At 38.7% G+C, this 144,179-nt stretch overlaps 2 protein-coding genes and 2 long non-coding RNA genes across 5 annotated transcripts; 2 read left to right on the plus strand and 2 right to left on the minus strand.

The window, feature by feature from the left end:
• Positions 1-22,486: 22,486 nt before the first annotated feature.
• Positions 22,487-23,664, minus strand: LOC124169392. The gene is made up of 2 exons (XR_006867116.1): positions 23,026-23,664; positions 22,487-22,595 (listed from the first exon to the last, which is right to left on the minus strand). It is a non-coding gene; the product is annotated as an uncharacterized LOC124169392 (long non-coding RNA).
• A 4,400-nt stretch (positions 23,665-28,064) lies between these two features.
• LOC124169601 lies at positions 28,065-31,764 on the plus strand. The gene is made up of 3 exons (XR_006867162.1): positions 28,065-28,130; positions 29,813-29,921; positions 31,419-31,764. It is a non-coding gene; the product is annotated as an uncharacterized LOC124169601 (long non-coding RNA).
• A 9,053-nt stretch (positions 31,765-40,817) lies between these two features.
• Positions 40,818-97,266, minus strand: LOC124169593 (barH-like 1 homeobox protein). 2 transcript variants are annotated; one of them, XM_046548233.1, is made up of 4 exons: positions 96,235-97,266; positions 57,566-57,762; positions 46,038-46,174; positions 40,818-41,654 (listed from the first exon to the last, which is right to left on the minus strand). In XM_046548233.1, the coding sequence occupies exons 1-4, from the start codon at positions 96,587-96,589 to the stop codon at positions 41,456-41,458; spliced, it is 888 nt and encodes a 295-aa protein (XP_046404189.1). In that variant the 5' UTR covers positions 96,590-97,266; the 3' UTR covers positions 40,818-41,455. The 2 variants fall into 2 exon arrangements, with proteins under 2 accessions (XP_046404189.1, XP_046404188.1); XM_046548232.1 differs by having other exon boundaries at positions 40,818-41,738.
• Positions 97,267-119,592: 22,326 nt separating this feature from the next.
• On the plus strand, positions 119,593-123,826 carry LOC124169678. The gene is made up of 7 exons (XM_046548346.1): positions 119,593-120,047; positions 120,195-120,455; positions 120,663-120,875; positions 121,177-121,421; positions 121,614-121,773; positions 121,926-122,025; positions 122,341-123,826. The coding sequence occupies exons 1-7, from the start codon at positions 119,837-119,839 to the stop codon at positions 122,390-122,392; spliced, it is 1,242 nt and encodes a 413-aa protein (XP_046404302.1). The 5' UTR covers positions 119,593-119,836; the 3' UTR covers positions 122,393-123,826.
• Positions 123,827-144,179: the final 20,353 nt, after the last annotated feature.

Here is a 144,179-nt window from a genome sequence, read left to right on the forward strand (position 1 = left end):
GTTGTTGTAGTTGTTGTTGTTGTTGTTTTTGTTTTTGTTGTTGTTGTTGTTGTCATTGAAAATGTTGCCGTTGAAAATGTTGTCGTTGAAAATGTTGTCGTTGAAAATGTTTTCGTTGAAAATGTTGTCGTTGAAAATGTTGCCGTTGAGAATATTGTCGTTGAAAATGTTGTCTTTGAAAATTTTGTCGTTGAAAATGTTGTCGTTGAAAATGTTGTCGTCGAAAATGTTGTCGTTAAAAATGTTGTCGTTGAAAATGTTGTCGTTGAAAATGTTGTCGTTGAAAATTTTGTCGTTGAAAATGTTGTCGTTGAAAATAGTGTCGTTGAAAATGTTGTTGTTGAAAATGTTGTTACTGAAAATTTTGTTGTTGAAAATGTTGTTGTTGTTGTTGTTGTTGTTGTTTATGTTGTTGTTGTTGTTGCTTTTTTTGTTGTTGTTGTTGGGTTTGTTGTTGTTGTTTTGTTGTTGTAGTTGTTGTTGTTTTTGTTGTTGTTGTTGTTGTGGTTGTTGTAGTTGTTGCTGTTGTTGTTGTTGTTGTTGTTTTTGTTGTTGTTGTTGTCATTCAAAATGTTGCCGTTGAAAATGTTGTCGTTGAAAATGTTGTCGTTGAAAATGTTTTCGTTGAAAATGTTGTCGTTGAAAATGTTGTCGTTGAAAATATTGTCGTTGAAAATGTTGTCTTTGTAAATGTTGTCGTTGAAAATGTTGTCGTTGAAAATGTTGTTGGCGAAAATGTTGTTGTTGAAAATGTTGTTGTTGTTGTTGTTGTTTTTGTTTTGTTGTTGTTGTTGTTTTTGTTTTTATTGTTGTTTTTGTTGTTATTAATGTTGTTATTGTTTTTTTTTTTAATGTTGTCTTTGAAAATGTTGTAGTTGAAAATGTTATCGTTGAAAATGTTGTCGTTGAAAATGTTGTCGTTGAAAATGTTATCGTTGAAAATATTGCCGTTGAAAATGTTGTCGTTGAAAATGTTGTCGTTGAAAATATTGTCGTTGAATATGTTGTCGTTGAAAATGTTGTCGTTGAAAATGTTGTCGTTGAAAATGTTGTCGTTGAAATGTTGTCCTTGAAAATATTGTCGTTGAAAATGTTGTCGTTGAAAATGTTGTCGTTGAAAATGTTGTCTTTGAAAATGTTGTCGTTTAAAATGTTGTCGTTGAAAATGTTGTCGTTGAAAATGTTGTCGTTAAAATGTTGTCGTTGAAAATGTTGTCGTTGAAAATGTTGTCACGTTCATTGTTGAAAAAGTTGTCGTTGTCCTTGTTGAAAAAGTTGTCGTTGTTGCTGTTGTAGAAGTTGTCGTTGCCGTAGTTGTTGCTGTTGAAAACTTTGTCGTTGCCGTTAATGCTGTTATGAATACTTTGTCTTTGTCTTTCTTGTGTTTGAAATATTTGTCTATTTCTTTGTTGTTTTTGTTGAAAAAATAGTCGTTGTCTTTGTTGTTGAAAAAAAAATCGTTGTTTGTGTTGTCGAAAAAGTCGCCGTTGATGTTGTTGTTGTTGTTCAAAAAGTTGTCGTTGTCCTTGTTGAAAAAGTTGTCGTTGTTGTTGTTGTAGAAGTTGTCGTTGTCGAGTTGTTGTTGTTGAAAACGTTGTCGTTGCCGTTAATGCTGTGATGAATAATTTGTCTTTTTGGTTGTTGTTGTTGTTGAAATATTTGGCGTTTTCTTTATTATTTTGTTTAAAATATTGTCATTGAAAATGTTGTCGTTGTAAATGTTGTTGAAAATGTTGTCGTTGAAAATGTTGTCGTTGAAAATGTTGATTTATAAAATGTTGTCGTTGAAAATGTTTTCGTTGAAAATGTAGTCGTTGAAAATGTTGTCGTTGAAAATGTTGTCGTTGAAAATTTTGTCCTTGAAAATGTTGTCGTTGGAAATGTTGTCGTTGAAAATGTTGATTTTGAAAATGTTGTCGTTGAAAATGTTTTCGTTGAAAATGTAGTCGTTGAAAATGTTGTCGTTGAAAATGTCGTCGTTGAAAATGTTGTCCTTGAAAATGTTGTCGTTGGAAATGTTGTCGTTGAAAATGTTGTCGTTGAAAATGTTGTCGTTGAAAATGTTGTCGTTGAAAATGTTGTCGTTGAAAATGTTGTCGTTGAAAATGTTTTCCTTGAAAATGTTGTCGTTGATAATGTTGTCGTTGAAAATGTTGTCGTTGAAAATGTTGTCGTTTAAAATGCTGTCGTTGAAAATGTTGTCGTTGAAATGTTGTCGTTGAAAATGTTGTCGTTGAAAATGTTGTCGTTGAAAATGTTGTCGCTGAAAATGTTGTTGTTGAAAATGTTGTCGATGAAAATGTTGTCGTTGAAAAGGTTGCCGTTGAAAATGTTCTCGTTGAAAATGTTCTCGTTGAAAATGTTGTCGTTGAAAATGTTGTCGTTGAAAATGTTGTCGTTGAAAATGTTGTCGTTGAAAATTATGTCGTTGAAAATGTTTTCCTTGAAAATGTTGTCATTGATAATGTTGTCGTTGAAAATGTTGTCGCTGAAAATGTTTTCCTTGAAAATGTTATCTTTGATAATGTTGTCGTTGAAAATGTTGTCGTTGAAAATGTTGTCGCTGAAAATGTTGTCGTTGAAAATGTTTTCCTTGAAAATGTTGTCATTGATAATGTTGTCGTTGAAAATATTGTCGTTGAAAATGTTGTCGTTGAAAATGTTGTCGTTGAAAATATTGTCGTTGAAAATGTTGTCGTTGAGAATGTTGTCGTTGAAAATGTTGTCGTTGAAAATGTTGTCGTTGAAAATGTTGTCGTTGAAAATGTTTTCCTTGAAAATGTTATCATTGATAATGTTGTCGTTGAAAATGTTGTCGTTGAAAATGTTGTCGCTGAAAATGTTGTCGTTGAAAATGTTCTCGCTGAAATGTTGTCGTTGAAAATGTTGTCGTTGAAAATGTTGTCGTTGAAAATGTTGTCGTTGAAAATATTGTCGTTGAAAATGTTGTCGTTGAAAATGTTGTCGTCGAAAATGTTGTCGTTGAAAATGTTGTCGTTGAAAATGTTGTCGTTGAAAATGTTGTCGTTGAAAATGTTGTCGTTGAAAATGGTGTCGTTGAAAATGTTGTTGTTGAAAATGTTGTTAGTGAAATTATTGTTGTTGAAAATGTTGTTGTTGTTGTTTTTGTTGTTAATGTTGTTGTTGTTGTTTTGTTGTTGTTGTTGTTTTGTTGTTGTAATTGTTGTTGTTTTTGTTGTTGTTGTTGTTGTGGTTGTTGTAGTTGTTATTGTGGTTGTTGTATTTGTTGTTGTTGTTGTTTTTGTTTTTGTTGTTGTTGTTGTTGTCATTGAAAATGTTGCCGTTGAAAATGTTGTCGTTGAAAATGTTGTCGTTGAAAATGTTTTCGTTGAAAATGTTGTCGTTGAAAATGTTGCCGTTGAGAATATTGTCGTTGAAAATGTTGTCTTTGAAAATTTTGTCGTTGAAAATGTTGTCGTTGAAAATGTTGTCGTCGAAAATGTTGTCGTTAAAAATGTTGTCGTTGAAAATGTTGTCGTTGAAAATGTTGTCGTTGAAAATTTTGTCGTTGAAAATGTTGTCGTTGAAAATAGTGTCGTTGAAAATGTTGTTGTTGAAAATGTTGTTACTGAAAATTTTGTTGTTGAAAATGTTGTTGTTGTTGTTGTTGTTTATGTTGTTGTTGTTGTTGCTTTTTTTGTTGTTGTTGTTGGGTTTGTTGTTGTTGTTTTGTTGTTGTAGTTGTTGTTGTTTTTGTTGTTGTTGTTGTTGTGGTTGTTGTAGTTGTTGCTGTTGTTGTTGTTGTTGTTGTTTTTGTTGTTGTTGTTGTCATTCAAAATGTTGCCGTTGAAAATGTTGTCGTTGAAAATGTTGTCGTTGAAAATGTTTTCGTTGAAAATGTTGTCGTTGAAAATGTTGTCGTTGAAAATATTGTCGTTGAAAATGTTGTCTTTGTAAATGTTGTCGTTGAAAATGTTGTCGTTGAAAATGTTGTTGGCGAAAATGTTGTTGTTGAAAATGTTGTTGTTGTTGTTGTTGTTTTTGTTTTGTTGTTGTTGTTGTTTTTGTTTTTATTGTTGTTTTTGTTGTTATTAATGTTGTTATTGTTTTTTTTTTAAATGTTGTCTTTGAAAATGTTGTAGTTGAAAATGTTATCGTTGAAAATGTTGTCGTTGAAAATGTTGTCGTTGAAAATGTTATCGTTGAAAATATTGCCGTTGAAAATGTTGTCGTTGAAAATGTTGTCGTTGAAAATATTGTCGTTGAATATGTTGTCGTTGAAAATGTTGTCGTTGAAAATGTTGTCGTTGAAAATGTTGTCGTTGAAATGTTGTCCTTGAAAATATTGTCGTTGAAAATGTTGTCGTTGAAAATGTTGTCGTTGAAAATGTTGTCTTTGAAAATGTTGTCGTTTAAAATGTTGTCGTTGAAAATGTTGTCGTTGAAAATGTTGTCGTTAAAATGTTGTCGTTGAAAATGTTGTCGTTGAAAATGTTGTCACGTTCATTGTTGAAAAAGTTGTCGTTGTCCTTGTGGAAAAAGTTGTCGTTGTTGCTGTTGTAGAAGTTGTCGTTGCCGTAGTTGTTGCTGTTGAAAACTTTGTCGTTGCCGTTAATGCTGTTATGAATACTTTGTCTTTGTCTTTCTTGTGTTTGAAATATTTGTCTATTTCTTTGTTGTTTTTGTTGAAAAAATAGTCGTTGTCTTTGTTGTTGAAAAAAAAATCGTTGTTTGTGTTGTCAAAAAAGTCGCCGTTGATGTTGTTGTTGTTGTTCAAAAAGTTGTCGTTGTCCTTGTTGAAAAAGTTGTCGTTGTTGTTGTAGAAGTTGTCGTTGTCGAGTTGTTGTTGTTGAAAACGTTGTCGTTGCCGTTAATGCTGTGATGAATAATTTGTCTTTGTCGTTGTTGTTGTTGTTGAAATATTTGGCGTTTTCTTTATTATTTTGTTTAAAATATTGTCATTGAAAATGTTGTCGTTGTAAATGTTGTTGAAAATGTTGTCGTTGAAAATGTTGTCGTTGAAAATGTTGATTTATAAAATGTTGTCGTTGAAAATGTTTTCGTTGAAAATGTAGTCGTTGAAAATGTTGTCGTTGAAAATGTTGTCGTTGAAAATTTTGTCCTTGAAAATGTTGTCGTTGGAAATGTTGTCGTTGAAAATGTTGTCGTTGAAAATGTTGTCGTTGAAAATGTTGTCGTTGAAAATGTTGTCGTTGAAAATGTTGTCATTGAAAATGTTTTCCTTGAAAATGTTGTCGTTGATAATGTTGTCGTTGAAAATGTTGTCGTTGAAAATGTTGTCGTTTAAAATGTTGTCGTTGAAAATGTTGTCGTTGAAATGTTGTCGTTGAAAATGTTGTCGTTGAAAATGTTGTCGTTGAAAATGTTGTCGCTGATAATGTTGTTGTTGAAAATGTTGTCGATGAAAATGTTGTCGTTGAAAAGGTTGCCGTTGAAAATGTTCTCGTTGAAAATGTTGTCGTTGAAAATGTTGTCATTGAAAATGTTGTCGTTGAAAATGTTGTCGTTGAAAATGTTGTCGTTGAAAATGTTGTCGTAGAAAATATTGTCGTTGAAAATGTTGTCGTTGAAAATGTTGTCGTTGAATATGTTGTCGTTGAAAATGTTGTCGCTGAAATGTTGCCGTTGAAAATGTTGTCGTTGAAAATGTTGTCGTTGAAAATGTTGTCGTTGGAAATGTTGTCGTTGAAAATGTTGTCGTTGAAAATGTTGTCGTTGAAAATGTTGTCGTTGAAAATGTTGTCGTTGAAAATGTTTTCCTTGAAGATGTTGTCATTGATAATGTTGTCGTTGAAAATGTTGTCGCTGAAAATGTTTTCCTTGAAAATGTTATCTTTGATAATGTTGTCGTTGAAAATGTTGTCGTTGAAAATGTTGTCGCTGAAAATGTTGTCGTTGAAAATGTTTTCCTTGAAAATGTTGTCATTGATAATGTTGTCGTTGAAAATATTGTCGTTGAAAATGTTGTCGTTGAAAATGTTGTCGTTGAAAATATTGTCGTTGAAAATGTTGTCGTTGAGAATGTTGTCGTTGAAAATGTTGTCGTTGAAAATGTTGTCATTGAAAATGTTTTCCTTGAAAATGTTATCATTGATAATGTTGTCGTTGAAAATGTTGTCGCTGAAAATGTTGTCGCTGAAAATGTTGTCGTTGAAAATGTTCTCGCTGAAATGTTGTCGTTGAAAATGTTGTCGTTGAAAATGTTGTCGTTGAAAATGTTGTCGTTGAAAATGTTGTCGTTGAAAATATTGTCGTTGAAAATGTTGTCGTTGAAAATGTTGTCGTTGAAAATGTTGTCGTCGAAAATGTTGTCGTTGAAAATGTTGTCGTTGAAAATGTTGTCGTTGAAAATGTTGTCGTTGAAAATGTTGTCGTTGAAAATGGTGTCGTTGAAAATGTTGTTGTTGAAAATGTTGTTAGTGAAAATGTTGTTGTTGAAAATGTTGTTGTTGTTGTTTTTGTTGTTAATGTTGTTGTTGTTGTTTTGTTGTTGTTGTTGTTTTGTTGTTGTAGTTGTTGTTGTTTTTGTTGTTGTTGTTGTTGTGGTTGTTGTAGTTGTTGTTGTGGTTGTTGTAGTTGTTGTTGTTGTTGTTGTATTTTTTGTTGTTGTTGTTGTTGTCATTGAAAATGTTGCCGTTGAAAATGTTGTCGTTGAAAATGTTGTCGTTGAAAATGTTTTCGTTGAAAATGTTGTCGTTGAAAATGTTGCCGTTGAGAATATTGTCGTTGAAAATGTTGTCTTTCAAAATTTTGTCGTTGAAAATGTTGCCGTTGAAAATGTTGTTGGTGAAAATGTTGTTGAAAATGTTGTTGTTGTTGTTGTTGTATTTGTTGTTGTTGTTGTTGTTTTTGTTGTTGTTGTTGTTGTTGTTTTTGTTTTGTTTATTTTTAATTATTATTATTATTATTATTCTATGGGCGGTTTTTTTAAAAGGTTTAATAAGTTTTTCGTCGTCACCTTGGTTTATTTCTCAGTAAAATCATCATTTTCAGTCATTATTCTTTTTGCATCTCTTCACCGTCTTTACACTCTCCGAAGGGGAGGGCCGCGCACAGGTGAGGTCCGCCGAAGCGGCTGGTTACCGCAACCTTGGACCCCATCCCTCCGCGCATGTGGCCTCCCCCTCCGAGTGGTAAATGCCTCCGTGTGGTTTCGCCCTTGTTACTTCATTCTTTCTTCTCTATGGCGCCATCAATTTTTAAAATTGTGTCCCCTGACTCCGTTTCTTCCACTTCAGAAAGAAAACCGCTCTGACACCACAAGTCAATAAAAGATTTTGTGTCGACCTTGCATTTATGATATATATACTCCCTTCTGATTCTTCTTTCGATTCCTTTTTTTAAGTACTCGGCGTATGTTTTTTGAGCCGACCTTTCACCTTTTTCTGTTGCTGTAAAACAATGATATATGCTTGCCTTAGTTTCGGCTATAATGAAGTTTGCCAGTAAATCTCGCTTAGTATAGCCGCCCCTTTCAGGAGGTCTCCCCCTGTGTAATTCCAGTGCGCTCCTCACCCTGCGGCCCGTGACTCCTTTTATCCACTCCTTTGCTGTCCGCCATACCTCTCCGGCCTGTCTGCAGTCGTAGAGGATGTGCCAGGCCGTGGCCTGGCTTCCAGGGCATGCTCTGCACACTGAGTTTTCTCGCAATCCCGACCGCGACAGGAAAACGGCGTCTGCCAGGCGATCATGTGCCAGTCTCCAAGACACCTCCCCCTCCCTCCCCAGGACTGGCGCCGTCCAGAAGGCTTTCCAGCACGTAGACTCTCCCCATATGCCGTCCTTGTAGGGCAACTTCTCTTTGTTTTTTTTGGCAACGATTTCTCGGTAAATATCGCTTTTGTGTATGGGAAACGTTCGCGTTCGCTTCGACAGCTCGCTCCGGAAACCGAAGGGGAGAGATTCCTCCGTCGGGGGCCAAGATGTGGGGAGAGGTCCTCCGTTTTCCCCGGACCTCACGTCCATTGTGTCGAGGGCGCTTTTCAATGAGGAGTAGAAACCGTTCCTCTTAGGCCTGGTCTCGAGGAAGTAGGAAACGAAGATTTTCCACGTTTGAACTTCACCTGTGACGTACCGTTGAAAGAAATTTATCCTCATAGCGGTAATTTTTGCCTGCACGTCAGTCAGCCCCAGTCCTCCGCACCCGAGCGGGGCCGTCAGCACGGCTCCGGCAACCCAGTGTTTTCGGCCCCTACCCCACACAAAATCCGTGAGGGTGGCTTGCACCCGCCGGATGCATTGAGGGCTAATGCATTGGGTCTGTAGGCGATACCAGATGGTCGGGGCCACGAACTGATTTACGACCCTTGTCCTTCCTCTCACGGAAAGGGCCCCTGAAGCCGCTTCCCACCTCCTCAATCCATTTTGAATTTTTACCTCCAGGTCTTCCTCTAGTCCTTCTCTCTCTTTGATGGTGTCATTTTTAAAAACCACTCCGAGGAATCGGGCACCTTCGGTGGAGATCACGAAGGGTCCGAGCCTATCCGTGCGCCCGCGCCAGGACCCGACGTACATCCCTTCAGTTTTACTCTCGTTAAGTTCTGCTCCCGAGAGGGCGGCGTACGAATCGAATGATTTTATCACATTTCTTGCAGCGTCGTTCTCCGAAATGAATAAAGTTACGTCATCTGCGTATGCTGATAGCGTAATATGTGCTCCTTGAGTGGGGATTGGAAAACCTGTAATTTTATTTTTTAGGATGTGTAGTAGGGGCTCCAGGGCCAGTGCGTAGAGCTGGCCGGAGAGCGGACATCCTTGTCTTATGCCTCGCTTAAAGGGGATTGGGGGAGTCAGACTATTGCCAACCCTAACGAGGCATGATGCGTCCTCGTAAATTGTACTTAAAGTTTTTATGAAATTTTCGCCAAAATTCATGCGTCTCAATACATTGAATAAAAAATCATGGCGAACTTTGTCGAAAGCGCCCTTTTGGTCCAGACTTAATATGGCCAGTGGGGAATTAGTTTCATTCGCTATGCGATAATGTCACGAATTAGGGACAGGTTATCTAAGATGGTTCTGCCTGTGACGCCGCACCCTTGCTCGGGGGATACCACCTCTCGCATTGCCGACGACAGTTTCATGGAAAGGGCCTTCGCAATTATTTTGTAATCGGTGGTGGTGATCGAGATTGGTCTCCAGTTCTTCAAATTTGTTCTGTCTCCTTTTTTATGAATTAAATTCAGAACGGCCCATCTGCTGGAGATAGGGAGCATGCCTCTCTCTAGGCTCGCGTCGACCATTGACGCGAAGGGCTTCGCGAGGAGAGTCCAAAAGGTCTTATAGAATTCGGACGTTAGGCCATCGATTCCTGGTGCTTTCTTTCGGTTCAAGCTGTAGAGTGCAGTGCGGAGATCCTCTGGGGTCAGGGGCGCCTCCATCCGCGCTTTACTCTCCGCCGTCAATTCCGGCTGCCCCCGCGAAAGAATAATAAAATCGTCCTCTTGCAGCGCTGAGTCTGTCTGTACGGGGGCTTGAAAGACTTTTTCATAATAGTCTTTTACGTACTTCACAAGATGCTGCTGTTCGGAGAGGATAGTGCCGTCGTCTGTTTCCAATGACGTCAGGGGGGGTCGATGCATCCGTGTCACCGATCTTGAGAGAGCAGTCCCCGACGGATTCTCCGAAGACGCTATCTCTTCCCATCCCTCGATCACCGTCGCTCTCTCGCCCACCTCCTTGTACGTGCGCCTTATTTCCTCCCTCGCCTTCATCGCCTCCTCTCCTCGAGTCGTCGCCTCCGTCGCCTCGAGCGATCTCATGTGGGATATGTTTCGGTCTTTACTAAGGCGTACATAAATCCTGGTGGCGGCTCTAATTTCAGATTTTAAAGTTTCCCACGCGACGACGGGGTCCCCGCTCTCGTGGGTAGACGTCACTTCCTCGATAATTGTCGACATGAATTCGACAAATTCTTCGTTATCAAGTAGGTAGTTGTAGAATTTCCAGTACGGGGGAGGTGGTTTTATTACATCCTGTATGGTGAAGTCTATGGATAGAGCCATGTGGTCCGAGAAGGAGGCTCGCCTTTCGATGGAGGATATTTTCTGTATGTTGTCAGTGTATATCCTGTCCAGGCGGGATGCGATATTGGGGTCGGCCGCAGAGTGGTACGTATACCCTTCCCTCCTTCCGTGCCTTTCCCTCCATACGTCTGATAGAGAGTGCTTCCTAATGAGTGCGGCGAGACGCCTCGCCTTCGTAGGCTCCCTCTCTATCCTCGATGAGCGGTCGTGACGAGGCGACAGCGTGCAATTATAATCGCCAGCCAGTATGGTGAGATCCGGATGATAGTCTTCCGCCCTGCCTTGCTCGAGTGCGTCGTCCATCTTCCGTATCACTTCAACAGCTATGTCCTTGTCGTTAGGTAGGTAGCTGTTAATAACGCGTAAGGTGGAGCCTGAGCTAAATTCGAAACGATGTTCTGTAGCATGCCCCGGATAGAGGGTGTTTTCCTTCGTTATGTTGGGGGCGAGGTTCTTTTTTATTGCGATGCCAGTTCCCGCGGCTACTCTGTGGGTGGGGTTGAGGCTGAAAGAATAGCCGAGGCTGCGGAGGCAGGGTTGGAGGTGGTCCGCGTTTGTTTCCTGCATAAGTAGGATATCTGGTTCCCAACGCTGGATGAAAAATTTGAGCTGTTGACTTTTTACGTTGCTGGCTACAGAACGCACGTTTAGGGTGGTCAGGTTGATGGTCTTCCCTCTGACGGACGTCATTGATTATGCGGTGGTTTGTTAGTTAGGGCCTTAAAAAACCTGTGGATCCTCATATCTAACGCAACATCTTTAACTGCTTTGTTCTCGACAAGCTCTCTCAACGTTTCGACGAGGGCATGCGTGTCTGAAAAAAAATTCTTAGCCATGTCCGTAATGTTCTTCTTTCCTTTCGTTTCTTTCAGGAATAAAATGAGTTTTGGACTATCTAAAAATCCTTCTTGTGGATGGTTGTTGAGGTAATCTTCTATCTCTTTGTATCCCCGTTCATCGGATGGGGTGGGGATTAATCGTTTTCTTTGGGGAGACGTTCTTTCCTCCGCCCTGACGTGTTTCCTTTTTGTTTGGCCTTGCACTTGAGAGAGGCTAGTTGGTGCGTGCGGGTTGTTTGTTTGATGATCTTCCGTTGCTGCTTCGGTGGCGTGGGAATCAAGATTATGGTCTGTGGCAACCAATTCGTCCGAGGAGGGGTTTTTTGCGGCGTGTTGCGTGGGTAAAGGTAGCGGGGTGGAGTGAGAAGTCTTGGTCTCGGGGGGCGTGTCGCTGCCGTCATTTTTTTCATGATTGGCAACGTCCGCTTCCTCGGTGGGGTGAGGAGGGAGAGGAATTGGGGTGATAATATTTTTTTTCGGCGCTATGATTTGGTGATCTGCACCTCCGGGGGTGGGGGTCTTAAGTGATGCGGCCGGCGCGTCATTATTATGTTGTTTTTTGCCGTCGTTTATGCGAGGGTTAAAATTCGCCCTGCTTTCCCTTGCCTGGTCGAGATTGGCCTTGCAGGCGGAGGCAAAATGTCCGTCTTCGTTGCATCTAAAGCACCGAGGGTCATTAAAGTTGAAGAAAATTCGGTGCTTGGCGGGGCCGAAATCCAAGAGCAGCGACTCGGGTACAATCACACCTTCCCGACGTACGATGAAGACCTGCTTCCTCCACGACTCGACGTGGCTTAGATCATCTCTTTTTATTCCCACGCCCAGGGTGGTGACGGGGCTCACGACTCTTCCTATTTGGGAGATAATTTCCAACAAATCGGGAATCGGGAATTCTGGGGGCACGTTTGAGACGACTAGCCGCTCCACTTGCTGAACCATGCGGTTCGCAATTAAAAAATTATTCATTATGGTGAGACCTCCTTTATTCATCATGAAGTCGTTAAAAATGTCTTCATTCTTCAAATAGAAACAAACGCGATCCCCTGGAAGTTTTGTGGCGTGCGTTATCTGTCTCCCGCCCACCTCTTCGGCCATCGCCTCGATGTATTGGGCTATGGGAACGCCTGGGAGGCCGTTGAAAATAATTCCCGTCTTCCTTGTGGGGCCCGATTTCAATGGTATTATTTTTTTCGTTACGAATTTAAAAGGTTGGGGTGGGTTATCGCCGTTGCTTTGGGCTTGTCGATTTTCCTTCCCTCCCGTCACCCGCGCGTAGCTGACTAACGGTCTGCCCCGTTGGGGTGCGTCGCTAATGCTCGCGGCTTCGCCTTCGCATCGAATAGGGTCCGCCCCGCTTACCGCACTCGATCCCCCTCCCCTTGCGCTCGCCGCGAGCGAGCGTGGCCTCGTCTCAGCTGAAGAGGTGATTTCCCCCTCCCTCGTCGCCTGAGTAATGGGGAAAGCGGTGTCCGGGGGACGGTTTACGTCACGGGCATCGGAACTTTGAGTATCTATGGCTCCACCACTTGCATGGACAAATGAATTATGAATTCCGTAATTAATTTCGGTCGGTGAAACTTTGCCAGTGATAGAAGAGAAAGGGAGTGAGCGGACACCGATAGTTGTCGGAATGCGCCTTACTCTGGTAGTTAAAATACCGCCTTCGCGGCGCAATACTGTCGTCGGCGATTTTATTTCGTCATTTAGTGACTCCAGGGATAATGACAGATTACGTGAACTTCTGTAATTAATCGGAGGGGCTGTAGTGGCAACCTGAGCACGTCTCTGAGGTGACGACGGAGCACTTCTTACCCTCCTATCGTTAGTCGTGTCGCCGAGTTGACTGGAAGACGGAGACATCCTCCTTGGTGAATGCGGTGGGCTGATCATCTTCGACATAATGTCTGGTGAGTTGAAAATTGCAGTATATCCGATACAATTGTTGTCTCGATGTGAAAAAAAGAGCACTTTGCTGGTCTTCTCGTTTCCTCTCTCACCGACTCCGAGGTGTCGGCGAGGATGGGTAATGAAACGGGATCCAAGATTTGACGAGAGTGTTTTTGAGTCACTTTTCGGTGAAATTAAGCACTTATTCAATTACAAATTGAACACTAGGGTTGCGTGAGGTATCCCGCAACGAAAAAAACTATTCCGAAGCACTAACAGAAAAAAAACTTCGCAAATACTCCGATAGAAACACTTGAAAGTGATGAGCTCGGGAGCGCAGTCCAAACACGTCCGCTCTGCTCGGCGTCTCAAGTTGTTGTTGTTGTTGTTGTTGTTGTGTTCGTTGTATTTGTCGAAAATGTTGTCGTTAAAAATGTTGTCGTTGGAAATGTTGTCGTTGAAAATGTTGTCGTTGAAAATGTTGTCGTTGAAATAGTTGTCGTTAAAAATGTTTTCGTTGAAAATGTTGTCGTTGAAAATGTTGTCGTTGAAAATGTTGGCGCTGAAAATGTTGTCGTAGAAAATGTTGTCGTTGAAAATGTAGTCGTTAAAATGTTGTCGTTGAAAATGTTGTCTTTGAAAATGTTGTCACGTTCACTGTTGAAAAAGTTGTCGTTGTCCTTGTTGAAAAAGTTGTCGTTGTTGTTGTTGTAGAAGTTATCGTTGTCGTAGTTGTTGCTGTTAAAAACGTTGTCGTTGCCGTTAATGCTGTGATTAATAATTTGTCTTTGTCGTTGTTGTTGTCGTTGAAAAATATGTCGTTTTCTTTGTTGTTTTTGTTGAAAATATTGTCGTTGAAAATGTTGTCGTTGAAAAAGTTGTCGTTGAAAATGTTGTTGAAAATGTTGTCGTTGAAAACGTTTTCGTTGGAAATAATGTCGTTGAAAATGTTGTCGTTGAAAATGTTGTCGTTAAAAATGTTGTCGTTGAAAATGTTGTCGGTGAAATTTATGTCGTTGAAAATGTTGTCGATGAAAATGTTGTCATTGAAAATGTTGTCGATGAAAATGTTGTCGTTGAAAATGATGTCGTTGAAAATAATGTCGTTGAAAATGTTGTCATTGAAAATGTTGTCGTTGAAAATGTTAACGTTGAAAATGTTGTCGTTGAAAATGTTGTCGTTGAAAATGTTGTAGCTGAAAATTTTGTCGTTGAAAATGTTGTCGTTGAAAATGTTGTCGTTGAAAATGTTGTCGTTGAAAATGTTTTCGTTGAAAATGGTGTCGTTGAAAATGTTGTCTCTGAAAAAGGTGTCGTTGAAAATGTTGTCGTTGAAAATGTTGTCGTTGAAAATGTTGTCGTTGAAAATGTTGTCGTTGAAAACGTTGTCGTTGAAAAAGTTGTCGTTGAAAATGTTGTCGTTGAAAATGTAGTCGTTAAAATTTTTTCGTTGAAAATTTTGTCATTGAAAATGTTGTCGTTGAAAATGTTGTTGTTGTTGAGGTTGTTGTTGTTGTTGTAGTAGTGTAGTAGTAGTAGTAGTAGTAGTTGTTGTTGTTGTTGTCGTTGTTTTTGTTGAAAATGTTGTCGTTGAAAATGTTGTCGTTGAAAATATTGTCGTTGAAAATGTTGTCGTTAAAAATGTTGTCGTAAAAAATGTTGTCGTTGAAAATGTCGTTTAAAATGTTGTCGTTGAAAATGTTGTCATTGAAAATGTTGTCGTTGAAAATGTTGTCGTTGAAAATGTTGTTAATGAACATGTTGTTGTTGAAAAACATTTTCAACAAAAACATTTTCGACGACAACATTATCAACGACAACATTTTCAACGACAACATTTTCAACAACAACATTTTCAACAAAAACAACGACAACAACAACAACAACTACTACTACTACTACTACTACTACTACTACAACAACAACAACAACCTCAACAACAACAACATTTTCAACGACAACATTTTCAATGACAACATTTTCAACGAAAAAATTTTAACGACAACATTTTAAACGACAACATTTTCAACGACAACATTTTCAACGACATAATTTTCAACGTCAACATTTTCAACGACAACATTTTCAACGACAACATATTCAACGACAACATTTTCAACGACAACATTTTCAACGACAACATTTTCAACGTTAACATTTTCAACGACATCATTTTCAACGACAACATTTTCAACGACAACATTTTCAACGACAACATTTTCAACGACAACATTTTCAACGACATTTTCAACGACATTTTCAACGACTACATTTTCAACGAAAACATTTTCAACGACAACAATTTCAAAATCAACATTTTCAACGACAACATTTTCAACGACAACATTTTCAACGACAACATTTTCAACGACAATATTTTCAACGACAACATTTTCAAAGACAACATTTTCAACAAAAACAACAACAATAACAACAATAACAACAACAACAATAAAACAAAAATAACAACAACAACAACAACAAAAACAACAACAACAAGAACAACAAAAACAACAACAACAACAACAACAACAACATTTTCAACGACAACATTTTCAACGACAAAATTTTCAACGACAACATTTTCAACGACCATAATTTCAATGACAACATTTTCAATGACAACATTTTCAACGACAACATTTTCAACGACAACATTTTCAACGACAACATTTTCGATGACAACATTTTCGACGACAACATTTTCAACGACAACATTTTCAACGACAACATTTTCAACGACAACATTTTCAACGACAACATATTCAACGATAACATTTTCAACGACAACATTTTCAACGACAACATTTTCAACGACAACATTTTCAACGATAACATTTTCAACGACAACATTTTCAACAAAAACAACGACAACAACAACAACAACTACTACTACTACTACTACTACAACAACAACAACAACAACCTCAACAACAACAACATTTTCAACGACAACATTTTCAATGACAACATTTTCAACGAAAAAATTTTAACGACAACATTTTAAACGACAACATTTTCAACGACAACATTTTCAACGACATAATTTTCAACGACAACATTTTCAACGACAACATTTTCAACGACAACATTTTCAACGACAACATTTTCAACGACAACATTTTCAACGACAACATTTTCAACGACAACATTTTCAACGACTACATTTTCAACGAAAACATTTTCAACGACATTATTTTCAAAATCAACATTTTCAACGACAACATTTTCAACGACAACATTTTCAACGACAACATTTTCAATGACAACATTTTCAACGACAATATTTTCAACGACAACATTTTCAAAGACAACATTTTCAACAAAAACAACAACAATAACAACAATAACAACAACAACAATAATAAAAAAATAACAACAACAACAACAACAAAAACAACAACAACAAGAACAACAAAAACAACAACAACAACAACATTTTCAACGACAACATTTTCAACGACAAAATTTTCAACGACAACATTTTCAGCGACCATAATTTCAATGACAACATTTTCAATGACAACATTTTCAACGACAACATTTTCAACGACAACATTTTCAACGACAACATTTTCAACGACAAAATTTTCTACGACAACATTTTCAACAACATTTTCAACGACAACATTTTCAACGACAACATATTCAACGATAACATTTTCAACGACAACATTTTCAACGACAACATTTTCAACGACAACATTTTCAACGATAACATTTTCAACGACAACATTTTCAACGACAACATAATCAACGACAACATAATCAACGACAACATTTTCAACGACATCATTTTCAACGACAACATTTTCAACGACAACATTTTCAAAGACAACATTTTCAACGACAACATTTTCAACGACAATATTTTCAATGACAACATTTTCAACGACAACATTTTCAACGACAACATTTTCAACGACAACATTTTCAACGACAACATTTTCAACGACAACATTTCAACGACAACATTTTCAACGACAACATATTCAAGGACAACCTTTTCAACGACAACATTTTCAACGACAACATTTTCAACGACAACATTTTCAACGACATAATTTTCAATGACAACATTTTCAACGTTAACATTTTCAACGACAACATTTTCAACGACAACATTTTCAACGACAACATTTTCAAAGACAACATTTTCAACGACAACATTTTCAACGACAACATTTTCAACGACAACATTTTCAACGTTTCTGGATACTCTGGATAAAAAAATTCATATCCGGTGTGGGACTATTTTCTTTTGCGGATGGGGCCATAGCCACCGAGAAAGAGAGCCCGCGGAAGGATCGCCCAGGATCACCGTTGGAGATTACGTGGTTTACGTTGTTTCACCATATTCCTTAGATTTTTGTGGTTAAGTTGGTGAAAATTAGAGTTTTTGTGAATAGTGAAGTTTCCGTTAGTCTTTAATTTCATTCGGTGGGCTTCAGAATCTTGTTTGTGAGGCATTTTTGTTAAAGATGCCTTTCTCGTGGGTGGTGCCGGTATGCGAAGGAAACCCCGGCAGGACTAGACCCAATTTTATCGCTGCATATGAATTTGTCAGTGTACTGTTTAAAACCTTCGTACCGCTTCATATAATCGGGACACGGGGACACTATGGAGATATGGACGCCCGCTGGTGACATTGAATCTTCCAAGTGGCATTAAATGACTAGCGTTGATGGATCTCCAAGTCTCTTGTTTAAAACGCGATTCATGATCTTTAGAAGCAATTGAACTTTTGAATGTGGAACATTATTTTTGTCCCCTACTAAGTTCATTTTTGGACTTAAATTTTTGACGCCTCGGTTGAAAATTTTCCAAGTGGCATTGAATGACAAGCGTTGATGGATCTCCGAGAATCTTGTTTAAAACGCGATTCATGATCTTTAGAAGCAATTGAACTCTCGAATGTGGAACAATATTTTTGTCCCCTACTAAGTTCATTTTTGGACTTAAATTTTTGACGCCTCGGTTGAAAATTTTCCAAGTGGCATAGAATGGCTAACATTGATGCATCTCCAAGAATCTTGTTTAAAACGCGATTCATGATCTTTAGAAGCAATTGAACTCTCGAAGGTGGAACATTATTTTGGTCCCCTACTAAGTTGATGTTTGGACTTCAGTTTTTGAGGCCTACTTTGAATTGCTGTTATACAAATTGTATACATTGTGTACAAATTGTATACATTGTATACAAATTGTATACAAATTGTTTATGCTGTATACAGCATGTGAATTAATACAGTTTATATAATTTGTATACAATTTGTATACAATGTATACAAATTGTATACAACCTGTATAAACTGTATAGAAATTTTATACGGTTTTATACAATTTTTTCATAGGGGAATATTGACCACCCAAGAAGGTATGCTCCTTGATAAGTTGGCGGAATTGGCTGTCAGGGTATTTGAAGTTACCCCGCGTCCTCAGGTCGCGACCGCTTCAGCCAGCGACCCCCTGATGGCCACATTACTCCAGCGAGTGGAGGACCTGACCCGGCAAGTCGCCGCCCTCTCCGCAGCCTGTGACGCACGCTCGCGTTCCCGAGGAAGGTCCCGCAGCAGCAGCCGGAGGAGCTCCCGCAACAGTTCCCCGCACAACATATCCTCTCGTTTGCTGGCTCCGGTCTTAGTAGTTGCACTTGAGACTCAGCTAACGCCAGTTCTTGTGCAATCGAACAAGCACGTTCGAAAGAAAGATCTGGCTCCAGAATCATCCTGCGGCGAACGGCTTCAGAGTTCACACCACACACTAACCTGTCTCGGAGTGCCTCGTCTAAAAATGTTTTAAAATTGTGAGAGGCTGCAAGGCTCCGCAGTTCCACGATATACGCCGCCAAACTCTCGTGCCGAAGTTGATCCCTTCTAAAAACGGGCTCTCTCCGCAATTATCAGTGTTTTTGGCTGGACTCCCTCACGCAAGGGAAGTTACATACATCTCAAATACTCTAAACCAGTGGTGACATCTACAAAACAATAGACACACACACATTTAAATACACTTCAGTATATTAACATGAAAATAAATTTTTGACAGTCAGACTCTCCAAACTTGCTAATTTTAAAAATTTACTTCCTATTATTTTCTGAACGCTCCTTACAATGGGCAGAGCCATGAGAAGACTTGTTATCCTATCCTAACTCTTTTTCTGGGGTTCTATTGGAAGAAACTTAGGAATGAAATGACAACTTACAATTACCAAGTCAAATTTTGGGGAGGCGCACATCATAAAACAAGTACATACCTATTTCATTGAATTTTTTTATGATAACATATTGTTTGATTCAGTATCAAGCACCAATAAAATCTCTTGATATTCCCTACTTCAAGAGGGAGTTACACAAATATACCATGCCTTACCTCACTAATTGGTTTCAGAAGATCCATCAAGGTTAGTCAATCTGTTTCCCCAAAACCTGAATTTCATGATAAAGTTTAAAGGATAGTGTAAAATTATCTCTATTTCCATTTTCTAAATAACCATTGTGACTGTCATGTTTCCTGCCCAAGATACAAGTGTTAAATCCCTGCTGGCCAGCAGTACACAATAGCAGATGTTTTGTTGCTGCCTTTCAATGAAATATTCACAATATAAACTGAGTGGTAGGTTGTTGAACACTGTTATAATATAATTTTTTAATTGTTTATTACTCCAAAATATAAAAAGTACAGAATAGAATTAATTACATAAAACGGAGTAACTTAAGGTAGCCATTAAGGACAACCTGTTTTTTTGGCTACCATCATTTACATAGGGTCATGCTGACATATAGACATTTTAAGCACAACATTTGAAAAATGGATCTATTTTCTAGCATTTATTCTGAACAATTCCCAAGTTGGGTAGAATGTAATCTTGCAAGAAGTTTGAATGAAAAATATACCATCTAAAACTCATGAACATTTCAACATACAGTACTTCAATTGTGATAGGCGGACATCAACCATAACAGAGTAAACATTGATGGGCCCTTAGCACAACATCAATTTCCTAGGGGCCAAGCTAGTAGTACCTGAAGAATTATGATATTTTTCTCGAATAATGCAAGAAACCATGGAGATTAGAAGAATGAGGACAATTTCAATAGACAAAATGGCTATCCCAGGGCCAATACAGGGAAACACGTATTGAAGAAAAGAGCAAAAACCATCAGTCGATCACAAAAGACCTGCAAAGACAGATATGATATACATATATGGCGTCAAAATACGATGTAGCCATACCTCAGCGATCTAAAGAAGCGTGAGGGGTAGGCAACTCAGGAAATGGTTTACCCATGTTGAGAAATGGAAGAAAAGTTGTCATGAAATGTAAGAAATGGAAAGAAACGGGCAGATATAGACAGAAATGGTCTTCCTTAATGGTCTCTCAGGGGAAGTGGGCAGACAATGCCGGCTGACGTCACCTCAAAATTTTGACAAGGCAGTCGAGGCCGCCATTAGGATCGAGGAGGTGGAGAGGCGCCCTTTGAGAGAGGAGCCTGCGAGCCGCCATGTCTTCCGGGCTCCAAGGGAAGGGAAATGCTTCAACTGTGGCGAGATGGGGCATGTGGCGAGGGAGTGCCAAAATCGGAGGCGCTGCTTCAACTGCGGAGGTGAGGGCCACATCCCCTGGGAATGCAGACAGAGGCAGCAGACTACGGAGTTAAACGACGGTAACGACACCAATTCTGGCCCCTACTAGATGTCTTCCTTCCGAGGGTGGAGAAAGGAGTCGGACCCATGGATTTGGTGGCAGTGGTGAGCATCAGGGGAAGAAGGGCCAGGTTCCTGTGTGACACCGGCGCTCAGGTATCTCTCATGTGCAGTGATGTGTGTGGGAATAAGGGTATTAAACGGTCCCCTTATCGCATGAAGGGTATTACTGGTGACGTGGTGAAAAGTTTTGGGGAAAAGGTTGTTGAATTTTTTGTAAACGGGGTTCAATATAAGTGTTGCATGCAAGTTGTGAGTGAACTAGGGGATTACGAGGGGATATTAGGTCTAGATTTCCTAGCAAAATTAGGTTGCTGTATAAACATTAAACAGGGGACACTCTCCGTAGGGAATGAGACGTGGGGTTTGAGGTGCAACCACGGGGAACAAGCGAATGTAGGAATAATGAAAGAAATCCGAAAGCGGAGCAACGCGGGTTTTAATGCGGTCAATAGAGACAGAAACATTGCCGGGTAGGTGTGAAAAACTAATAAGTGTCAAGGTACCTGACCCACAAATCCCTATCGGTGCTGATATCCTTATTGAACCAAACTTTGAGGATCTGGAGGGCTGTGTAGTGGCTAGAAGCATGTCAAGAGTGAATGGAAACTGTGAAGTAATTGTTCAAGAAGCTAACTTCAACGAAGGAAAGGTAACGCTAAGGAAGGGAACGATTTTAGCTTCCGCTACACAATGGGAAGATAGAGAGGCGGAAGAGGGGGCTGATTGGGGTCCGCGAGTTCATGCGGTGCGGCGTTGCGAGGGCGAAATCTGTTTTGCGGATAAACTTGTGCATTTAAACTGCGGGGAACGTGACGCTCTCTTGCCAATTCTTGAAGAATATAAGGATTTGTTTTCCGGTAAGGGTCTTCCACCACCGACAAAATTGGTGACACATCATATTCCAACGGCTAGCAACAGGCCAATCTATAGGAAGGCATAAGGCACGCCATTCCACCAGAAGGAAATAGTCGATAGGCTAGTGAGGGAGCAGTTAGAGGCGGGTGTCATAGTGCCTAGTACCAGCCCCTGGGCCGCCCCAATTGCTCTTGTCCCTAAGAAATCGACTGATGGGAAAGATTTGTATAGGTTTTGCGTAGATTACAGGGCATTAAACGCCATTACGACTCCTGATGTTTATCCCCTGCCGAATATAGTCGAGACCTTGGACTATTTAGGGAATTGCCAATACTTTACTACAGTGCCCAGGTAAAAATATTTGGTCTGTAACTGAGCTGGAACAGGTCTGGAACGGGGGTGGAGCTAAAGGTCTGCAGCTGGTCTGGAACTGGGAAGAAATTTAAACATTGCTCCAGACCAGTTTGGTCTGCAACTGGTCTGGACAACGGGTGGGTAAACTGGTCTGGACCCAGGTCTGTAACTGATCTGTACTGCTCTGGAACTGGTCTGTTCTCAGGGGGACTATGTGGTCTGGAACTGATCTGTTCTAGTGACTAGTTGGTTTATACTACTTAACCTGAGACTCAGGATAACTAAAAGATCAGTCAATCTCATTGATCTGACTGGTTCAGTTCAGCTAATAAGGAAAAGGGAACAGCCTAAACAAATAAATCTGAGAAGCATACTGAAGGCATTTCCCAGCCAGCCAAAGATGACAGAGATAAAGGCATACTCTCAAAGCTGTAATCTTCTATTGTTACAATAGCATTCTTACATAATCAATTTAATAAATTGTTAATTTTGAAAAGCGATGATACATCTCTATGGATGTCTTCAGCTATAAGGGGCAAGAAAGTTTAGTAATTCTTACAACAATCAAAAGCTCAGAGTTGATGTATCTCCCGATTATGCCAGTATGAGTGCAAATGGAATTCAGAATTTAACAAATGTCAATCCGATCGTAAGATATTCATTGTACTCACACATGGCAACTGCATTTCAGCTGTGAACTCCCATCAAAGTTCTAAGTTGATAAAACATGTTAGCATATGACTTTTGACAAACCATCAATAACATATCCCCTGCAACAGGAAATTTTGGATTCGTATAGAGGTGGATGATTTTCTATGCAATAAAATAAATCTATACAGGCAATTTAACATTTATTGATGTACTCAAAACATTCTCTAGTTATAGTAACACAGTTAACATGTATTGTAGTAGAGAAAACGTCTAGTGTCCATCGCCATCAATCCTGGAAAATGAGAATTGTAACATTTAATAACCAGCTAAGTAATAAGTACTCAAAGTAACTTAAAATTGTTCCACATATTCTCTAATATGGTTATTCAATTTCAAGAAAAACCTTTCATGCACGAATGAATTTATAGTGTGGCTAATACTTTATTATGCCATGAAAAACTGCTAACAATGTGGTTTCTAACGCGAGAAAAGTAACTTGAAATATTTCAACTTAATCGATCTGAATGAATTGTATTTTTAATATACAAGTTAAGCCAAAGATCAACCTAAATTGTAATCACAGTGAGAACGTAGTAATAAATAATCTTTTATAACTATTGGGTTGAAAGAAGTAGTTCATTAATTGCATTAGTCCTAAAAATTGTTGATACTCAAGTTCGTTGATTTACTATGGATTGTAAAAATATGTTCCATGTACTTACATTAAAATAGTCAGCGCAGCAGAGATGGGTTGATGCTGACCAATGCATCTTCTTTAAATCTCTACGTGCTGCAAGGAGCCACTTTTTCCGCAAACCCGGTAAGTAAAAACTTTATCCGGCGTTGATTTCATTGTGATAGTATGCAATTGGCATGAAACAGTATTTTTTCGATTCCTTTTAGGAAGTTTTCACTTTGAATAACGTTATATTTTCCTCATCCATACGTTCTAAAAACATACAGTTGCTTGTAGAATACGGTTTTAAGGCACACATTAATTCACAAAGTCGGAAACTACTGTATCTACGAGTGTAAACAAAATTCCAGTGCCAATGGCTGTTAGGTCACGTGGTATAGAAGATGGCCGCTGGTTGTTTTGGCGCAAGTTTCAAAATACGATTTTTAATACGTTATATAATGGGAAAAAATTGTAACTCAAATTTTTAATCCGCAAAATATGTATCTACCGCAGTTACTACATTCTTTTACAGAACTAAATTTCTCTGGAGCAGGTGCACCTGCTTCTTATAGGTGCGAGGTGTACCTTCACGAAGGTACCTGAGGGACTTTTCAGATATTTTCCTCTTCAACAAATGCTTTAATTTTAATGGGTTACTGAAATGATGCATTACGTTCACCTTATTACCATTTTATACACGGTGTTCTGAATTAACCTGGATCCGCCCAAAATATTTTTTTGAGATTAATAATTCATATTCTAGGGGAATGGTAAGGGTGTCATTTTTACTAAATTCTGAAAATATACGTTGATCGGTTGTGTAGTTTCCGAATTACAGGGTGTGACATAAATGTCACATTGGGCGGATCTGTTGTCTTTTGGTGCAAGGTAATATTTCCCCAGAAAAAGCAAATATTTTTCGCATTTGAGCTGCACTGTTCATTTAAATGATAAAAAACACTAGAAAAACATATTATTAATTACGTACACTATTTTCAAGCTTTTGTTTAAATTTAAAGTAAATTGTTTAAAAATTTAGCAATAATTTTCAGTTCTATTGCCCGCGATTCATAAATTTTTCAATGTAAATTGTGATTTTTTAAGATTGAGAAGTGTTTTAGATTTTTTCAATGCTATTTCACAAGTTTGGGGTATATTTAAATTTATAAAGTTTATATTATAAACTTGTCAAATACACATCAAGAAAAATTATTTTAAATTTATGTTAAGTTTTTGGCAGTAGTGTTATGAAATTACAGAACCTTGAATTGACACAATCAATGGATTTGTTGAAGGTACATTTAAATAATATTTTTACATGGCTAATAAGTAAAACAGTTGAAAATGCGTTTCCCAATTTTGGAAAATACATAGAATAAATATACATGTTTGAAAAATATTCTCACAACATATAAGGGTGTAATACAGTATAAAATTGAATTAAATTTGAATCAATTTGTTTCATACAAACTAAAGATTGCTTTAGAGTTCAATGCCGGCGTATACGTACCATTTTGAGTGGTAAGTAGTAAAGTAATATTTTTCCATATTACATGCATCGCATGCAGTGCATTTGACGGAAGCGCAATGTTCTCCAGTACGGCGACGCAATCTTTTGAGACTAATTGATCATTAGCATCGTAACATATTTCACTGTCTGCCTCTGTTGAAAATGAAGTAGTACGGCGGCTATACTTGCCTTTGCATCGATGTATGGTCAGTAATGTTTGCATTATTACACGCCTGATCTCTAATTGTGACATGCAATGACCAGATTTCGCTCGTGAACAGATTGTGAACAGCTTCAGATTGTGAACAACTACATCCAAAAGTCATGGAAAATATTCCACCATTACCACCAAAACTGATTGTCTTCCGCCGAATGAATTACATGCAAGGATGGATACCAAAATACTCCACAATCATACTCCTGCCAAAAGAGAGTTTTCTCAGTGGGAAAAATCCCTCTGAAACGTTCTTTCAATTTATTGATCTACGGCGAAGCTACCACAATTTGTCTATTATGTCGGGCATCGTATTGTCTGCACAGTGAAGGTATCTACTCATCACAAAGAACCTATTCCTACGCTAGGCTACGGTAACCATTGAGTTGTGAGCACCCCCAGAATCTTCCCAGGAGCATCGCTTGGATGGAAACCAGTTACAACCTCATAACAGTAAAATACCAATGAAAACTTTCATCTCTTCATCACTGATGCTAGAAGATGAAAAAACAATAAAAGTAGTATAATTATCTATTTCTGCCATGAGAAAAAAGAATGTCACCCGAAAAAACTATTTTAAAAATTTCTGCACCTAATTTTTCCCTCTATTCAGGAAGATCTGTTTCGGGGAATAACCTATTTCTTACAAAATGACCTTCTTGTCGCAAATTGGCAGCTTCTCTTTTTACTCTTTTCTATTGGAGAAGTGATGTAAGCTTCGTTGACTTCGAATCCTTTTCCTTACACCTAACTGGTACCGAAATACTTCCGGACTTCTCTTGAAATTCATTAGTATTATCATTATCAAGCTGCAAAACAAGCTCCACTCTTGCCCGAAGTTGTCTTCCCGTTAAATTTTCCACAAGTCCACCAGCCTGGTTATCTGCAATGTCCTCATCAGTGACAATTACTGCTTCTGGTGGCTCAAGGTATATTTTACTTCGTCAAAGTCTTCGTTTTGCGGAAGCTATTTGGCTTCACACAGTGTAATATCTTTGGACTATCGATATCCCTAATATTAAAAAAAATAATTCAAAAGTAATTACCGGAATAAAAGTTTATAAATGCAAATTTATCGACTAATTGATAAATAATAAATCTTTTGGCGGGAATACGAAGGAAAAAACGTTGAAAATGGAATAAATTCTAACTAGGGCATAAAATTCGAAACTTTGAAGATTTGCATAGGGATCCGCCCAATGTGACATTTATGTCACAGTAACATTTATCAGAGTATATTAGAGAAATGGAAAGCAATACCAAACATATTAATGTATTTTTAATAATTTTGTATCATTATGTTGATACATACCAAAAATTGCCGCTGTAGCGCATATAGTTAATGAAAAAATTAAATATTTACACAAAGCGAACGTCCATTTTTAGTGTCTAGGGAAGGCACCTAGGTACCAGGGGTACTCAAAGGATAGGTCTTCACTCTCACTTGACAATTCTTACCTTGAATTGAAGCACTTAGCTTCGTCTTTCTTATATGGTATAAAACACAACAATATACCGTGCCCGAACGATGTAAGAGCCATTACAGTGGAGCGATACAGGGTGTGACATTTATGTTACATTGGGCGGATCCAGGTTAAGATCCATTTGCATTTGAGGGGGCAAATAGATACTTAAGTATATTATTTCATGCTTCCATAGCCCAAATAAAGTGTGTTAGCGCTACTAGCAGGAAGATATTAAATTTTTCTTACAATCAGCTCATTAACTGCACCTCTTCCCTACAGAAATGCAATGCAATTTTTTGAAAGAAGTAGGTATGTTAGTATGTAACATGTAAGTGTAGATGTTTGGCGAGTGAAGGAGATCTTAGGAAAGGTAGTGCCATGGAAGAATCCTTCTTCCATGGTAGTGCTACCCTTGCCTTACCCTCCCTGGAATGTAGAGCATGGGTTGATGGAGGGTTAACTACACACCATGGAGGGTACTACCCTTCATTTACCCTATGTCTACCCACCATGGAGGAGTTCATTTTTATTACAGTGGAAGTTGCGGGCAAAAAGTTTTGCCTGAAATTGGTAAATACATTGGAATTAGAATAAACCATTGCAAATTATTTTATTGACTGCTAACTACTTTCCAAAACCCTATTTGATATTTCAACCTTCATTGCTTGTGCAATCATTTAGAAGTGATATTTTTACTATTTTACCAAGCTTGCTTAAATGCTTAAAGTTTGCATCATAAATTGAGACTAATATCAGACGTACTTCTGATATTAGTCTCAATTTATGATGCAGCCCTTTCTAATGCCATCCAAATAACGCAACTCTCCACAAGCCATGATTGTGGGCAGTGGGTACCTTTGAACCCATGTGAAATTCATCTATGAAATAACAAATATAAAATGGTAACCCTTCTTGAAAAAAAATTAATGGACATTAAAAATTGACCACTCCATAGCCCAGGATTCCTAATTCCATTAAGTAGCAATACCTGATATACATTATAATAATTTCACTGTTACAAATAAATTTAAGAGCAATTGCAGATGACCAAATAAAATATCAGATCTCATGTCACATCAGAATCCAGACCAGTTGACTCACTTGGAATTTTTCCAGAATAGTTCCAGACCAGTTGAAACTCATAGAATATTTCAGCATAGTTACAGAATAGATCCAGACTAGATGCAGACCATCGAAAATTACAGTACAGTTACAGACAGTTGATCCAGATCAGTTACACACCATCGAATATTACAGCACAGTTACAGACCAGAATTCCAGACTAGTTACAGACCATTTTCCTTTGCCTCTCTGAAATCCAGACCAGTCCAGTTCTGTTACAGACCAGTTACAGAACAAAATTTAGCCTTTCAGACCAGTTACAGACCAGATCCAGATTAGTTACAGACCAAATATTTTTACCTGGGTGGACTTAACAAGCGGTTACCATCAAATTCCCATGGAAAGAGAGTCACAACCAAAAACGGCATTTAATGCGGAGAGCGGGCATTGGGAATATACGCGAATGCTGTTTGGGCTCCGCAATGCCCCCGCCAGTTTCCAGCGGCTTATGGACAGCGTTCTGCGCAGGCTCAAACCGGCGCACTGTCTCGTCTATTTAGATGATGTGGTAGTGTTTAGCTCCACAATTGAAGAACATGCAGAAAGACTGAGGGGCGTTTTGGAGAGACTGTTAATGTTATTACACTTTATTTAAGATACCTGTTTCATACCGGCCACATTTGAGATGGGTGTTGTTAGAACTTAGCCATCGATATACATTTGTGACTTGCAAAATTTTAGCTTTGAAGTTCTGGTTTTATCATAAATGTTTTATTATTTTGTTTTAATATTTTATGTGTAGGTACAAGAAAACTTGGATTTGTATGTGACTGACACTTTGTTTGGTGGTGACAAAGGAGCTAGTCGATTGCCTGGCCTTGTGGAAGCTGCTAGAAGTAAGCATAATCCAAGGCTTTGCCACTTTTTAAAGGATATGAAATCTTCATAGATTCTCTCTTAATCCTTTTGAGGCAGTGGAGTTTTCATCTTAGCATGACTGCTGTACTGAGCCCCAAGAGACACTTCTATCTCGTGGTACGGAGCATTTTTGGAGGACATTCATTAAGAAGGGTCTCGCAGAACTTTTTTTGACCCCTTCCCACTGGGACTCCGCATTATCTCGGACTCCGAGAGTAGTTGTGCCCCTCCTTTCCGGGTTTACGACCATGCCTACGGCATTGGTTTGCGGTCAATGTATGTATTGCTTGTATGTATTTAGCACATGGATAATTGTTGCTTGCACGTAAAATGCAGACTTTAAATTGAATTCCTCATTTTTTTCTGAGCATTGTCAAATTTTAAACTAAGCTCTAAGGTCAATATTAACGCATTTAATGCAGCAACAATTTCCATGCTGATGTTTATTCAGAACTCGAGATATAAGCTAATATTTATCGTAGAATTTCTTTTAAAAATTGTAAACACAGCTCAAAAGACAAAGAATTCAATTCTTAGTTTATATTTCTTGAGAAAAGGACAAATATTTATTTCGAAAACTGACCGGATAAACAATTGCATGACCCTTACCGCTAAGAGTGGTAATAAAAGACGTGGGGTCAGGGTACCTGCTCCCGCATTCCAAGGGTAAAGCCTAAACCCCACAGTGTTGGGTCCCAAAACAAAGACGTCGCACACCCCTGGCCATCATAAAAGGGGGAGAGCTAGAAAACGTATATATTTGGCTTTCGTTCTCTTGGTCAGGAAAATCTCAGACGGAAATATACAGCTTTCGTCTCCTGGGTCAAGAAACATCCACACGTATATTTGCGTCTTTAGGAGGGAAAAGGTTAAATGTAACATGGGAAATGCTCTTTGATTAAAAAGACTTTAATTGATGTAAAGTATTTTATAAATGCAATCATTGAACTTAACCTGGCAATGGGGTATTGGACACAACTTTATTTTACAGAGTTTGAAAATTATCGTTTGGCTTAAAATTTGTTTCAAAGATCAGTTGTAGAATATATTAGTTAAAAATTCATTCTTCTTAGATACATAGCAATAATAGATGCATTATTTAAAAAAATATGATTTACGGCTCTGATAAATGTTTAACTGTAGTTGAGTGTGTGTTATGATATCCATTTTTATATGATTGAGAGAAAATCAATTTTTCATGAGGTTATTTATACATTGAAACTTTGAATTTATTTATGTTGAATTTGCAAAATGTGTGTATTCAGCCAGTAGGCTGTAATATATGTAGTGTGTAACAGAAATATATAAGAAGATGGCACAATATTTTCAACTGTTCCTAATGTCTATTAAGTTCCCATAAAGCTTTCCATCAGCCTCTTATCATTAGATCCATAAATTTTATCACTGTATTTTTCCAAATATAGTCCCCCCCTAATTTTGAGGCTTCAGTTTTGGGAAAAATATTTAAATAAATGCATAGGAATATAGTCCCCCCCTTTTACTTTTACCACAGGCATTTAAAAAAAAGAAGGGACTATAATCAGATATATGCGGTATCGAATGCCATTATCATGCTTTATTTTTGTGGCTGGTGTCCTAAGCCCTATATTTTTCTGTGGAAAGTAAATTAGCCAAAAAATTGGTACCTACATATTTTCAGAAATACGTTCCATGGCCAAGGCAGTTGAGTCACCACCTCGTGACCGCATCAGACCCCTGGAAAAGAAGTTGGAAAGGTGCCGCACTGCAGTCAGGGAGGAAGAAGCAAGGTAAATGGCCCTTTTCAGGATTACAGAGTTCCCACTCAGCTGTGAAAACCTTAAGACCATGAAAAAGCAGTGAATTTTGTCATAAAATCTTAAAAATCTCTCTAACTCGATTGTAGAACAAAGATTGACAGATCAAAAGAAAAATTGATATGTTGACTATGTTTCAAGGTCACCCTTAGCGAAAAAACTGTTAAAAAAGTGTTAAAAAAACTGTTGAAAATTTCATTAGTTAATTGGGACAACTGTTGAATCCAACAGTAACTGTAGAAAATTCAACAGTAACTGTTGAAACTCAACAGTAACCGTAGAAAATCCAACAGTGACTGTTAAAATCCCAACAGTAACTGCTGAAGTCCAACAGTAATTGTTGAAATCCAACAGTACCTGTAGAAAATTCAACAGTAACTGTAGAAAATTCAACAGTAACTGTAGAAAATTCAACAGTAACTGTAGAAAATTCAACAGTAACTGTAGAAAATTCAACAGTAACTGTAGAAAATCCAACAGTAACTGTTAAAATCGAACAGTTTTTTCGCTAAGGGCAGGCCTGTGCAGACTTAGTCTACATATTTATCTGCATATGTATATTTGAAGTGCAGTAATTTGTCCGTGCACTATGACGACACGACCTTAAGCCTGTGAATGGAAGACCGGCAACTGAAGTTTTCAAATAACCCTGGCAAAAAGTCAGACACTTCTTCACTTCCCTGCCACCCTGCTCCATCTATTTTTCCATTCACTACCATTAGCTGGCCCTGAATTTTGTTGACAATAGGTGACGTCATAGCAGATAGCACTTTCATTGCTGCATTTTCATTCGCAGCATCTTTCACATACCTATGTTAATTTTTCGCTAATGTGCGGCTGGTGATTGTGGCATGACTTTTTTTTTAATTTTGCCTAAAATGACGAATCAACAGGCCATGAATTTGACAACACTTAGATCATGAAGACCTGAAAAAAACATGAATTCCATTATTTAGTTGGAGCTTTGTGTTTGTTTTTATGATTTGGAAATAAGAATGATTTCAAGAACCTCCTCCCTCACATTTGAATGTGGAATGGTAGTATGTTAAACAAGTCATAACTGCATACTAGCCTGGTAGTAGCTGAGTATGTTACATATTTTGTAGGTTCTAGACTTATTAATTTGTTAGCACATCATTAATGTTAAAGTTATCCTTTTTGGAGTACGCCAGAAATTCAACTTTGGAAATGCTTTTGGTCATTAGTAGGAGTCAGAAATTTTTTTATGATTGTAAAATATACCCATTTGTATCATGGAGTCTAAAAGGAAAAATATTGCTGTGGATTTTTCTACTTAGCACAGTATGTACTTGAAAGAGAGTAGGATGTTTCAAAATTTTAATGTATTAGAAGTACATATGTTTACTTAATATCTCCTTATTCCTTGTCCTACAGATTGAATACTGAAGGCCTCATTTTAAATAAGTGAGCATGTATTAAAGTAAATCCATGGGACTTTCTTTTTTCCAGAAAGGGTCGTGGTAAGAAAGGTGAAGATTTTGTAGATGAAGATGATATGTTAAGGGCAGCTGTTGATGAGAGAAGTGGAAGGTTATCGTGATCTGCTGAAATCCTGAAGAAGATTGTCTCTGATGTGCCAATGAAATTGGCTGTAGCCAATTATATCCTACAACTTCATGAGAAATAATGCACTCAATACTGTCATTCCTTTTTTCTAGGAAGGATAATGTGCATAATTGAGACTTAAAATGTGTATATCTATACTTTTTTTATAATAATGTTTCATGGGTGGGATTATCTTTGGACAAGTATTGAAAAAGGCTCACTTCACAGTGCCATAGAGGACTAAAAATAGTATTTCTACACTATGGTATCTGATGAGGTGGACTTCTGAAACTCTTCATAATGATTCTACCTATGCCTGTATTTGTTGGGATGAATAGAACTTATCTGAAAAGTATCCATTTGGTTTCATTGAAAATCTTCATGAAAGTTTCTAAAACACTATACATAATTCAGCCCTTTCCCTCCTGTGTCCTTCCCTTACCAAGTATTTAATGTACTATCGTTTTAAAAAGTATGTAGACACCCACGAGCCCCTCTTAACTGATGTGGTAGGGTCATTAAAAACTTGGAAGGTTGGCACATGAGGTAGACTGCAGCTCTCACCAGTACGCCGAGAAGAGCCAACGAGGACGGATGCGGGGGCGATCGGGATAGCGAGACAGGAGTCAAAATACAGGCGAATAACCCAAGCAGATGGAATACACTGAGGAAACTCACATCCATGCACACGTTTTGGCCGTCTGGAGATTTTTCATTTGGGCTCTGTGGCGAGGTTGTTCCGCTCTTTAGATTCAAATTTGGACTTACCGTGAACACGGAATGTGCATGTGATCCTGTAGCTGAGTAGGATTAATTCACGCACATTTGATGCACTGAAGGAAGGATTTATGGGAGGGATTCGAGTCTGAGCCAATTGCATTTTTTTATTTTGTGAAAGATCAATTGATAACATCAACATAATAGATATAGTTGACTCAATAAAAAAAAATTAACTCTGATTTTTTTAGCGACTAATTTTTTAAAAATAATGACTCAATCTGCCTCAACACATTTATTTCTATGCAAATTTATTCAAAGAGTGGAAATAAGCAGGGGAAGAGGCAGAGGTTGTAACTTGTCCTTGATACTGTCCGTTGAAGAAATGGATGATATCCATCCAGTCATAAATTTATAATTATTTATTGTTGTCCGATCAGTGCCGTGTGGTCAGGTTGGTTGGTCGGCTATCTCCAAGGCCCCCGAGGTTATCGGGCCCCCACAACGCTCGCGTCTATCTCGAAGTGTATATGAAAGGTGTAATAAAAAACTCAGATTACTTGAACCAAATTATTTTTAGGTATTATAAAATTCTAAGCTTTGATTATTTTTTATTTACAGCTAAATCAGCATACAAAGTTTGTAAAAAATAATGAAATAAAGGTTTTAGAAGATAAAAGAGAACCGTATGCTTTTTGAAAAGGTTATTCGAAAGTTATTTTGGAGGGTTTTTAGATTTCAGTGCGGTTTTAAGGTACAAATATTCTAAATAGATAATAGAATCATCACACCTATCTGAATTTTTAAGCTATGTAATTTTAATTTTTCTTAGTATTTTTATTTACGAAATTGCTACCTTACATTTACTTTAATCTAAATCTTAAGAGCCAGAATAGTGTCAAAATCCATTTCTGGACATACGATTTCCCAAAATCTTCCGGTGGAAGACCCCCTATCATGGGCCCCAGCCGAGGTCACACAATCACCCCAGGCCGCCCCTTCGTCCTTTTTTAAGGGTGAAAGATTTCATGTACCAATTTACTTCAACTTAATTCTTGGAGATATTTGTACTTCGCACTCCTATTGGAAGCAAAGCGTTGGTGCTTTTAATTACATAACTTCCCACTCTGGTGAACAAAGATTTTGTTCTGAGGACGTCGGATGATCTTAGACGTATTTTTTGCTGATTCGGAATCTGGGCTCGGATTATTTCCATCACGTCTAGTTTCATTGGGACAGCTGAATGTATGTTTTTTCTTTTACAAAAGTAGTAATTTATTTCATGTATATATCATAATAGCATGAACAGGTAAAAATTATAATTTCCTGTCATAACATGTTGTCCTACGATGGCATGCCTTCCTATCCCGACAAAATATATAATTAAACTTGCAGTAACCTATCGTTTTCTTCGATGCAATGCATAATCAGCTTCCACTCCAAATAAGTATGTGACTGTCGGCGCATAAAGACGTGTGTTTTTCATCTGCAGACGGTTTGAGAATTTTGTTGCTCGTAGGAAATGTCAGCTTATTACATTGTAATCGTTGTGAAGTGTCTTAGCTTTCATCGTGGGGTCATTCCCTTTCAAATCACCGAGACAATGTTGCTCAGCATTTTTAATTATCCTGAATTTTTTATCATTGGTTCCCTACAAGTAGACAATCACAAAACACCATTTGAAAAAAAATTACAAGCCATAATTTTTTTTGGCAGACATTTTTAAAAGGGCGAATGGGCCTAAACAGTGCGTGAACTACCACGATTACTTTTGTTAGGCGTGCGGTCAAATTACTTTTAAGGCTAAAAAGAGGAATATTACCTTTTTGAGACAGTGTTTTAGACTGTCTGTTGGGTGACCTGGATACAGGATCGGAGTCCTCTGTGATATGTAGCAGGTGTGAAAGGCTTGGACTGATGGAAAACGTCATATGAATTTTTCCGTCCTCACGATTCGGCGGGAAGCCTAGGATCATATTTCTGACTACTATTTTTGTGAAACAGAAATTAAAGAAATAACACAGAAGTCAAAACACACAGTAAAAGATCCAAACAACCTAGAATCAGCCCCACACTTGAAAAATTTACCAGTGGTAGAACCACACAAAATGTTAATCTTAGCAAATATTCAGAAACTATCTGAGAATGATGGATTGGAAAACTCGAAAGACCCAATTTTTGGAACAAAAATATCTGATAGACCTCATTCTATGATGCAATAGGATTTAACCCTTTGAGTGCGGATGGCATAGCATTGATGCCCAGCGTAGGTCCTGCCAACGGGCGGGTGGCATCACATTGATGCCACGCCGGCCTATGTCCTTCAATCGCTCCCTACGCTCCTCCGCTCTGTTCTATCTACTCTCATGACGGTTTCCCGCACACAAAATGGATTAGGCTACCTGCATATGCCTTCCGTTTTTGAAAAATAGTTTATATTTTTTGAGTAAATTTTTTTTACATTTATGGAGTACTTTTTTATTTGTAAGATTTTTCGCCATGACAAAAAAATTTAAATGTGATATTTTCTTTACTTTTCTGAATATTTGTACTAAGTGTTGCCACATTTTAAGGTTATTTTTGTTCGTATGAGTCCTTTTAAAAATTTTCAAACAATATTTCCTTTCATCTCATTGACGAAAAATATTTTCGTATTTCAAATTACGGTCACTATACCTACACACGCTAAACACAGTTGAATAATCTGTTGCTGTTTTTATTAATGTTTAAACTTAATATTTACATAATGCCGTTATAACTCCTAACATCCTTCCATAATATATTTGCCACTCATTTTCTGAACGATCCTTTCAATAGGGGTCTGATTATATTGGCTACGGAAGAAGAAATAGAGTTTTCGACTTTTTCTCATTTTTTTCGTATGAGTTTGTTAAAGTTACTAGGTGGGAATAATCACGACCACCAATTTGTTATTCACGGGAAATAATGAAGGTTCTAGGGAAACTTTTATATTTTTTCCATTTTGAAGGAGAAATTAGAATTGGGGAAATCCTTTGGGAAAAAATGATCGAATTTCGGGGCTCAAATAAAAAAGTCGTTTTCCGTCACCGCGGAATAGACTACAAGTCGCTCTGTGTCGCCTGTTATCTCTATTTTTAGAAGTATTTTTGCCATTCTTATTAGAAATCCATGCAACTATTCTGTTGTGTGCATGTCGTAGAAAAGGTCAGCTCTTCCTTCTCAGTTTTTGCGACTCTCGTTATTAGTACAGTCTCTCCTTCGGACATCTTTCGATTGCGTGCATTTTCACTCCTCTATAGAGATTTTTTTTCTTATATGTATGACCTTTTTCCATTGGACATTTTGGTATTTTACATATATTTAGCCACTTACGTGGAATCTGGGAGACATCTTCATTTTTAACTTTATTCCTATTTTCAAACCCCAAAGACCGTTTATGTATCAGCCTTTGGTCAACTAGGCTTTGAATATCTCTTCGCAATAAAACTACCTTTGGCACAATTTACTCAAGTGTATGCATGGAACACTGCATTGGGTCTTCTCCGTGAAGGTTTTTTTTAACTTGAAGCAATTTACATATTTTACTTCGACCAAATAGAGCTATTATAATCAGAAAAGAAAGTCAGCAAAATTTCTATGCGCAAAGAAACTATTATTTTTGGATTATTATACGTTGCCGTTTTATCTGGAGCATTCACGTTTAGATATTTCATGTACGTCGCGTCGGTTCTAAACTTTAACGCGTACATCTCTTTCTGACTGCAAAAGAGCAACCTCATCAGTCTTGTGCATTTTGTAAGTGTAATGTATTTTATTGTAGTATATTTTATAGGTGTTAACTGAAGTTTACGTTGAGGATGCAAGTATGTGGAGCTGGAGGAAATATTGTCGTCTGAAAGGCTTTGGTCCATATTGCCAATGCCTCTCAACATGCAGTTCTTCAAGGATAACCGAGCATAGGAATCTTACTCGTGGGGTATGGGAGACATTTTTGGTCCGATAAACCTAATGTATGATTGTATGAAGTATTGTAAGATGGCCATCCATTCCAGATTATTGGAAAAGGTAGGAAAATATCTTCGATTTTTCTCTCCTTCACAGCACTTTTTCCCGAGACCGATTTCAACTAATTTTCCGTTGCATGCAGTTTGGCAGGAACCCTGGAGTAGATGATCCGATACCTTAAGTTTTCGGCTTTCTCTTAAGAGACCCCTTGCATAAAATTCGACCCTTTTTGAAATTATTCACTCAAAGAATGAAAGAAATTTATTACATGTTTAAAGAACTCTGCTTCATTAGTCCATGTTGCTTTGGCGTCACAAACGCGGCATAACATTATATATGCTTTCTGAGCCTAATGGCCTCGTGCAAGATGCTATAATTTACACTGGGGCGAAGGATCCTGATGTTGGAGGCAGGGGACATGCATACAAAGTCGTGCGAAAATTAATCGATTGATTTCTCCTCAGTGGGCACAGTTTATACAGTCGCGTAGCCACGATTTTGAAATGGGGTTTTTTTGCCGGAGGTTTCAGGGCCCTTCTGGAGGGTGCGGGGGCCATTTTACCCGTTTTTGGCACCTGAAAGGAGGTTGTTACCCATAACCCCCCCTCCCGTGGCTACTCTACTGAGTTTATACATGGAAAATTATAATCATCATAAAAATTATAATAATCTGTTCAAATATCTGTTGAGTTACGCAAAAAGACACACCACTGAAACTAAGAACAAACAGAAGAAATAATCCTCCTCACGTCCTTAGAACGACTTAAGTGGCGAATCAGTATAACTCTGATGGTGTATGATGTGCAGATGTTCCAGGGCTGTGTTTGAACCCTTTTTTCAAAGACTTTCACAATTATTAGTTAATATTTTCAGCATTAACGCAAAAGAAAATGGCAAAAGATAAAATTACTTTCATATGTTTGCATCCAAATCTAAGTTACTAGTAAATTTAAAAATTTAGATGTGAAAATTAAAATTCGAAAACTTTTATTTACCCAAAATTTGATGCATGGATAGTGGATGACATCTGAAAAATTATTTATCTTATTTTATATTTCAATTCCGCCATCATTTCAGAAATTATTTCAATCTTCTTAGTTGCTATGTAAAAATATGTTGTCCGTCGTTTCTAATGTTTGTGTAACGGGTTGCATAAATATCCGGAGCATTTATCACATGGGTGCGGATGGCATCACTGTGATGCCATTAACAAATTGTTTAATAAATTGTCAAATTAATATAAATTCCCTTTTTTATTGAAATTGTTTTCATATGTTCGAAAAACAAAGTGAATGCAGTGAAAAAAAATTCTCCGCCAATGTGAAACAACTCTGAGAAAATGTTACGCAATGAAAGGGTTAAGTGATCTATTGTGCAATTTAAATTTGTCTAAAAAGCAGAATGAAATCTTAAGATCACAATTGAAGGGTTGGGATTTGCTGGATCCAAATACAAAAATTTCTATGCATAGATCTCTCAATGACGAATTTAAATAATTATTTCTCATGAAAGCAATCTTAATTTTTGCAATGATGTTCTCTCTATTATGGATACTCTTAGTTTTGAATACAGCACAGAACACTAGGTTCATTGATTCCTTTAATGTCAGTTTAAAGGCTGTTTTCTAACATAATGGAATTGAACTCCCCTCGAAAACATTAGCTCATGGAACTGACATGAAAGAATCTTACCAGAATATGCAGTAAATTTTTCATTACGCAAAGTTTGTGGAAAATTAAAAGTAGCTGCATTTTTACTAGGCATACAATTTGACTGCACAAAATATTACTGCTTCTTCTGCGATTGGGATAGCAGAGATAGAAAAAATCATTACTTGAAAAAAGATTGGCTGTAACGTAAGCACTTGTTACTGAATTCAAAAATGTCCTTTCATCTTTTTTTTACGATCCTAAAAATATTATTTTGCCACCTCTAAGTATTAAACTAGGGCTTTTGAAAAATTTTGTAAAAAATATGTGTAAAAATGGTGCAGTTTTTACTTATTTGAAACAAATGTCCTAAAAATCAGTGAAAAACAGATAATAGAAGGATTTTTTATTGGGCCACAGATTTTTTTTAAGAAGCGCTGAAGAATTCGGAATTTTGACCAAAAGAGTTCCACAAAAAAAGCATGTGGTAGGCATTCAAAAATGCATTTGAAGGTTTTCTAGGAAAGATAATGGCTAAATATCACCACAATTTGATGGTTAATGTAATTAAATTCATCATCATCATCCATGTCATCCAACCACCTTTTTCGCAGTCCCCTCTGGACTCTGACTAAATGTCCTCTGTAGCGCCCTATTTTCTGGCATTCTTTCCAGGTAACTGAGTCTCCTCTATCTGGCATGCTTGATTTCATTTACTTGAATACTTTTGTCATTCACTCTATATATCTGTATGCATGGTTATGGATACCCAAGAGTTGTTTTCATAGCAAGGTCTGTAGATTTTTTATATGAATTTCCTCTCCATTCCATTGGGTAGTAATTCATCCTGGCTTTTCATGACCCAGTTATTACCGGAACATAACCATGGGTTGAAGAACTGAGTGGTAAAATCCTGGGGTGGACTTAGGGGGGAGGTTAGAGTGGTCATGACCCCCCCAAAATTTTATCATAATTTTTTAAATGTATATTAGTTTAAAACTTTTTGTATCCTTGTACATTTGTGAAGGGAGTTTACATGAAAATTAATGGCTACAAACCCCAAACATGAGAAAAGTTTGAGTTGTGTTTATCGTAGAGCATAGCATTCCCTAATGTAGAAACCCCCCTATCTCGGGTCATGACCCCCACCCCTAAATTTAATGCTGAAACCGCTCCTGTTATAATCTTTCTTTAGTTCTTGATGTAATAGTCATGTCTGAGATAAGTGCTGGAGTCAAAAGTGAGCCTTATTCCCAACATTCACCATTTCTTTGATTTATTGAATACATATTATCACTTTTATTTGACATCAATGAGCTTGAATAATTAAAGGTAGGCTCTCTTTGAAGTTGATTTCCACATAAATCTGTCTTTACCTAATGTACAAAGGTTAAGAAAAGACTTAGCTGTTTCACAAAATAAAATATATTTGCGACCGGTTTCGATACAGCGTATCATCATCTGGCAATTACAAGTATCAGTACATAGAATTCATACCCTTGAAGGCGTTAGAGGGGTGGTAGAGTGGAGGTGGAGAAAGGGGGGACATTCGGAGTACCCATTATTGGATGCAATTAGTTTGATTGTGTTTAGCTCCTTCATCCTGTTGTAATTCGACAATGGAATCAATCATAATCTGTGAAGCATACAATGTATTGCTGATAGTTTGTGAGAGAACCTTAACCTTTGTGCATCATGAAGGAGTTTCACAATGTTACACCAACCACCATCGCATTTGTCTTTACCTAGTTACAGACATCATACATTAGTCTGCAGTGAATTTAAAAGTGCTAATTACAGCAACCTGTTTTAATGCACAAATGAAGAGGTGATATAGTTACATATTTCAATGACCATAAAAATTCTAGCCTAAGGCATTTTCTGTATCACATGGTTATTTGAATCATCAAGTTCATCATATCTTTCCCAAGAAATTCTGCGTTTTCTATTGACAAACGACAGCAAAATATCTGATTGCCTGTACATACAAATTGGCAGAAGGAATTCTTTATTGGTTCAGAGACAATAAAAAAGGGCGGTCAGAAATAACTGAAGGATATTGTGATAATTTGTTAAAAATCAACTTAAAAACCCATGCTTCTATTCAATGTAAGAAGATGTATATTGCCCCAGCTTGGCTACAGTCGCATGTTTAAATTTTTCAAATGAAAGACAACATGCTTCTGTTAGACCTAATAATATATTGTGCTGTAAAAATGATGGTCTCCATATTGATCTGAAAGATATCTTTTCTGAATATATACTCAGGCAGTCTACACTTAGTATGTATCTTGCTCAGATGTAGTACCCAGTCTGATTCATGTAGAAGCTGTTTAACATTTTGTGCTAGCTGGTAGCTGTTTTTAACAATTCACACTATGTACTTTCTTATGCATTTTATTTATTTCACAGATTGAATCTTTCTGGACCCCGTATGCTTGCAAGGTATTCAAGTTGCAGCCTGACAAGTGTGAATTAGCATCTCTCTTTCACTTTTTTGTTCTAGAACCTTCCTATAACATGCTTTACAATTCCTAGCTTCTTCAGAGCTCAACCACAAATATTTCCTATTCATATTCCCACAAATTGAATGTTACTATTTGTAGAAGATGAGTTAGAGGTGAAAATTTATTGAAGGATCATTTTCTGTTGAGAATCTGAGTCTTGACAGTAGTAGTCCTTTAGTATCTCTGGATATCAGGTCATACTTATCTCGTTCACCAATTGTCTTAGAGTTTTCAATCCCAAATCATGTAATCTAGCATTGATTCCTTTCCTTCCAAGCTATTCCTATAACTTATTACTAGTCATGGGTATTTAAAAAAAAAACACTACCAACAGTTATAGATATTAAGAAAATTTTAATAATCATAAATATATACATTACAAATCTATATCAAAGAGCAATCATCTCATTGATTGATTGTGATGCATTTTTTGCTTACATTTATTTTTAGTTGAGCAAGGAAATTTTTCAGTTTGCAGCTGCATTCTTGGTCGCTAAGCACTGGTGTTATAATATCTTGCATCATCATCCTCAGATAATTTTTTCCATTTTCATTTTTCACAAATCACATGGAGTAGAGTCAATGTACATATAAATAACAACATAGAGTAGCTGATGACATATTGTGCTCTGAGATTAATAAGCCGTGTTTACATGATGAATTTACCCATGCGAATACCTGGCTGTACAAATGCTCTAATGGTTGCACAACATTGTAGTAGGTCTACTTACCGGGCAACTATTTGTGCATTCAGGAGTAAAATCATAAGATCCAAGGGTGATGGAGTGGAATTTTTCCACGTTGAAATAAACACTTGCAATTTCCCACATTTACATTATATGCATGATTATATTATTATTTCTGATTCATGATTATGTTATATTCTTCTCAAAATTGCAAGTGCTTATTTCAACATTTGAGCAGTGTTTACTTGGTGAAAATGTTGACGCATGTACTCAAATGAGTAAATTCATCACGTAAACACATCATTAATCATAATGAGATCATGTGGAAGTACATATCAAGGTAAAGCACTCGCAAGAAAGTCAATTGGATCTCATTTTCCACGCTTGAGTGTGTTTTATGGGGGATGATTTGGTGATAGTGGGCCCATCACTGCACTTGAATCAACAATGCCTCCACTCCATCTGTCGGCTAGCCGTTGATCAGGATGGACGAGAAGGTCTGCTTCCGGGCTGTATTGTGCCTCTCTAACGTGATGGAACTGGGATGGTGGGTTCCCTGATGGCAGGATAGGGTGATGTGGACCAGGGTGTACCCTGGGGACATGAAAGGGTGGATGTGAGTAGTCAGGGGCCCCCCAAGGGGGAGCTGCACTAAAGCCACCCTGGCAGTCGAAAAACCTGTGTGGATGAAAATGAGGAAGAATGCGTGAAGATAAATATTCCATGAGTTAGCACTAGAACCGTGGACTTTTTTGTCTCATCGCCCTTTGCAAATGTTTGCCATTCATGCACTAGTGGTTTGATCCCTTTGAAATTTACTGACTTTTACTCATTTCTTATGCTCTTTCAAATGGTTATATTGAAAATATTGTACGATGTTTGTTTCGCGAGAAAAACGACGATTTACCTAGAACCTTTTTTTGTCCAATATGGGGAACACATACAATTTCAGTTTTTTTTGTACACTTATTTTGTATTTAGCATAATAAAAGTTTATTACAAAGGGGATCGATGCACAGATACCGTTATTCTGCCAGTTAGAAGCGCAGAAGGGAATAATCTGTGCACTGTGCCGGCCGCTCACTCACGTCACCTCTGCCCGGCGCTGCGCCCCTCTTGACAAACAACACTTTTGCTGTCAAAATAAGTTTACTCTATTTCTAGTTATACTTAATAAAACTTTTCAAACATTACCTAAACACGTGTTTTGTTCACACAAACCACAAAAAAAACGTCAATTATACTTAAACATGACAGGATCAACGTATTTTGTCAATGGGACAAAAAAGTCCCATGCCGCGGTTTTGGTGGGGTTTGAAAGTTCATCGGTTCTAGTGTTAGGGAAAAAGCATTCTAGCAATTTTTCCGCCAGCACTATCTGTATGCAAGAAAAATCAGTTTCTTCTCTGACGGAATAGTATTCTTGGGCCGAATCCATTACAAGGGAAATATAAGAGCGCCATTTAATTTTTTTCATCACACAAGTTAGTACCAGAATACCAGTGGCTTGCATGTCCCATGCATAACTCCCACTGTTTGCATTAGATTATGTTAATTAAATGTCTTTGAAATATTCTATTTTACATTTAACTGTCTCTCATGTCTAGGTTGACTCTGAGTGAATGGTCAAACCTTGCTCAGGAGCAGGTTGTGCTAGATCTAAAGAGGAAAAATTGTGAGCATTTTTGGGAAGAGAGTTAAGTGGAATGTTTACATTCCATGGAATAAACATTACATGGAATGGACCCACACTTTGAAGAGTCCTGGTAGAAACATTATACAGCAAGGAAATACAACTGCTAATGTCATATTGCCATAAATTTATTTTGAGTTCATGTGACAATCTTTATAGAGCATCATTAAGTATTAGCACTATTTTCAGACATGAAGATCGGCAGTTGGAAAAATATATCCCAATCAGTTTTTTTTATTTGAAATTCTAGACAATGTAAAGCTTCCACTGAAGATGTATTTTCCAACTAAAATTGGCTCTCAGATTTTTTGTCTCTAGAAATTTTTTCTTCAGCCACATATATAGTTACTCAGTCTTGTAATTGGTATTACTGTTAGTGGGGCTGTTAGCTGCCTAAAATCAGTGGCGTAACTATGGGGGGGATTGGGGGATGTATCCCCCCCCCACCAAAGCCTCAGAGAAATCAAAAAAATATTGAAAAATCTTGTCTGGATTTGATGTATAAACGGTTGAATTGAAAAGTTGAATGTTATAAGCCAAAATGATGTAAAATGAACATTCAGGCATGTTATTTTTCAAAATTTTTCCTGACCTCCATGTTTCCTGGGGGGCTAGCACCCTCTAACCCCTCTCATCCCCCCCCCCCAAAAACATATTCCTAGTTATACCACCGCCTAAAATGCTTCATATGACGTCAACAGGACATAGGCTCTAGGTCCAGAGGTACATTGAGGGATGAGGTGGCTCACTTCAGGCAGTGGTGGGGTTTTCCTGGGATACAACCTCCCTCTTGAGCCTTTATAGGTCTTCCTTCATCTAATATATACAGTAGATTCCGGTTAATTGGGGCATATCGGGACTTGTGCACTTTGTCCCAATTAGGCTACCTATCCTGTATATGCCATAAACAAACGTTGAAATGATGGAAAGAAGACTAAAGAATGTTTACAATGCAACATAAGCTTATTAAACTATTAATTTGAGTAATAAATCAGCGAGTTTAGTTAATTTATTATCATTTTAAAGAATTATAACAATTTAGTTAACAATTTTTTCACAGCCTCGGGTGACGCTGAATGAATGTCTTTTAATAAGTCATATTAAAGAAAAGTCCTATCCTCTTGCGGATAGTATAACAACAAGAGCTTTCAAAATAGGGCAAGAATAGGAACACGAGGGAAAATAAGAGTAAATAAAAGGAGGAAAAATAAAACATAGTATTCTGAAAGCAAAAAAAAATTAATTTCGTCGCGAGTATAGAGTGTATGTCGCTGACTCATGGCCCAATGAAGCGACATGCTGTCCCAATTAAGCAGAGAATACTCTGGAATATTCCTCTATTGGGTTCTGTTCTTCAAGATCTGCCCCAATTAAGCGGCTGTCCCAAGTGACCGGTGGACCCATTTAATGGAGTATACTGTACTTTATTTTAAGAACTACTTGTACAAATATATTGTTTTTGAGTCCTAAAAATCACGTTTTCAACATAAAATCCCAATTTTTTTGGGGGAGGACCCTTATACCCTTGCCTTGGGGTGTTTGCCATTCACCCTGGGAGCACCCTGAAATCTCCGGTAAATCCCCCCCATAACAAAATCCTAACTATACCACTGACCTCAGGCACCTTATATGAGAACAGGCCCTGAAATTAATGTTTTTTTGTCAATTTTGCTGAGTGAATGGTATGAATTCTAAATACCTATGTACCTAGTGAGCATGCCAGGAGCTTAGATAATGAAAGTCAGGATATCCGAAATATCCCAGTTTTATTTCAATGTTTTATTAGCAGAAGGTCCCAATTTGGTGATCATTATTGGATATCCAGAGGTAGTGGTTTAATAATCTGATTATAAGTGTTCTACATCCCTCATCCATGCATTCTATATTTTAGAACAACATTAGGGAGTAATATTTTTAATACAGATATTTTTTCTTCCTTACTGCTGTGGAAAGTATTTCTGAAAGGTAATTTAAAACTTTGCCACTGCCACTGGAACTAGGGCCCTATTATGTGAGGTCTAAAAACTTTCATTTCATGAAAATGACGTTATTTCAACAACAGAATCTTGAAAATTTGTGTGCTTATCAAAACTTTGAGACACATCAAAGTAACAATAAAATTTTAAGGATCTTCTCTATAAGGCCCTACAGAAAAATTTTGGTATGTTAAAAGAAATAGAGAAAGTTTTATCTTTAACAGTGGCTTAGTAAGCAGAACCTCCCTCCGTGACCTAATGTGAAATTGAGACATCAACAAATTGCTCAGTAAAACCCCGTCTTTAATCTGCTTGTGAAGAAGATGGCTTAGGGGAGTGGTGTAGCCAGGAATTTCGTTCGGGGGGGGGATCCAAAACCAGAGGGGGAAAAACTAATTTTAACACTTTTCATGATAGAAAAAACTTCATTTGTTTACACTTTGTGTGCCATGGACGTAATATTACGTCTTTCTATTTAATTGGCTTTGTACGCGTGAAGCCGTAATATTTTGCTCGTGGTACTTTTCCACTATATTGCTTAGTGGTTCTGTTGTTTCAAAAATCAAATCCTCGATGGAAAAAGAGTTCTTTTAATGTCTTGAGGACGAAAAGTCCTTTGCAGCTACTGGCATCCTAATCTTGGGCCACTTGGTGTGAAAATTCTTTTGCGGAAAAAACTGTTCGTTGAGGGTGCAGTGACCCTTTTTGTCATCCAGGATATATAACGCTTTGCTTGGAACAATGCTTTTTTATGATTTACATGCCTTAAATAGTACATATTGAGTGTAATTAAAAATTGCTATGCATGTTATGGCGGTATATCATATGTTGCAACTTTTTTATTTTTCAAAAACAGTAGGTTTTCATTGCTAAATTATATATTTAAAAATTACCAATAAATGTTATTCAACTCATTCATAAAAAAGAGAAAAGTCTCATTTTTACTGAAGTATACATCGATATAAATTTTTTTGATGCTAATGTTTTAAAAAATGTACAAATTTAGTAAAAATGGCTGGATTTTTCCGTAGGGCTTTAAATTTAGCAGGCGGCACTCAAAGTGTTAAAGAAATATTTTGTTAATTCATGATTTTTTAATGTTTTGTTTTCTTTTATGAAGGAAAATAGTTGCGTTTTTATATGTTTGGGGGGGGTCCAGACCCCCCTCCGGGCTATGTCACTGGCTTAGTGATGTAAATTGTAGCAGACCCAACCGTCAATGAAGGTGCACATTTGCATCCCGGCTGAGGTTCTTGATTTTTCCATGGCAAACTTCAACCTTTGTGTAAATACGGAAAGTTGACTCACCATAGTCGGTCCCCGAGGAATATTGGTCTTGGCGCTAGGATTCCCATTGAGCTGTAATACTGCTGTGCCAGTACCTCAAGGTCATTCGTGTACTTCCTTTTCCATTTTGTTCTTCTGTTTTGGAACCATATTTTGATCTGCTTCCAATCATGCAAAGAAAATAATAGCTTCATAAAATATTTGCAAATATGTGTACATATTTCATAAAATGTTTGCAAATTGCATACAGGAGCAGTGCAGGAGAGCATGTCAGCCCCTGAAAATGATGTGGAGGTGGCTATCAGAAACTGGCTAAGGCACGCCAAGGAGCGGTTGCAGGGGAAGAAGAAAATTAAGTAATATGTGTGTAGTTACTTGTGTTATATTGTTTTACCAAAGAAGCCAAATAAATATTGTGCATGAAATTGATGCCTTATTTATTTAAATTCTTGTCTGGACCAATTATTTATTAGTATTGAACAAAATTCAGTCCTAACCTAAACGTGTCCTGAAGGTATCCGGAGTGGACACTTTCAGGACGTCCATAGGCAACCTTTTTTACTGACATGGAGACTTGCAGCGGACATTCTTTGGCATGAATTCGGACGTCCTACGGACGTCCATAGGCCACTTGGCAGACAGTCTCCGGACGTCATGAAGGCGTCTGTGTGCTGTGTGGGTAGGGGTTAGCCAGAAAAAAATTTTGGGGTGGTACTCATGGGCACAGGGTAGATTTCAGGGGTCTTCATTGTGAGGTAATACACGTAAGAATGTATCGCTCCCTTTCCCATGCTTGCTATGGCCTAATCTGAGATATTTAACGTAGTTTATGGAGTGGGCACAAAGTAATTTTTTTTCAATTCTCTGTATTAATTGGAGTTATTTTTCAGGTTATTGTTGGGCAGTTAAATTACAGGGAGTAAATATGAAAATACTAGTGAACATAGCTTCAATGGAAGCCGATGACATTGGAACCAATTTAATAGTATTTATATTAAGACCTTAAAAAAAATTAGAAGTCTCCAAGACATTGTCAAATGGATCCTTTTTTATGTGAATGATTCAGTAAGTGCTATGCAGTTTTGTATGTAATAACGTTCACTTTTTCTCTTCAATCTTGGCCTATGTCTTTAGGATAGGAGTTACTTTGGTTCCCTTCCCCAAAATTTCTGTCACCACAGCCGCTGTTTTTGAACATTTAACCATGGGCGGAGTGTAGGGGGGCCAGGGGGAGCCTGGTCCCCCCCAAAATAAATGATAATTTGTCCGAAAAAAGCTTGAAAATCTGTAGGAATTAAAAAACTTTTTAGTCCTTGTTAGTCCTTAAAATTCTGCTTACAGAGCGTAATTTAAACTAATTTTTCTTCAGGGTAGGGCCCCGGGGACTCCCCCGTTTCACTGAAGGACATTCAATAGCTCCTAAACCCCCGGAAGGATTTCTGGCTCCCCAAAATAAAACTCTAAACTCAGCCCAATCATGTAGCACTTAATAATTTCCTTTTTATTACACCTTAAAAAATCTTAAAGGCCGTTTTACTCGGGGCATGTACTTGCACAATCTGATGAGTGCATAGGAATATTTAGGGTGGGAGGGGGGGGGGCACGTGCCTCCCCCAGGCAGAGGCGTAGCCAGGAATTTCGTTCGGGGGGGATCCAAAATCAAGGGGGAATTTTTTTGAAGAACAAGGTACTAAGCATGTAGCGGGTTTAAAACTAATTTTAACACTTTTTATAAATGTAAAAACTTCAATCGTTAAAGAAATCTTTTTTAAAATGATTTTTCAATACTTTGTTTTCTTTCATGAAGGAAAATAATTGTGTTTTTATATTTCGGGGGGGGGGGGGGGGACGGACCCCCCGGTGCCCCCATCTGGATACACCACTGCCCCCAGGCGCTTCAAAAATAGACAAACTTTTTCATGCTGTTATCATTACCTTCGTATTATTTTATGCGTTACGGAGCCTCAATCATTTACTTTAATGCTAAAATAATGAGAATATTTCGCACAGAAATAGGGTGGTCTCCTATTATTTTTTTATTGCCTAAATCGAAAGATTATTACTCCTGTAGTACGTATTTCATGCTTTTGGATTTTTAAATGACAACATCTATTTTTCGCGATGAAATGAAAAGTGAAAATTTTTAAGCGCGCGAAAACGCGACGGCTAACTATGAATGCCGGGAAAACTCCCGTGTGACGTCGTTCTGGCTCCCACTGCCGCAAGTGAGGTGACCTTGGGGCGAGGCTCTGAGCGCTGATATGACGCAGGATGCTAGCAGGTAGCAGAGTATCTAGCTAGGTGGTACCGCTTGGCTTAAATAAGGATTATTAATACCTTATCAAACGAAGGAAACTTTCCGACCATAGGCAGTTTCAATAGGTGATTATTAAGACATGTTTCCCTGAGCTCTGTGCCCCATGCATGCATCGATAATCTCTGACGATGTAGAACTCCTGACTACTCTTAAAGTATCTAGGTCCCTATGACGTCACGTGGAGTGGCATCGCATGGGCGCCAATCTGGCCTTTTTCAAATGCAGTTAAAATTTATTATTGCCATTCGTTTAAACTAGGGTTTCTAAAACCAAATAATTGTTATATTATGAATGCACTAATGGTGGGTATCGAATCGCAATCAATGCCTTTCGTTTTCTTTGATGAAGGAAACCACCCTATTATTCCGATCGGTTTTCATTCCGAACGGTTGAATCAAATCAGTGGCGTAGCCAGGAATTTAGTTCGGGGGGGGGAGGTCGAAAGCCAGGGGGGGGAATTTTTGAATAACAGGGTACTAAGTAGAGGGTTTGAAACTAATTTTAACACTTTTCACATTCTAAAAAACTTCATTTGTTGAAGAAATATTTTGTGAATTCATGATTTTTCAATATTTTTCTCTCTTATGGAGGAAAATAAATGTGTTTTTAGGTTGACGTAGCTTGGGGAGGGGTCTGGACCCCCCGAACCCTTCCCCTGGCCAGTGGCGCAGAGAGGGGGGGTTTGGGGGTTAAACCCCCCCCCCCCCCCCCCCAGAGCTCCGAGAAATTTTTTGATTTTATCCATTTTATTATTTGGATTGATATTACTAATATAAAAGTCTAGTGATTAATAAAATACCTCTCAGAAAGCCGTAAAACTCACCATTTTGAACAGTTCATCTTAAAATTCCGCAATTTATTAATCTCGTACCTACCACTCATCCTGGTGGGTATTCCATACCCCCATACATACCGCTATTATTTGCACCTAAACGCCCCCCTCCCCTCGGCCTTAATTCCTAGCTGCGCCCCTGCCCCTGGCTACGCCATGACATCGCGATTGGAATGGCTTATGCAGTCACCCCCTGCCACACACCCTGGTGGTGTTAGTGAATGACGCTCGGGTACTCCAATGGGTAATCTCCTCCATGTTTGCTGACGTTTCGGGATATGGGTCTAGTACTTCATTTTCACGGCTAAATGAGACCTGAACCTCATTCAGCCCTCAGTGGACGACTCACTGCGAGGGCTCATATCGTCGTCGGATTTAAAAATTTCAAACAGTAATACGGCCCTAATCGCGTTGCTAGGAAATTGGAATAAGCCGCTCGGAATGAAAACCGATGAGAATAATTCCAATCAGTGACAAGCACACCCCTTTCGGTATTTTATAGTGTTGTGCATTGCGGAGAGGTGCGGGAAAAATTAATGTTAAACATTGCGTGCGACTTTCTCCTATATTATATTAGATATATGTCGTCTTCAAACTTACTCGCCTTATCTTGTTGGATAACACGGTGCCTTACACATTTGCATTATCAACCGTTCGATATGAGGGCGTTCCCAAGATCATAACTAGGGGGGGGGGGGAGCCATTGTCTAGGGTTGTGGTGGCGGGGGGGGGGGGGGGCAAACCAAGTTGTGATATTAGTTTATGAGAGTATTTCCTTGAAAAAAATAGTTTTATTTTAGTAGCATATCTTATACTAATACATATCATTTTTCATGGATTCAAAGAAAATTTGCTTTCGTTTCAATTCAGTAGTGATTTTGCTTAAAGACTTTTGGGATTTTTGCTACTAGGGGGGTGGAGACAGCTGCCCCCCCTGCTCTTCGCTGGGTACGCCCATGGTTCAACACGGAATACCTAATGCATGAGATGCAAGTTTCCCGTTTCCTGTATTTGCTGAAGCTCATGGTATAAGCCACCTCTAAAAAGCAAATTTCAAAACCCTCCAAATCTGATATTTTTGTCCTCCCTTCATCCTTGAGCAGAGAGACTTTTAAAGGGCCTTGCGTTGAAAAGGTTCGAGCACCTTCGGTCGCCCCCTCCCTCCGTTTCATATTCTAGACCAGCTTTAGATAAGCAAGCACGAGTGTTGCTTCTTCCGCCTGGTAAAATGGCGGTGAATAGACTCGCTAGACAGCTCCGTTTCTCTGCTGTCGCTACCCTTCGCACGCGGCATGCGCCACTTGACTCGTCGCGTCTTCTGTGATGCGAGTTTCATCTTCAACAGCCGTCTCCGAGAGCCGCAGTCGGCGGATTAGTGGGCGAACTTCGTCAGCTGTCTCTGACATTCGTGTTTCGTGCGTGATGCCTCTATTTCCTTCTGAAATAGATGTTTAGAAATGTGTGCGGCTTTTGAAAAGTGCAGTTTCGAATGTTGGGCTTGTTCTGTGTTCAATATTTAAGTGGCGGTAATCAATGGGGCATAATTCCGACAGTTTGCTTTTTGAGTGCCTTGTTCGAATTGCGTGCGCGGTTTTTTCCACGGTCGCCTTATTTCAAGCGGTGTGCTTCTAGACCTTTTCTCTCACCGGGAAGATCGCATAGTCGATAAATAAGAAAGGGATTTGAAGTTCTGGCAATCCGCTCAATTAGTACTGTGCATCAGCCCTTCGTGCAAAACTGAAGCCTGCCAAGGCTTGCTGTGATCGCCTCTTTGGTCGGGCAACGAGGATTCTTTACCACCATGGCGGACCCGTAGGAGACAATCCGGAGCGTTTGTTGTTTTCCATTGCTGCCTAAGGTTGGACTCCGCACCAGCTCGTCAACGAATCAACATGTAAGGTAAGTGACTTGAGAATGAAGGGTGAGGTGGAAATCAGTATTTTTCAAATGGAAAGGCCTTTATATTCATTTGACTGTATTTCTGTGATACAGTGCTGAAAGTGAGGAAACTTTGGGATTGCTTGAGTACAGGGGCGCAGCCAGGAATTAAGGCTAGGGGGGGTTTCAGGCGCAACTAATACTTTGGGGCTTGAGGGTATTGCATACCCGCCAGGGTAAGCGGGAGTTGTAGAGGCCTTCCACCGGAAAAGAATTAAGATAAATGGTTCAAAATGGTAATTTTTACGGCCTTCTGAGGGATATTTTATTAATCCTCACACTATTCTATGAGCAATGTTAATCCAGAAGTAAAATAGATTTAACTTAAAATTTCTGTGAGCTCTGGGGGGGGGGGGGTTTATCCCTCAACCCCCCCCCCCTTGCTCTGCCACTGTTTGAGTAAATCCTCTCTATCGTTGGTGAGTGAGGTCCCACTCAGTGATGACCAATTTTTATCGCAGATTTTTATGTGTTTGGTCATTATATTTGTTATTTCAATTTAAGAAAGAGCTCTCAATGTGTGAAATATTCCTACGGTTTGTAAAAAGAAAGGTCAAAGGCTACGTTATAGGGCTTCGTAAATTTTCTGATTTACGCTGCGGATGTATCTCGTCGCCTATGTGTGTCGAAAAACTTTCTCTCCTATGAAGTGCGCGGGAAGATTTAATGAAAGTGTTATGTTACCTGTATCAATCAATCGTAAAGTTCATTTTCGAGTCTCGTCATCTAGAAAAGATGATATTTTGAATTTATTCCTATTTTATACTTTCTTTCGGAGCATATTTTCCCATTATTCTAGTTGCTAAGAATCGTTTATGATTAGGTATTTGGATCTCCCCAGTAATCATTGGTGAACATGAGGCAATTATTGATCTTCCAAAGTCTGTAAGGGTATTGTTTATTCCAAGTAGCGATCAATCGGATGGATACAAAAGCGAATTCGATCGTAAATTATGAATGCATTTATTTCGATAATGATTACGAAGGGTCAATGGAATGAATTATGGTCATAAGTCCTAATTTTAATTTTGCGTCACATGCGTAAACCGATGAAATCAAAACTGCCTTGTTATTATTTTCTTGCCTTCTCTAAAGCTCTCGCGGAGTTCAAACCCCCCCCATATTTTTTGGAGGCTGTAGTTGGAATCGAACATACTCTAGACCCGAACCTAGATTTTTAGAAATACTGGAGAGAAAAAAAAACGAGAAATGTATTTGCCCAAAGTTGGGCAGCGTGATTTTACTCGAAAAAAATAGGTAGGTAGTTCTTGAAAAAAAGTAAGAACAGTAAATACTACGGGGCATAGGAATTTTATAGTATCTAATATTTAAAAATATTTAATATCCAGCGTAAAAATGAACGCCTGTAATGCGTTTTGTTGCATTGAAATTGGTTTCTTCCTTTGGGTAATAGAGATGCTCAAACTCGGGTGTTTAGATATTTTGTTAAATAGTGGTCTTCTTTTTTGAGTCGACTCCTTCAGCTTCGTAGTTATGTCTGCTAAACATTTGACTATCAATATCATAGTGTCAAACTTTACAACAGTTGGGAAAAGTTAATCACAAGTTTATCTAGATTTAGCGTATCAAATGCATAGAAATAAGATTTCAGATTGAGACTGAATATCGTTACTGACAAATAGCCGCATAACTTTTCTCTTCCTAGGATCTTTCAGCCTCATACGCCTTGAGGGTTTCTCTAGAAAATGATGGAACCGTGCAAAAAGATAAAAATCATTGGAATAGCGGAGCAGGCCTCGTAAAAAATGCATACTGTGAGTCAGAGCGACAAAAACTACGCGTTCGAAAACTCTTGCCGTCGTTTCAGGCGACGCTGGGAGGGATTCATCACTGATTTAATGTGCACAGTGTATTTATACAATGCTACATCCTTGTAAGTTAACCAGCAACAACATTGGTTATTCTACGTCAAACTTTTCTCACACTAGCAATAAAAAATCGGCTTTAAAAAAAATGTATTCATAGTTGATTTCTCGTGTCCTACTGATTCATATCATATCATAAAATCGCATCTAAATAATTATTGAAGTTTATAAGTTTTTTTAGTTAATTAATATCTAATAAAGATGTTCATAGAGGCCGTTTTACACGGTACACGAAATTGCGCAATCTGACGTGCGTGCGAAGGCGCAATCAAAATTGCGTCGTGTAAAGCGGTGAATTGCTAGAACACATGCGAGAATGCGTAGATACGAGACGGCAAAGTAGCCCCTGTTATAATTTCGTTCATGCATTCGCGCAATTCCACGCCATTTTAGAAATTAATGCAGCTCTAACCTGCGCAATTCCTTGCCCCGTGTAAAACGGCCTTAAGGGAGATCCACCTAAACATTAATGATTCCAATTAAAATATGCTTTCTCTGCTTATGTTTGAGCATTCATTCATAGTTTCGCGATTTCCTGCTCTCCCAGCTCAGGTCTTCTAGTCCAAGGGTGTCAAACTCATTCACCTTGGCGGGCCGCATTAGCCAACTCATACAGCTCGAGGGCCGCATATAAATTTCAAGACCAATAACAGGAGAATTATACAAAATACAACCGCAACTATATTATAATTATTATTATTTAAAAAGGTAACTGAAAGAGAAGAAAGAGTTTATTTACTTTAATCCCTGGTACTAATACTCCCAGATACGTGACACCTCTTTGCCTGTACAAGTGCATGAAGAGATGCATGCTTGTAATATGGATGAATAGTCAGTAAGTTTTCATCTTCCAACTGCAAGAGCTGTAAATCTTAAAGGAGCAAAGGATGTGTCTATTAAGATTGAAGAAGTCATGGTGCCGCGGCCCGCATGCGGCCCGCAGGTTTGACACCCCTGGTCTAGTCAGTAGAGGGCATATTGGTGGCTGCTTTCGGGAAATGCTGCGTAGGTAACATTATCTGCTCGACGATTCACTCCTCCGACTGCGTGTATGTTCTGCGGTGGATTTTAAATTCTCTTTTCGGATGGCGGACGGGGTTTCAATAGCTTTCTCAATGAAAATGTTGAAAATTAATGATGGGGACGGAGCGCATCTAAATCTCACTTCTTTCCTTGGTCTGATTTCATCGAAGCTGTATCCAGATTTAACCACAGCTACATGGTTTTTATTTCTTGCATCAATTTTATTTTTCTTTCCTTTTTTCATAACCTCTTATTCTTCGTATTTCAACCAATTATTTGATTTTTCCGAGCAAATCCTTTTCTATTCCCACTCCTTTCCTTGCCTTCTAAGGAGTACGGCATTTGGGAATTATTTATTCAACTTACACTTCCGTTATGTCTTAAGAGATATCCTCCGCAATTATTAAAAGCTCGTGCCTGGCATGTACCTGGTATACTCGAGTAGTTCAAACCCCTTACGCCAAATAATGCAATGAAGTAAGGTCTAGATTGTAACCGAGGTTTCCACGGCGTTTTTCCGCATTGGTAACGGCATTCATCCGCGGAGTCTTGTTTAAAGGCGGCGGCAATTTCTAAGGTCTAGATTTAATGGAGACAATCTAGATCTTATCCAAATTTATCTGGGGTAGCCACTTCTAATTGTATCCTTACGAAATAAACCCCGACTCCAATTCACTCTCCCCTCCCATTTCTTTGGCCTTGGCATTGGTAGCTTCTCTATTGTCTCCACGTTGATCCATACCGATCTTCCTTTTAAGTTATTTGTGAGGTTTTGGTCAAGCATAATGTAACCAGCCTTGGTGCAACGCTTCGATTTACCTACTCCCCTACTTTTAAACCTCTATCAGGACTAATAAATAAAAACAGAGCAACAAAAACAAAAAATGATTTTATAGTGCTACACTTTAAAAAAACCCCTTACACATTGTTAGCTAATTAAAATTTAAAACACCTGTATTTCGGACACTATAATTACTGTTATTATGATAATCAAATTATTTATTAACCTTAAAAAAGCTACCGTGGGAAAAATCATCATTTGTATAATATCATAACAGAGTTGATCACAAAAAAGTAAAATTGTCAGTCAAAAATAGAATTTCCAATTATAATGTCATAAAATAAATTTGAAAATTAAAACGTGTGTCAAATATAATCATGCAGCATACATATTGCTCAAATTAGCCACGTCGGTTTTCTATTGTATGAATTTACATCCTTAAGAATACATATTATTTATTTTTCCGTCGTTTATTTGCATCTTCTCACATTTAAATTTTTATTTCTACAAAACCTTTCTTGAATATCTACGGATATTGTAATCCCGGTTACCTCTCTAATAAAGTAAAATTGCTGATGAAAAAGCCTGGAAAATTGTTTAGTAGTCGTGCAAAGTCTTATGGTGAATTTGTGTAGAAGAATGATCAGGTGTTTTCCCAGCGAAATGACTGGATAATGTGCTCCGCATATCTCAACGAAACGACAAAAATCACTACCGTCCATAGCAAGCTTTCTCTTGAGGTAAACAAGGCAGTCAACGAGCAGATTGGATGGACCCCGTATTTGAGTGCAGTTGACTTTGAAGAAATTACAGCTTTTCTGGAAGGACTGATGACCACATGGCCAGAACGCGTTTTTATTTGGATCGAAAAGGATGTGCTCCTATCTTGATTTGAGATACCTATGTCAGCAGGAGAGAAGGGGAAAAGTAGTCGGCCTGTTGGAGGCAGGCTTAGCAGCAGCGGAAACATAGCGAAGGATGAATAAAAATAGAAGTTCCGCGTACTACTGGGAGAAACGCAACAGGGATGGTAATTTAATAAAAGAAGAGATATTGTCCAAAGTGGTATGAATTCATTGGAGTATGTTTATCGTGCCTTGACTATTTGTCTACAGTAATTAACATATCGTATTTGACCCCTAAATATTGTCTAAGGTAATTTGACAGCAATAAATGTCATGAATTGTTTTAATAAAAAAATTGGTTTTCAAAGCAATTGGAAAGAAAGCAATGCATCAAATGGCATACAATATTTTTTTTTGGGTTCTGGCCACTGGCTAGGAAAAAATAAAAGGTTAATTATTTTACGATATGGAATTTACCTCGAAAAATTGTGTGTGGTCAATTTAATTTTGTAGCACTCATGTGCACATGCATTTAGGAAGTATTTTCATTCACCATTGTTGTACTAAAACTTTTTTAGCGATTATTGTTTAGGTGTATAGAGTAATTCCTGATGCTCACAATCATAGGCGGATCCAGGGGGGGGGGGCACGGGGGCACGTGCCCCCACCCCCAGACCCTCAAAAATATGCGATATTATTAATATGGTCCCGTTATGATTGCGTTCGTTTTATATTACGAGATATCCTTGTGCCCCCCCCCCAGAACAAAATCCTGTATACGGCCTTGCTCACAATCGCTCATCGCCATTGCAGTCTTGCTGATTACGTCTGGCGAATATTTATGCCGTAAACTTTCAGAGACGAGAAAATGAGGAAGCGGAGATGGGCTTCAAGTGAATTTTAGAACGAGTGCCCGAGTAGGTGCGAAGAAGAGAAGGGAAAAAGGAGGGTTCGAGGGAGATAGTAGGAAAAAGCACAACAGCCAAGGATATCGAATGCGCCAACATTCTGGTGAGCAGAACGAAATACGTTCGAGCCTCGGTGCGAAGCAGGAAAGTTCACCGGCACGACCTTGGTGGCTGAAAAAAGACCGTATTTGAATTTCCCTCGTCTCATTTTTTCCCCCGAAGTACATCAGTCCATCGTCTCGCAATCTCTCTCGAAATTTCACGATTATGGTTTTCTTAATTCCTAATGCAGTTTATGCACCTTGGATGATGTCAATATCACTGAGAAGATGCTGCCTGGCGATGGAAGAAAGGAATCTTACATTCTAAATCAGGAAAAATCAGTCATAGTTGTTTCCATAATTTATTTTACTGTATTAAAGCCTTTTTACTCATTTTAGCAATTGATTTTCAAGCGTATGCATGCATTATAAGAGCTTACGTGGCTGCAAGTACATTTTACCGGATTACCTAAAAAAATTCACGCTTATGGTTTACTTAATTTCAAATGCATTGTATGCACCTTGGACGGTTTAGTTTATTCGCCGAGAAAGCATCAGATCACGAATATTAGAGAAGAGGATCCTCAAGTCAGCCTCAAAATGTGTTGTCAACCACCACGCATTTAATTTAGTTTACAAAAGTCGCCACTCGCGTCGCTGACGGAAAATTTGACCCGAGTTTCACTGGGTAATTAGGTATAATTAGAGCGTTTTAACCGAAATTCATATGCATGACGATGTGATCTATCAAATTCATAAAAGCTCAATGGTATTCCTTGCAATTGCAAACATTATTCTGCAAAATATTGGAAAAAAGTGGATCGCTTTGCACTCATCACCGCATCGCGGACATATTTGGAAACCTATTAAAATGCGACAGAAGTGGCAACAGAAATCCGCCTTCTCTGGGATGGAATTGGGCCTCCTCTATGCAGTCCCCTTGCGTCAGATCGTTCGTCAGATGTTTTACGCGCTCACCTGCGTCTCGGTGAGCTTGAGCGTCTTGGAGAGGTGCAGCCTCTTCGACACGGACAGGTACTTGCTGCGCTCGAACTCGGCCTCGAGCGCCTTCACCTGCGCCGCCGTGAATGCCGTCCTCGGCCGCTTCTTCCGCTCCTCGCCTCCCGCACCCGCGCCCGATCCGCTACCGCCACCCTGGCTGCTGCTCCCGTCCTCTGCGGAAAGAAAGAGATCCAACGTCAAAGGTGCATTTCACCATAACATTAAAGCAATACAGGTTGTGTTTTTTACGATGAGAATAAATTATAATTATTATTTTTTTTCTCTTCTTATCTTGACCTCGTTTAATACATGTTGTAATATTTCCTTGAGTTTAGGTGAACGTATTTTATGAAAACAAGTTATAGCCTACGTTTCGATTTATTTTAAACCATCATCAGGGCTTAAATTTGTACATATTTATTGATATTAATTTGATATAATAATCAATACATGTTCCTTAGTTCCCGGTCCCTTACCGTGGCGTAACAAGGAGTATCCTTGGGGGGAGGAGGAGATAGCCTGGGGGTAATGAGGTAGCCTGGGGGGCGGGATTAGATGGCCTGGGGCGGGGAAATTTTTTAAAAATGACATGCCTGAGAGTACATCTTATATAATTTACGCACTAAAAATTTAAATTTAAGCAGATGCAGTTATTATATTTCAAAACTAGGCAATATTTTTAAATGTCTTTTTTATTTCTCTGAGGGTTTGCGGGGGGATCTATCCCCTCATCTCCTCCATAGTTACGCCTCTGGTACTTCTCTATGATCGGTAATATTAATTTCCCCGCGGATAACGAGTACGGATGATACGAAATCCCAGCCATTACGAACAATTCTTTGGCCCCTTGGGAAATTGTCACGGACATGTTGCTTGAATAAAGATGATTTACGGAATATTATCCGACAACCCTGTGGTGTATTTAGCATAATCCTTTATTGTGGATGCATCGAAATCCCGTTTATAACAAAATAGAACTATAGTCCCCTGAAATTCGTTATAAGCGAGTTTTACTGTAATTTGTTACTGATTACTTAAGTAATTTCTCCGCGAATTAAAAAAATCAGTGTTCATCGCAAACCAGATTGATGTTTCAACTACAGTACTTGTTCCTCCACATCTACTACAAGCTACCACCAGAGTATATGGCATGGTGATTCCATAAAAGCCATGTAGCACTCATCCTAGCCTAAATCAGAATCGCGCCCGTTCGCCAGGCAAAGGCCATACACAAAGGAAAAAGACACGCGGTCAGACCAGAAACTAGGAGATGGCTAAGGACACGGACATGCTTCATTGAAAATAAAGCTAATAGTTATTAATTGAAAAACGAAATGTTAGTAAGTGATTCATGCATACGTTAAAACATTCCAAAAAGTTCATGGAGTTAGTAAGTATGCACAAACATATTTCTATTGTTAATAGGGTGGTTTCCTATAATTTTTTTATTGCCTAAATCGAAAGATTATTACTCCTGGAGTACGAATTTCACACTTTTATATTTGTAAATGACGACATCTATTTTTCGCGATTAAACGAAAAGTGAAAAATTTCGAGCGCGCGAAAATGCGACGGCTAAGTAGGAACGATGGGAAAAAGTCCGTGTGACGTGTTTCTGGTTCCCCCTGCCACCTTGTGAGGTGACCTTGGGGCGAGGCTTGAGCGCTGATACGACGTCTGAATGACCAAATACACACAGTCCATATACGCATATATATCTCTCTAATAGCGTGAACCTCAAGTGTAATTGAAACAAAGGATGGTGATCCGGATTACAGTTGACAACCATGAACTCTTTCAAGGAATCAGTATCTTCTGAATAAATCATACCTGAATTAATAGGCCGTAATCGGGGGTGCCGACTCAGAAAAAATAAAGAGGGGGCCCAAACCGGGGACCTTGCCCCGGTAAATTTTATAACTAGTGAATTTAGGGTTTTTAAAGCATTTTAGAAGAGTCATATGATCAACCTTAGAACCCTGATCACTCGAATCTCGTCATCTGGACACTCGGGGGTAAATCAACAAGCCTGACACATATTTACCTCACACCCATAACGAATTTTTGGGAGGGCTCGGGCCCCCTCAAGCCCCATCGAGTGGGCGCCACTGCACTTAACCCAGAGAAACTGCATTTCAATGGTATGGTCAAAATCCATAAACTAAATGTACCCATTAGACCAATTAAATCCGGCATACGAGGTCTGGTGCACCAAGTCACCCAAGGCCTGTCAATCCTTATTTCGAATGACATCCGTAAAATGCAATACCGCTCTCGTTGTATGTGACCACAGTCTCAGCCTTCGTCCTTCACCGCCTCTACATCGAGGACTCTGTCGTCTTCAACAAGTCCATTATCGAAATGCACTTGTTGAAGTTAAAACCTCGGTCACTATCTTATTTATTCAACCCGTGAGTTGAGCGTAAGTGCATATAGATTTTTGGAAGCGGTAGCACATGCCAATTTCCATAGTTATATTATCTCTAGAATCCCATAAACTGCATGAACTGAGCTCACTCTCGGGATATACTTAGGATGGTTTCCTATTATTTTTTATTGCCTAAATCGAAAGATTATTACTCCTGGATAGGGTGGTTTCCTATTATTTTTTTATTGCCTAAATCGAAAGATTATTACACCTGGAGTACGTATTTCACGCATTTAGATTTTTAAAGGACGATATATATTTTTCGCGATTTAATGAAAAGTGAAAATTTTCAAGCGCGCGAAAACGCGACGCGTAAGTATGAATGCCGGGAAATCTCTCCGAGAGACTTCTGGTTCCCGCTGCCCCCCTGTGAGGTGACCTTGAGGCGAGGCTTAGTGCTGATACAACGCAGGCTGCTAGCAAGTAGCTGAGTACCCTGATAGCAGGTAGCGCTTGGCTTGAATAAAGATTATTATTCCCCTATCAAACGAAGGAAACTTTCCGAACTTAGGTATTTTTAATGTGTGATTATTAAGAGATGTTTCCCTGAGCTCTGTGCCTCATGCATGCATTGGTAATCACAGGCGATGTAAAACTCCTCTCTACTCGTATAGAAACTAGGTCCCTGTGACGTCACGTGGAGTGGCATCGTAAGGGCGCCAATATGGCTTTTTTCAAAGGAGGTTAAAATTGACCATTGCCATTCGTCTAAACCGGGATTTCTAAAACCAAATAATTTGTGTATTATGAAGACACTAATGGTGGGTGAGGGACGCAATCAATGCATTTCGTTTTCTTTGATGAAGGAAACTACCCTCTTGTCTCTTCGTGGTAGCTCCTTTCAGATTCCTTAATCTGTTCACTATCCCCTTGATAAATCTCCGCTCATCCTACCATACCTTTCACTCTCCGCCTCATCCCATCCATATCCTATGTTGCCATACTAATTGCTGTTCCCTGATTCTTGCAATTTACTAAGTAGTAACAAAGATGAATCTAACTATGTGGACCGGATATTTATAAGCGCTTTAATATTCAAAAGGGATATTAATACATATTTTTGGCTCTGAAATACGGACCATGATATTTAAGGGGAATAAAATTCATGGCATATTTCTCTGTTCACATTAAACCCATCGTATTCTTTTTATCGATCGTTACCGTTGCGGAATGACGTCGAAGCAGAACTTATTTCGAATTTATATCATTTAACGAAAATAAACTGGCCGTAAACTTTCGCCATTGTCGTAATGGGCTGTTTGAAATAAAAACCTCAGCCAATCTCTCTCTCTCTCTCATCAACCTGTGAGTGGAGCATGGATTCACACATACTTAAATAGCGATAGTACATGCCAATTTAAGCATGCAGGCAACAGACGAAGTAAAGTACCTAGGAGTTACGATAACCTCGAACCTCTCGTGGGGAACACATGTACGGAATATTTGCGGCAAAGCCCTGAAGAAATAAGAAATTCGTCAAGCGTATTGTGGGAAGATTTTCGGATGAGAAAGTAAAAGAAAGGTGCTATTTCGCTCTCGTCCGACCGCACCTTGAATATGCAGCGAGCGTATGGGATCCGGTGCAGAAAGACTTAATCCGCGTACTTATAAAAATACAAAGGAAGGCTGCGCGTTTCGTCAAAAACTGCTACGGGCGTACAGACAGCGTTACCCAGATGTTAAGCGAATTAGGCTGGTAGCCGTTGGAGACTCGGAGGCAGCGCGCTAGGCTTAGATTGCTTGAACAATTGAGGACGAATATCTTTAAGAGCGACACAGAGAACATAATATTATAGCCATACTATATTTCCAGGTCCGATAGAAGCGATAAATTAAGAGAGATGTTTTGTCGAACGGATAGATATGGGAATTCGTTTTTGCCACTAAAGGACTTTAATAAACGCTAGTCCCAACTTCGTTAGAGCACTTCATTTTTTTAAGCCATAAACGGCTTGTGCCCTAACACCCCCTGCCACACGCCTTTTAGGCGGCTTGCAGGGTACCATGTAGATGTAGATGAATTTCTATTGACATATTAGTTCATTAAATCTTTATCTGTTGTCGGAGCACGGTTATGTATCAGTGCTCCAAAGGATGTGGAAGATTCTATTTGTTTGTTTTCAAGGAAGGATTTTTTCGATCTTTACATGCCTTTGAAAGTGTTTAACTTTTAGAAACTTCATCTCTTTTATCTCCTTATGCCATTTTTCAATGTAAGGTATCCGCCTGTACTTATTGTTCTCCAATTATAAATTTTGTATTTTTTTTAGTAATAGCTCTTTTCTATTTATAACCACAATATGTTCTCTATGGACAATATCCAAGAGCAATAAATATTATTATTATCATTAGCTCAAAGAGTTCCGTTAACTGCATGAACTGAGCTCACTCTCTACCTATATAATCTTTTCGTGGCAGCTCTGTTAGAATTCCTCATTTTTTTCACCAGGGGCGCAGCTAGGAATTAAGGCTAGGGGGGTTTTTAGGCGCAACAAATAGTAGGGATCCGGGGGATACGGAATGTATGACAGGGTAAGCAGATGCTGCGGGGGCCCGCCGCCAGAAACTTTTTAAGTTAAATGATTCAAAATGGTGAGTTTTACGACTTCTGAGGGATATTTCATTCATCCGTACACTTTTCTATTAGTAATATTAATCCACTTATGTAAAACGAGCGTGATGCGCCCGCTCCCTGCGGGCTTCCCCCGCTTTTTTCAATGCAGGTCCACAGAGGGATAGGCACCTTTCTAATTTGAAAATGTAGAATAAAAGGCAGGGTCTTATGTACAAATTCAATAGGAATGCTCATGTACAAATTGAGGTCAGAGGACCTCTTTAAACACAAAATTTGAAGTAATTACAGTATCCTCTGTTAAACGCGCATGATAACTCATACTTACGTATCAACAGGATACTTGAATGTGGAATCAGCCGCATTTTTATAAAAGTTAATTAAAGAATGCGAGATATTGTTTCAAATGAACAAATGTATCAGTTTGTGCGCCGTTAACGTCAGGAATATTTACCGGTTTTTGTTTTTTTTGTTTTGTTTTTTTTTCTTATTTAAAAACCAATTTTAGGAAACAATAGCAATATTTAGAAAGTAAGATATGCCATCGTATGTTCTCTGATAAATTCTGTGCATTTTGGTACCTCATTTGTAGAGTTTGGTTGCGTATAAGTTGAGAAAAAGGTGTACAGTAGAAATAATATAGAGGATGGATTAAACCTAAAATAAATTCTGAGCTTTGGGGGGATTTAATCCCCCCCCCCACTCGCTGCGCCACTGCTATCCACTCCCCCTACTAAATCTTCGCACCTCCTGCCATACCTCTCACTCTCCGCCTCATCCTATCCGACTAATCTGAGGCGATTGGGAAGGGGGGGGGGGCACGCGTCCTGACCTTTAACTTAAAATAAACAGAGGAATCCTGAGCCAGTCGCCGTGGCTTTCACCCCTCTCATTGAAATCCCAAGCATCGTTCGTGTTGGAAGGGGTGTCAAAGGGAGCACCTAGAAGCCGGGGCGAATTTGTTCGGCATGCGGCTTCGAAAGAACACTTTGACTACGCGAGCGATGCTCCGAGGACTGGGAATGTGGTGGTCGGGGCCCCGGCTTCGAGGCATTCCTGCGCACATTCAGAGTTACTCGAGGGTTTACCAATCATTCATTGTCAATCAGGAGGTACTTGATTAGGTGTCCTAATTTTTAACTTTCTGATTCGTTTTTCCGTAACTAAAAAACCGTGTGAATGCATTATTATTACAGTATTCTACCGATTAAGTTAGGTTTCCATGGAGTACCAAAGAAGTGATCTGGGAGCCTCCCTTTCCTTCCAGCGCTACCTTTTACAATTCCCTGTAAGGCCTACTCCCTTTCAATCTAATTAAAAATCCTATTCTTTTCCTTCCCCTCCCTCGTTTCCCTAACATTCTACCCTCTAACACCATTTTCAACATCCCCTCCCCGCTAAGCACTAACTCCATCCATACCTTCTGTCTCCTCCGTATCTCATCTAAAAGCTGCCTCTCCTCACCCACCATATCCAGCACTTCGTCGTTCCTTTTCTTCTCCGTCCATTTCACCTTCTCCATTCTTCTCCATACCCACATCTCGAATGCCTCCAATCTTCTCTCGTCGTCTTTCCTCAATGTCCACGTTTCCGCTCCGTAGAGCGCTACACTCCAGATCAAACTCTTCACCAGCCTTTTCTTTAAACTCTTACATGACGATCCTCTCTGAAGCTCCTTCCTGTTTACGAACGCCTCCTTTGCTAATGCAATTCTCTTCCTAATGTACTTACTACTGTATCCGTTTTCCTCTAACGTACTGCCTAAATAGTTGAACTGCTCAACCTGCTCAAGTTTTTCACCACCCGTTTTTTTCTAGTGTAAATGCATATGAAAATAAAATGTGTAGAAATTCTTTGCCCGCGAAACAATGACGTGTATTTTCTCGGGAATTCCGCCGGTTTAATTCTTTGTGTATCACCAACTATTCAACGGACAACTCATTCATTATTGTGAAAAAATATGTTTGAGTGTAACCAGTTGAATAAAAAACCCACGGTTAAGTGTCACGAAATAGCAAGCGGCTGAAATGATGGCTTGCTAAAATATTTAGAAATCGAAAATTCGTAGCTCCTTTCGTATTCAAGATAAAGTTACAATTTTTTTCTCCAAAAATATATTTATAGTTTTCTCCGAATTTCAATTGCAGCCTTTATTGACCTATACAGTAAGATACGAACGTTAGCATGCGATTGCTTTGTTATCTAGCAAAATTCCAGATTTTTTCGTCCAAAAGATATTTAAAAAAACAGCAACTTTGAAACTGAGGTGAGAACTAATGAAGTTTCACCAGTGTGGAAAAAATGTACAACCTGAATACAAATGGGCAAAAACCTGCATCAAGCACTTCGTACCTGAAGATGCTAGCTGCAACGCCGGCGAAACTGTCGTCATGAAGATAAAACGACGCGGGGGTCAACCAGAAAACCTTGCTACGCATGCTGCACCACCCCGCGAAAGTCTCCATCATTTAACAAGATAGCGGAATTATGACCACGCTTAAAACTCTAATACAGCGTCTCCAGTGTATTTAAAACCTCCTTGCTCTTCACGGAAACTCTTCAGGTGAAATGTTATCAGGTATTCCATCGGATGTATTTCGACCTCTGACTCGTTGGTGGCGACTTCTGTAAACTCATTTAAATGCGATCCGGATTTCACTGCGAAGTAAGCTATAATCAGGGCTGTTATATTCCTAATCATATGACATATTTTAATTTATAAAATGTCTATACTATTCCACTATAATTGTTTTAACGTGTTAAACAAAAGCTTCATCTCATCTCCTGGCAACAGAAAACCCCAGGGGCAGCACCTAATGCACCCCTTGACAATTTTTCTAGCCGCTGTTTTATGCTACGGTCCTTGATTCTCTCTGTGTGTTCCTCATTTTAGTAGGTTAAGGGTCGGCTCGTAATGGTTCAGCTAGGTATTCGTAGTATGTCTTAATGCATGCCTAGGTTAACGATCTCGCGCTTAAGGAACAGGCAAAAACTAATTAAAATCAACTTCAAAGGAAATTGGTGGATTAATGGTAATATCATGCATCTGAGTAATAGAAAACTACCCTACCCATCATCGCAGTGAATGGAGTAAGGTCTCATAATTCTACGACGGATCGACAATAGTAGATAGGGGCATGATCAATTTCTCGCGCAGCTAGGAATTAAGGCTAGGGGGGGGGGGGGTTTAGGAGCAATTAATACTGGGGGATTTGGAATAAGGGAGGCGCGGGTGCCCTCCCCCAGAATTTTTTAAAGATAAATTATTGAAAATGGTGAGTTTTACGGCTTTCTGATGGATATTTTACTAATCCTTACACTATTCTATAAGTAATATTTATCCAATCAAGTAAAATTGATTGCTTTAAAATTTTTCTGAGTTCTGGGGGGGGGGGGGTTATTCCCCAGAAGCCCCCCTCGCTGCGCCACTGTGATTAATGCATACCTCGGTAAAAAATGTTAAATGGTGTCACCACATGATATTTTATATTTAATTAAGTTCGAATAAAGTGAGATATGAAGTGATACACTTTTCACTTTCCACATAAAAATTTACTAAACTACAGCCGATATGTTTCGCATGGTAATGCTTTACAATGTTGATACAATGATAATGCTTGATTCACGCTTGATAATTCTGCAGTGCAGCGAAACATGTCGACTGTAGTTTAATACATTTTTATGTGGAAAGTGCATAATGTTTCACTTCATATATCATAATGGATCTCCACAAAGTATCTGCCTCATCCATCCAAGTCTACGAATAAAATATTTATGCATAACAGAATATCCCAACATGCTGCTTTCGGTCGGCTGTGCCTCTGTGGGCATGTGTAGCATATGCTGAGGTGTTTGGTTTGGTCCTTAACCCATTATAACCGAATGTTGCTTATAAGCAACATCAAAAATGTTTAAATGTTCTGCTCTATTCAAGAAATATCTTAACTACGCATAATTTTGTGGTGTTCATTGTAATGATTAATATTTTAGCTACCACGATATTTATGATTGAGTGCAAAATTTTCAAGTTTTCATAATGAAAAATCTTGATGCTTGAATTCTCCCAAAAGTAGCTCTGGGTTTGAAAGGGTTGAAAGATTGCGAAGAGCCGTTTTAGGCGGGGGTAAATGAGTCCCGACGGATGGAGAAGTGGAGTCGCGGTGGAAGGGGACAGGAAGGAAGGGGATGGGGGGTTTCGGACTGAAGAAGGAGTAGGTGAATTTATTCAGGAGGCCTTAATTAGGGAGGCAGGCCCCTTCGGTGACAAACAACTCGCTAAGTGCCGTCTAATTGCGGCCTCGAGGCATTTGTCAGTGCCACGGCGGAGGCGCGAAAGGGTGGCGTAGAAGGGGGGTGCGGTGGTGCTTGGATTGGTGCCAGGACGCTGCGCCCGCCGCGCAAAGACTGCCGGGAATGAATGCCGCCTTCTGGGACGCGGCGGCTCCTCCCCGTCGCCTTCTGGGTAAAGGGTCCGTGGCTGTCACAATCCACCAACACGCGGGTTCCCCTAACCATAGCTTCTTTCCGCGTAGCTTTCTACTGCACCAGGGTAGTTTGACGGTTCGTTTAATCGCAAAAGTTATCCAAACGGTGTATCTATGCACACCAGTGGTGTAACTAGGAATATGCTCTGTGTGGGGGAGGAAGGGTGGGCCTGGGGGAGTGATCCCCGCAGGTCTGGGAAAATTTATAAAAATCACATGCCTGAAAATACATTTTACATCGTTTTGGCAATAGGGTAGTTTCCTTCATCAAAGAAACGAAAGGCATTGATCGCGATTCGTTACCCATCACTAGTGTATTCATAATATACAAATTATTTGGTTTTAGAAATACTGGTATAGACGAATGGCAAGGGTCAATTTCATCCTCATTTGAAAAAGGCCAGATTGGCGTCCATGCGATGCCACTCCACGTGACGTCACAGGGACCTAGTTTCTATACGAGTAGATAGGAGTTTTACATCGTCTGAGGTTACCAATGCATGCATGAGGCACAGAGCTCAGGGAAACATCTCTTAATAATCACTTATTAAAACTGGCTAAGGTCGGAAAATTTTCTTCGTTTGATAAGGTATTAATAATCCTTATTTAAGCCAAGCGCTACCAGCTAGCAGGGCACTCAGCTACCTGCTAGCATCCTGCGTTGTATCAGCGCTCAGAGCATCGCCCCATGTCACCTCACTTGCGGCAGCGGGAACCAGAACGTCGTCACACGGAGTTCTCCCAGCATTCATACTTAGCCGTCACGTTTTCGCACGCTTGAAATTTTTCACTTTTCGTTTAATGGCGAAAAATATATATCGTCATTCGAAAATCTAAGAGCGTGAAATACGTACTCTAAGAGTAATAATCTTTCGATTTAGGCAATAAAAAATAATAGGAAACCACCCTATTATAGTCTGTATACCGTTGGTTGGCGCAGGGGCCCGCCGGCTACCTGAGTCGGTCGCGTAGCGTTTTTATGGTCGGTCATTTCCTCACCCCGGCGCTCGCGGTACTTTTCGTCTGTTGCCAAGGCCGTAGCCACGGGGGGATCAAGGGAGATTGATCCCCCCCCCCCCCCCCCGAAATGAAAAAAAAATTAGATATCACCTACTTTATCCCTCATATGGATTTACAAAATTAGTTACGTCGTTGGATTCTCGGCGCCGCAGCGGCGCCGCGTCATTTTTTGCTATTATCTTTCAAAGTAAGCCTGAATTTACAAGTTTTTTGATTGATAATGGTAAATACATCTATTATCTTTATTTCTTACCGTGTTTTGCTAGATTTAAACCCTTATTGTTGAAGTAATAACAAAAAATCTTGAACGCTGCATTCTTTTCCATTTCTTGCCGTAATGCTCTTTATTTCAGTTCCCTTTGTATGTTATTTTTGAGTGAAAGTTTTAATTTCGTGAGTAATTGTTGTTTGAAATATTTTTCTGATATGCAGAGCTCGGCAAACTCCGCTTTTTAATGTTTATATTGTTTATAATTTTATGTATCTAAATGCTAAAAATGATGACCAAATAAAATTCGTTTATGCCCATATGACATAATTTTGCTTCAATGCGTCCACCCATATGTTATATCTTTGCAGTGTATATAGAAGGATAAGTTATTAAACGTTAATAATGGAACAGATGTAGGTTAAGTGTGAAGATACGAGTGTAACATTCGTGATTTTTACAAGATTCTGGCGATCAAGACAAATCTTACGAATATTCTGGGAGCTTATGTCCTGAAATTAAAAAAATCAAGTCTTATGGCTTTTGAAATATAAATAATATGGGATGATAAGCGGCGTGTCAAAGAACTCAACGCTTCTTTGGAGATGGAGCTAGAAGAGTCGGTACTCTTTTCCTACCACGGAGCCCCATTCCCCCACTGGGGACGTGTAGCCCAAGCGAAAGGTTTCCTTAGATATGGACGGGTAAATGTTTTGCGTGGGAGTGCATAAGATTAGGTTTTACTCCTGGATTGGTGGGAAGTCCAAAAAAAATAAATTCTTAGAAGTATGTGTTATTGGTGGTAGAGGAGAATGAGCAGCTGCCTTTTTTTCGTCCAAATCTGCGTGAGAAACTGATGATAATATGCTCTGGGGTGACAAAAATACCCTCACTTTGGAAGGACTTCTCTTACATTTTCTTTCCGTTTCCTTTCTTAGCGTTTCACTGACCCAAACATTGAGACTCTCCATACTTTCCCACTAAGCTCCCTTATTCGTCATTCACCACCTTCTTACCCCCTCCCACAAAACTTGATTGAACTTCTCACAACCCTAATGACCCACCGAGCTGGACCTTCTTGGAATGAAGGGAGGGCCACCGCGGGGCGTTTTGACAAGGCTTTTGTTCCCTGTCCTTCATGCAGCGTTAGAAGGATGAACAGAAAGCAGGCTTTTGTATCTAATTGCCTCCTCGCACTCCCAACCTTTTTTGCGATAAGGATTTTCTACTCCTACCTGTCCTAACGATCTGGGTATTCCCCTTCCTTGGCAGTCTACACACTACCGCCCCTTCACCTCAAAACAACCTCCTGGCATTCCTTCTCCTTTCTCCTTCTCACTCATCCCTTTACGTTAGTAACACCCCCAATGCATAAAACATCTGTACATTTCAGTACACATAGAAACGAGATATATGTTTACAAATTTTCACCTCATGGTAAATTGTCTTTTCATCTATTCATCATGAAACGATTTTTACCATGTAAAGTCTAAACTCATCGTCAGGAAAGAGAAATTATTTTCTATCACGAAATTAGTTGGGTAGTTATCTTGATTTCACCTCAATGGTAAACTGTCACGTCATCACTAGCTATATAAACGCCAGCAATTTTGTATAGACTATCGTAGCCGCAAAGGGATTTTTTTCGAATGAAAAGTACAAGACATATAACAATAACTGTGCGATGTGTTCTTCACGGTAGTCGGTGAAACTTCTGAATCTCTTGGTAAGTTACAGTTACTCATTCAGCGAGAAATATTCACACAACGGTGAGGAAGCATTATTCTACGAATTCGGATAATGCATTGTGTTAAATTTTTCTTAGAATTGCTGCTTGGAGTAATTCTAAACAGAGTCACTCTAGTATTTACCCAAAGCTGACTATCACCACGGCAGTAACGTGGACGCGGAGCGGAGAAGGTGCCCAAGCAAAACTAAGTCGGAAGCCATGGAAAAACAGCTTTGAATAGCCATGAGTTTCTATGAATAATTCTCGCAAAAAGATGAAGTTTTGTCAATGAACATTATAACGAAGCAAACGTAATGATTCTTAGCTAAAAGAGAAAGCACAATTGGTATTGTAATATTTTCCTTTTGTTAAACAATTTCACTTGGTTTATAAGTTAAAAATTAAATAATAGGATTAAAATAGATTATAGCATTTCATATGAAACATTATTGCTTTGACATTAGCGTTGAAAGTGCAGACCCTGACGTAACGATGAGGAAATTCTCGGTCCAAGCAAAACTAAGTCGGCGGCCCATGAGAAAACAACTTTGACTAGCCATAAGTTTTTATGAATAATTTTGTAAAAAGATGAAGTTTTGTCAATGAACATCATATTGAGGCAAATATTTTGATTTTTAGCTGTAATAGAAAGCAAAATAGGTATGGTAAAATTTTCCTTTTGTTTAACAATTTCATTTTGTTTATAATGTTTAAAAATATAAATAATATGATAATAAATATATTATAGCATTTCATACGAAACATAAATGGTTTGACATTAACATTGGGAGTGCAGTCAATGACGTAGCGACGAGGAAATACTGAGCGCCGCAGCGGCGCCGAAAATCCAACGACGTAACTTTTTCCATTAGAGGCCAATAAAATGTAAACTATCGACACTATGCTAACAAAATTTTATTCGTAGACGAAGAAGGCAGAAAAAATAGACTACTGAAAATTTCAGAATGATCCATTGGAATGGAAAATTTTTACACCACTTTTAAAACCACGAGCGCCGCTAAGGCGCAGAGAATCCATATGAGGGTTATGCTCGCTTGGTGCTCACACGACGATCTTGTACAGCGGCGCAGTGACATCTAGTAGTGAGTGGTGATAGTACGTAGTATCACTACTCACTACTAAATGTCACTAGATAGCACGTACTACGCCAACTACGCAAGCAACGAAACTTCGGGGTCGTGTTCGAATTGAATTAAGGAATAGTCGATAGGCTTAGAGATTCCAAATATTCAGAAACTTCGCAACACTGCCTATTTCCACATGTACCCCTGAGAGGAGTTTCTCTCCTCTAAAATGCCTCAAAACTTATTTAAGAAACTCTACAGGCCAAGAAAGACTAAGCGGTTTGGCTTTGATGTCAATCCACCGTAGAATTGACATTGACTCCGAGGAGTTAATTAATTTGTTCACTACAAAGAAAGCTAGAAGGCTAAATTTAATTTTATAATAATATATTTGTATTATCCTTTAAGGGTTTATAATAAATGTGTATATTTAACTGTATACGATATTATATTTGTGTTATAAAAATAATTTTATGCTTGTCTACTGTTCCATAAAACCCCCCCCGAAAATATTTTCTCTGGCTACGGCCTTGTCTGTTGCCTTTATTTTAATACCATCCACAGCACAAAAGTGGTTATTGTTGGATGAACTCTGTAAAAAATGTACCGCCGTTTATTTGCTCAGATTAGGTTCTAGTCCCCACTCATGGCTCCGCAGATTAGTTAAGACAGTTAGTTCGATCTTTCGTTTGATCGCGAAAGTTTGCAAATCGCGCAAAGAGTGGATGTACATTAATTTCTTATTCATGCAATTTTCGCTACATGCTATAATTTCTGGCATAAGTGGCGATGGGGTATAGTCAACTTCTGTCATTTGAAGGTCGTGAATTCGAGACCCGCCTGAGTAGGTAACCCCTATCCAGGGAAAGGGTGATTGCGATCCTTCATCGTTGTTCTTAGATAAACCTCCGTTGTAATTTGCGACTAGGTGCTGTTTTCATTGTAATGGAGATATATAATTTCATGTTAAAATATATAGACATACGTCGATACTGCATCTTTTCGGGTTTCAAGGCTCTCTGTGTTTTGATAGACTGCGGTTTCGCCAGTTGTATCGCTGACTTCTTCACTGCGGAAAACGTAGCCAATCAAAACTCTACGCGTTCGAAACCCGGAAAGATTGAAGAATTTTCAATAACTTACCAGAAATGTGAGAAACAAAAAGGTACCAAGTGCTATATTCTGGACATCTAAGGCAGCTAGTGAAGCGGTATCGGCAGAAGTTGATTCCCATTCCCCAAGGTTGACTTGTTAAAGCTACCTTTTCTATGTAGTTTACGGTCATCGCAGTTTTTCTCCCTTGAAAACTGAAGTACTTAGTAGTTTTTGTGTGATTTTTATCAAACCTCGCTCTCACTGAAAAATAAAATTTTATTCTTAATTAATTTAATTAATCTTCTTGATTGTTTGCAGAGATTAAATAAATTAATAAAAAACGCCGCGTTTTTGGTTTTTCTTGCCAAAGGGCGTTGTCAAGAAAATCCAGCAGACGCCGTGAAAACCCGAAGAAAATGCAAAGATCATCTGATCAACGCCGCCAAAATCTTCGAACCAACTGTTCCTTTGGAGGTTGTTTCTAAATGAAAATTTCTATTCCCGCTGTGTCAGTCTTGGAAGAAGAAGCAAGAATTTACGTTAGGGTGAGGATGCTGGAAGGAGTGGACGACCCATTCATGAAATCTGCGCGGCAGCGGGCATTAGCAAAGAAAACATTTACCATTTATCATCGCCCAAATTATCTCTTGAGCGACAGCCCTCAGTCATTTCGTGAAAGAGCCTCATTTTCTTCCTCTCAAAGCACGGCTTGCCGCTTCGGAGCGCTGCAAATAACGGATTAGCAAGTGTTAGTCGCGCTAACCTTTGCTTCTCTGAAGAAATCCTCCACCAAACTTGTAACTGGGCTGGAAACAGCCCAGCACTAGAATTAGGAAACGATGAATACTGTGAATGACTCTTAGTAATGCCACTGTTCAATGAAGTGTACCGTTAGAGCGATTTTACTTCAACTCCCTCATTAATTTTGTTACTACTTATATTTGTGAGACACAGCCATAGGATAGCCAAATTTGTGGGATAGACTTTTCAAAGGAAAACCCAGAGGGCATAGCTATAAAGCTTTCCATGCTTAGCTAGTTCCCGGTACTGACCATTCTACTTTTGGCAATCTGATTTATATTGTGCAATTAAATGATTGTTACTTAATGATAGAAATTGAATATTAGAGCCTCGAACTTTGATTTTACTCCTAAGCGTATTTTTTAGATACTCTGCATACTCTGCAATTATTATTGATTTGAAAATTACATGTAGACGTGTGAATTCTGCTGGCTCAAAATTAGCTTGAATTATATGGAGAGCAGATGAAGTAATTTCATCTCGCCGGAATAATAAGAGTGATATTTATTCTTAAATAATTCTTAACGCTTAGGTACTTAAGATTCTAGTTGCTAGACCACTCCATAAAATAATGGCTTAGCTGCAAATTATTTATCGGTACGTGCTGTATGGCATCATGTGATTCAAATGAGGATCGTAATGAAGACTGTGATAGTTACGAATTTTGGAAGTGTTAAAAGGTTAGCTCATTCTAAAATTGATTGGGGAGCTGCTTCAACTCAATCTTAAGGCCACTATACACGGTGAATGATCAAGCGAATGAAATCATTCGCCGTGTATAACGGAAAATTCGCGAATGAACCGTAATGTGCATGATCATTCATTGAAAATTAGAATCAGATCTATTTTGCTCGCATGATCCTGTGAATGATGATCTCGTGATAATTCAGCATGATCATTCACATGATCATTCACCGTGTATAGCGGTCTTTACACAAGTTTTTATCAATCGCAATTACGGCATAATCCAAATGATTGATCTAAAATGAGCGATAGCGTAGTTATTTTACATTATTACTTGCTTATTCCTCGCTAATTTATTTAATTGTAGAGATGGCCCCGATTGTTGAGCCGGAATCTTGCCGAACCACGGTCGCGCCGCCATTTTGTGCCTCTTCACCCATTCAATGAGATCTTCTCAATCACACCGGTCGTTGGCTTGGACATCAAACAACCCACTCGGGCCATTTGGTTTCGTCCTGTGTTTTGACATCGGCTCGAGTGTGGTTTTCATAGCAGAGAGATAAACTCGTCCCTTAAGTCGGATCCTCTGGGGTCTATTTTCGATTTTAAAGTCAAGCGTGTGGAGGGGAAGGAACGAAAGTGTCCCCATAATGCTTTGCGAGGCAAGACTTTTTCAAAGGACGCGGAAACGCTCGTTAAGCTCGTGAAGGATCGAGGTAGCCATTTTGGCTCCAAAAACCGTGCGCTGGCTTCGGATGAGACTTGTAGGCAATTGCGCTTACCTGCATGTGCTTAATATTGTTAATCTGGTTCACGAAGGATGCACATGAAGAAAACACCCTGTTTCTTTGTACGGTGCTCATCTCAGCTAATGTTCCGAGTCTACGAATAGAGAGTGTTTCGTGAGGACTGATGCATGTGTCTTTTTGACCAAAATCACTTTTGTATATGTTTCGTTTATTTTATGTTTTTAAGTTCATTTGTTGTTTGTTTTATTTATCTGTGAGCATGTTTGTTTTTATTTTGATTTTTTTGCTGATTTGATGCTATGGTGATGAGAGATAAATAAGAGATTGTTAAGAGGAGAGCCATCTTGAAGTGGATGTACAATAAGATTAAGATTAAAATACAGTGTCAAGTGATATTTATATTGAATTTAATCGCTGTGATACGTTGGGACATGCCGATATTCTCGGCCTCGGTGGCGCCGACGATACTGAAGATCGCGGGTTCGAATTCCGCCTGGGCATGAGTGTGTGTGATCGTCTGCAGTTAATTGTTGAAACGCCCGAGGTAAAGGCATCATTGCGCTGTTTTAGGGGATGATCGAGACAAATAAATCAAAATGAATAGTTAAGGAAGGAGAGGGGAAAACGTTTTAAGAATTTTTTCCTAAGCGAAAACGTGGACTTACTGGAAGGAGGGCGAAAAGAAACTACAATCGTGTGGAATCTACATCTACATAATACCCCGCAAGCCGCCTAAAAGGCGTGTGGCAGGGGGTGTAAGGACACCAGCCGTTTACAGCAAAAAAAAATAAATAAAGTGCTCTAACGAGGTTAGGACTAGCGTTCATTAAAGTCCTTTATGGTTAGGGGGAAAAACGAGTTCCCATATCTATACGTTCGGCTAAATATATCTTAATTTACGCTTCTATCGGACCTGGAAATATAGTGTGGCTCTAATATTATGTTCTCTGTGTCACTCATAAAGATATCCATTCTCAATTGTTCAAGCAATGTGGAAGCATGAGAATGGAGAGACTCAAATGGACAGATAGGAGGAGGAATAACAAAGTAGTAGAAACAAGGTTGGTGAGAATAAGTGGATTTAAGTGAGATTCGGAGAACAAAGGGAGAAGATTAAGAGGGATGTTATCTTAATTACCGTGTATGATGTAAGTATATTTGGGATGCGGGAGAGATGGAAGTTGATATTAAAATTAATAGAGAGAATGTTACGTATTAGGCCGTGTTGTGAATTTAATGTGGATGTCCAGATGGGAAGGCAGACGGCCAGAGTTATTTGCGAATGCTACATGCAAACCTACCACAAACCGTGATATACTTAAATCATAATAAAACGCGGTCACAACTCCTTCCACATATGTAAATGGGAACATCGTCATGGATACTCGTGAATAGGACGCCTAAAAGCCCATAGTTACAATTAATTTGGAAGTTGCATTTTAAAGTTTCACGTGTCGAAAATAAAATTGCGGGTTCTTATCTCTGAATTACCCTATGCTATATTTATTCTTTCAACCGTAGTTCCTACTACATTTTAGAAGGATATTTCTCTCTCTTCGGGATGAATGTGTTCTGTCATCTGATGACGCTCTTCATGTATGTACTAATTTTTCCTTCTTTAATACCGCTGTCCGCATGATATCCATTCACGCCCCATTGTTCTAATCTTAATAATCGCAATCTTAATGAACGTGTAAATGTTGTTCGTACTCATAACTAATCCTGACGTTCACCAATTATTTTAAATTATTAATTTTAATATAGTTTTAAAATATAGAGAGGCTCTAATTTTTCAATTCAGTGATCCGTCACCTATTTCTCGAGCTATTAGCGATAGAAAATATAAGGCCTTGACCCTTTCGCAGATAAGTTGAAGGCATCACAAATTATTCTCGCTTCTCTACTACTTCTTGATTTCACACTTCGATCGCACATGGCCCACTGTTAATTCTCGAGACACTTTCTTTCAATCAATGAGCGGTTCGCCCTTAGCAACAAAAAGAATTGGAATTTTAATGACGCCACTAACTCATGAGAAGTGGGCAATAAATTTAGCGTTTTTTTATCGTGCGAAGGGATGGCTGAATGGAAGAGAGAAATTTTTCATTACAAATTTTCTTTCCCGTCAATGTAACGAATTATTTTAATGAATTGCGATTTCGAGTTTGAGTGAACAATCTCACTCTCATTGAACTACTTATCGTGTCCGCCTCGGTAATAGTGGATTATTTTTCAACGTTTATGTGGAAAAGTTGGAAATACGAAGAAGTTGCGTCCTAAATTATTAATCCAAGCTTCGGAACATAAATAGGAATATGGCCTAACCTACAGACACGCGCAATCTGATTAGTTTCCAAACATAGTTGGAAATCGTAAAATTACACGAATCTAACTGACAATTTTTATGTGCGAAATATGTCTCTCACCTAGAACTTCTCTATGGATAAATTTCTTTTCTCAATACTCGAAGTAATTCTCAACGCCATTATTGTTTGTCTTCACTTATACGTAGAGTATTAAATTCAAGCATGTACCAAAAACGTGTAATTTGTGCCGCATTGAAGTTCGTACACATTTTGATATCCGCTGATCATTGGGTAATAATCACCCAGTTATCCTCCGCAAATTCCTCAACGGATCATGATTATCCGCGGACAAGTTTAGCTGTGTTTCCGCAATGTCTTATTATTAGTTTTTCCTTTTCTCCGGAATCTTTTAATTGGCCTCGGCGAAGAAAATGATTCACTAATCAGCGCGGGTCTCTCAGAGACTATGTGTCACCCGCGGAAGAGCCGACAATTAGAATCCGAATCCACATTTAGACCGCAGCGCTCGAAACCTTTGAGTATTATCTGTTACGGGGGGGGGAGAATGTTTGAGGTTTTAGTGAAGGGGGTTGTGGGATATGGGGGGGAGGAGAGTTTAAAGGAGGCGAAGACGAATGGGTATAGACCACCGGAAGCTAATTTTAAGAAATTTACGGTGCCGTTAAAGAGGTGGAAGGGGGGGGAGGGTTGGAGGGGTAGCGTTTGGAGGAACGGAAGCGTGGGGTGAGAAGAGAGGAAGGGGTAGGTTTAGGTGCGGAATGGGGCGGGGACATCTTGGTAGCGCCTAATAAGTGGGCGTTGCCGAGGAGATCTACATACTACCCCGCAAGCCGCCTAAAAGGCGTATGGCAGGGGGTGTTAGGACACCGACCCTCTACATATAAAAAGAACACACTGAAATAAGCAAAATTACGACTAGCATTTATTGAAGTTCTTTATAGTTCGGGGCAAAACGAATTACCATATCTATCCGCTTGGAAAAATATCTCTATTAATTTATCACCCTATCGGACCTGGGAATATAGTGGTGCTTTTAGGTGTTATTCTCCGCGTTACTCCTAAAGATATCTATTCTCAATTGTTGAAACAATCTAAGCTTAACGCGTAGCCTCCAAGTCTCTAGCGGCTCCCAGCCTAATTTGCTTAACACGTTGATACCTCCACTGCAAAAACGCTCAAATATCGCTCGCCGAATCAAATCCGCTCATCTAGTAGCCCGGCAACGAATATATATTAATGTATTCGTTGTCGAATATACGAATGCGCTCAGATGGCGGTGTCCGGAGCATAAACGCTCACCTCCAAGCTTGGAGAATAGGAGATGAGCGTTTATGCTCCGGACACTGCCAGCCGAGCGGATTGGTATTGTCGGGCTACTAGATGAGTGGATTTCATTCGGTGCGCGATTTTTTAGCATTTTTGCAGTTGATGTTTCGATGTGGTTAACGCTTTTTGTTCTGCCGTAGCAGTTTTTGACGAATTGCGCAGCTTTCCTTAGTATTTTATTCAGTTCACGAATTATGTGTTTCTGCAACGGATCCCATATGCTCGATGCATAGGTGGCGAGATTGGAGGATACAACAGCAGTTACTCGTACAAAGGCTAATCCGAGAAGGTTATTAATGAACATTTTCGTTTCAAAATTTCAAAGTCTTCACCATTTAGCAAGTTTTTACTTCAAATTGTGAAGGAAAATGGGAAGAGAATAATAATTCAAATTATTTACGAATTTCCCAACTTTCGCAAATTCAATTGAAAATATAAGATTGCAGACTGATTAAAAAGTATAACAGGGTAGTTTCCCTCATCAAAGAAAACGAAATGCATTGATTGCGATTCCTTACCTACCATTAGTGTATTCATAATATACAAATTATTTGGTTTTAGAAATACCAGTTTAGACGAATGGCAATGGTCAACTTTAATCTCATTTGAAAAAGGCCTGATTGGCGCCCATGCGATTCCACTGCACGTGATGTCACAGGGGCCTACTCTGCTACCTGCTAGCATCCTGCGTCGTATCAGCGCTCAAAGACTCGCCCCAAGGTCACCTCACTTGCGGCAGCGGGAACCAGAACGACGTCATACGGAGTTTTCTCGGCATTCATACTTAACCGTCGCGCTTTCGCGTGCTTGAAAATTTTCACTTTTCGTTTAATCGCGAAAAATAGATATCGTAATTTTAAAATCTAATAGCGTGAAATACGTACTCGAGGAGTAATAATCTTTCGATTTAGGCAGTAAAAAAATAATAGGAAACCACCCTATTGAGCAGCTTTCCTCAGTATTTTATTCATTTCACGGATTAAGTCTTTCTGCAACGGATCCCATATGCACGATGCATAGGTGACGAGATTGGAGGATACAACAGCGGTTATAAAGGCTAATACGAGAGGGTTTTTCATTATCACTCTCTTTGCTTCAATTTTTCTATGTCTTTATCATTCAGCAAGTTTTTCCTTCAAATTGTAAAGGAAAATAAATATAGAATATAAATTAATAATATTTACTAATTTCCCAACTTTCGCAAATTCAATTGAAAATATAAGAATCCAGACTGATTAAAAATATAATTATCAAATATTTGCAATTATTTATCAATTAAATGTTTCTAATGTTTTGTGAATGTTTTCAAATCATTAGTTTTAAGTTTCCTTCTTCACAAAAACGTTACTTTACACTTTCAACGGTGCACATGTGCCATTTTTATTTCCTTTTATTAACTGGCTGGTTGGGGCGAGTTTGTCACATCTGTACAGCTTAAGAAACGCGCCTTCGACGCGGCCATACTCGTAATTGGAAAAATGGCTCAACTGAAAAAATAGACTAAGTGGCGAAGTTAGCATGGCTACTGTGGATTACATACGGTAGGGAAATAGGCGAAGAGAAATTAGCGCATTATAGGCTAGGTAGGGTCTAATAAGTAATTGTGGGCGTGGAGAGTGATGCATGAAGCAGCGGTCATAAACGCTGATTTCAGGAAATGGAAGCTATTTTTATTTCCGGGTATTTCTAAGAATTAAAATTCGGCTATAGTCGAAAATAGAGTTATATCAGTAAACCGGAGAAGCCAAGACATTTTTTTCTAACTTCTAGACAATGTAAATCGAAGCTATTTCTATTTCTCAAGGCATGTCTAAGGATGAAAATTCGGTTACAGTCGAAGATGAGGGGAATGAGGGTGAAGTGGTGGCTAGAACATGTTATCTCCTTCCTTCTCTTCTCCTATTTCACCACAGGCGAGTGTAAGTGGAAAGATAGTCCCACACACCGAAACCTAAATCTTTGGGAGACAGGTGTTGGGGTTGAAATATGCTCCGCTCCATAATTTAGTTTTCCCCCTTCGCGCCCCGGAATGTAACACCTAATTGGCCCGTATTAATTTACAGGACCCGATTAAAATTTAAATGGCCTGTTCTTGTGTATAAACGTTAATTGCGTCTGCTTCGAGATCATTACGACTGCGATTACGGCCGCTTGGGTGCCGAGGCGATGATTTACCTTTCCTTGATTTATGAGATGGTCTCCTCGCAAAAGAATATTTCTTTACGTCGAGTGTCTTCTCCAATCGTATCGCCTTGTTAGGAATCTCACATTTGCTACTTTTCAAAAAGAAGAGGTGTTATCGATTGTTAATTTCGGAATGATCATTCATCGTGAATTTTTCTTTTCTAGATTGACATAATTTTAAATTCTTTGCGATAAAATTGAAAATAAATCAATGGAATTGGACGGTATTTTAGTGAAAGACCAATTTCTCTGCAGTAGGCTCGTTCATAGTTAAGGCAATTAGTGCAAAAATGAAAAGGAAATCCAACCTTGGTTTTCTTTTCCTATAATAATGACCCAAGGAACGTTCAAGACTCAGTCTGCACGCATGTATTATTTATTGATGCCTGGGAATAATTTCAAATTTTTTCAAATGAAATTATTTGCCTAATTGATGGCTTATGTTTTCGGGTTTTGATAAACTGAATAATAGTGGATGAGCTGACGGTTATTATAACCTTTCAGAATTATTTAGCATGTAACATTAAAAAATATAACTGCTGGTATTGTTCTATTAGTGGTTCTCCGGAAGGAATTCTTACTTCCTTAACCTGTATGCAACATGATAAATTACCCCCCCTACCGAGTCGGCTTCATGAACGTTTCATTTTCAAAAATCAAGCATTGAAATAAACGTATGAAAAGTAAAGATTACTCGTAACTGTGACTAGTTCTCATAAAAATATCATTAGTTGTTGCTTGTAGATGAATACAAACTTAAAGAGAAATGTTATGACTCCACTGTTGCCGTTTGAAAAAAAAGTGAGAGATCCTCAGTTCATGAGACTAAAGTTTAGACAAAAAATACAGGAGACATTTTTCTTGACTTAAGTTTTAGGGGAAGATTTTTTCATTCGGTTTACGTTGATCAGCATGGAAAGACGCAACTTTTGAGTGTATTAAAACTCAATACCTGAAAATTCGATTTTTTTGGTGCATTATCAGATAGTTACATTGACTGCAATATGAGACTGTGCTGTTTGCTTTGACCTTTTTTCACGGGGCGCGCACTTGCACTATCTGACGTTTATACGAAGGCGCAGTCAAAATCTCGTCGTGAAGAGTGGTGATACGCGGTGACCGCGAGTACACTTGCGAGAACGCGTGGAAGTGAGATTGAAAAATAACCAGTGGCGGCAACTCCATGGGGCCAGAGGGGGCCCGAGCCCCCTCAATAATTCGTTATGGGTGTGAGGAAAAAATTTTTCAGGCTTGTCTATTTTCCCCGGAGTGTTCGGATATGGAGATTCAAGTTATCAGGGTTCTAATGTTGATCATATGACTCTCCTAAAATGCTTCAAAAAAACTTAAAACTCACTGCTTATAAACTTTCCCGAGGCAAGATCGCCGGTTTGGGCCCCTCCTAATATTTTTTATAAGTCGGCATCCCTGAAAATAACCCTAGTTTCTAATTTCGTTCAAGCATTCACACAATTCAATGCCATTTTAGAAATTAATGGAGTTATAACCTGCGCATTTCCGTGCTCCTTGTGAAATGGGCTTGAAGCATACTCTTTTTTATCAATAGAATGCAAATTAATTCAGATTTGTTTTCGCTCCCTCTTACCTAGATAGCCTAAGAGATTCTGAGTAGTGCGTGATGCAATATTCGTGTGGCCGAAATATGTTTGGTCCTGACTTCCTCAAAGCCATCATAAGCTGAGAATTCACACGAAAGGGAAGAACTGGAGTCATTCGCTAGGATGTGCTCTCGCCTATCATTGGCGACTTCTCCAATGTCACAAGTGATTAGGAACGGCGTGACGTGCCTCTCAGAGGAGACGGAAACACTCGCGTCTTTATTTTAACAACTTAACCACGTCATCTTTCGCTTCGGCTTCGATTAACTTGTCCCGGGTGGCGGGGATATTGTGGCGCGGTCAGGAGGGGGTGCGGCAGCGGCCTTCTTCAGCAGACCGTGTCCCCGAAGACGTCCTCGCCAACTGCACGTCCTGTGCCAGCATTTTAGCAAGTCCGATTCGTTTCAAGTTCTGCGAACTTTACATTACTATACCAACTAACTGTCTACTTCGAAGCAATAATCAGAGCAAACATTTATTTGGAAATTTCAGTATAGCTACTAGCTACTACTGCGGAACTAGCCACGGGGAAGACTTTACGGTGTCACCTGAAATGCACAATTTGTGGGAAAATTCCACAGAGAAAAAATCATCACATCTGCTATGGTCCACAAATTTCCGTTGATAGCCTCCGTAGCCTGAGTATAGGATTCGATCAGTAATTTGGACATCCGAGTTCGAATCCCGTTCAAGGCGAATGATTTTTTCTTTGTAGTTTTCGCGCAAATTTGTTTGGAAAACCTGAAATTCAAGGAAGTTGTGAATAATGATAAACCATCTTTGTGGCAAAATTCTAACGGTAAGCCAACTTGGTACTTGTTCTTAACCATGTAGATACTTAATAAGAGTCTGTCACGTAATCGTGGAGGTAGTCTAATCTCAAGTCGCGATCGTAATACGATTGTTATACTTTGTTTATGCACTTTTTATAAAGATGCTCTATTCATACCATTATTTTTTAATATAAATTTTATTATTTTCATTTAGAAATGGCCTTCCGCGCGCCCCGCCCATATTAACCAAGTTGAAATGGGTTTCAAAGAGAATATATTCACGTGAGTTTTCATAATTTTGTTCATTTTTCCAATTTACCGAGGAATTTGAATGAAATTTGGCAGCTCTTGCACAATAACATTGAAAAAATGAGAAATTAGGGTGACCAGGATATCTAAGGGTAGATCCGGGATTTTTTTCAAGGGACATATAAGGGTCTGACTGGCAAACAATCTTCTCATACTTGAGATTAAAAACAAAGTGCAAAAATTACTGTACGAAATATTCTCTTTATTTTAATATGATGTTGTAATACCATGACTTTCACTGTGATGTGTAAAAAAAGCTGGCGTTTCTTCATCGAATATTTATATTCATACGATTTGACAAGTTTGAAATTCAATATTTTTGTCAGTGGATCTCAAGCTGCAAACTTAGAGGTCCACTTGACGTTCAATCAGCTTCTTGGGGATTACCCGTGCGAATAGGCTATCTTATCTTTGCTCCATCTCGATCAAAATGCCACTCCCATTTTTACTGGGTAATTAAAATATATTTTTGCCTCCGATTCTCGTACTAATGCCTTTAAGATATTTTAGTTTGGTAATTTTGCTACATTAAAAATCTTAAATAATTTTTGGTTTCATTGTGGATTTAATGTATTTTATAAATGAACATAGGGAAAAAACTATAGTAAATTGTGCCTTTATAATACTAGATTGGTTAGAAATTAGGGTGACTTAGTCAAAAACAGTTTCCTTTCATGTCTGGATGAAGTCAATATCATGAATGCGATAAATACCTATATGCATGATTTATAAAGTCCTTCAATATATATAAACATGAAAATTAAAAAAAGAGGCACAACTTTTCATCTGAATATTCAAATTATTCTTTTCGTATTTTCATGTGAGTTTCTAGGCACATCTAAAAAAGTGTAGTATAGATTTTTGAAATTTGTCACAAATTTTATTGTTGTTACTTTTGAATGCCGCGAAGGCGCAGGAAAACAAAAATTTACTGCGTTATTTTGTTTTTAATAACATGATAAAAAATACAGGGTATCCAGGGACAGATCCAGGATTTCTTTTCTCGAACAATCTTCTCATATTTGAGATTAAAAAGAAGATATCTGCAACAATTACTGTACGAAATATTCTCTTTATTTAAAAAAAAGTTAATAATATAAAATTAAACAATTGAGGCTCCGTAATACACATAAAAAAATTAACGTAATGATAACTGTAAACAAATTGTGTATTTCTTAAGCGTCTGGAGGGGGGCCCGTGTCCCCCCTCTAAATCCGCCTATGAGGGTACCCCTCGGAAGTAGCGTCAAAATCTTGGAGGGACATATCTATAAAAAATATTTACATATCATCTATAATAATATTGAAAATCATTTATAACGATTCTAAAATAAAAAAAAAAATAAATCACGACTACACATTACGTACAATGGAAGTAGTGCGGTAGTTTTAAGACAGTCGGTAGACAATTAAAATTTCCTTCATTTCTGCCAGGTTAAGGGAATAATTGTTCCCTGCGCCCCCATTATATACTCCGTCCCTTCCCATTGGTCTTTAAGCCTTTTTTTATTAATCGTGGAGATAAATATTGGCTAGTTTAGTGTTGACTATCTCCCTTTGGTTACACTCTCTTACTTTCCCTTTTCCTCAAGAGTCCCTCATCTAGCAAACCGTGCATAGCGAGAGAAATCCTCCCCCTCCTTCCTCAATCTTTTTCTTCCTCTCCCTTCCCTTCCCTCCGCTTTCATCGCCTCATCCCCCTTCCCCTCCCCTTCCCTCTCTCCTCCCCTCATTTCCTTCAGCAACCCTCACCCTTCACTTCCACTTGCCCCACGAAATCTGTCTCGCTTGTTTGTGGTTCGCCTGTCGCTATGTTTATACGTTCCGGGAGGTTAAAGCTTGTCCCCGGGAAATTAGTTTTGAGTACTTGCCAAAGGGACTTCCCCCGACTCTGTCACGCCCAAAACTCTTCCCTCACTCCACCAATCCCCTCCATTTTAATTATTTTTTATAATTTCCACTTTTTTCCGGAAAGAAAACCCCACAAGCGATGTTTTAGAAATATTGGAAATTTTTGGAGTATTCCACGATTATAAAATTTATCCCGACCTATGTTTCGAGTAGCAACATCAAGATGAAGGAAAAGAATGGGATTTTATGATGGAATAAAATACCTTATTGTGAAATAAGAGAGAAGTCCATGAAGGGAGGGGAGACTGGTAGAATATTTCCTTTCGAAGTGGTAACAAGTAAAGTTAGAGTTAATTTTAATCATCATCACTGGTCAACAATCCTAGGATTGGTTTGACGCAGCTCTCCACTCAGTTTCCTTATCAGCTAATATTTTCACACCTACGTATTTCTTCTCTTTCACATCCTTCTTTACTTGTTCCACATATTTTGTTCGAGGTCTTCCTTTTCCGTTCTTGCCTTCCACTTGCCCTTCGACGATTGTCTTCATCAGGCCATCATGTCTCAAGATGTGGCCTATAAGGTTGTTCCGTCTTTTTGTTAAGGTTTTCATGAGGCTTCTCCTTTCTCCTACTCTTCTTAGGACTTCCTCGTTACTAACTCGGTCGATCCATTTGATTTTCATCATTCTTCTGTAGCACCACATTTCGAAGGCCTCTATTCTTGCTTTCTCCGCTGCGGTCATTGTTCATTCCTCACTTCCGTATAGGAGCATACTCCAAATGTAAGTTCTTACAATTGTTTCTTTACTTACATATTTAAATTTCCCGCTGTAGGCAGGTCTCTCTTTTGGTGGAATGCTCTCTTCGCCTGGGCTATTCTGCTGATGATTTCTTTCTTGCTTCTCCCGTCACTGGTTATTTTGCTTCCCAATTATTGTGGAATATTGCAAGTGTTTATTTCCATATGGAAAAATTCCACTCCATCACGCTTCCGATATTTTAGTACATCTTAATGTAATCGAAAGGGGTAGCGCAATCCTAGTATTATTATTAAAAAATTCTACCGATTAAGTGAGGTTTGCATTGAGTGTTGAAGAGGTATTCTGGCAGCCTCCCTTCCTTTCATGGACCAAAAAATCCTATTCTCTTCCTTCCTCTCCCTCGTTTATCCAACATTCTACCCTCTTACACTGTTTTCAACATTTCCTCCACGCTCAGCACTCGCTCCATCTGTCCCCTCCGTATATCATCTAGAAGCTGTCTCTCCTTGCCCACCATTTCCAGCACTTCGTCGTTCCTCCTCCTCTCCGTCCACTTCACCTCCTCCATTCTTCTCCATACCCACATCTCGAATGCCTCCATCCTTCTCTCGTCCTCTTTCCATAGTGTCCACCTTTCCGCACCACAAAGCGCTACACTCCACATCAGACTCTTCACTAGCCTTTTTTAAAACTCTCATGTAACTCCTCTGTCCCCTACTCTGACTTTGTGACGTTCACGTACCTGAGACTTAGTCCGCGGTGAGGTCTACCCTCACCTAACCAAGCAACCTTCGAACTGAATTACTGATTGAGTGAAGTTCTCGAAAGACTTCGACCTTGACCGTGGGCATAAAGAAGCCTGGTTTACGCCGCGAAGTTTAGTGGTACAGCAATAGTTCAAGAGCAATATTTCGCTACTGTAGTCAATACGCCTTCCATTGGGGTTATTCACTAAAACCAGAAATCGCAATTCAATAAAGTAATTTAGAAGATGGAAAGGAAAGAGGAGTTGAGATGAAAAAAGTCTTCAAAGCACTGCAGGAACAAGTGACTTCGTACGCAGTCACGCGCACGGGTGCAAAGTTAAATAAACCAACGGATGAAGATCGCCTTGTAAAAATATTTGACTTAGCCGAGATTCGAACCCAGGGGGGGTGTGCTTGAATCGCTCGAGATTAATTCCGATACGTAACCAAGGACTTGCCCGGAAAATTTCGATACGGAATGTGATTTGGTGTGCTTGAAACACTCTAGATGAGATTTTGCTCGGGATCTGCTGATTCCGTGTCGGAATGAAAGCCGAGTGGTCGTAGTTAGGTGATATTATAATTACGTATCGGAATCTAAAACAATATGGCGGATGGTATGGTAAATTTTAGGCTAGATCTCCCGATTGCCGGTCAGGTGAACATACCTGACCGGCAATCGGGAGATATGGGTTCGAATCCCGGCTAAGTCAAATATTTTTTCAAGGCAAACTTCATCCGTTGGTGTATTTAAAAAAGTCTTCCTCGTTCTGCCATTTTCTCATTACTTTAAAATGAAAAAATAAAAAAGTTGCCCCCCCTATTTTTCATAAGTTATTGAATTCATCGAATTCTGGTTCATTTTTGTTGTTCAGGAGTACTCAGTCCTGTGCGGAATGAATTACTCGTAGAGTACTTATGAAAAAGAACCGCTTTACCGCGTGAGGCAAACGCGCGAGGCTGAGGAGTAGCGGAGAAGCGGGAAGCCGCTTGGTAAGAGTCAGTGACGTCATCAACTCATCTGCGAAAGGGTTTAGAATGTCTATATTCCGACGCGAGTAGCTCGATAAGTAGGCGAGGGATCTAAAAATGGAAAAAAATTTCATTCTCCATTTTTCAAACTCTATTGAAATAGACAATAATAAAAAAACGGTCGACCAGCCCATTCTGCAAATACGCTTCGTAATGGCAGATTAAAGACTATGCTTCACACCCACCAAATACCCGTTCGAGTTGAGCGTACTCATAGCAATCACCTAACGTAGTGTAGACATGGCATTGCACCGAATACATTCGTAATTTTCCGTTGCCAGTATAAGTCTGTGATAGTGGTCCTTAACCTTCGATTGTCCCCTGATGATAATCAATTTTATTGGCCGTTGAAGTTTATGATATTGGTCGTCGGTAGTCTGTTTTCATCGGTGTTTTTCGATTATCGATGGTTGTTGGTGGAAGATGTTCTTTATCGATGGTCATAGATCCGGCATCATAGGTGCCTCCGTTTTCAGTATTATGTAGACACCCGCGAGTCCCATTTTACTGATAAGTCTGGGTCGGTGAAATCTTGGAAGGTTTTGCGCATTAAGTAACCTGCATCCTTTGCCCTCATCGAGTCAACAGCCGACGAGGTCTTATGCGGACGCGATCGGGCTACCGATGCTCGAGTCAAACTACAGGGGCAAAAGCCCCAATGGAATGCCTTGATGAAACTTACGTCCTGTGGCGTAACTAGGAACATGCTTGGGAGGGGGGGGAGGATGAGATCGCCTGGGGTAACAACCCCCCCCCCCCCCTAGGCATTCCGGGAAAATTTTTGAAAAACGACATGCCTGGAAATTCATTTTACATCATTTTGACACTTAAGGTTTAACTTTAAGCAGAAGCAGTTATTATATGTCAAAAGAAGACAATAATTTTAAATATTTTTTTGTTATTTCTCTCAGGCTTTGGGGGGGGGATCTATCACCTCATCTCCACCTATAGTTACACCACTGTTATAGTCCCCATAAAGGTCATGTAGTTCCTGATTGTGTCGTAATCTTACTACGGCTGCTTACCAAAAATTTATAATCGATGTGATGTGATCTATATAATTCATAACTTTTCAATGATATTCCTCAAGAAAGTATTTGTATGCATACATAATTTTGACACTTAAAGTTTGAATTTTAGCAGATGCTGTTTTTATACGTCGAAGCTAGACAATAGTTTTAAATATTTTTTTATTTCTCCGGGGCTTTTGGGGAACATCTATCCTCTATTCCCCCCATAGTTACGCCACTGCTTACTTCGATGCGTTGGGGTGTGGGAGCGTTTTCTTTCTGGCTCGGTGGCAAGGTATTTCCTCTTTTTAGATTCATATTTTGGCTCACCGTTTATTTCTTACTAATTCACAGCTCCGTAGCCAAGTAGGTCTACTCTGGGAGGGTTTGCGTCCCAATTAATCATAATTTTCTTTTAATTTCAGAAAGTATTCTTAACATAAACATAATTTTTGCAGATGAGTCGAGACTGAAATAGGACTTGTGTGCGTCTACATTTATTGAAAACGAGTGTACAATTTTGCGTGTGCATGTCGCAGAAATAAAATTGAAATCTGTGTTTCAAGTCATTTATTCTGGAAAATGTGTATTATAGTTGCTTGCATCCTGCCTCATTGACATGCTACTAAGCCTGTTTTGGCAATAAACAGTGAAAAATATAGAATTCAAGATTATATTGAGGAAGTTTAAAGATTATCTAAAGAATTTTATGGTTTTACGATGGGTGAGAATGATCGACAACCCGCCTTCCACCTAAAATGTCTGACTGGGGTGGCGCGCGCTCACTCTCGGTGCGATATCCCGGGAACCAAAGGGTACATGAAAGATATTTGAGGTGATACACTAAAAATGCCTAACGAGTCGTTGTAGAAAACATGAAAGTGGTAGAATAATCCGAGAGTGACATCATTTTCTGTTATGTCCGAAAAAAAACAAAAATAGCAAAATTTCAAAACTTTAAGTTCGATGCGGCACGTTTTCCCAGTATCCGATTGAAAAAAATAATTTTCACGATTTATTTTCTCGCCAAATCGAAAAAAACTGTTGGGAGTCCCAAAAGAAATAGGAAAACTTCGTATGCTGTCACTCGCACGGGAGCAAAATTCTTTGCACCAAGGATGAAACTCGTCATGAAACAATCATTTGGCTCTGTAACCGGTTGTATACGTTATCGGAAACTGGGATATTGGGAATCGAACCAGGTTAAGCTAAATGGTTTTTTCGTGGAGAAGTTCATTCTTTGTATCACAAATAACAATGGCCTATTCCAGATTCCCTTAGGCATCGGACGAATCAGGCAAGCCTACCACCTTTTCACTGCGAAGTTCAATAGGTGTGTGTAATCTTATTTGATTCGTTTGCTCACAATAATTTCTATTTACTTGAGCGATGTTGGAAAATTCAATGGATAGTGTGAAGTAGAATTTATTGCTTTTTAAAAAAATAGCTCTCAGGTAGCATTCATTCGCCAGAATATTATTATTATATATGTTATTATCAAATGATGAAATGTAGCTTGTCTGTATCTCTATCCATGGTGCATTTTAGTGTGAACGAGCGTGATGCGCCCGCTTTCAGCGGGCTTCCCCCGCTCTTTTCAATGCAGGTCCACAGACGGATAGGCGCGTTTCTAATGTTAAAATGTAGAAAAAAAGGCAGGGTCTTATGTACAAATTTAATTGGAATGTTCATGTACAAATTGAGGTCAGAGTACCTCTTTAAACACAACATTGGAAGTAATTACACTATCCTCTGTTAAACGCACATGATGACTCATACTTACGTATCAACAGGAGAATTGAATGTGGAATCAGCCGCATTTTGATAAAAGTTATTAAAAGAATGCGAGATATTGTTGCAAATGAACAAATGTATTAGTTTGTGCGCCGTTAACGTCAGGAATATTTACCGGTTTTTGTTTTTTTTTGTTTTACTTATTTTAAAACCAATTTTAGGAAACAATAGCAATATTTAGGAAGTAAGATATGCCGTCGCATGTTCTCTGATAAATTCTGTGCATTTTGGTACCTCACTTGTAGAGTTTGGTTGCGTATAAGTTGAGAAAAAGGTATCTATACAGTAAAAATAATATAGAAGATTGTCGCTGATAATCGGTAGACTTAGATTTTTGTTGCTGGGCAATGTTTGATGGCCTTCAGTAATCGATGGCCGTAGTCGGGGATTGATTTACCTTTTTTTATGACTTTGTCTTCCCCATCTATTGTAGTCAAAGCTCTCCCCGAACTCTCATCACCTTCATGATAGATAAAAGTTGTATATTCCTTCATTGAATTATTATGCACACCGAAGACTTAATATAAGCTGTCTGAGGTAATACGTTTCTTTGGCAGGAGTACAAGGGGTGTAGGATACAAATGAGGTGAATTGGATGTCTGTACACGCGTCCGCCACGGCTAGCACGCAGCATTTGCCGCAGAAAGGGAAGTAGTTCTGGAATATACAATATTGAAGGAGTTGCCACGCTAACAACATTTTTCCTTTTTGTAACAAACGTTGAGTCTTGTACCTAGGAACAACTTAAAGATAAAAAAAATCGTCCAAATGGGACATGATGTCTTTCTTCAGTTTGCGATTCATATAAGGTCGGTGTCTGCAGTTGATATTTACTGGAATGTAAAAGCAGTCATTGATAGGGAGTAGACGTATAAAAAGCTGATTTACTTTGCAACTTAATGAATGTATCAACAATATAATGATGAAATCTTCTCACATTCTCAAAATATCAATCTAAACTTCTGGCTCTTGACCCAATCACCTAACGTAAATAAAAGCCGCCATATTTGGTTCGTTAGGGTTCCTTCCTGTACATTTCTCCACTTTATCCAACCGGCATCTAAGGTCCTTCCCGACTGGCTGAATTACTAACGCTCCCCCAAAAAAACCGCCGGTCTAATACATTATTGCCGCTGAAAGCGTTTGATTTGTCATCCGGCGGCGTAAGGCTTGCAGGTGCTGATTGATGCTAAAGGTGCACATTGTGGGCTATGCTGATTTAGCATAGGTTTCAATATGCACATGTGCAATTGATCATTCATTTTATGTATCTAATATGTAAATTACGTAATATTTGTGGTAAATCGAGCAGTGACTTCGAGAAAATGTACTTGGTCTTGCAGGGCACGCCCTAGACCAATAAATTTTCTATCTATCTCTGTATATATGCTTAGAATACTGCCGATAAGCCACGCTAAGGCCTTCTGCCTGCGGTATAGTTACCTATCGAGAGAAAGATAAATGAAGGTTATAACAAATAAGGAGATAGGGTAGTCAAAAACTTGAGCAGACTGAACAAAATATAATTTAATAACCCGTTAGAAACATAAGGCACGCAGCCTGTACTCAACTGGTAATCTATCACTCAATCAGTAATTTAAACAGAAGGTTTCCTTGGATGGATTAGAGTAGAGCTCTTCCTAGACTAACCCACAGGTGTGAAATGTCACGCTGGGGGTAGAGTGACTAGTTTTTTCAAGAAATTTTCTATGAGATGACGAAACCATTATCTACGTAGCTCTTGTTTTGTATCAGCGTAAAGCTCCTCTGCGGAATTCTACTTCCGTTTATATTAAGTGAATTTTACTAAAATTTGATTTATAACAGCAATTGATTTTTGAAGTTTAAGTAGATGGGTGCACTAAAATTCACCAGAAGTCCTTGACAAGTTTCGAATTCCGCCACGAACATCGTAAGAAAGGGCCCGCGTGGGACCTAACCTTCCATCCATAACAAGTTTTTTTTTTTTTTAATTGACTCCTGCGGCCGTAAAATTGTGTGCCTTGTTCAGCTTTTTCTGGAAATGACGTATTGCAGAACATTTTAAGCATTGTCTCAGGAAGGGAAAAATGCGTCTATGACTGAATTAATTTATTTTTTAAAAGCAGGTACTCGTAGATCCTATGATGGTTTCATTAAAACAACGTCAAAGTTTTGGTGAAATATCCTGATTTTATAACAAAAAGCAATCTATATAATATATGAGGTCAGGAAAAGTTTTTCATTTTCTCTTTTTTTGTTGTTGGTGTTTGTGTAGTTTTCGACGGTCTTTGGTGCTATCAGGAGCAGCTGAACTGCGGCAACGAGGCGGCATTAGGAATTTGATAGGTAAGTGATAATTTCCATGTAGCTCCAAGCATGTGATAGTCGAGGATTGGAGAAAGTTTTTCTGATAGCATACTAGGAAAAATTCAAATTTGATTTGTAATTTAAAGCTCGTAATGCAAACCATTACCTTATTTATGGGAATTGAAAACGGTCAACAAGGGATTAACTAGCATATTTATTCAGTAAATTTACTTCCTTTCTCCCGAAGTAGAGACATTTTATCGAAATAAATAAATGATAAATTATCCGTAGACAAAAATTATTCAAAATCGCCTGATCGTAACAGTTATATTTTGTGAAGTTGATAATGTAGTTAATAATCAATATACAAGTAAAAACGTTTAAGGAAACCACTCTGAATGAATAATAGACTAAGATGGGAGAGGAAAAAACAGATTCATCTTTATTGATCATTGCTCGCTGAAAGAGGGTAATGATCAAAAATATTTAAGAGGCAGGTGATAATTCCTATTTTAAGCGAACATAATAAAGGCGATTTGAAAATATGATTAAATAGATGGCTTTGTTCAGAAAATGTAAATCATGAGAGATCAGATCAGAGGGGCATAAAGCTCAAAGGGCTGGTGCAAATAATTGTGTAATGTTATTAAATGGCGCTTAAAAGTCTTGGTTTTCTTTGTGTTTCAATGTTAAGGTTTATTGGCGATAATAAAGTTATTTTCAACGGGGTAGCAAATTTTCGAGGTTATTATGGCCGCAATTGAATCATATGATCATACAGCACTAAACAGTTTTCCTAATTAACAAGTATTGAATGCCATTGAAATTGCATGCATTATCGGGAAATAAGATTTTTTTAGGAGTCTCTTCTTGTACAGTGTTCAAAAATGGATGAATGTTTAGAACAAAATTTATATTTCATATATGTTTTCAAGTAGGCAATCTATAATCATTACTCATTTTTCGTCGTTTAATTATTATACTTTTAAATTTTCCACCATATATTTAATTAATTACATTTATCTATTTCATATTTGTTAAAATAACATAGTACGGAAAACGTGCGGTGTACATACCGTATAGTCAGAAATATTTTCTGGAAACCTTTGAGAATTTTCTTTCGTCGGTTAGTTTGTTTAGGTGTTTACTCACATACACGCTTGACGCATAAACCGTTTGAATTTACAATTATTGATATTTTCCAATATATTTGAATATTCAGAGATATGTTATTAACTCTAAAATATAATTAGCGTGTCATCTACTTAGGATATAATTGCAGGTCAATTTTTTATACTGTACCTATGTAGAAATTTATGAATTTTTGAACAAATGGAATATTGGACTGATATTTATAAATCGGCACATTATATTTATTGATGTCATTAAAATATTCGTGGTACATATTAGAGGTACTCAATATCAGTTTCCGTAAGGGATAGCCAAAAATGGTATCATTTGGTATTACGTAATCTGAGCATTCCTTTGATATAGGGACAAAACCTTCAAAAATTAAAATAGGAAATATACCAAGGAAGCGATTATTTTTCTTCTCTTAAAATTCTAAAAGAGAATAAACAGTCAAAATTTTGTTTTTATTCAACTGCAGTTTACTGAAATAAGTTTTTCTATTAAGGTTGAGCCAATTTACTTACGCAAGCTTCTTAAATGAAGTGTAATCTTAATGAATTCTTCCTACTTTATATCATAGCAATTCTCAATTCCTGTCAACCAATCAACTGTGTTTATGATGACCTTTATTGGTGGTACTTACAATTAGACCTTTATTGGTGGTGGTATTTATACCTATAAATGGTAAACTCACTGCCTATTTTCAAGTACAAATAATGCATTACTGTTCATTGAAAACGCCAATGAATGGAATTATTTTGTAATTAGCTTAAAAATAGTTAAGTTTCATTTTTTGCGTTGATTATGTTGCTTTCATAATTAAATGCAATTAATCGGTCACACTCATGCCGTTTTTCCTTAGAACTCCTGGGAAAGTTTTATTAATACATTTCCGGATCCATGACTGAAATACCTGTCTCATTTACAAGTAAAGGTGGCGGTTCCGTTTGAAAGTAGGACGAAAACCTAGTAAATGGTCATTCCACAAAAATCCTCCTATTTATTGTAAATTTACTAAATACATTCATCTCTTGTTGTGGTCCCAAAATGGGAATCAAGTTCGATCTTTTAAATTTCTGTTACTTCTGCTAGCTGCTTTTTTAATGTATTTAGTAATCATGGCGCGCAGCGTCGACGGTGTATGTGAAATACTTTTTAGGTTAATATTAGGGACTAAGAAAAACAAATTCATACTTAAAAGTCATTATGCAAGACAATATATATATGCGCATGCTAAAACTACCCGATAGAACACAATAGAAGGCAATGTTTGTGTACCGGTATTTGATGTGTTGTTTACCAGAGAAAATATTATAGTATTGTATTATCCCTGCAAGTATGCTCATACTTGCATGTATACTATGAATGGGATAATCAGAATCGTTCATCTCAGGTTAGAGAAATTCCGTTTCTGCTTTTAATATTCGAAATACATCTTAAAATAACGGAATTTTTGAAGTACAATTGTAATATTTTACAAAGTTTAACTCGATGCATTTAAGTAACAGGTATTCTGTAAGTAAGATATGATTGAATTAAATGAAAGTTTTCATGCTTTTAAAGTAATGATTTCATGCACACTATATCTGTCATGTTATGAAAGCACTCATGTTTCAACGAATTACTTCGTAGCTAGTGATTTTCACGCCAAATTTTTTTCCGGCTTAAAATGTAACGACTTTGTATTTTAAAAACCAAATGAGCAAAGTGTCCTCCTATGGAACTTGTTGGTTTGTTGGTTTTATTGTAAGAGATCATCGTGTATTATGATGATATACTCACCCCATTCCATTGGTCTCCGCTTCTCCATCGTCCAATACCTCCTCCATTCTCATGGCATGCATTTGATATTCGTCAGTTCCCGTGTCAATGGTGGCATACATTAAATACGTGCTTAAGCGCATACCCGAGACTATTGAAAAAAATCATCAGGTAAGATTCCAATGATTTGTGCTCGTTAAAATTTCCAGATACAGTTTCTGATAATTGTTAGCCGATACAAATCGGATACAAGGTATATTCTATCATGAGATGCTTGCGCTTACTTGCGTAAAGTGAATGATTTAATTGTACTATGTTGTGTATAAATTCGCCGACCCAAAAAAAAGGTATTAAATGATGCCATCATGTTATTACAGAATATTTTTCTCCTGATGAAACCTTAGATTTGGTTGCCTCATTCGTATTATATTTTCTGGTTCGTTTTACGCTTTTTAATTCCGAAATACATAGTAAATTATGGAATATGTGTAGTCTTTATGGAATATTTTTTAACGTTGAAGTCTATGCATTGATACTCAACAAATACAGCCGTAATATTTCCTCACATATGCGCAAACATGCGCATTTAATCACCTTATACTATTAGTGACATATTGTGAAAACACTCACGATTTGAAAGTAGTTTGCTGAAGGCATGACGTTGGGAATGCTGAATATATTAAGCTAAATTAATACGTTTTAAAATTTTGCCATTTTAAAACAATTAGCGAAGTTCAGTCGCTTGGAACTAATCTATAGCTAGTGCGTTTTACTCTTTAGAATTCCACTAATAGTGTTAAACAAGCGAAGATCAAGTGAGAGTTCTCCTGGTACTCGACACATAGCCACTTGACTCGATGGCATGCTAATGCTTACCGGAATCTGCGGCCCTTTCGTCGTCCTCGTCTTCCTCGTCCAATTCCTCCTCCATCCTCGCCGCATCCACGCGCCCGTTTGCCGCGCTCGCTGCACCCTCGCCGGCACCGCGCCCGCAAGAGTCGCCCGCTCCTGGCCACTCCATCCCCCGGGAGCAGCAGTATTCGGCTACGGGCGTAGCCGGCGACAGATCCCCCGGCCGCCCGTGGACAAGGTGTTGATGGACTTCCGGTAAACCGTCACAGGGTCGCGGTGGAGGATCCCTGTGGTCCCTCGCCAGGATCCTCTCGATGGAGAAGGGTGCCGGCGAAGACCCTAAGGGTGCAGGCGTGCACTGCTCTGAACTGTCCCCCATATTTCTCCGAAAACCTTTGTCTATGGCACAAGTCCGATTTGGATTAGAATCGTCGCAAAACTAAACCACTTCGTAGGGGAAATGGTCCAACTGGGCACGATATTTGATTTTCTTCAGGGGCAATCCAAATGCTGATATATTCGACGAATGTCGATTAGTCTTTAGCAGTCAAAACAAAGGTCCTATTTTGATTAGAAATACTGCAAAGCAAAGTGTCTTCATGGGTAAAGTTCCAACTTGTCACAATGATTTCGTTCCCTTCGGACCAATCCAAATATTAGACGGATAATCTAGCAGTCCCATCGATAATAATTAAAGTCCAGTCTCGAGACTCCTATTCAATCACTGGCATTGGAACTTGATGGTGGGAATACTTAAGTTAACTGGAGATTCCTTAAGTAAACTAGACCTGACGAATGTTCTGCCACTCTTGATGCAGGAATATTTTTGTTGACAATCTAGTTTTCTCTTCACGATGAACTACAATAACTTCCGTAACGTATAACACCAAAAGAATCCTCGTAATCCGAGGGAATCTTATGGCGGTGCGGAAAAAACCGAGTTTTTATCGGTGGTATTTGCCGTATTCAAATCAAACCTCGTAAGTGCTGTGAACACGTCCCACTGTATACTTTGCACTAACTTCCCTTTCAGACCGATTCACGAAGTGTGTTCTGTGACTAAGGGTGCAACATCATCCCCTCCACAATTTTCCCCAGCTCCTAGATCCCTCCTCCCCTTCCCCCTAAGGGTGTCGTGGGATGGGGTGTAGGGTAAGTGGGGGAGGGGGTTGTGCTCATCTCCTAAGCATCTCCCTGACTTCTCCTCCCCCCGTTTCCCTCCACCCCTCACCCCCTCGCCCTCTTCGCGGTCCATTTCTTCCCCTCACACCACCATCTTCTTTCCCCCTTCCATTCAACGCATCCCTCTTGTCACTTTTACTTCGCCCAAGTCTCTCCTTTCAATAGACCCCTAATCTACACTCTCACTTCCTCTTCGACTCGACTATAGTGTTTGCTTTCGCACAAACAATATCCATGGCGAAAGCGTAGGTACTTATGAATGTTTGTGCAAACTAAAAGATTTCTTGAGACACAAACGAAAATATGTTCGCTGAAGAATTTACCGATTGGCCAGTAATAATAATAATTATGTCGTCTTTCTTTCACAAGCGAATTTAGGACTTGATAGTCCTCTCTTACTACTAACTTGTTTGACAATCATTGGATGCCCTGGATGGTGGTCAAACCACCCAGGCGGGAATCGAACTCGCGACCTCTAGGTTAGCAGTCGGGGACTTTACCCCGGCGCCACCGAGGCCGGCGTGCTATCTGTAATTAAGACTTGAGTAAGGTTGGTGAATTTTTTATTTCCATACGCTGACCAGCCATTAGTGAAACAATAAGTGGAAATCATCACTAGGATTCATCTCCTGATATTATACGTGAATGAATGAAATACCGATGAAGATTTTACCAAACGACAAGTTCGACTTGTCGAATGCAGGTGTGAAAAGATTTGGTTGGTCGATTCTTTGAGTCACTTTTACTTCGTTCGCGTCTCCCATTTCAAAGGGCCCACAATCTCCGCTCTAAAGTTCTCCTGTAATGGAAGGCTTTGATTTTGTACTTTGCATTTTTGACAGTGTCCATACCGAAAGCGTACTTATGAATTTTGGTGGTAACTATTAGAAATTCATCTAACATAAACGAAAATACATACATGTCCGCTGAAGAGTTTACCGAACGACGAGTTTGACTTGTCGAATGCATAGACGAGAAGATAAAGCTAATTCAGACTAATTATTAATCAGCAAATTTGGATGAATAAAGATTTACTTTTAGACTAATATATAAACATTATATGGAGCGTATATATAGAAACATTTAGACTAATAAAGTCTAAATTAAGGCTAATAAAGATTCATTAGACCCCTTTAATCTCCTCACTCACTTCCCCTCCTACTCGACTGTAGGGTTTGTTTTCGTGCAAACACTGTCCATACCGAAACCGTACTCATGAACTTTGGTGTTAACTAAAAGATTTCGTGTGACATAAACGAAAATATATGTAGGTCTTATGAAGAATTCACCGGTAGACAAGTTTGCTTTGTTAAATACAGGCGTGTGAGGATAGGTTTGGTTAATTTTTTAAACAATAGCTGACCAGACATCAATGCACCTTATGAAAAGCATCACAAGGTATTACTTGTTCGAAACTTACATATCATCTCGGAAATTTTAAGATAGGTTTTAATTGTAGACTCTTGTCAATCCTAGCAGAGTTTTGCCTTATTATGATATCTGAGATAAATGTTTTATACTTGAGGCATAGTGTTGTTTAGTGATAGCCGATTATTGATTTTTCGCATTCTTGTGTGGATCATTAACTCAAATAATGTAAAGTTTGTTTTGGATGGATAACGATAAGTAGTCTAAAAGTATCTAATATTCATCAAAAGCCACAAAAAGTCAACTCAACTGGTCAAAAATGCTCATAAATTTTGAAGTTGCTAGCTAAGCGTTGAATCCAGTCATTAATTAGTCTTGCGGTTATTAATCATGGTTGCATAAGTCCTTATTTGGGCACACGCAATTGGTAGTGAGTTTTCTTTCCTATCTTTTTAAGGGGCGTGGTTCTTTTGGCCAGGTTTTTCCATCTCATTTGCCAACTTCCTGCCCCTCGCAATTTCTAGCTATCCATGGCTCGTGTAACACTTGGTGTGGACAGCCTTCTTTCTGTCTCTCATATCCCACTGCCTTCACCGTCAGTTCTAAAGGCTCTGTCTAAGTTTCCTCATATTTTCTGATGCGCGTTATGCAGCAAGGGTTTGTGCTTGATTTCGAACGGAATTATTCGGATCGTGGATGATAATTACGATATTAAGAATGGTTAGCAACGCGATCATAATTTGTTTTGTTTGAAGAAATTTCCTCCTGACGACTCTTTTGAAGAAAATTGCCTTTCTTCGCTGAACTGATATGAGCATCAATCAATGTAAAGTCATCCATTTACTTTGCTAGAAATTCAGGTTTATAGATAAATTATATTTTAGGGTATGCTCCCAGGAACGCTGATCCTCACGTCTCGTTCCGATAAAAAGTTGTTCAAGAAAATATGAAAATAAGCGTTTTTCTCTGCGATACAATTATACAAATAATACCTTTCACAGGCACCAAATTTTCAAAATTTTCGGGGATTATGATGCAAAGTTTTAGATAGTTCGCTAATTTTTGACTTGACTCCTCTTAAATACGCCAAAAATGTTTTTTTTACGTTCTCGCATTGATAAATATCAATTGAAGTTAAAAATGTAAATGATAAGGCTGAATTCAGTTTTGTCTGAAGAGTTCTGTGACATATATTTTTAGCATAGAGTCTTTGATTTTTCCATAACCGAGCGTACAAATTCAGTGCATTTGTTTCTGTGTCTGGCTGCATGCAATGCGATGCATTATTCACAAGAAATTATCATCGACATTCAGGGATGAAATTAATGGCAAAATAAGCTCCTGGTAAAAAAATATTAATCCGCTGCTAAGAATAATTTGAGTTTTTTAGAGGTGGAAATGAAAGTATTGGAACTTAATGATAACGATTCATTGACTTACATTAATTGTCTTTTTTATGCCGAAGGGACTTGTAGTGTTCGGTGTTCGGTGAACAGGAGAACGATTCCACTTCTTACGCATAGCAAATAGTAATCCACATTTCATCGTAGTTTAATAAAATGTAATCTGACGAATACTGGATCTAGGTGTTTCTATTCCCTCCTATATGATCGTTAGAATTTGGTTTAATCACCTTTAATGTTGGAAAGCAATTAATACTTTTAATAAATTAAATAGTTTTGATAGTAACTGAAATCTAGATCGCGTACAATGCTTATTTTTATAGTGTGTGTCTGCACCGCTCCATATACGATTGTTACCTGCGTAGCAAATTTGTCTATGTAGTACGTGATAAACATTGGTTAGCAGAGGCATTCCTATTTTTATATTTTAACTTTTGATATAACTTAGTGAGTTATTGGCTTGAAGAACACATTTTGTAATGGATTTCATCGAAATCGTTATAAAACCTTGAAAAGCGTATTAGTATTGAAATTATACCTAAAAGTGCTCAGAATTAATGTAGAAAAATCAATTTATAATTATTTGTTATGCTATTTTATATTTAATTGCTCATTTTCTAACTTGAGTACTTGAATTTCGGAGCTGTATCTGACCCCATGAACTCTAATAACTACATTCGAAATTTCCGCTAACGATAATCTGTAATAGCAATATTTTTCTGCACGTATAAGCCTACTTATGTAGGGGGTCAAGACTATTCTCTTACAGAACGCCTTTTGCCCACTCTTAGGTGGTCTGTCTCGTTGGCGATGGCCCTGGTCCAGACGCAGCATCCGAAATCTCAAGGCTGGATTTCCGTTTGTACGGCGACCGATCGTTTAGATCCCTAGTCGTCTCCACGCAGATGGATATCGTATTCCTCCTAGTGTTCGTCTGTGGTTCCGCACACGAGGGAAGATTAATCCTCTCACAGTGGGGCGCTTTGCACGTTTTTCGTACTATTACAGCGATGAAACACTATATTTCCGCACTTCATTGCGAATGTGCTTAAAATATCCTTGACCTGGTATGATAAATATATATTTATCTGGTAGGTGCGTAGTTTGCTTGCTTGGTTTTCGTAACCAAGCGTGCTAATTCCCTATCCAAACGAATTCAAGTGATGACAGTGACTCAACTCGTTGCCGGTGTTAGATGATTTTCCAGGTCCAATGCGAATATGAGAAGACCCCTAGGCGATGCACTAAAAGCTGAGGCTAGATGACGGCGTTAATTAAAACAACGTGGATTTTCAATGAAATCTAGGGTATACAGTCATTTATCTCAGTGTCATCAGGTTACTGTACAAGGCGCGCTTATAAAGTAAGTACCGTTTTGAAATATAAAAATAGCCTTTAAACAGTTTTTTGAAAATTTTATTTTTACACAAAAGCCCACACTTTTAACAACTTCTCCATATAAGTCCCGTTAATAGTAAGGCACTTATCATATCGAACAACAAGATTTTGTATGCCATCGTCATATGAAATTGCCGCCTAAGTTGACAGCCACAGCAAAACTGTTGTTTATACGTTTTGATCGTCATCATAGCGCTGAAATCCACGGCGTTTCCTCAGATGAAAAAACGTGGTAGTAATTTGTCGCATTCTTTCGTACGTTCAAATGCCTGGAATGGATTCAGACATTAATTTATTGGAAAGTGACATACTTATCTATTTTGAGCTGCCTAAAGAAAATTCGACCGGTTTTACGCACTCGAGTAGTGTATACTGAACTAAGATTTCGGCGAGCTCATTCATATGAAGAGGGTGTAAGTTTATGCAACAGCTGTTGCAGAGGCTGAGAAGATATGGCTAGGTGGGGATGAGGAACGTACTGAGATTTTGCATGTACCTACGCATAAATGAAGTAGGTCTCCAGCATGAAATCTCCAATCGTCAGTTGAGAATATAAACACACGTTCAGTTTTTTAGAAATAAAGTATTATTCAAATGTTGTTTGGCATGGGATTGCTGACTTGAGGCACCGACGTCCATTTGTTAGAATAACCATTTGGGTGAGGACAGTGGTTAAATTTCATAGTTATCCTCGAATTTCACATTTTTAGATTTTTAATTGACAATATCTATTTTTTGCAATTAAACGAAAAGTGAAAATTTTAGGCGCGCGAAAACGCGACGGCTAAGTAGGAATGATGGGAAAAAGTCCGTGTGACGTATTTCTGGTTCCCCCTGCCGCCTTGTGAGGTGACTTTGGGGCAAAGCTTTGAGCGCTGATACGACGCAGGCTGCTTGGAGGTAGCTGAGTATCCTGATAGCTATTAGCGCTTGGCTTAAATTAGGATTATTATTCCCCTATCAAACGAAGGAAACTTTCCGAAGTTAGGTATTTTTTATGTGTGATTATTAAGTGATTTTCCCTGAGCTTTTTGCCTCATGCATGCATTAGTAATCTCAGACAATGTAAAACTCCTATCTACTCGTATAGAAACTAGGTCCCTGTGACGTCACGTGGAGTTGCATCGCATGGGCTCCAATCTGGTCTTTTTCAAATGAGGTTAAAATTGACCGTTGCCATTCGTCTAAACCGGTATTTCTAAAACAGAATAATTTGTATATTATAAATACACAAATGGTGGATAAGGAATCGCAACCATTGCATTTCGTTGTCTTTGATGAAGGAAACTACCCTATTAACGTGTACTAAATCCATTGTCGACGTAAAGACCCCACTGGATGGATTCCTTATGCCTTGGGCAATGGCCGTAAATCTGCTTATGCGACCGTGAATGCAGCTAGTCCCCCTCTCCTCTGCGCGTCCAGAAATTTTTTGTTTCACTGGCAGCCGAGAGAGATTTCTGGTGATGCGTGACGCAAGAGATCCTCCCCGTTTTAATTGGCCAATGCGTTCGGATTGCAAGTGAAACATCAAACAGAGCCGGGAGCATACGGCGGGGAAAATTCCTGGCGGTTGTCTCCTGCCTCCGTCGGCCATTTCTGGACCCATCCCAGTATCCCAAATCCTTCCGAGGACCAATTTATATATTCGCTCCATCTGTCCCCGCATCTCTCTCTTCTTCTTCGTCATCTGGGTGTCTTATTTCATCCCCTACTCCCTCCATTACTTCTCATCCTCTTTCCTCGTCTCTTCTTGCACTTTGCATATCTTCTTCCTCGTCGCCCTTAGTAACGGTGGTATACAGTATAGGGCCAAAGAGTAGGCCCACCTCGGGCGGCAATAGTTTTTGCAACATCCATATCGTTGGATGAATTTAAAATTGGGTGAAGAAGGGTATGTTCTAACATAACTATGTGAATTTATATCATCATTTAAACGAATTTATGTCTAAATCAATGATACGTGCAATTGAGTTCGAAGATATTTGCGGCGTTGATCAGATGATCGACTCTTTAACGAAATGAGTGGTTAACTAGACTAAGGATACACATATAATAATTAGCCTAGAAAAAATCTCTAAAAAATAATTTTATTTTTGAAGCCAGCACTTTATATGATTTTAATAAGCGAATATATTGGTCCTTAGGTTCGAGCAGAAATTTTATTGAACTGATTACATTTGAATTACTATGTTGGATTGACAGATTTCCTTAAGCATTTCGTCACCTCCACTGCACAAACACTCAAAAATCGTCCACCGAATCAAATCCGCTTATCTAGTAGACCAGCAATGCGAATGCGAAGTACAAGCGCTCACCTCCGAAGCTTGGAGAATCGGAGGCGAGCGTTAATACTCCGGCTACTGCCACCTGACCGGATTCGTATTGTTGGGTTACCAGATAAGCGGATTTGATTCGGTGGGGGATTGTATACCGTTTTCGCTGCGGCGGTATCGATTTAATTCTGGATTTAGAGTCATATTATCAGAGGTTAGTAATTTATCAGTTTATTACATAAAGATTTAACAAAATGAACGCTGTTTTGTGTGATGAGGTTTCAAGTATCGAGCATATAGCCTTCAGTGCCCAAATGAGACATGACAATTAGATTTTAAATCCATAACTTTACACAGGCACGAATGTTCGATGGAGATATTGCAATATGCGTAAAAATATTCAAATTGTAAAACTGTAATAAAAATATCATTTTGGTAAAGTACTGAATATAAGTACCTACTCCCCTCAATAGCCTACTTTCGAAGCTATTGTATGACCAAAGATTTAATTTAATTCATATTTTTTATTCACATATAATTGATCCAATTTGCAGGAATAATGTGTATAGATAATTTCATTTTTCGACTCCTCTACAATGATCGAAACCCGAAATAGCATCGATAGATATCGCAGAAGAAAGCAGTATCGATAAAAAAATTACTGGCTTGAAGGTGGAAGCATCGTATTAATTACACAGGCCAACAAAAACATTTTGTTTGAAAACTTTATTTTAATAGCTGATCTTTATATATTTTTATGTGCCGAATCCAAACCTAGCCTTAGTTTTTTTGTATCACCCTTAGTTTCCAAGCAGTATGTATTTAATATTTAGTCTAATAACCTTATACGGTATACAGGGAAATCAACGAAATACTGTGTTACATCATAGAATTGTTTGTATTTACTGTTCACTACATCGTGATAAAATTGTTTGTATTTACTACAGCGTGATAATACTTGTCAACTGGAATTGGTCTACATTTTCTTTCCCTTTTTTCCTTGAAGCCACTTGTGTAGCTTTTTCTGGGATGAATCGCTCGCTGAACTTCTCGGTTAAGTACCAACAGTAGTACCCCATTATCTTCGTTCATTAGACCTACCTTTTCAATTTTATTAAACTATAAAAAAGCTGTTAAAATCTAAGAATATAGCTTGATTTCATAAATTTAACTGTAAAATGTGAATAAATGGTGGGTGATACAACTTTAAAACCATCATATTTGGATTCAGCAACTTTAAAAACATAAGAATAAGGTATTTTCAGTAAAAACTTTTTTTCATTGTTGGCCTGTGTTATGAATCGTATAGTCACCAAAGTCTCCTTAGTATTTCACTGTCGCCGGAAAGTTTTATCATTATATATTGAAATTGACTCCTTTGCGTAATGTAAACCCGGAATAGCATCGATAGACATCGCAGAAGGAAGTCTATTTTTATTTATTAAAAAATATTGACGCAAAGACCAAGGCATCGTATTCATTATGAATCGTATAGCCGCCATAGAGTCCCCTGAACATGTCACTGGTGCCAGAAAGTTTTATCATTATGTTGAAATCATATTTCGGGGCGAAATATCTTCCATCCGCCCTGGGCGCGGGGCTTGAAACCCACGCCGCTGCTCGCCTACATCTCACGAGCTCTCTTCGCGTGGAACGGGGGGAAGGCATCGCGGACGTGGATGAATGCCTTCCCTAACGATATCACTTACCTTCCTCTCGTCGACGAAGCTCCCATGTGTTTGTTATTCTCGTCCCGGCTTCTTCAAATGACAAACAAATCGCCAGCGTTTACAAAAATAAACTCACTATGGATTGGACTATTATGAGGCAACACGGCACCGCTGAGGAAGAGAGATAGTAAGAGAGGGAAAATTGGAGCGGACATCTAGACTTGGCTTCCCTTTTATCACTTACGCATCCTTTATTAGTTCACCACTGAAGCAGTTTTCTGGAGGCGATTCATGCGCGACGTTCTTGACTAATGCTATTGAGTTACGGAAGGAGTTATTGCGAATGTGTTCATCAGTCACTGTTGGTTTGGAATGGGTTACGTGATGAAATAATTGTTTTTGCGTGCCTTGATATGTTTCTGAGGTGTATTGAAATTATTCTTGATAAATTTGGCCAAAACAGACTGGCTATCACCGTAGGAATGTGCTTCGTTATTGTGTACCTTGTTTTTCAAGTAGAATTTTAGAAATGTATACCTATAGTGTAAATTCCCTATTATCGTCTCCTTTTCAGTTTTATTGGTATCTTGCTTTCTTAACGATAGAATTGTGTGCTAATTTACTCCGGTACGAAGAATTTTTAATGTCATCCACTAATAATGTAGAGAGCTTTGACAGTAAAGGGCTCGGCTAGAAAATATTGTAGAAAAAATCACATTTTTTCCCTTTGCATCGCTTACACCTTCTTCATTACTTCACTCACTACAGAAGCAGTTTTCTGGAGGCGATTTATTCACATCGTTCTTGACTTGAATGCTATTGAGCAGAGGTTCCGACTAATAAAAATACTGGGGAGCCCATAACGGGGGTCTTGTCCGGGAAATTTTATAACTAGCGTGTTTTAAAGTTTTTAAAAGCATTTTAGGAGAGACATAAGATCAACATTAGAACCCTGAAAACTCGACTCTCGATAACAGGACACTTCGGAGAAAATCGACAAGCCTAGCACATCTTTCTCTCCCTCCATAACGAATATTTGAGGGGGATCGGGCCCCCTCAGACCCCATGGAGTAGGCGCCACAGCTAATGAGTACGGGAGCACTTATTGCGAATGTTTTCATCAATCACTGTTGGTATGAAATGGGTTGAATGATGAAATAATTGTTTTTGAGTGCGTTGATTTGTTTCTCTCGTCGATGAAAATGATTCTTGATAATTTAAGTCAATTCAGACAGACTATCACCTTCGAATTTGCTTTGTAATTATGTACGACCTTTCTTTTTGAAATGTAATTTGAGAACTGTTCAAAATCTATGTACTTTTATGAGGAATAATAATCTAACAATTTTTCAAACAGGTCGTTCATAATTAATGCTACATCATATTTCAATGAATTACCCAGCACTCAAAGTAGTGGAATAATGTTGTTGAATAAGCTGAGAGATGTTGGCTTTGTACCCTCACATGATTCCGTGTCGTCTGGAATATTCAATTTATTCCTAAACTTTTGCATTGAATGATTTTTTAACCACAGAAAATGATGACCAAAGCTCGATATTTTAATGGATGTATAAATCTAGAGGCGAAAAAGGAAGATCCCATATTCTTTAAGTTTTTAACAGAGACTCATAAAGGAATCCATATTAATCGATAAAGACGGCAATAATCGTATAAATAGTTAGAGCGGCCTCAAAATATGTCGTTAGTTGCAGCCATTAATTAAAGAAACAGCCTTGCTCGCAAATAAACACCTCCCACCACCTGAAGCCGGTGCATAAACATATACATGAATAAACCTTTCCCAGCCATTTTCCTCGAAAAAGCGACCAGCAACAGTGGGAAAATGTTGGGATTACCATAACATCGATCAAGCGACATAGCCCTGAGGTCTTCAATGCCATCACTCGTGATATAACTACTGTAAATTTGCAATAACGCAAAAATAAGTCCATTTCATACAGTTTCATATTCATCAAGTTTATCAAGATTTGGGAGTAGCTTAAAAGTAGATTGCACGTACTTAATTAAGTCTTGCTGTAGAAAAAAATACCCATTTTATTTCATTACTAGAAATATGTATCCAAGATGGATACTACCCAGTTAATTAGCAACAATACAGCTCTACCGCTACTTACATCAACATTCATATTTATAAAGTATCACACGGAAAGTGAAAGGGGTCTTCTTCTTTTGCCGTGATATCTATGCCGTGATTATATTATATCTCATCGTTGATGCGGCCACAATTTCGGGAATTGTTTTCTTTGTTACTAGATTAAGTGAAATACATTGTACTCTTGAACGCTTATGGACTAAACATAATTACTTTTGATGCAAATATTTTTCACTTTGACCATAATTTTTGTATGCTAGAGGTCGATTACGATTTCATGCACTGTGTGTTCGGGGACCAAGGACTTAAATGTCCACCCCTGTCTAATAGCTCCCGAATTCTCCTTAATGTGGGTTTTCACCGTATGGCCATGATATGTAAATTCCAGAATGTTTTATATAGGGAGGAGGAGGAAGTAAAATGCCACTTGATTTTGCAGAGGATTTCTTTCCAGCTTAAATAATCGAAGTCTAGTCTCAAGCGAATTTTATCAAGTTTTTAACTTGCACGTGGGTGAAAATTTTTCTGAAGTGGAATTCTACACAATACCTTGCAAGCTGTCTCAATAGGCGTGTGGCGGGCGTTGTCATGACACCAGCGGAAGGCAAAAGTAAAAAAAAATATAAACAAAATTGAAGTTCCAATGGGGAAAAGCGCACCCTGTAGATATTTTACGACTGAATTCCAAAGAGCATTAATTGCTGTATATATCTATCGAAGTGCGGATATGGTACGGAAATGTGGACGTTGAAGAAGAATGAAAAGAAGGGATTAGAAACGTTCGAAATGTTGTTGTGAAAAAGAATGAAGGTGAAGAGGGCGGGTATTTAGGTGGAGGAATCTACATCTACATAATACCCCCCGAGCCGCCTAAAAGGCGTGTGGCAGGGGGTATTAGGACACTAGCCGTTTACAACAAAAGAAAATGAAGTGCTCTAACGAGGTTGGGACTAGCGTTTATTAAAGTCCTTTATGGTTCGGGGGAAAAACGAATTCCCATATCTATCCGTTCGGCAAAACATCTCTCTTAATGCATCGCTTCTATCGGACCTGGAAATATAGTGTGGCTCTAATATTATGCTCTCCGTGTCGCTCTTAAAGATATTCATTCTCAATTGTTCAAGCATTCTAAGCCTAGCGCGCAGCCTCCGAGTCTCCAACGGCTCCCAGCCTAATTCGCTTAAAATGCATGGAGCATGAGGAGGAATGGACGAGGTGGTAGATGGGGTGGGCGATTGGAGAAGGATTTTAAATTAGATACAGAAAAGGGTTTGGATGGAGGAGGTACCAAGCGCGGAGGTGATGCTATAAACTGTGCTAGGGCACATGCCTAGTAGAGGGAAGAGGAAGAGTAGAATAGAATTAACAGAAAGAATAAAATGTAGCCGTATTGTGATTTGAAAAAGCAAGTGAGAGATAGGAGTGGAAGCGGCCAGAGTTACTCGCAACTGGTTAATGCGAACCTATCTTAACCGGTGAAATAATTAAATAATAATAATTGATCAGGGAAAGCGAATTACTATACCTATTCGTCCGGCAAAATACGACAACGAATCCGAATTTACGATGGATATTTCCTATTCTGACCGATGTTTCACTTACGCGGGGAAGGGAGGTTAAATAGGGTAGTTTCCGTCATCAAAGAAAACGAAAGGCATTGATTGCGATTCGTTACCCACCATTAGTGTATTCATAATATACAAATTATTTGGTTTTAGAAATACCGGTTTAGACGAATGGCAAGGTTCAATTTTACCCTCATATGAAAAAGGCCAGATTGGCGCCCATGCGATGCCACTCCACGTGACGTTATAGGAACCTAGTTTCTATACGAGTAGATAGGATTTTTACATCGCCTGAAGTTACCAATGCATGCATTAGGCACAGAGCTCAGGGAAACGTGTCTAAATAATCACCTATTAAAACGGGCTAAGGTCGGAAAGTTTTCCTCGCTTGATAAGGTATTAATAATCCTTATTTAAGCCAAGCGCTACCAGCTAGCATGGTACTCTGCCACCTGCTAGCATCCTGCGTCGTATCAGCGCTCAAAGCCTCGCCCCAAGGTCACCTCACTTGCGGCTGCGGGAACCAGAACGACGTCACGCGGAGTTTTCCCCGGCATTCATACTTACCCGTCGCGTTTTCGCGCGCTTGAAAATTTTCACTTTTCATTTAATCGCGAAAAATAGATATCGTCATTTAAAAATCTAAAAGCGTGAAAAACGTACTCCAGGAGTAATAATCTTTCGATCGAGGCAATAAAAAAATAATAGAAAACCACCCTATTCAGGTCGTTGAGGTAATTTGCGAAGTAATTTTCGGCTACTGTGGCGTTATTTTCATCCTTAATTCTCCCTAGGACCTTAAGGATTGTCTGGAAGATGACTCTGTCGTTGAACTAATTTTAGAATGGTCTCCAATCTTCACAATTCTCGTGGAAAGTTGCTTGCGTTCACAACTCGTAGAAATGTTCTATGCTTCCATAGCGCCAATCAAGCATATCATTAATGATCTCACGTTTCAACGAAATTCAGGGAAATTGAAAAATTGCTGTTATTCAATATCAGGGAGCGCGATAAAAATTTATGAAGGATTGTCTTCTAAGGTAATCTGTCTTTGATTCTAAAATAATACTAAAATACCGGGCAATATTCTCCTTAGATCAGGAGTCCGAACAGTTGCGTATCATTGCAGTTATATAGCTGTTAAAGGTAGCGACATTGAATTATATTCCCATTATCCACCCAGTGAGTAATTTATGTTTGGGTGCCACTCTCAATCCATTTCTCGACCGTAAGATGACTGAGGGTGCTAGGTCATTATTCAAATGTAATTTATTGGAAGCATTTTAAGATCGTTCTTCCTCCAATATGAGTGGCTATAAATTTCCGGGCGACTTTTATAGTTTGGTTCATTTAAGTGTTATTTACTCTCCTTCCGTCGTGTTTTTTCCTCTGAATACTGTTTGAAGAAAATATGTGATAATATGCATGTTGACCCGCCAGTCGTCAAACATGAGGCCTGGGGTATGACGCATTTTTTTCTTGGTTTATAATATATATGGCACCCAGGGAAACTTTTTCTATTTTTGTACACCGTTTTCACATAAGCAGTGGGTCCTGTGATGCTTGCAAAGTAGGCGATGAGCAGTGAGCCTGATAAAGTCATCAAAGTTGATGTCTCGCAATTCTTATTTATGGAACAGAGGTGCAGTTAAGTAGTTTGAAGCTTGAGTTGTTGTCAGGAGTCAATTAGAGGAATTAGAGTATCGAATTCATGTGGTAGTTGTGTTTTGGGCAGGGATAGTAATGGAAACGAAACGAAAATGTTTTGTTTCAACGCGGACGGGAAACGAAAATACGATTGCTTGCCTAGGTTTAGTTTCGTTCCTGCACGAAATTGAAATCACCGAGGAGTTTAGTTTTGACTCGGGACGAAACTCTACTTCCACGAACGAAACTAAATTAATGAACACTCCGCTGCTGAAAATTAAGTTTTGAGTTCAGAAGTTGAGTGGAGGGGGATATGAGGGAATAGTTTCGACCTATTTCATGACAGAATGTAGAGAGGTGAAAACATCGAGCTTAAAAATCGAAGGTCCAGTTTGCGTTCACCGTTCTCCTGTGTGTGGTAAAAATATGAGTGCCCCATGCATCTTATGGCGGTAGGCCGAACCTCTACTTCATTCAACCATACTTCGTACTCTGTGTGAGGGTCGAAACTAAACTGTCTGAAGGTGAACCATGCGGTTCCTCCGGCAGTGGCGCCGACTCCATGGGGCCTGAGCCCCCTCAAAAATTCGTGATGGGTGTGAGGAAAAAATGTGTCAGGCTTGTCGATTTTCCCCGGAGTGTCCAGGTATCGAGATTCGAGTTATCATGGTTCTAATGTTGATCATATGACTCTTCTAAAATGCTTAAAAAACTTAAAACTAACTACTTATAAAATTTCCCAGGGCAAGATCCCGGTTTGGGCCCCCCCCCAATATTTTTTGTAAGTCGGCGTCCCTGTCCTCCGTTGCGAAACATTATCTGTGTTTCGTTTCCTCTCAGAGTTTATATTAAGTTTCGACCCGAAGTAGTTTTGAATCCAATTTCGTTTCGACCCTTAGTTTAGCTCCGCGGGGTTAAATCCATTTCCTTTCGTTGTTGCATTTCGCTCCCGGGAACGAAACTTTACAGGTTTTGTCTTTCGTTTAGTTTCTAGGTTCCCAGGTTTTAGGTTCCACTCGGTCTCAATTCAATTCCCGTGGTCTAGGAGCAGGCTGATTCCAACGCAGAGTTGAGGCCTGGATACACAATACATTAACACGTACGGGTTAATGTCTAAATGCACCGTGTAACCAGCCAACTTGTGCGGATGCAAGCACAGAAAATAGAGCCTGTTCTAATTTGGTTCATGCATCCGTGCATGTTCCTATCCGGTCCACAAAATTCATTCACGCTAACGTACAAACTTGTACGTGTTAATGTAACGTGTAACCAGACCTTTACTCTCTTTAATGTATTGTATGTAAGTATACCTACCTATCTGGGGGGGGGGGTGAAAGCATACGATATTTTTAGCTACCTATACTTTTATCGCAATGAAACGGAACAATTTAAGCTTTTTGGGACATTACTAAGTGATTTACTCGTCATAGTAATGTTATTTTATTTCCTTCTTTCCAATCTCTTCCTGCACGCAGTCCTTTAACTTGCCCTTTACGGAGTAGGACTTCTTGGAATTCATTTTATTCGAACACTTTTCTTTTGCCGGAGAAAATGGCGGACTCATGCTTGATGACGTCTTTTGTGCTCATAATGAGGCTCTAATAGTGATACTGAGAATTCCTGGATGGTAATGGCATGCATATGAAGGCGACAAACGGGAGTCTCCATGAGAAAAAATGGTTTCATCTGCTCTTTTCCCATTCCGTCTCATTTTTTTGTCTCTCATCGTCCTTTCGACATTTCTCTTCTACACCAGAGGCCCGCTCTTCTTTCCGCTTCGCTCTTAGCCTCTCATTTGTTTCCAACCTCGCGTCCCTTTTCACCTCCTCATTCTTTCAGCTCCCAATTCCTTACCTTCTCTTCCTCCTCGTCGTCGTATTCTTATTTTTAAGGCTCCGCCCACGAATGCCTGAGGAGCCAACTGCGTCCCTCCGTTGCTATGTTTAATTCCGGCCTCTCCGTCAATTAGGTCTCGTCTCATCCGTCGCTAAGCAACTCGAAACAATTGAGCACGATGAAATGAGGTGACGAATGTGTCTTGACGGATGAGCTTCTGGAAGACACGTTGGAGAAAATGACTCATCGTTTCGTTTCCTAAGCTAAATGTCAATCTCCTTGAGCTCTTAAATACTTCATCCTTATTCTCTTTAGCTAAATAGCCTTTTCTTTGTTCTCTGATTAGTTCATTAGTGTCTCTTTATCGCACGTCTTTTTTTAACTTGCTTCGTCTATATCATCGACGGAATCTTGTAATTGATATTTAACCCATTGCCCGTTGTCGGATCTGCTAGAAATTTTGCGCAATTGATTGCTTCTGATTAAAATACAATATTCAATAATCAGACATTTGAATTTTTTCATTGTGCTATAATTAGATAAACATCCTTATGAAAAATAGTTTTAAATGTTCTCAATAGATGACGTTAGTTATAAATTTTCAAGCAGAATATCTATAACCAATCTGGTTTAACCGATTACATGGCTTACTACTAAAACAGAAAAATACTAAATAAAATTAGTAAGCTTTTCCTCATTTGGAGAGTAAAGCGTGGGTGCTAATTGGGTTAAAATTTATTCATATTGCGTGCCAATCCAATCTCACCTATTAGACTATTCCACAATAATTTTTTTTAGACCTAAGCATTTCCTGCCTTGCATTATCCAAAGTTTTACATGCATTTCATTGCATTTCATACGGTGTTTGGAAATAACGATTTTTAAGATCTATTTCATGTAATTTTCATTCCTGGTGCGACTCTCTCTAATGCCCCACACAGCACAGGATATTCCTGGGATATCCCGTTTTGATCCCCAATATTCCTATTTCATCCCAGGGTTATTGCGAATCATTATGGGATATTCCTGGGATATCCCGTTTTGATCCCCTATATTCCTATTTCGTCCGAGGGACATTGCGAACCATTGTGGGATAATCGCGGAATATTTTTTGACAACGGGCTTTTCTATACGTATAATAACTGAGTCACAGGGGTTACTAAATGATATTACAAAATAATAAGAATAACTACTTAAACCGCTCGAGATGGCGGAGTTTTCGCCTTAGCATGACTGCTGTTCGTACTGAGCCCCTAGAGACTCTTCTTTCTAGTGGTACGGAGCAGGGGCGCAGCTAGGAATTAAGGCTTGGGGGGGGGGGGGGTTTAAGTGCAACTAATACCGGGGTGTGTGGGGGTATGGAATACCCACCAGGATAAGCGGTAGGTGCGTGATTAATAAATTGCGGAATTTTAAAGATAAATGGTTCAAAATGGTGAGTTTTATGGCTTTAGGAGGGATATTTTATTAATTCTTACGCTACCTATTCTATTAGTAATATTAATCCAATTAAGTAAAATGGATTAAACTTAAAAATTTCTCTGAGCTCTGCAGGGGGAGGGGGGGAATTTATCCCCCAAAACCTCCTCGCTGCGCCATTGATACGGAGCATTTTTGGAGGACATTCGTTAAAAAGTGTCTCGCGGATAATCACACGCTTTCAGCTCCAACATTTTTCGACCCCTCCCAGTGAGAACTCCGCATTATCTCGGACTCCGAGGGTAGTTGTGCTCCCTCCTTCCCGGGTTTACGACAATACCTGTGGCATTGGTTCGAGGTCAACTCATGGGTTGCTTATATGTGTTTGGCACATGGATAATTGTTTCTTGCACGTGAATTGCAGACTTTGAATTGAATTCCTCATTTTTTCTGAGCCTTGTCAAATTTTAAACGAAGTTCTAAGGTCAATATTAACGCGTTTAATGCAGCATCAATTTCCATGTTGATGTTTAAAAAGAACTCGAAATATAAGTTAATATTTATCGTAAAATTTCGTTTAAAAATTGTAAACGCTGCTCAAAAGACAAAGAATTCAATTCTTAGTTTATATTTATTGAGAAAAGAACAAATATTTATTTTGAAAACTGACTGGATAAACAATTGCATGACCGCGGTCCCTTTTACCGCTAAGAGGGGTAATAAAAGACGAAGGGTCAGGGTAGTTGCTCCCGAACTCTGAGGGTAAAGCCTAAACCCCGCAGTATTGGGTCCCGAAACAAAGACGTCATACACCCGCGACCGTCATAAAAGAGGGAAAGCTGGGAAACGTATATATTCGGCATTCGATCGCTTGTGTAAGAAAATCTCCGACAAAAATTTACGACTTTCGACTCCCGGGTCAAGAAAAGTCCACAAATATATTAACGTCTTTAGTAGAGAAAAGATTAAAATGTACGAATATTTGCTTTTGCAATTTTAAAATTGGTGAGATTCATATATGTCGTGAAAATCCTAAGGAAAGTTTTTTTCGCAGTTTTACTGGTTTTACTTTTGACTTTACATCCGGGTGACCACGTTTTTCGAAACTAGTGTCTTTGCGAGTGTCAGTTGAGGCTAGTGCGACAAAACTATATTTACTCTGAGTAAGCGGTAGTGTGGTTATTTTACAATACTTGATCACAATTATAATATCCTTTAATATAACTACGTTACCCGTGCGTTACTTACCAAGCACGAAGAATTTGCTGTGAAATTGTGCTGCTGGTCTATCCATCTCTTGGCAAGGTAAGTCATGCTACTGTACAGTAGTGTTATTTACTAAAACATATTGTTTGGGGTGGTGTTATCTACAATATATATTTTGATGATTTTAATTATTCGTTAAGAAGTCGTTCGTATATTCTGAGCAGTTTGTGGTACAGTAGACTCCCGACTATCCGGCTGGGGTTTATCCGGGTTGCGGATTATCCGTAATGATTTTCACTCTTGATCAATTTTTTTCAATATTTATAGAACATAAAATCGGACGCAAAATCATCGGAATTGATGAATTAATGCTAGGATACACCGGGCTTATTATTCCCATTAGAATCCCCTTCGTAAAACGGAAGCGATCGCGCGCTAGCTGCATTGACGGGAGCACCGTTCCTGTTTTCCAAGCCTCGCAGTTCGCGACCGCGCTCCGTGATCACGGATACAAGTCCCGCAGCAGTTTGCAACCTGGGCAAGTTGTGCGAGACGTGACTACGTGGCGTGGTGCCTGACAGAGTAGTTTCCGACGTCGAGCAGTGGTTTCGAAGCATTCGCGCAGACCACTTTACTGTATCCGTGATCACACAGCCACGGATGTGTTATTTTCGAAACCAAGCCTTATATAGAGCATTAACCCTTTCGCTGCTGTTCTATCTCCTCACATGCGGCGAAAAGGTTAAAATGCGTTTCGTGGGCCCATGGGATATGTACTTCAATAATGGGCGTGGTACACCCTCGGAAGGGTCGCTAATCCGCGGCCCTATCCTCGAAGTGCTAACCCACGCAGGGCCGTCTCATCGTCCCTCCCGAAAAGTGGCCGCTGTGACTGCAATTTTAAAATCAACCAATCAATCCGATCATCAAAAAGTTATTGTTTTCATCGCACTCCTGCCAATCAAGCAATCAAGCACGTCTTTCAACCGTGTTTCTACAATGAAAAAGATTTTGTTAAATTTGCTAAAAACGCGTGGCTGCGAACAACCGGAAAAATGGTCATTTTAGCTAAGTTAAAAAAAATCGTTATTTTTCATTGCAGAAACACAGTTCAAAGACGTACTTGATTGCTTCATTGGCAGGAGTGCGATGAAAACAATCATTTTTTGATGATCGGATTGATTGATTGATTTTCAAATTGCAGTCAGAGCGGTCACTTTGCGGGAGGGAGGCTGCCTGCTGGTAGGGTCGAGGAGACGGGTCCTGCGTGGGTGAGCTAGTCGGGGATAGGGTCCTGGATTAGGGACCCTTCGAAGTGCTTCAGCGAAAGTGCTGACCGCATGGTGGGGAGGAAGAGAAAGTACGTCCACAGCAGTCTGCCGTGCGGACGTACTATAGGTACGTTCACAGCAATGAAAGGGTTAATAATACGAGTAAAACCATGTTATCGCCGCTAAAAAGATCGCGAACTGGCAAAGAAAGCTCGCATTGAGTCCGGGAAGCACTCTAAAATAACAGAATACCGGCATAATTAATATTATATTGTTTGTTTTAGGTAAATTAATAACATTGCAAGAAACTTAAGTAAAAGTTTGGGTTACCCGGGTTATCCGATTATTCGTGCCGTCTCTCCCCCGTCATTAGCATCGGGTTAATCGGGAGTGTACTGTAGTGTGCTATCTGTTTGCATCAAGGACTCACTTTTATTACTTGAAAATAGGATCTTTAGAAACCGATGTGTTTTATCTTACAACGTGGAAAGAAGTAGATGACTTTGTTAAGAATTATTGGAAACTCTTCTGCCCCTATTGTTGCATCTTCTAGAGACAGAAGTTTAGTTGTCAAATGGCAGACTACCTACTATGAGTTTCATAGTTTTAGAGATGCCCTTAGAACTAAAAAAAAAACAAACTTAAATTTACCCTTAAGTGATATTATCCCTTTCAGAATATTGAAATAATTGCAATACCATGCCGAGGAGGAGTAAATTCTTGCATGAGTTATCTTCGAGGCAGTTGAGGAGAATAGCAAGTGCTGCTTCCAAAAGAAGACTTCAGGAATTCTTTCCTTCCGGGCCTTCCTTGGTACCTAACGCTAGGGAAGTGATCGTCACCCATGATTCACCTCTAGCTAATGTATCTTCCCTTAGCAGCAAAGTATCTGATGACGAAAATTCTAACCCCCATGTGTGTGAAAATAATTCTCCGATATCGTCTTTGGAAGAATCCCTGGAGTGTAATAGAGAAAAATGTGATTTGGAGTCATTAGAATATGGCTCTGAAATGTCATCAATGGATAATAGCCACCCAAACTTGGAGACGACTAAAGATTCTGAGATTTATGGAACTGAAATCGCACAAGATGAGATTATTTTAAATTCATTTGCATCACAACGTGAGAGTCTCTCTATTGATCTGGCTCTGTGGGCAACTGAGGAACAAGTAAGTCACTCAGCTCTGTCGAAGTTGCTACAGATTTTAAAACAGCACGGTCACAATGATATGCCTTGTGATTCAAGGACACTCTTAAAAACCCCCAGAAAGAGTGAGATTAGGATGGTCTCCCCTGGCCGTTATTGGCATAGAGGGCTCCAAGCTGGAATCAAAGATGTTTTATCTAATTATCAAGGCCAACAATTGGAAACAATTGAACTTATTGTTAGCATAGATGGGCTCCCAATATCCAAATCTTCTAGTAGCACAATTTGGCCAATTCTGGGCTCTATTTATCCATCAAAAGAAGTTTTTATGATTGGTGCATATCATGGCAACAAGAAGCCTGACAAGTGCAATGAATTTCTAAGTGATTTTGTTGAAGAATTTATCAGTCTACAGCAGTCTGGTATTAATTATCATGGTCACATTTGTAACTTAAGACTGAAATGTATTGTATGTGATGCACCTGCTAAAGCTTTTGTGCTCAGTGTTAAGAACCATGGAGGATATTCAAGCTGCACAAAATGTCAAGTTGAAGGTACTTATTCAGAGGGTAGGGTGTGTTTTCCTGATTTAAATGCACCAAAGAGGACGGATGAAGATTTTGTTTCGAAGCATGATGAAGACTACCACCAGGGTTCTAGTGAACTTGAAAAAATAACAAACTTTGGATTGGTGACAAATGTCCCCCTTGACTACATGCACCTTGTTTGTCTTGGGGTGACAAGAAAAATGTTATATTTGTGGTTGAGTGGTGACCTTCGCTACAGGCTCAATCATTTAAAGGTTAAATGTATTTCTGAAAAGTTGGAGTGTTTGAGAAGTTATATTCCTTGTGAATTTGGACGTAAACCAAGGAGTTTAGAATATGTTAAACTCTGGAAAGCAACAGAATTTCGCCAATTTCTTCTATACTTAGGTCCAGTTGTTTTAAAAGCTTTCCTGCCATCAAAAATATATCATCACTTCACATCTCTCTCTGTTGCCATCAGGATTATGTGCAGTGCAACACATATTGCAACTCATCTGGTGTATGCTGAGAAATTGTTGCAGCATTTTGTGAAGTCATTTGGTGAAATTTACGGTAAACACCTCATGTCCCATAATATTCATGGGCTTATTCACTTGAGTGAGGATGCCAAAAAATTTGGATGCTTAGACTCTTTCAGTGCATTTCCATTTGAGAACTACATGCAAAAAATTAAGAAGCTCATAAGGAAGTCAGACAGGCCACTGCAGCAAATACACCGGCGCATAGAAGAAACACAACTTTCTGGCCATAGATTTCCCTCTAGAACTTCAGTTGGAAAACTTGATGAGAAATCAAGACACTTTAATGGCCCTTTGTGTGGTCTGAGTGGAGCCCAATACAGGATATCAAATATTATTGGTGGTGAAGTGAAAGTGAATTCGAAGTGCGATGGATTTTTGTACACTGCTGATGGTGTAGTTGTGTTTGTTAGGAATTTGGTATTATCAGATGAGAAAATTTATGTAGTGGGTCAAGCAATGGAGAAGAAAAGTGAGCTATTTACAATTCCATGTAAATCCTCTGTGCTCAATATATTCCTTGTTCACAAAGAACCTACACAGAAATTATCATTGTGGGGAATTGATCAAATTTTAGGAAAGTGTGTCCTTCTTCCCGTTGGTGATAATGAGTTATGTGTATTTCCTTTGCTCCACACGAGTAATGTGCGATGAAATACCCATTGAAATATGATTGGATGCTTTCCCGGCAAATTATGTGGGTGAACTGTTCTCGCGATTCCCACCGGGTTAATTCTTTCATAACGACCAACGTTTCAAGCTCCATCTCGGTGCTCATCATCAGGGCTGAATGTATATTGGCATTGGCTGTTATGAAAGTTTAACCCGGTGGGGATCCCGAGAACAGTTTACCCATAAAATACCCATTGTTTACAATAAAATTCAGTCAGGAGGAGGCTAAGAAAACAGTTAGAATAGTAGTAAAGGTCACACTCACTTGTGGGCTATGTTATTGTTGTCTGTGAGTACATACTCTATTATGTGCTTTTAAGTTGATTGGTATGCCTTTCTATGCTAAAAACTGACCAATTCACAGCAAATGTAATTTTCGTAATAGGATGTCGAGAGCAGATATGCAATTTGCTATTGTCGAGTTTTTTGATGGACTGCAAATCATCCCATCAAAATGGTTTGTGGATGAGAGCCGAGGAGAAGCATTTTTCCCATCATATTCAAATGATAAAAGATACTATAAGGCTGTGGAAGCAGTGGAGGACCCTCAGAAAGGGTGGTTGAAGCACCCCATTAAAAAAGTTTGGGGTTATGCAAGTAAGTAATCCACTTCACTAGTTTAAAATTTAATTTTAAGCTTAATGCAACTCCTATGTTAAAGTGCAACTCCTAAATTAAACTTTTATGTTTAGCTTTAGTACATTTTATTTGTTCTTATATGCAGTTTTCTTAATCAATCTGTAGGAAACATGGAAAGGGGACGGGAGAAACTGAAAGAAGTGGAATTTTTTTCTGACATTAATACTGAGCCAGAAGAGACTGAGAAGAAAAAAAGAAGAGAGAGAGCTGCTTACAAGATAAGAGAAAGAAAGATCAGAGAAAGAAAGTTAAGCAGTGATTCAGAGGAAAGAATCGATTCCTCCTCTGATGAAAATGGCCTGGCACCATTTCCCTCCTTCAGTGACACTGAACTCAATGAAGGAACTCAATCAGTGAAGTCAGCAGGTAACTTCATAATTCTTATATTTGAAGTGCACAGTGATATGAAAGGGACATGGTCTTTTTGTATTTTGTGACAAATTGTGGTACATAATGCCACCATAAAGCAGTCACTATTGCTCTTTTTCTAACAAAATATCTCTGAAATAACGAAAATGTTCATTCACCCCTAAACTGGGTTGCATCTAATTATTGTATTGTTATGTTCTGTAGGAACTGTCACTAGAGTTGCAGAACAGTTGGAAGGATTAGATGGCAATAATGGGAAATGTGGGGATAAAAAGGGAAAGAAAGATCAAGCTGCCCTCAAGAAGAGGAGATTATCTAGCAATGAGGAAAGTTCAGGAAGTCTTTCCTTTGACATTGTAAACAGTGCTCCATCGTCTTCTCTTTTATCCAGAGAATCTGAAAAGGCCAATTCATCTGGTAAGCTCATGAAAGAAGGAAGCTCTTAAAAGACTAGCAGTAGTGTAACCTCATGTGCGTTTTTGGTCGGAAAGGAAGAATATGCATACATTTCATACAAGCCATCAAGCCTTTGATATGTGCTAGTAACTACAAAAATTCGTATTGCTTGAGTTCAATGTCAAATAAGAATATTTCTTTATTCTAACATGTATCATGAATAAGTAAGTTGTAATAAATGACGTAGGAAAACAAATGTGACAGTTGTTGTGTACAGCCATGGTTAGAGGAGTGAAAGTCATTGCAACTTTTATTTCAATAGGTAATGCAGATATCTTACGCCTCCTTACTGGCCATGGAGTGAAGCTGAACACCATAATATCTACGCAGAAAGAGATTATGACCAGGCTTGATCGGCTGGAGAAGAAAGTTGGAGGAGGTTATGCGGATGAAGGAAGAGAAGACCATAACCATGACATGTCAGAATTGTTTCCTCTTATGTCTTTGAAAGACGTGGAAACTTTTGAGGAAAAACTCAAAGTAGAAAAGGAGCGGCGCCGAATGGTTGTAAGTTGTTATAATTTAAAAATCTTTGACAAAAAGTTAACATTAGCACTCCATGTATCAGCTGGTAAATATTGTGGTGACACACAGAGATTAAACCCTATTATGGATGCTTTCTTCTGTTGGATACATTTACAATTTCATTATGTAATTAACTAACCTTAATTATATTAACATCTTTATATATTTTAACAGGTGGACCATTTAAAAACTATTGGTGGCCGAGATATCAGAAATGCCATCTTCAGAATGATGCCATACCTTTTAGGCAATGAAGTAGCCGCGCTCTATTCGTGGAAGGGAGGCAAAGGGAAGATGATATTCTGCCAACTGCAGCTGAGTAAAATTATCATAGGTAATTATTAAATTTCCTGTGAGACAAGAAATAAGGGAATCATTTTTTTGTCCTTTCTCCGGAAGATTTCAACCATAAAGAAATATATGGTAATTTTATTTTTCAATATGTATTTATGCATTATTAACTGTGTTGCTTCTTTTTATCTTCAGATGTAACGAGACAACAGTTCAACGCTACGGAACATGAAACATCCGAGCCTGTTAAGAAGTGGCTGGCTAAAGCTAAGGAAAGGATTGAGAGGGGGAAGAAGTAAGTTATGATAAATGTACTTTCAGTTAATAATGTAATTGGTTGACCTATGGATTGCTATAGTTATGTGTATCTCAATAGATAAAAAATTCTCTGTCACAGTATTTCGCTGTTTAGCCATGGATCTGTTTCAAATATTTAATATCCTTCTTTATTGCTGCTCATTTCAAATCTATTTCTGATTCAAGTAAATATGAGAATCTTAATAAGTCAAATGAAATATCACTACAGAATAGTATTGTGCATGGAAATTAATAATATTTAGTATTGTATACTTTGCATTTACATAAATTATTTTTTCTTTATTTCTCATAGGAAGGCAATGAGTCAGCCGTTGCAAAATGGAGATAGCGAAGAAAACAATTGATTCAATGGAGGATGAAAATTTGTAATTAGGTCATAGTAAATGGCAAATTAAAATGCAACTAAAAAGGGGAGACCACCTATCTTGCTCCACCTTTTTTAATGCCTATATAATTCCAAAATAATGCAGCACAGTACAGATTGGTCGGTTGGTGTAGTGATGAGTGCCTCTATTTGGCTCTCATCCTTGGGGCCAGGGTTCGAGGCTTCATCACAGCAGTATATTTTGTAGTCTTCAATTTAATCATGCGGCAACAAGTATTTCACTAATTTTAATTGCAGCAAACATAAGCGTGAGAAAATTTTTTTAGCATCACAACGGCATTTATGTATTTAAGCAGTGTCATTTCGAACGGGGAGCTATGAAGACTACACTTGCTACCATCCTCAAAAACATGAGGAAAGGTTAACGGTGGGCAATGACTGTGGCTTTTTTACAATAAATTACATTTGTAGGTGATCCTCTTGTTATTATGCTGGAAGGTTGCGAAAGATTTTGGGAAGCGGTGAGCACAAGACACAATTTGGCGTAATTGTTGATTTTAAATAATCAACCTTTATTCCATCCTATTTTTAATTGAACTAATGTTTTGGAATGGCTCTTTCAGTATGTGCAGGTACTTGAAGTAAACTTTGGAGTAATGTGAATTACAAGTATTAGAGAGATATGGCAATTTATATTTGTTTTGTGATCTTATTTATTACATCTGCACTCACATTGCTGCTCACCCTGAGCCTTAACGGAATGTGCTTTTGGAAGAAAAGTTTTTCGTTTTTAATTTGAAAGTAATACAAAAAATTAACATTTTAGCGCACACCAACCCTTCTAGTGTAGTGTATGCTACCGTCATATCTCCGCGTCCGTAATGACTCTGCTTAAATACCTAATCCCCGTTATGATGATAAAAAAATTTTCAAATTAGTGAAATACTTGTCACCGCATGATCAAAATGAAGACTACAAATATTACTACCGTGACCAAGCCTCGAACCCTGGCTCCCAGGATGAGAGCTGAAGACGCTCACCACTTCACCAACTGACCCATCTGAACAGTGCAATGTTATTTTGGGAATATCGCTCGTTAAAAATACCGCTCGAAACTTAATTAATTGCAACCAAGCTAAGGCCCATTCAGTGTAACCACTATCAGTTCAGAGATGTGTCCGCCATTTCAAATGCCATAAAAAATACGTCATCGAAAAAGGCAGAGCAAGGTACATGGTCTCCCCTTATTAGTTGCATTTTAATTTCCAACAGGTTTTATTGGGGAAAAGTTGTTCATCTATTGTTACTTAGGGCCCCTCACAGACGAATATTCAGCTCCAGGTAAAGAAATAACCACTAATTAACAGTACTTTTTGGGGTATATTACCTCACATTGAGGCCTTCCATTTGTTCATACCTTTTGTAATTTGGTTATAATAAATGGCAATTTAAATCCAACTAAGTAATGAAATATTATTTAATTTATAAATCCAAAGAAAATGCATTTTCCTAATTCAACCCTCAGCAATGCTGAAATATCCATACAGAAGGCTGGCATAATTATGGGATTTTTGTATTTCTTGGAATAAACACCATGTTTCCAGAACATCTTTGAGATATTCATGGCATTATTCCAATAGAAATATCAATATATTCTTATGGTGATTTCCTGGGAATATTCCTGAGGAATATCCTGGGAATATTCCTGAGGAATATCCTGGGAATATTCCTGAAGGAATATCCTGGGAATATTCGTGGACTATGCTGGGAATATTCCTGGACTATGCTGAGCATAATCCTGAAATATCCCAGGAATATTCCTATGAGAATATCCCGGGAATATTCCTGAACTATGCTGGGAATATTCTTAGAATATCCCAGGAATATTCCCGCAGGATATTCCTGGGATATGCGTTAGGGCGGACGTATAGTATATACCAGGAATATTCTTGGGATATCCTGAGAGCATTGAGAATATTCTAAGAATATTCCAATATACCTTAGAGAATATTCTAAGCATATTCATGGGATATTCCTCTGCTGTGTGGGGCGGCTGCCCAGATATGAGCGGAACTGTGATTTTCCAATCACTTCCATACCTGTGACTGCTACCCATCAGTAACGGTGATTCTTAACTGTGATTGCGATCACCGAGGAGAATCACTCATAAAAGTAAGCGGTGATTTGTGGCGCTGCCATTCGTGCTATTTTATCCAATTCCAACGACTGAGCTCTCCGCAAAAGGAACGAATAAACTTATTGAAAATTGGAAGATTAGGCAAAATAATATTTTGAGGGAAAATGTCTGATTCTGAGATTATGTTACGATAGTTAAGTAAATTTGATATGGTAAAGAATTGATAAGGGGAATTCATTATAATCCTATCGGCATTTTTTTAAACATATTATATATTCAAACCATCATGATTCAAACAGTTTGCTATTTCGCTATACATTTCGTAAAGAATATCTTATTCATCATAAAAGAAGACTAAGACATCCTTTATTATGCTGTTGGTAGCAACCGAAGCTATCTTCACCGTATTCACAGTCGCAGTGATTTCGAGCATTCGGTGGATTCGGTGATTTAGTCACCGGCAGTGATCGTCCACTACTCTTCAATCACAGGTGGCGATACATCGCTGATCACAAGGTAGCAGCCTATCACCAGCAGGGCTATCTTCACCGAATCGCAGTCACAGTGAAAAATATTTCTAAATTTTTCATGTAGGAAAATGTTTACATTGTTCCTCTTATTTAAAGTAAACCAAAAAGGCGAAAATCGTTGATTTGGTAGATTGCATTGCGGCGGGGCGTTTATCGCTATCATCGGGAGTGCGATGATCCTTCCTGGCTAAAAGTTGAATATCATTTCACTATCTATTTATTGAAAACTTCGCAAATTACCACATTCAACTGATATTACAGATTGGATTTTGTGAATTATTTTTGCTGATCCAAACAATTTTAATTTTTAATACATTTCAATTTCCGACTAGTAAAAACGAATAGATAACATGCAATAGGGTAGTTTCCTTCATCAAAGAAAACGAAATGCATTGATTACGATTCGTTACCCACCATTAGTGTATTAATAATATACAAATTATTTGGTTTTAGAAATACCGGTTTAGACGAATGGCAAGGGTCAATTTTATCCTCATTTGAAAAAGGCCAGATTGGCGCCCATGCGATGCCACTCTACGTGACGTCACAGGGACGTAGTTTCTATACGAGTAGATAGGAGTTTTACATCGTCTGACGTTACCAATGCATGCATGAGTCACAGATCTCAGGGAAACATGTCTTAATAATCACCTATTAAAACTGGATAAGGTCGGAAAGTTTTCTTCGTTTGATAAGGTATTAGTAATCCTTATTTAAACCTCCGCTACCTGCTAGCAGCCTGCATCGCAACGGCACACGTATCACACGGTGACAGCAGGAACCAGAATGACGTCACACGGGCTTTTCCCTGCTTTCATGCTTAGCCGTCGCGTTTTCGCGCGCTTGAAAATTTTCACTTTTCATTTAATCGTGAAAAATATATATCGTCATTTAAAAATCTAAAAGCGTGAAATACGTACTCCAGGAGTAATAGTATTTCGATTCAGGCAATAAAAAAATAATAGGAAACCACCCTATTGTCGGAATAATCAGTTGCTCCTAGTGATTAGTTTTAGGTTTTTAAAATTTTATATGGTTCTCGGTCACATATTTCTCCGTTACGGAAACTATCGGAGTTCATGCCATACCTCGGACTATCGAAGACAGTAGCGTCTCATGTGGCCTTTCAATTGTCAGACTCGAGGAAATACCTACTGCATCACCGAATTAAGTTCTTTTGTTTATGAGTGGAATGGTACTGATCATATGTATTAGTGAACGTAATGAAGGTTGGACTAGCTCATAGTAAACACTCCATACTATTCCATCCTCCAATGTAAATTTCCCCATGGAAATATTCTGTCCCTTTGAAAGGGCGCAAAAAACCTGGTTGATATGGAAGTAGCGTTCGCCCATCTTGTTAGGGAAAAGGCGGCCCCTTCGGGAAACATCTCTTTCAGAAAAAGAAAAGTTATGACAGCCTCGCTAAACTTAAATTAGGTATGGAACAGAGGGAAGAAGAGCGGTAGGTGGTCAGTCCCAAAGAGTCAATGGTGCTTAACCTTCAAGGCATAAATTCTGCTTGCCTTTTCCACACGGTCACTCCGGGTCAAAGGGACCGCTTGGACCTTGGGTTCTCGCATTCTCTGTGGGTCATCAGACCTCCGGGCGATGATGCCGAAGTCTCGGTGTCTTGTATTGCAATCGTAGCATTTGAAAGTTGATGCATGTGTCTTTATGACCAATATCACTTTTGTATATGTTTAGTTTATTTTCTGTTTTTAAGTTCATTTGTTGTTTGTTTTGCTTATTTGTGAGCATGTTTGTTTTTATTTTGATTTCTTTTATTTATTTGTTTGAGACGATGCTATGGTGATAAAAGATAACTAATGAATTGTTAAGGAGAGAGCCAACTTGAAGTGGATGTAAAATAGGATAGAGAATAAAACAGAGTGTCAAGTGATATTTACATTGAATTTAATCACTGTGATACGTTTAAGTGGCTGTCGAAATCACGAATGTCACTGTTAAGGATTGTCCGGTCGGCCGTGAATGCCCTGCCTGCCACCGTGTATTTTAACGGGTTTACAAATGTCGCCACTCGCGACGCTGACGGCAGAGTGTTCCGGGGATGCAAACTGAAACTGAAGGTGTTTACAGAAAAATGTGCTTGAGTTGATACAATTTATCTAATTTATCACTTGTAATTGGTATTTCTTCTGAGTGAAATTACTCCATTGCAAATTTTGCGAGTATCGCCCTACTATCGTCGCGATGCGGACATTTTGGTAAACCATTTACAAGCATCTGACATAATAATTCAAATTATGCGGAATTTCTCTTTTGAAATACATGACATTCATTCATGGAAGAAAGTCCGGACTGGCTGAACCCAAGCGCGATGTTTAGCCACTAGAATTCCAGTTTTTCGACTACACTTGAAATTGATACTCGAATGCGTAAGAAATCGTATTTTAACGTAACTGTAACTTTACTGATTACTTTTTAAATCAGTTATTTGTACTCTTAATTTATTGCTTTTTGTACGAAGTAACTGTAATTGAACCCAGTTAATTTTTCTGTGCTTTGAACTACACTCTATACGGCTACTAATACGTATGCATACATGGCCCTCACGAGGCTGACTCCACAATCTTCTAATAGATGGCTCTCTCTCTCTCTCAATAACCTATTCATGAAGTTTTTCTCGGCCGTTATGTTTAACTCTCCTGGAATTCTTCTTAAGTGCTCCTCGGAAACCTGCCTTGATCGGTAGAATACGTAACCCATTATTCCCCAGACTGTATTTTGGGCTTTTAACTTCGGTTGTTTTGCATCTTCCGATTTATTTTGGCCAAATTTAGATGAATTTTCGGAAAAATATTATATTAACCATATTTTATGATTTTCATGATGCTGCGTATACGTAATACAGGGATAACTCCCGTAAATAAATAAAAAAAGTAATTCTTTAAAAATAAGGGGACATTTTCCATTTTTTATCTTTATTTCGACACGCGACATCTTCGCCGGGAGAAATCAGTATTCCTTTGGAGGAAATTCCCCATTCTGCCTTTTAACGGACATGCTGGGGTAGTATGTCGTTTTTCCTAGGGTGTCTCGTATGTGCGCATCGATTTTTAAGCCAAACGCCATCAGTCATAAAAATACAATTACACGAATGAAAATTTTGGTGGAAATAACAACATTAGGAGTACCTGGAGATACTTAAAAGAAGTCAGTAAATCGAATAAAAAGTTATTCTGAAGTAGATACTTGTTCTGAGAATAAGGATTCAATAATGTTGCGTTTACGCAACGCTGGGGATTAATGGGTTAAATAATCATTCCTTCGGTCCGCGTAAATATGGAAGAAATATATAATGTGGCCCTAGAATGAAAAGTTTGGAGACCTCTTGCAGGTAACCGTTGATCCAATAAAACCGAGGGCGGTAAAAAAAATAGGCAGTATCATAATTTAAAAAAATGCAATACTGGTAGCCATAAGGACCCACTCAAGGCCTGGTTACACGGTGCATTAACCCGTACGGGTTAATGTATGAATGCGTGTCGGTTTGCATGTCTGAATTCATGGACGTTTGCGTGAACGAGTAGCATGAATGAGCGGTTACACGGTACATGCGTTCGCACAAGTTTTCATACATTTTCTCGTAACGCGAGGCGTTTAGTTTTTGTAGCCACCAGGTGGCTCTGTTATGAGCTCAACTTGTGCGAATGCATGAACGAAATTAGAACAGGTTCTATTTTCCGTTCACGCGTTCATGCATTTGTACATTTTGGGGTGGTTACACGGTGAATTTTTCCGTTCATTCTCGCATTCATACATTTACCGCACATGCACCGTGTAACCAGGCCTTCAGACCTTGTAGGCAAACTAGCTAGCCTAGTAAAACCCTTGTAATGGGCCACATTATATATATGAAATATATAATGTGGCCCTAGATTGAAAAGATTGGAGACCCCTGTTGCAGGTAACCGATGATCCAATGAAACAGGGCAGCAAGCAAGGTAGGCAGCATCATAAATAAAAAATGCAATACTGGTAGCCATAAGGACCCACTCAGACCTTGAAGGCAAACTAGCTAGCCTAGTGGAACCCTTGTAATGGGCCATCCGAGGATGGGAAGTCTCACCAGAGCCACCCAAGGTGTTGTTGGGTGTTAAGTTTTTCGCATGGGTCGACGCGAGGGGGAAAATCTTTTCAAATGAGTTTGTTCCGGTTAGGCTGGCGCCACCGGTAACCCGAGATGGAAGTCATAGTTGGGGACGAGAGCGATGCCTTTTTCCGTTGTCTGGAGGCGGCAGCGAAGATTAGTCGGCCCAGAAGAAATGGGTGGAGTGGTGCATGCTGCAGATGGCGCTTATTAGGGAATTAAAGAGACGGACCCCCGCTTTTGGGTTGTCCCGGAAAATTTATCGCTCCCGAATATTTTGTAAATTGACGCTTTTAAAGGTCGCTTTCCTCTATAAATCTTTCTCTGATCTCTTTAGAGATATTTGGTCAATGCTAAGGCTACATAATCGTTAAAAATTTTAGTTAGCCAGTAAAATGTTCTCATGGCCATGTATACTCTTGTTAGTTAGCTTTAATGTTGCTAAGATGAGTAAAATGGCTTTATGTGACAGTAACGTAAATTATGGAAACAATTTCAACTGATATTCCCTGATTTAAGGTTAAAAATTTCCGTGTTGTATGTATAAAAATAATAATACATATATATGAAAAATATGTGTCAGTCATCTATTGACATGACTCTGAAGTGATTTAGTGACGTCGAAATAATTTTCTATGTCTCATTTCACTGTAAATCTTTCTCTGATCTCTTAGCGATACTTGGTAAATATTAAGGCTTGAGGGTTCATATGCCAAGCAACATCTTCTCAGTATCATAAGCATTTGTGCCTCCCGGCACTGGTTAACAAAATACATAATTGTCACATTACACTTTTATCAATTTTGTTGCCTCATAATTAATAGTATAGGAATTCGTAACCAAAGCAAAAAACTTCGATGAAATGTAAATAATGACTTGTAATAAAAAACAGACAGAGTAATATTTCACTTCTGAAAAAAGTTAAGGAAATTGCGTTCCGGCACTGCTAATTTTGCCGTGACGTCACTGATCCTTACGTCATGAGTCGTTTGGCTTGAGGTAGCTGGTAGTAAACGTATTCGGAGAAATTATCACTTCCTCCCTCTGATTGCTCAGTGACTGATCGGAGTCATTTCTACACACTTCTGACTCCTTCCATTTCTAAAGTTAAGACTTACACGCTAAGTGCTGAACCAATGAGAAATAAAGGAATGAAGCTGGCAGTGTAGCAGTAATATAGATTTTTGGGAAATTAATGTTTGGTAGTAGATACAAAAATCGCCTTTCGGAAATAGTGATAATAAAGATCAGAGAGATGTTGATCAATTCATAGCATGTCATTAGTTACGCAAAAAATTGCAATATTTCCTCTGAATATATGTACGCATGACTCGTTTCGTTGCTACAACAAAACTTGAAAATAGCCAATAATAACTTATAATAATGAATGACTAAATATTAGAGATAGTTAATTAAAAATAATTACTAATAAAAATAATATCCACCACATCGTTAGATACAGATATATTGAGCATGAGGCTAAAAATGGCCAAATATGTTTAATATAAGACTTTTAAACCGGAGAAACTGAAGATTGAACCATAATTAATATTTTTAAGATTAATAAAGGTCAATAGTTGTATTAATAATTGAGAAAATATATATTTTAATCTCAAGGAAAGTCTGATCAGTCCTACCCTGTCACAGCAATCGTACGTCATGAATCATTTGCAATGTTGAAGACTGTTTTCATTTGTTCACTGCACCAAATTTGCCTGTTGCATCTCATTACGCCGGAAGCCAAATTTTCCGTATTAGACGAAGGATTACATTGTTACCAAATTCGTAATCTTTCAGTTGGGGAGCGTAGTATAAAAGATGGAAAACATTTTTCTAGAATGAATCACCTTTGCTGAGTAAAAATACCTAATTTTACTTATTTCATTTTTGTCATTCCACGGGTAAATTTACCAATATTAGAGGTAGAATGAAATTATAATAAATTTAACTATTTTTAAGAGGAATAGGTGGTCATGATAGTGGATAAATATATTCCCAGCATGGATTACGCGTTCGGAATTAGACGAACAAATTTGTATCTCTACCAAGCACATATAACCTTTGTGATAATGTAACCTCTGTGAGCGTTTGGTGAGAATTATGTATTGGAAAAATTAAAATTAAATGAATTAACTGAATGAGAAATTTCCCGTGACGAAACAGTCCTGGAAACAATTTGGAAGGGAAAAATGAATGTGAATAGGTCTTAAAGACCTAGAAAATAGAGTAGTTTATGCCTAAATGGTGCTGTAACAGAGTTTATGAGCTTCTGAAGCTGAGTTTTGGAGAGTAATTTGGTATTGGAGAACTGCAGAAGGTCTGTTGATTGTCGTGAAATATTAGTGATTTCTAGGGTAGAATCCTTTCCCAGCGAACCTGCGTCACGAGTCATTTGGATTGAAATAGCTGGTTGTAAACTTATACAGAGAAACCTTCACTGAGAAATAATTACTTCCTCTCTTCGACCGCATTGTGAGTGATCGGAGTCATTCCAACTCCTCAGCTCCCTCCATTTCTAAAATATAGACTGCTTGTTTTCACTTGTTCATTGCAGCAAATTTACCTGGTGCATCCTATTACGCCACAAATAATTTACCAAAATTAGAAGTAGGGTGAAATTATAATAAATTTAACTATTTTTCTGAGGAATAGGTGGTTAGTGGATAAATATATCCCCATTATGGATTACGCGTTCTGAGTTAGACGAACAAATTTGCATCCCGACCTAGCAAATGAAAATTAAGAGAACAATGGATGACATTTTTGTCTCAAGAAGGTGAAAAAAAGGTGGCTGCTGAGCAATTTTTCGAGTCAAAATAGCACTGTTTTGAATTCAGAAAAAAATTATAGCAAGGAAAAAAGCTTGTTAAGGGAACTTAGCAGTTGAAATTTCACTCCCATGCGATATTTTGTCTAGAAAACAATTATAACGGAAAAAAAGCATGCGGATGTTATTTGAAAGTAAGAAATTGGATTGAAAAACGTTGATAGGTGATCCAATGGAGAACAATTTAGCCAAGAAGTATGTGTGATTTTGGAAATTTGCAGGGGATATCGATGGTTGAAAATATATGTATCATTCTGGGGATAGACTATCCATGTCACAGAAATACTGCATCACGAATCACGAAGCTTAGCATTAAGTTGAGAGAGTAGGTAATGTGGAGAAAATTGCATGTGAAGCTAACTAAATAGGGTGGTTTCCTATTATTTTTTTATTGCCTACATCGAAGGATTATTACTCCTGGAGTACGTATTTCACGCTTTTAGATATTTAAATGACGATACCTATTTTTCGCGATTAAATGAAAAGTGAAAATTTTTAAGCGCGCGAAAACGCGACGGCTAAGTATGAATGCCGGGAAAATTCCCGTGCGACGTCGTTCTGATCCCACTGATACAAGGGAGGTGACCTTGGGGCGAGGCTTTGAGCGCTGATACGACGTAGAATGCTAGCAGGTAGCAGAGTACCCTGCTAGCTGGTAGCGGTTGGCTTAAATAAGGATTATTAATACCTTATCAAACGAAGGAAACTTTCCGAACTTAGGCAGTTTTAATAGGTGATTATTAAGACATGTTTCATGCATGCATTGGTAATGCATGCATTGGTAATCTCAGACGATGTAAAGCTCCTATCTACTCGTATAGAAACTAGATCCCTTTGACGTCACGTGGAGTGGCATCGCATGGGCGCCAATCTGGCCTTTTTCAAATGAGGTTAAAATTGACCATTGCCATTCGTCTAAACTGGCATTTCTAGAACCAAATAATTTGTATATTATGAATACACTAATGGTGGGTAACGAATCGCAATCAATGCATTTCGTTTTCTTTGATGAAGGAAACTACCCTATTGTTACAAAGAAGTTCGCATTGGAAAGTGCTCAAACAATGAGTTGCTAAGTACAGAAGGGATTTGGATTTTTAGTTCTGTTGCAGGGTCTAGTGATAATACTCGTTGTAAAAATATAAGTCATTCCCAGGGTACAATCTTTCTGTCACAGTGATGTTAGGTCACGAGTCATTTGTCTTAAGTTAGCAGGTTGTAATCGCACAGGAAGAATCCTTGGCGGAGAAATGCGTAATTACTTCATTTATTACTACAGAAGGCCAATCATCCTTTTGGTAATTGAAAGAATGTATCATTCCGAAGATAAGTTTAATCAGTCTTTCCCAGCCACCACAGTCGTACGTTAATCATTGGTCATATGATTGCTGGTTGTAACTCGTTAATTGTATGAAATTTACTCGGTGCTAGTGGCGCAGCGAAGGCGGGGGGGTGGGGGGGGGTTAAAAACCCCCAGAGGTCAGAGTTTTTTGTATAAATATGTTTTAATGTGAAACATTTTGTAACTAATAGTTGGGGGACGGATGACTCACAGACAAAACATATTCAACTATTCGATTAACCGTAAAACTCACCATTTTTAAATCATTCATCTTAAAACAAATTCTGGGGGAGGGCCCCTGCCCCTCTCGCTTACCTTGTTGGGTTTTCTATATCCCTCAGACCCTCTGGTATTAGTTGCACCTTAAACCTACACAGCCTTAATTCGTAGCTGTGCCCCAGCTCATTGCTACTTATTACACCCCAAGCAATTTGCCGTACCAGGGAAGGATGAAGTTGTTTAAAATTTAGTTTATAAAAATCTTCAATGCAATGTAAGAGAGCTATATATTTCCAGTATAATCTACTCTTTCTGAGTGAGAATGCCTAATTTGACCTTATTGCTGAAGAGATTGAGAAAGTTGAGATTATGTCTTGTGAAAGTTAAACTGAACCGCAGGAACGGAATGAGAATTTTTCCGAAACAAAATAGCGTTCTGGAAAAAGTAAATCCGAGAAGAATGCATGTGAAGGCAACTTAAAAGTAACAGAATCATTCACGTCGATATGTGCTCAGACGAAGAGTAGCCAAGCAAAGAAGTAATTTTAGTCCTTTTTAGTATTGGCTATTGATAATCGTTAATTATTACCAGTCATTTCCATGGGGTGGAATATTTCCGTCACAGCTATCCTGCGTCACGCGTCATTTCGTTTGAGATAGCTTGTTGTAAATGTGTACGGTGGAAACCTTCAGGGAAAATAATTAATTCCTCCCTTCGATTTGCATGTTGACTGATCGGAGTCATTTCTTCATAGCAAAGGGAGAGGATGAATATGTTCCCAGTACAATCTACTCCTGAGTGAGAATGCCTAATTTGACCCTATTGCTGAAGTTTATGATAACAGTGGAGGTTATGTCTTGTGAAAGTTAAAATGAACTCTAGGAACGGAATGAGAAATTTTCCGAGACAAAATAGCGTTCTGGAAACAGTAAATCAGGGGTAAATGCATGTTAAACACACTAAATAGTAACCAAATCATTCACTTTGACAGGTGTTCAGACGAAGAGTAGCCAAGCAAAGAAGTAATTTTAGACCTTTTTAGTATATTGGCTATTGATAATCGTAAATTATTATCAGTAATTCCCATGGGGTAGAATCTTTCCGTCACAGCTAGCCTGCGTCACGAGTCATTTCGTTTGAGATAGCTCGTTGTAAATGTGCACGGTGGAAACCTTCAGGGAAAATAATTACTTCCTCCCTTCGATTTGCATGTTGACTGATCGGAGTCATTTCGAAGCCCTCCTCCCTCCATTTCTGTCCGTGGAGCATAAGACATCGGCGTCGACTCTACCGTTCGCTTCCGTCTGGAGGCGCGGATGCAAAGTAACGATGCAATATGGCGACCTCATGGCGTTTTAATGGCCGATCTCATCCACGCGCCAGCTCGTTTCCATTGGGAACGAACGGTCGACCCGGAAGGAGATATCGTATGCCCCCCGGAATGACGCCGGCGCAGTGGCGCCGTGGGGAAGGGGTCTTCCCAGCATCCGAACACTTAAAGGGACTACTGATCAGCCGCTCTCCAACATCCCCTTCCAATTTACCCTTGTTCCCCGCCATCTTTCTTCTTGGGTAAGGCGTTGACTGTCGGAACCCACGCCGAGGACAAGTCCCAATGTATCATAATTTTTTGTGGATATGCTGGGATGGCGTTCAGGCTAGAGGGATGGTGAGGTCTTCTCCGCTCTTATCTTGAATGATTTCGTTCAGATACTTTCTATTGTTAACCCAGTAACGCCTGAATTAACTATTTCATCCCAACTTTTTCGTAATATTCAATTGTAAAATCTGATTGACTAGATGCAAATTAATACTTTTAGTACTAATAGTCTTGAAGATACAGCCTGGTACAATGTGGTACCGCTAGGTCCTTAAGGGGTCAAATATCGAAATTAAATAGGCGTTAGTAATTTCACATTTCAATGCAAGAAACGTTTACAAAATTTCAATTTTGAACAATAAATTATCAAAATAACTCAAAAATGTCAAATCTTACTTAAATAGGCAAACTTTTCAGAAAAACGTAATTATAAATATGCTTATTAGTTTCAAATTCTCAAAATCCCGAGCAAATTACAATATATAACAAAAAAAATTCGTTTAGTTTTGCACTACCAGCTGGTACCATATGGTACCGCTAGGCGTTAACGGGTTAATCGTGATACACTTACCTGCTACCTCCGGCAGAATGTAAGAAGGACGTTTTCTTTAACCTCCGATGAGCCATTTACATAAGACGAAATTATTGATTTAAAATTATTTCATAGGTTAATATAGAGTATACTTGAGGTGTCCTTTCGAGATAATTGCCTTGGCGATTGAGGATTTAGTCGTGCCTGTGGATATGCTTTACTATACCTTCCTCATAGGATGTTGCCGCCAATGACTTCCAATGAATTATGCCTTTGTCCTGAAGCTCATCTCAGTCTGAAAACGCTTCCCTTCAAGACACATCTTCACCTTAGCGTAAATATGGAAGTCACACGGCAATAGGGTGGTATCCTATTATTTTTTTATTGCCTAAATCGAAAGATTATTACTCCTGGAGTATGTATTTCACGCTTTTAGATTTTTAAATGACCATATCTATTTTTCGCGATTAAATGAAAAGCGAAAATTTTCAAGAGCGCGAAAACGCGACGGGTAATTATGAATGCCGGGAAAACTCCGTGTGACGTCATTCTGGTTCCCGCTACCGCAACTGATGTGACCTTAGGGCGAGACTCTGAGCGCTGATACGACGCAGGATGCTAGCATGTAGCAGAGTACCATGCTAGCTGGTAGCGCTTGGCTTAAATAAGGATTATTAATACCTTATCAAAAGAAGGAAACTTTCCGACCTTAGGCAGTTTTAATAGGTGATTATTAAGACATGTTTCCCTGAGCTCTGTGCCTCATTCATGCATTGGTAACCTCAGACGATGTAAAACTCCGATCTACTCGTGTATAAACTACGTCACTGTGACGTCACGTGGAGTGGCACCGCATGGGTGTTAATCTGGCATTTTTCAAATGAGGATGAAACTGACCCTTGCCATTCATCTAAACCGGTATTTCTAAAAGCAAATAATTTGTATATTATGAATACACTAATGGTGGGTAACTAATCGCAATCAATGCCTCTCGATTTCTTTGATGAAGGAAACTACTCTATTTGTTCGGCATTCCACGGCTGGTGATCGAAAATGTCCCATTGAAACTGCTTCAAGAGCAGTTGGACTACATCAGCACTACTCGTAAGATGACGGCCGTATTCATGGATCAGAACACTTCCAGAAGTCAGCACGTCTCTTCTTTTGTTTTGAATGGGAATGGGCATAATATCTCACACTCTTTCACACTCTATCTACAGTGCATTAAAAAATCTCTTTTATCGGTACATATAAAGGTCAAGACATGTGGAAGATGTTCTTCGAGTTTTCTGGATGTCTCTCCGCAGTGCATACTTGGCGGAAGAATAAATTGAGGCACTGTTGTTAATGAGATTGCTACTTACCTTCAACTTACATCTCACGGTCAGAAATTGCTTGAGCGTGTGGTGCGGAGGACGCGCAATTGCCCTACCTGCACAGTACCCGCTTGTCGCTTGTATAGTGTTTTTTTCTGAACGATCCTAGGTTGAAAAAATAACGTCCCTCGTATATTTATTATGCTCTGGGCATCACCCTCGGAGCAAAACAGAATTTACAATAAATAGCTTCTCAAAAATTTCATTTGGTAGATTTAAAATGAAATAGAAATAGCTGTTGACACAAAACAGAAATAAATGTAGCAATAAAGAAATATAAATATTCTATTTAAACACCGTTCTATTTAAATAATGACCAGATTAAAAAGGAGCGAGAATTCAAGTTATGCAACATTCGTAATAAATAGGCTGTGATTTATTTAGCACAGTAAGTTCCATTTTGCTCCATGGTGAGTAGAGCGATGTATAATTCATTTTTGACTGCATCAATAGAGCTCTTCAGTTGCTATCCGTCAGGGAGAGTACCAACATTGAAATGCCGTCATGAGAAATGATTTTTGCATGTGTAATTGGGCAACGCAAAGAATCCTTCTTTGAGGCCATCTTAGTGATTTACGACCTATTATTAAATATTGTGCGCGCTAGCCATTTTCGGGACCAGTTTCCACAAAATCAGTCCCTGTGGTGGGTATTTGAATCGGTATGAGCGTTTGCGTTCGTATGAGGTCGAAATGTTCGTATGGAGGGCCAGAACATAGAGAAAACAGGAAAAATTGGCCAAAATCGCACATTCTTCTTTTTTTCCGCGATGTTTCACCACCTAAAAAAATTCCGATACACTAGCCGAAAGGTATTAAAAAACGCCCTCCTGAAAACTTTTTTATTCGTGGCCCTCAAAAATATTTTATGAAAACATGCCATTTCTCCTTTTCCCACTGAAAATTCTTGAAAACAATTGGACATTTGGTCCATGAAATAAGATTTCAAATTCCGCAAACCGCATTAAAAAATGAGCTATATTGACCGAGATATCTAAAAAAGAGTGAAAATCGTATTTTCGAGCTAGCCGGCCTTGGTAGGCCTCCAGTGGGCTGGAAGTATGGGGAGGTTATTTGATCCAAAATCGCATGCACTAACAAGTGCTTGTAAGTACGGAAAAATGCTGGAGGGGGGATTTTTCACCCTCTTATTCAGCTTTGCTCTTTTGTTTTAATTATTAAAGTCTATTATTAATGTCGAAGGTATGCCTTATTTTAACTTTTTCGATCCTTGTGTTCCACGTATTTTTAACATTTACGTTTGCTCTGTTTACGGATCTAAAAAATAACCTTGAATATTGCCTCTCTGTCTTTTTTTTTCATTGAAACACCATTTCCTAAGTTTGGCCTCCTTTGGCGCGATTAGGGAAAACTGTTGCCTAAATCGCTCCGTTTTCAAAGCTGTGAAATTGAATTTTTTACGTGTGTTTAAATTGGAACTCTTTGTCCCCAAAAATTGTAAGGGAGGTAAACATACCTCCCTATATGAAGCAGCATTAAAAACTTGTATTGCGTCTCTCATTTTTCAGTTTTTTTCCAAAACTGGTGCGATATAGGCAACCTTTCCCTACGTTAAAGAGGATCTCTGTTTGTCTGTCCGATATACGTTTCCATATGGCTGCACGTATTGCAACTAAAGTTAGTACTTAGGTGCATTTCATGCTCTCAAATCACGCAGTGCTACTTTAAGTTTCATACGACGCCTACTTCGTGTCGTTTTCTCATTACCATTTATTACTTCACGTTATAAAACTTCTGTGGTTGGACATTCCACCGGATAGGCAAACCTCTTAACCCGCTCAAAGGGAAAACATAACTCTAATAATATTACACTTACCTATTAATCCTTTCGGTGAAAACATTTTTGCGGAGCATTAGTTCACCTGAGGTTTTTGGTCTACACACGAACGCACACCACTGATCAATATTTTGGAGTGGGTTATTAGCTGATCCCTAGCGCGGTATACGGGAAATGTTTTTTTTTCATTGTTTACTGTTCAGCGTGCCTAAAATAGGGTAGTTTCCTTCATCAAAGAAAACGAAAGGCATTGATTGTGATTCGTTACCCACCATTCGTGTATTAATAATATACGAATTATTTGGTTTTAGAAATACCGGTTAAGACGAATGGCAAGGGTCAATTTTATCCTCATTTGAAAAATGCTAGATTGGCGCCCATGCGATGCCACTCCACGTGACGTCACAGGGACCTAGTTTCTATACGAGTAGATAGGAGTTTTACATCGTCTGAGGTTACCAATGCATGCATGAGGCACAGAGCTCAGGGAAACATCTCTTAATAATCACCTATTAAAACTGGCTAAGGTCGGAAAGTTTTCCTCGTTTGATAAGGCATTACGACGTCACACGGGAGTTTTCCCGGCATTCATACTTGCCCGTCGCGTTTTCGCGCGCTTGAAAATTTTCACTTTTCATTTAATCGCGAAAAATAGATATCGTCATTAAAAAATCTAAAAGCGTGAAATACGTACTCCAGGAGTAATAATCTTTCGATTGAGACAATAAAAAATTAATTGGAAACCACTGTATTCCTCCTATGTGACCATGAATTCCAAGTTCCAATTTTCCCACTTCTCTGGATATCATCTTTCCCGGGCAATGGCGATAGATCTGCTGGTAATGGAATTTTCTTATCCTTTTCGGCGTATGGAAGCCGGAGGAAAATATTATGTATTAGGATAGGATGTATTTTTCATAACTTAAATAACTGGATTGAATGTTCATCAGCATCAATGAGAATATATGCCTTGGGATACATATATTTTTATCTTAGTACCACTGTAAAACGAAAATTAGGTTTCATACCCTTTTTTCTGATTTTTCCCAGGTCCAGGTACTACTTCAATGGACTTCAATCCTAGTTGCTTTAGAAAATCATTTTAGACTTTCAGCATCAATTTTATTGTTATTTGAAGCATTACTTTTTCGTAACAAGTATTTTTAGTAAGTTTACAGATTTATACGCAGCCATCAGTCGTTAGGCTGACTTGCTGTAACCCCAATCTGTTCTATTGAAATTTCTAATTGCCTTTTCAAATTTTTTGGTTAATTTTGAAATTCTTGAGAAATTTTCTGTTTTGTTCTTTAATATGGGATGAAAATATGGAAATTACTGTCAATCATTCTTATATGACTGAATATTTCCAAACAACTACATCCCTTCTAATACCCGGAGTACCCTCATTTTGATGATAAAAATGTCGAATTGAATCTACTTTGTTGGAGATGTCAGCAGGTCTAATTGTTTTTCATCAATAAAAGTATCGCAATCAATGACCTTTGGAAGGAAGATTGAAGACACGGGGAGCTTATGAATACACTACTTTTATGGGTATATCAATTTTTTCTAGGTTCATGGCCTCTACCTTCAATTCAATTTTGCCCCTTGCCCGTATAAAATATTCTTTTCTTTTTTATCTGGCTTCCGTTAGCTTTTTGTCGTAAAGATCTGATATTTCGCAAGGATCATACTTTTCTTGAATCAGGAATTCTTGTGATGCTGTTTCCTTTACATAATCAGTGCGGTATTGTATATTTTTTTGTGAAAGTCTTTCCACCAATCAGGACTCCGCTGTGCCTCTTTGATTGGAAATGAGTTATAAAAATCCTGAATTTTAGTAAATGTAGTTTTAAACTTTTTCCGTGGAATTTGACATTATTTAATGATAAGAAATTTCATAGTCGATGCGATTCAGTCAATGTTCCTCTCTGGTCTTAATCGTCTCACAACTTTCGTGAGACGATTGACGACGTGAGACGATTCCAAGGCATGGAGTGCCTTTTTAGCGAATGGTATTTTTCATGTTAGCTTATTATAAAGTTATTTCACTTCTAACGGCCTATTAACGTGGAGGCCATATTTATTATGTAACATTATCGGTACAAAAATCTGAGTGGTATGCTATGTAAAGTAAAGCTGTAACCAATAATGATAGGCACTACAATCCCAGATAAAACGATTCAAGATTCATTGGCATGTAGAGCCAATTAATAGATAGAATCTATTGAATAGAATAGATAGAATGGAGCCAATGAATAGATAGAACAAATAGATAAGTAGAGATAATCCATTATTATTCGTATCTACTGAAGAGAAATAACCTCCCCAATGTGATGATTGTTGGTGCCCGTTCAGTATTAGGCATATCATGCTAGATTGTGTTAAGTACCGCGAAGCGCGAGGACGGAATAATCTAGGGGGAGACCTAGAAGTCCTTTTAGGAGACCACCCTACCAACTTAAATAATACATTTCAGTTCCTCAGAGAAATAAATGTTTTTAATAAAGTCTAATCATGCTCAGTTTTTGTACGAAGACATCATATACAGTGGATCACTTTCTACATAAGTTTTGTAATTAAATGACACAATAGTGGTGCGAAATGACCTAGCCGTCGACGCACCCTAAATTCAAAGACTACTACTACTACTATTCCATTATTATTAAGCACTATCTAGTGAAATTCTGGAACAGCCACACAGTTGGATTGATTGCAAAAAAAAGCTGCCCAAAGTTTCTTGCATTTATTTCAAAGTTTGTAATTCATAATTAGTGAAAAATCTGATATAATTTAGATAATGATTTATCTGCGTCATTATCATTCGCCCGAATGTATCCGTTGTATATTTATTACAGGAAGTTCATTATGAACTTTAATAAACCACTTGAACATTCGCTGTGGTTTGTAGTTCGATAGGTCCATTCACGCTTCCAAGAATCGCTCTTTATTTATAATTAAAGAAGTGAGGTTAATATTTGTCAACCATATATAAATTTTTCTAAGTATAGTTTTAAAGAATCGGTCATACATTTATAAAGATGTGTAAACTGCTGATAATTGGGTGATATTAAAAAGCTCTACGTGCCAATGAACCTTAAGTAGTTAAAAGGCCGTAGCCAGGGGGGGGATCAAGGGGGATTGAACCCCCCCGAAATGAAAAAAATTAAATAGATACTTTATGCTCGCTTGGTGCTCACACGACGATATTATATAGCTGCGCGGGGACATCTAGGAGTCCAATGCGACTTAAGTCAATAATTTTCTGAGCGAATTTGTAGGTGCAGTCTGTGTAGTAATAGTGCTGTGAATTAGTAGAGAGGTGAGTGGCTTATGAGCCTCCTGAGGGACCGCAGAATTGACATCGAAACCGAGGAGTTAATTCATTTGTTCGCTGCAAAAAAAAGCTAGAAGGCTAAATTCAATTTTATAATAATATTATTATATCTTCCTTTAAGGGTTTATAATAAATATGTATATTTAACCGTATACGCTATTTTATTTATCTTATAAAAATAATTGTGTTTGTCTACTATTGCATAAACCCCCCCCGAAAATATTTCTTGGCTACGGCCTTGAGTAGTTATATCTGGGATTGTAGTGCCTATCATTTCTGGTTACAGCTTTATTCTACATAGCATAGAGATACTCAGATTTTTGTATCGATAATATTCTCCTATTTATAAATATAAATAAAATCCGGAGATTGAAGCGTGGATTTTTTCCATTATCATTTTTTCTCCTATTTTCATCCGTGAAAATATTTTCTTGGACGAAGTAAGGCGGAACGCTTAAGATCCATCAAATGCCAACGGAGCCAGTTAAATTGAGCGGTCTTCTCATCTCTCGATCTCTTTGAAAATATCCCGACATCGGCGTTTCGAAGGCACTCATAGTCAATCACATAACCGCTGGATGAAAGTTTAGCGAAGGCCTCTAAGATCGCTGCTCATCATTCAAGACGATTCCTTTTGATCTGCTCCATAGTAGTGGGGAAGAATAAAAAACAGGAGGGGGAACTAAGAGAGAGAAATATCACTCCTAGTCTTCATCCTTGGGGAAATGTTTTCCTTAAACCTGACATTTAAGGTCATTAAAAACGACCAAACACATTTCATCTCAACCCCCAAGCGGGACCCACTCCACCACCGAATCTCACCCCCTCTGTCGTTTGCCTCCCGAACCATCATTCTAACACCCCCTGCCACTTCCCTCCCAGTTACACACGTGCTAAGCATCCTACTCGGGAGAAGTAGGCGCCCGAGAGCCACAAAGGGGACTCCGGAAGCCATCCATTACCCGGCTAGCCGCCTCCCCACCCCAAACCGCCTGCCCCCACCTCCTGCTCCAGTCTTTTCTCAGCTCTCCCCCACCCCTCGCATCGTCGAAGCTGCGCCAAGGGGATGCGCACAAAAAACTGAAGAGTAGAGTAATTGCTGCTTAAGCTAGATGAGGATTTTGGGCAAAATCTGATTTTCCTTGGCTCGTTATAACTACTTAGTAGTACAGCTGTCCTCCAAGAACCATTACATGATCAGTAACGTATTGCATAGTTTTTTTGAAAAGATTTTCACCAACCAATGCCCCGCAGTGTGTGTTTGATTGATAATTCATACAAAAAATCCTAATTTTTCGCAAATGTGATTTACATTTTTAAAAAATTGTGATTTACATTTGGTGTTCTTTGATGAAAAGTGATGTCTAGAGCTTAAGCTAGAAGAGGATTATGGCCGAAATCTGATTTCCATGGCTCATTATAACTACATAGTGTTACAGCTGTGCTCTAAGGACCGTTACATGATCAGTAAGGTATTGGACAGTTTTTTTGTAAGAATTTACACAAATCTGGGCCCCGCTTGATTGACAATTTGAGTGTTTGATTGAAACAATCTGCATACTGAAATCCTAATTTTTCGCAAAGACGATTTACATTTTTTTTAAATGTTGAACGTGACGTTCTTTGATGAGAAGCCTTGTATAGAGGATTTTGGGCTCGTTATAACTACTTACAATTAGTATTGCAGTGGCCCTCGTTGTTTGATATGTGTAGTATTGAACATTTTATGAAAGGTTATCTACTAATTAAGGCCCCGCTGTATCCATTTGATTGAGAATGAATACCAAAAAGCCCTAATTTTTCGCAAATGCGATTTTAAAATTTTTCATGTCGAACGTGCTGTTCTTTGATGAGAAGCAATGTCTAGACCATAAGCCAGAAGAAGATTTTGGCCAAAATCTTACTTTCCTTGACTCGTTATTACAACTTTGTATTACAGCTGTCCGCTAAGGATCGTTACATGCTCAGTGCGCTATTGAACATTTTCTGTGAAA

The sequence above is a fragment of the Ischnura elegans genome, chromosome 12 (genome assembly GCF_921293095.1).
Source record: "Ischnura elegans chromosome 12, ioIscEleg1.1, whole genome shotgun sequence".
Taxonomy (NCBI): domain Eukaryota; kingdom Metazoa; phylum Arthropoda; class Insecta; order Odonata; family Coenagrionidae; genus Ischnura; species Ischnura elegans.

Bases quoted from the DNA above. Each gene is read 5' to 3' on its own strand.
- LOC124169593 (XM_046548232.1), bottom strand. From the start codon at position 96,589: ATGGGGGACAGTTCAGAGCAGTGCACGCCTGCACCCTTAGGGTCTTCG. The intron at 46,175-57,565 runs GTGAGCGCGTAA...GATTGGAAGCAG, and splicing joins TCAAGCTCACCGAGACGCAG to ATCAAAATATGGTTCCAAAA. The intron at 41,739-46,037 runs GTGAGTCAACTT...TCATCCACACAG, and splicing joins TTCCTCGGGGACCGACTATG to GTTTTTCGACTGCCAGGGTG.
- LOC124169678 (XM_046548346.1), top strand. From the start codon at position 119,837: ATGTCGAGAGCAGATATGCAATTTGCTATTGTCGAGTTTTTTGATGGA. The intron at 120,456-120,662 runs GTAACTTCATAA...TATGTTCTGTAG, and splicing joins TCAATCAGTGAAGTCAGCAG to GAACTGTCACTAGAGTTGCA. The intron at 122,026-122,340 runs GTAAGTTATGAT...TATTTCTCATAG, and splicing joins AGGATTGAGAGGGGGAAGAA to GAAGGCAATGAGTCAGCCGT.